Source organism: Athene noctua, chromosome 20 (assembly GCF_965140245.1).
Source record: "Athene noctua chromosome 20, bAthNoc1.hap1.1, whole genome shotgun sequence".
Lineage (NCBI taxonomy): Eukaryota > Metazoa > Chordata > Aves > Strigiformes > Strigidae > Athene > Athene noctua.
In genome coordinates, this window is record NC_134056.1 from 2,829,918 (window position 1) to 2,971,133 (window position 141,216).

The 141,216-nt window shown below is 49.1% G+C and overlaps 3 protein-coding genes across 16 annotated transcripts in view; 1 reads left to right on the forward strand and 2 right to left on the reverse strand.

The window, feature by feature from the left end:
• Positions 1–5,844: 5,844 nt before the first annotated feature.
• KCNT1 (potassium sodium-activated channel subfamily T member 1) lies at positions 5,845–77,181 on the forward strand. Of its 8 annotated transcripts, XM_074923893.1 has the most exons (33): positions 32,113–32,360; positions 43,216–43,257; positions 51,698–51,777; positions 52,845–52,944; positions 54,138–54,194; positions 54,567–54,615; positions 55,156–55,215; positions 56,081–56,155; positions 56,532–56,615; positions 57,121–57,215; positions 57,322–57,330; positions 58,870–59,050; positions 59,146–59,310; positions 60,189–60,325; positions 60,570–60,633; positions 61,430–61,538; positions 61,944–62,052; positions 62,721–62,870; positions 63,041–63,279; positions 64,847–65,063; positions 65,979–66,084; positions 66,206–66,378; positions 66,587–66,658; positions 66,950–67,084; positions 67,339–67,450; positions 68,095–68,196; positions 68,317–68,400; positions 68,786–68,914; positions 69,221–69,241; positions 69,938–70,241; positions 72,222–72,284; positions 75,226–75,310; positions 75,741–77,181. In XM_074923893.1, exons 1-33 carry the CDS (start codon positions 32,155–32,157, stop codon positions 75,859–75,861), a joined length of 3,735 nt encoding a protein of 1,244 aa, XP_074779994.1. In that variant the 5' UTR covers positions 32,113–32,154; the 3' UTR covers positions 75,862–77,181. The 8 variants fall into 8 exon arrangements, with proteins under 8 accessions (XP_074779996.1, XP_074779998.1, XP_074779999.1 ...); XM_074923890.1 differs by lacking the exon at positions 57,322–57,330; XM_074923892.1 differs by lacking the exon at positions 57,322–57,330 and having other exon boundaries at positions 69,944–70,241.
• Positions 77,182–85,400: 8,219 nt separating this feature from the next.
• CAMSAP1 (calmodulin regulated spectrin associated protein 1) lies at positions 85,401–114,056 on the reverse strand. 6 transcript variants are annotated; one of them, XM_074923348.1, is made up of 20 exons: positions 113,891–114,056; positions 112,921–113,083; positions 102,901–103,163; positions 102,548–102,709; positions 101,724–101,804; positions 100,706–100,738; positions 98,593–98,652; positions 97,089–97,230; positions 96,014–96,153; positions 95,819–95,915; positions 95,219–95,396; positions 94,410–94,504; positions 93,536–93,620; positions 90,727–93,163; positions 89,224–89,360; positions 88,928–89,136; positions 88,739–88,841; positions 88,250–88,365; positions 87,909–88,027; positions 85,401–87,580 (listed from the first exon to the last, which is right to left on the reverse strand). In XM_074923348.1, exons 2-20 carry the CDS (start codon positions 113,081–113,083, stop codon positions 87,278–87,280), a joined length of 4,923 nt encoding a protein of 1,640 aa, XP_074779449.1. In that variant the 5' UTR covers positions 113,891–114,056; the 3' UTR covers positions 85,401–87,277. The 6 variants fall into 6 exon arrangements, with proteins under 6 accessions (XP_074779449.1, XP_074779450.1, XP_074779451.1 ...); XM_074923349.1 differs by lacking the exon at positions 113,891–114,056 and adding an exon at positions 113,590–113,619; XM_074923350.1 differs by lacking the exon at positions 113,891–114,056 and adding an exon at positions 113,338–113,356.
• Positions 114,057–133,171: 19,115 nt separating this feature from the next.
• UBAC1 (UBA domain containing 1) overlaps positions 133,172–141,216 on the reverse strand; it is a 19,674-nt gene continuing 11,629 nt past the window's right edge. For both annotated transcript variants that reach the window (XM_074923321.1, XM_074923323.1), the window contains exons 5-10: positions 141,173–141,216; positions 140,358–140,466; positions 138,677–138,908; positions 137,491–137,577; positions 136,440–136,578; positions 133,172–133,899 (exon numbers count right to left, since the gene is read on the reverse strand). The exon at positions 141,173–141,216 is cut by the window's right edge. In XM_074923321.1, the coding sequence (XP_074779422.1) occupies positions 133,784–133,899; positions 136,440–136,578; positions 137,491–137,577; positions 138,677–138,908; positions 140,358–140,466; positions 141,173–141,216 (727 nt within the window). In that variant the 3' untranslated portion in view covers positions 133,172–133,783. The remainder of the gene's footprint in view (positions 133,900–136,439; positions 136,579–137,490; positions 137,578–138,676; positions 138,909–140,357; positions 140,467–141,172) is intronic.

Sequence of the window (141,216 nt, forward strand, 5' to 3'; positions counted from 1 at the left end):
AAGAACCATACCATTTGGCTTGTGTGTGTGTGTGTGTGTGCTTCCCTCCTCCACGGCCCCTCTCAGGCCGTTCAGCCACACCTTGGTGTAGAAGATCCTCCTGTGGTTCTGGACACATCACCTGGGTTCCAGGGTGCTGATCGCTGAATGGCATCAATGGGTTACGTATGACCTCTAGGGAAGGAGAGGGGATGGCGGGATAAAAATCTATGACTCTGAGAAGCTGAGATGTAACCGGCAGTGATGTTAGGTGGTGCTCACAGAGAGATACAGACCACACGGTGCTGAGGCGGTGGCAGAGAAAGGGGCTCAGTGCCCAAGATGAGCACCCCAACTCCTCCACCGGGATGTCCCTGCAGGGAAATTTTGCCCTGAAAGCTGCTGAGGTTGATGTCTGGGGAAGACGGGTGTCTGTCATGGGACCTAGCGTGCGCGTGTGTCCACACATGGGCAGATCTGCCGCTCTCCTTCCCTGCGTGGCCTTTGCCCTCTCCTCTGGCTGGGCTGTGCTGTGCTGCCGTGCCAGCTCGCTGCCCCTCCTCGCCAGGAGAGCGGTGCCAGCGCCTGCAGCAGTCGCGTGGCGCCGGCGTGGGAGGGGTTGCTGTCTTCCAGCCCGGCTCTGGAGACCGAGCATGCGTCTCCCCACGCACTCGGGCCATTAGGAGACCCCACAGGGGTGTCACTCAGAAGCAAAAAAACAAAAAGAGAGGGGGGGAACAACTGTAACCCGGTAACCATAAGAGCTGTGGGAGGAGAAGCAAATAGAAGATGATTGTATATATTTTAATAAATATAGAAGAAGAAAGGGCAGAATTTCCTGCATGGCTTTGTTCATTGGAGAGGCTTGGAGAGCCTGGCAGGGGCTGAGCTTGCCTTCGCTGCTGGCCCAGGGCTGCAGGGCCAGACTCTGCAGCAGCGCTGGCGAAACGCCGTGCAGGGAGGAGAGGACGTGGCAGGGTCCTTGCTGTCCTGGCGCAGCCTCACCCCAAGAGCCCCCGCGTCCCATCCCTTGAGTGCAATCTAGACACTGTTACCCTACAGTGGGTCTGGGCCCACCAGTGCCTGTTTGCTGCCCAAAAGGCTGGGTTTAGCCCCGCCACGGTGAGAGCCAGGCTGGCTTTGCCTCCCCAACACCAGGCTGTGCTGCAGCCCCACGTCTCTGCCAACAGCAAGGGAAAGGTCAGACCCTGCATTTGACTCTTACTCCACCGTTACTCTCGGCCAGGGCTTGTCCTTCCCATCCTGGTAGAGGTGACAGGAGGCACAGCAGCGGCTGGCCGCGGTGTTGCAGTATGTGCTGGGTACTGAAGCTTGAGGAAAAGTGACTTTGCCTGGGGAGGGGATGTTGAGATTGGACACAAGGTACTTGCCTTCCTAGCTACACATCCAGAATCTCCAGACATCGTCCTGGGGCAAGGAGGGACTTGGGACAAACAGCTGCCAGCAGGACCTCGTGCCTCTGGCTCCTTGGAGTAGTGGAAGAGGAGGGATTTAGACCGTAGGTTATGCAAGAGTTTTCCCCAAAGGTAGGTTCAGCTGTTTCTTCTGTTCGTGCACCCCAACCCCTAGAAGGAGGAGAGGAGGGGCGTTCTGGGCAGGTCTTCAGTAATTTTTGGTGCTGATAGAGCACAAGGTGTCACCAAGAGCTCCTGACAGTGCCTGGCAGGTGTGGGCAGTTACATCATGCAGATACCAGAATGTAGGATTATGGGATCTGTTGATGACCCCGGGTGGTTTGGGATTGGTCTGTGGTGGGAAGCGGGAGGATGCTCTGTAGTGCGCAGCGTACAAGGAAGCAGAAGAGGAACTTGGGTTGCGTCCTTCCTCTTTGACATATATAGTCAAAAATAATGATAAAAATCCTAAAACACGTTGCAACAAGCCCCCAGCCCATGGAGTTTCCTCTGAGGCAAAGCTGCCTCATGGGTGCTGGGAACCCGAACAGCCTCTGACGAGCTCCACGGGGCAGGCGCGTTGCGGAGCCCCCGCGGCCAGGCGCAGCCCCAGCTGGCACAGGCAGATGTGTGGGCTGTCACCAGTCCTCTGCCTGCATTCCCAGTCTCAGGGGATGGTGCCGTCAGCAGCGTAGCTTTCCTTCATGCCCAGGGTGGAAATACAGCAAGGGGAGAACGCGACTGCGACCAGCCCACACATGAGAAAGACTGAAGAAACCCAAGGTTGGTGCAGCTCTGAGATCCTGCTAGAGTGTGCTCCGAGGGGCAGCTGTGTTTGCTAAACTGGGACGGTGATTGTGTCTGGCTGCAGTTTAATGGTAGGGAGAGATCAGCGGGGAGATCTGCTTTGGATCGCACTCGACTTGATCCCAGTTCCCGTGTTCCCAAGAGGCTGAGCAGGAGGGTGTCCCCCTCCCGGCGTGCCGATCGCTGCCGGGGAGCTGGCCAAGCTGGGGGAGAGACGGTGTCGTAGCGAGAAAGTGGAAGAGTGTTGAGGTTTCCATATGCTGATTACAGCGTGCATTTTTAGTGATACATGGTTCTGGAGGAAGGAAGGAAAGGGGAGATAAAAATAAAGCTGCAGTCCTGTATTTAGCTATAAACCACTTTGGGATTTTTTTTTTTTTTTTTTCCAGTAGTATTTGAAGACTATGCAATAAACAAGCTTGTTCATGAATTTTTTATTTTATATCACTACTGCTTTGAAAGAGTAGCCGGGTTGCTGTGGCATTTCTATAGCTCAACATCCCGATGTTTGGGCGGAGAGGAGGGTTGCAGATTCTCTGTGCTGATGTCAGGAGATCTGTGTGCAGTGCAGGAGCACTTTTTTCTAAGACACTGATGTGCAACATATCTTAAAGTCACCGTGTAATTGAGAAAGATCTTTATCAAATAGATGCATGCAGTATTTGTCTTACTGAATCTCTACCCAGAATAAATAAATGTGCCAGAATTTTAAAATTCTGAATGATTTCATATGCAAGAATGAGAGAATATATTAAAAATGTAGCTGCTGCTGTGGATGGGAGAAGAAACTCAGATGCAAATGCAGAGCAGAAATGGAGATTTTCCAGAATTCCCAGAGATACTGATATAATTGGATTTTACTAGAGTTTCTTAACGCTAAAAAAGGACAGTGGTAAATATTTGCTTTGTTTCATGAATCTGACACATGATCTGAGGCCAAGAAAGATGGATTCACAGAAGCACAGAATCATCTAGGTTGGAAAAGACCTTGAAGACCACCTAGTCCAACCATTCATTGGGTTTGAAAAGAATCGCGTGGAGTTTGAAAAAAAAAACCCAACACACTCAAAGCCCAAAAGACGAGCGTTTGACCTTTGAAGAGGATGGTTGTACATAGATCTGAGCGTCCTTAGCCTTTGGGGGGTGTAGGATAACGGTGAACCTGCCTGCCTGGACCTCGGGCAGGGGGAGCCGTGGGGAGCGTAGGACAGGGTGGTAGCTCTGTGTCGAGGTGCCCTTTCCACAAGGCAGTCGGCGTGCTGGGGCTGTGCAGCCGTAGCACTCGGCCCGTCCTCCAGGAGAGGAACCAACGTGCTCCTTTAAACTGGCATTTAATAATCAATGGAGATTGCTGCGTGCGACAGTCTCCTTCAAATGCAGCTCTAATCACCCAGAGTTGGACTCAGGCACCTGGCTCCCCACTTTAGAGTACGCAGTCTAATAAGAGAGTGGATGATTTTTCAAAGCTATTTTTTCTCTCTCTGAAAGTCCAGTTTAGGATGCTGTCCTGGCCTCCCAGCAACAAGAATTCTCAGCTGGGCCAGAAATTTGCTGGAGGTGGCCTGGAGAAAGTATGCTTTTGGCATAATTTATCGTAGTTAAGCTCTAAGAGGAGACTTAATTGTGGTGCTTTTTTTTTTTTTTTTCTTTTTTTTTTTTTTTTGTGATTAGATTAATGTCAGATCCTCCTTTGCAATGTGAGCTAGAGATGGTCAGGTAACTTCTGTGCTTGTATCAGTTGATCCAGAGGGAGTCCTTGAGTTGACAGGAGTTTGGCTTGATTTCTCTTAAAGACCAAGTTTTAGATCAATGTATACCATGGAATAACCTCCCTGGTGCCCAGGGCCCTGCACAGATGCGTTTCTCAGTGCAGAGCCTCGGCTGCAGTGTGCATATGTCAGCTAAAAGGAATTGAAGAGCTCTGGGGGGAGAGAATTAAGTGGCAAACAACCTCAGTGAAAATAATCCGAAGTACCGAGAGTGTGCTGTGGTGTCTTCTGGGGCTGCGTTCAGCAGAAACATCGCACGCTGGTCGCTCTTCCAGAGACTGGAGCTTTGGAACCTGGTCATCCGGGAACTTATTTGCAGGAGGTTGAGTTGTTAAAGGTAGAAGACGGTGTGGGGAGCCTCAGATGCAGCCGGCAGCAAACCCCTTGATGTCTGCATATTGCCGATTCCGTATTCAGCTGTTGGAAGCTCTTTTGCCTGTATGTAGCTTCTGCAGTAGGCACTGGAGGCCAAGCTGTGGGAAGGTGATAGGAGTGGGTTGGAGAGGCTTTGGGTGAGACCCTTAGGAGTGCATCTGACAGGAGCTGGAGCCTTTCAGCTACTTGCCTGCCTCACGCTCCCGAGTTACGTGTGAGGAACAAGGAATCGGCTCACTGCAGAGGCACCACGTCTCCTCTTCCAGCCTCCCCCTGTCTTTCCCACTTTCCACAAAGGGTCTGTGAAACCGGAGTTCCTGTCGTGGCACAGATAAATTTCACTGCTGAAGCCAGAACCCAAAGGACCAGGAGCTGTGATCTTGCCTTGTGTGCCTGCACCCTGGCTTCGCAGCCCTGAATGGCCCCGTTGCCTTGGGAAGGGAATTTTCAGCCTAACCCCCGTCTGCTAGATTCCTAACTCTAGCTGACATGGGAGCAGTGTCGTACCCACGTTCTGGTTGGTAAATGTGGTTTGATAAAGGAGACCAGAGAAACTCTTAGCCCTCTGAAATGGTAGTTTAGAACCGGTTGAGTTCCATCTCTTTCCCGTGGGGCAGGCAGAGTGCCTGTAGCTGGCCACACGCGGCTGTCTTTGTCTGAGCCATCACCTTGGGTCTCTCCCAGGCACTGCGATCCCCCCCCCACCTTGATCAGAGCCATCGGCACGCCAAGGGATGGGTGATCTATCCTCCCGGCCGCGACACTTGGCAGCTGAACAGATGACTGACTCATCCGCGTTCGTGGTTTCTCATTTAATACTGGGGCTGTTGGGATGATTTAAGTGCCGACAGTCCAGAGAGGAGCTTGTGCTGCTGCCTCCAGCAGGGTTGGGGAGCCATCGCCTCGTCTGCCTCCCAGCCATACTTTTCTTTGCGGGGGGAGCCCGGGGGTGGATCTGTGTTCGGTTGCCAGCCGTAGATCTATCTTGCGAGCGGTTTTATTTCCTCCTGGCGATTGAGCTTTTCCATTGGCTCCTCTTGCTCTCTGTTGTTTGCCTGCTGAGGAGCAAATGTCCTGTGCCCGGCTCTGCCCTGCGCAGCCGGCTGCGGGGTGCTCCGGGGGACCGGGCTCCGCGCTGCGCCCCCCCCACCGGCCCCTCGCCTGAGGCCAGCCGAGCCCCCCTGGCCACCCATGCCCCCGGGGGGAGCGCTCTGCAGGGGGGGCACCGCCGCCTGCCCCGCAATGTAATTGCAGCCGGGGCGGGGGGCCGCGGGGCGGGCGTGCCGGGGTGCGGGTTGCGCGGGGCCGGCCCCGGAGGAGGTGCCGGGGCGGGGGCAGGCAGGGCAAAGCAAGGCAGGGCCCTCCACCCCCCTTCACCCCCCCCCCCCCATTGCCTCTGCCCCTTTCTCTCCCGCAGGCTCTCGTCGCCCGGCGGCTGCGGGGACGGCGGCGGGAGCTGCAAGAGCAGCGGGGTCATTCTGGACATCGCCGCCCTGAAGATGACGGAGCTGGAGTCCGAGGTGCTGCCCCTGCCCCCCCGGTACCGCTTCCGCGATCTGCTGCTGGGGGACCAGTCCTTCCAGAGCGACGACAGGTTCGGGGCGCAGCGGGGGGGGCGGGGGGGGGGTCACGGGGACACCCCCACAGCGGGACGGGGGGAGGGAGGGAGGGAGGCGCAGAGCTGGGGACCCGCATTGCCCGGGGAGGGGGGCACATGGCGGGGCTTGGGGGTACGAGCCTGGGACCCGCCGACCCCCCCCCTCGGGGGGGACCCACGCGCGGCGGGGGGGGGGGGGGGCGCGGAGCTCTCCGCGGTGCTGAATCCCGGGCGGGGCGGAGCGGAGCTCTCCGCGGTGCTGATCCCCGCGGGGCGCGGAGCTCTCCGCGGTGCTGGCGGCCGGGTACAGTCGCGGCGGCCTCGGCGGGAGGGGGTGGGGATGGGCACGGCAACGGAACGCAACGGGGTGCGGGGGGGGTGGGGGTGGGTGTCGGAGTCCGCGAGCACTGGGTCGTGTTTGCGGGAGCCAGTGGTCATGCCCGGGCTAGAGGGCATCGGGATGCGGGAGTGTGTCGGAGTCCGCGGGCACTGGGATGCGTTCGCAGGGACTAGTGGTCATACCCGGGTGAGAGGGCGTTGGGATGCGGGAGTGTGTTGGGCTCTGTGAGCACTGGGATGTGTTTGTGGCAACCAGGGGTCATACCTGGGCAAGGGGGCATCGGGACGTGGGAGTGTGTCGGAGTCTGTGGGCACTGGGATGCGTTTGTGGCACTCAGCACTCATACCCAGGCAAGACGGTATCGGGATGTGGGAGTATGTTGAAGCCCCCAAGCACTGGGATGTGTTTTTGGGAACCAGTGGTCACGCCTGGGCGAGGGGCACTGGGATGTGTGGGGTGTGCTGGGTTCGGAGGCCACGGGGCTGTGTGTGGGTATGCCTGGGACAGCAGGCACCGGGAACGCGTGGGTGTTCCTGGGCTGATGGAGCTGCTGGGCACTGGGAGTTGTGGGTGTACTGGGCCAGCAGACATTGGGGTGTGGGGCTGTGCTGGGCAGATGCCATGCCCGGGAGTCCCATCAGGGCTTGGCAAGGAGGAAAAGGGACCGCAGCCTGGGAGATGCGTGGGATCCAGTCGGGAAGGTGAGGGGCTGCTGAAACTCCCTGTTAAGCCACACGCAGAGCCTGGGCTGAGCGCATGCGTTTCTTTAGGAGATAAGGCTCCTCCAGGCTGTTCTCCAGGGCTGGTTTTGCAGCAGGGGATACTGATGGGAGCAGAGTAACTCTGAAGACCTGCTGTGGATGAGGCAGAACTCTCCCTTTCTTGGGTTGTCTAGAGAAATGGTCTTGAGTTGAGCACCAAGCCTGGTTCCTGGTTGGCTGGCAGGGATTTATTACCAGGTTGGGTGAGGAAAGGAGGAATGCCAGGAGTGGCAAGTGAATTCCACGAGCAGAGCAGTTAAATGAAGAGGAACAAGATCAACCCTCCCTTCAACTCTCTTCACATCATAAAAATCAAAGAGCTGCAATGCTAACTGGGAGTCCAGAAGATTGTCATCTTTTCCCACCAATCAGTTGCATGTTGTAAACAGAGAGAGATGTAACCCTTGTTGAAAAAAAACTCCTTCAATTGCTGGTGAGTTGGCCTTTGGCTAGCTGCTGTCGATTTGGTACACCTGCATCAAGGCTTTTGCGCATTCCATAATTTTTTATCTGTACAAGTATCATGCCAAAAAAAAAAAAAAAAAAAGAGGTGAATTTGACTGAGAATATGGGATTTACAAATGTTCTAAATAAGTGTTCCAAACTTTTATAGCTGCGTAAGAACCGATCTATCTCAAAAATGAGTCTGCGATCCTCGAGATTTTAAAGCCCAGATTTCCTTAACGGGCACTTAACATTTATATGGTTTTATGGCGTAAGATGAGAGGTTGATAGGAAATTCCTGCTGCAGAAAATGTCTGAATTTCAGAATGGTTATGATATGGCTCATTGGGATAAGTTTGAGGTTTAGAGTTTGAATAGTTTTCATATTAAAGTCTTTGAATGGATCTGAAATACAGAAGATGGCAATTGCAGATTGTGTTTTTTCTGCGTTTCACCCTTAACCTTAATTTTAATCTAGATTTGAGTGTTTCTGATTCAGAATCTTTATTTTAGTGTGGAGATACTCCGGATTGTTTTGTTAAATTCATTAGCCTTGTTTCTCAAGATGTCTTTGTTTCACTGGCTTTATGTGCTGCTGTCTTTTGTTTGACTTTCCCCTTCATCTTAGAAAATACCGAAAACTTCACAGCGGGTTTGGGAACGCAAATCTATGAGCACACATTTGCTATTCACACGCAGTGCTCTTGACTTCACTGGGAACTGAGGTGAGCCACGGCCGTAGGCTGCTGTTAGGCCTCAGTTTCAGTCCAAGTTGTTAACGATACTGGGACATTATAGATGAATCAAGCTCGCTGGAGTAATTCTGACAACTAGATTAGTCTGTTCCAAACCAACTGAGTAAGGAGCTGATTTAGGCTAGCAGAAGAAAAGCTGGAAGCCTTTTTGGCTTTGCTGTGCTTATAAATGCGAAACAGCTCAGAGCTGTGCTTTGGAGTGCTTTGTTACAGCACTGACAGGAATGCACTGAGGAAAATTCCCCCTCGTAAACAGTATGGGGAAGTGTGAATGGTAAAATAGAGCTCATTGGACTTACAGATGTAACACTGAAGGAAAACATCCATAGCACTAAATATCTCATTTTTTTTAAATAAAACCAGTGCTAAAAATATTAGCATCTCAAATATCTGCTTTTGCAAAATTCCCCTAGAATGACAGTGTGCTGCTGAAAGTGGGGAGGTTTCTGGGGCCAGCAGAAGACTGAAAGGATGGGGAGACCGTAGGGGAATCCAGGTTTTGCTGCTTCTGGGGAATTAGAACCACTTTTATTAGAGATATATTAATGCATCCTCATCACAGAGGATGCTGAGGAGACACCAACGCTGGACTGGGGTGAGAGAATGAGGTAATGCTGGAGGCTGAGGAGATGAGAGCTTGCTGGAACAAGTAGTTAATTAGAGAGCTGTGGTATGACAGGAGGAGAGAGCATGTCGATAACCCACAGAACTGAAAGAACTAATCAGTGAATATGAGGTGGAACAGGTGAAATAGGCTGCTCCCATTTTACTTTTCGTCTGAGAATGAGAAAGGTGAAGGCAGTCAACCTAAGTAAGGCTTGCTCTTTGGCAGGTAGACTGATTGACGTGAGAATTAAAATAATAGCTTGAATGTTGTGTGGAGGATGGTAATAAATCAGCCAGGAAGCAAATAGGAAAAGACTGGTTGGAAGAGGAATGGGGGAGGTAATTGGATTTGTGCAACAGAGAGAGAAAAACCTAATGACAAGCAAATCTAGAGTTGTCAAACGAAAGTGCTCCTTCCAGCATCTCCTTATTCATCTTTGGAACTCACTACCATGAGGCATCTGGAGGACTTTGGCCTTGGCTGTGTCTGAATGCAGCCCAACTGTATTTATACACCATGCTTGACATTTTTGCAAGGCAGGTCTTTAGGTTAGAGAAACAGGATTAACTGTCACTCAGCCCCAGACTTCCAGAGGATACAAACTGCTGTCTCAGGGCATAAATCTGACTAATGGGGACTGGGAGCTAATTTCTGCTCTGGGGAGAGAATGTTCTTTTTGTGAATGCTGGAGTTACCTCAGTTGTCTGGCATAAGTTCTGTCTGGTTTAGAAGTTTTTTTCCCTCTTTTTGGAAGGTTCTGTCAATGCCAGTACTGGGAGAAAAGGAGATCAGTTCTGCTCTCTTATGGCAGTATTGCATTTCTTATCTCGCTGATGGTTTGGTGTCATGAAAGTATTCAGAGCCGCTGGAATATGACAGCAAAGGCAGCGTTTAAGATACTGAGCCTGTTACAAAAAGAAGGTGAAGAACTGGGGGCACGAATCCTGCTTGTGCCTGCTGCCCTCGCCCACGCCTGGCGCAGGACTTTGCTGGTCCTGGAATCCTGTGCCGTGGTACCTGCGCGTGCGGGAGCAAGGCCCAGGGTGCTGCGAGCTGGGCTCTGCAAGGACGGCTTCTGTTCTAAAGTCATACTGCCTTTGCTGGTTAAAGGCAGCTGAGAAAGCACGTCTGCTGAACTGATAAATATTGTTTTATACCACAAGCTGTGGCGTCCCTTTGATCTTTGCCATCCTGACTATGGCAGGTTTTGATCTCCTGCTTTCTCTTTTCTTGGATGGTGCTGACAACTGGGTTGGGGCATGTATAAAAAAAGCCCATAAATAAAATTAAACTGTATCTCAGAGAAGTGCCATTAGGAGCTTATTTGCTGCCTAATTTAAATAGTCTGAATACTTTCCAGAAAATTGTTGTCAGAAGCCACAGTCCTATTTACAGTGGCAAGAAGTAATGGATGTCACTTTGATTAAGTGCATTTTTCTGAGGCTAATTATCAGCAAAGAATCGTTTTGATGGATGAGGATGTTTGGAAAAGCTGCTTGTGCAGAAGAATTCAGCAACATCTCTATAAAAATTTTTGTATCTCCTGTTTCAAGTCAAAGATTTTTTGTGTGTTGTATAACCAAGAAAAAGAGATTTTTTTTTAATATATATAATTGGGGTGAATTCTTTTAAGTTCCTACTTCTAGGTTAGATAGATTTTTTTTTAAACTGCTTTGTTAAAAGACATCTGGTCTTTGTCTCTTGAATTTGTCCCTGAGTGGTGGCACTAAATCATAGATTAGCAAACTGGAGGGCTGAAATATCAGGCTTGCAGGATCTCATCCTTGCAGTTTTCATGCTAACTTGCCCCAAGTGACTTCCTCATCGGATGCATCATTACATTAATGGATCGGAGCAGTTTTATATCCCTCTGTCAGGTTCCTTGAATATGTCTGTGGCTGAATCCCCACTTCATTGCCATTTGATTTAATGAGCAATTTCTCTCATTTTATTTGGAAGATGCAGATGCTGGTTTGAAGATTGCAGTTTGTACCCAGAAGTTAAAGACATTTATTTCTGTGATGGTGAGGTAATGGCCAATATTTTAGGTTCTGGACTGCAATGTCTGCTCAGGCTGTACCATCTGCGCTTGGGAAGCTTTGTACCTGGATTTAGGAGATTCAGCTCTGATGCCTGTGTGCCACAAAACTCCCCTGGCGAAGGCTCCGTCTCCCAGCAGTTTGATCCCTTGCTTGTGAAAGCAGGATGAAGGTATTTACTGGCTAATACCCCTTCCCTCAATAAGAGTGTTAAGACCCAGTCTGCAGAATCTCTCAAGGGGTGATTTACTCTTAGTTGTGATGCCTGAGCCCAGCTCCAAAAGGAATAAATAACGCTGGTGAAGATGGTGGGATCCAAACCAGAAATTTAGGAGGGCCTGTGTGACCTCTTGAATTGAATTGCTTCTCCTCTGCTTTTGCCACCTGGCAAAGCAAAATAAAAACATCTATTAATTAGATTAGTCTGTTTTCCTGAGTCAATGCCTTTTCAGAAAGTTTTTGTCTGACAGTACACCAGCAAGCATCTGCACCTGAAAGCTCAGACAGCCCGTGGCCGTAACCCTGCTCCTGGTTGGAGCTCCTGCTGCTCTGCGTGGGCTCCTGCTCCTGAGCCAGGCAGCACAGGCAGGTGACACGTACTGGTGTAGCTCTTTCCAAAGAAGGTGCCTACAGCTCTGCTGTGCCAGCCAAGGCTGTGGGCGACACTGAATTCGGTCCCCAGGTGCTATCTAAGTTGTCGGAGAAGCTGCCAGTCAGGAGTGCCTGAGCTTTTGGGGGTCGGACTGGACACATTGTGCTCCTTCTTCTCTGGGGCTTATTCCTGCTCTCTGAAGGAGCGGGCAGGGGATCCCCGGCCACCAGTCAGCCGGCCTGGCTCTTCTCCAGCACCGTGCCTTAGGTCTAGACTAGCTGAGCTTATAGCAGTGGAGGGAAAAAGCGCCTGGGACAGAGTATTGGCGTGCTTGAATCTGCTGCCAGTCCCATTTGTAGAAGAGTAACCAAGAGTCCTGTGCTCCACAGTCCTGGGTGGCCGGGTCCTCTCCAGCAAGTGTGGCTGTAGCAGGTCCTTGCCCTTAACAGAGGAAAAATAACATATATTGCCCCTAGATTCCTCAGACTGACTCCAAACGGGATACACCGGGGTGAGGAGCATGTTGTAAGCTTTATAAAAAGAATTCGGGTTTTGTTGCGTTCGTACTTTTTTTTTTTTCTTTTTTTCTGTTAATGCTAGATAGCATTCTTAATTGTGATTGGCCTTTCCAGTTGTTCTGAAAGGCTGCAGTGATGATTACTCACGTGGCGTCTTAATTGAAGTGCTGTTTGGAGTTTTTAAAATGGATAGTTCCTTGTAGCAATTGGTGTGCCTTTGAGTATTCATCTCAAGGCAGAAACCCCTGGACATCAGCAGGAATATTAGGAAAGTGATGAAAGTAATAGAATAAGAGAAAAATGCGCTTCTCTTATAATTATGTCTATTATTTTATAAGAAAAAGGTCATTACTCTTTTCAGGGATATTGCTTTTACTGTCAGTAACGGACCCTTGCTAGTAATAAAAAAAGCGCACGTAGCAGTCTGATGGAATGAGTGGAGGTGTCCCTGGAGTGCTGCAGTACGTACAGCTGTGCCCTGATGAAAAGGAAGAACAGCATTGATTTTCAGTTATTTAGTGCAATTTAACACTATGGGCTCAAATTTCCCTCCCTCCCTGCTGCATTTTTTTCAGTTTATTTACTTTCACTTTGGTTTCTCTTCCGTTTGTTGGGCGGATGGGCTTGAAAGGGAAAACGTAGTGTTTGAAGTTACCTGAGAGTAAGTGAAGGGGAAAGCATGAGCAAGGGTGGCGGAGGGCTGTGTCCCTGCAGAGACCCGCACCAGTTGAGGATCTGTTCTTTTTGGCTCACGTTGTGTGCCAGAGCAAAGGGGAAGGGCAGGGCCGTGGGGAGGAGCAACAGCCCTCCCAACCCAGCCGTGAGCGCACGGTCTCCAGGCGCTCGGCGAGGTGGGCACCCTGTCAGGAAAGCACCTTGGTGGCCGACACTGGCCTTACTGAAGGAAAATTAAACGTGTTGGTAAAATGTACATTTTTAACTCCCCTCAACCAGTTGTACAGGACACGCGGAAAGTCCTAATTGAAAAGTTTCCTGTGGTGAAACTGAAGAAATGGAGTGCAGAGTGGTGTGAAAAATGTTGGAGTCTTGGGTCCTGCTGTGGTTAACGAGGGCAAATCTCCTTCCACGTCTTCTTGGCGTGAGACTGACGCCCGGTGTGGACATCGCCGGTTGTTCTAGCTGTGCACGGGCTGCTGCACCTTTCTGCCTGGGGTTTCTTGGAGCTCCTGTGCTCAGGTAGACAGCTGCTTAAACCTGCCAGTACGGAGCAGAGAACAGAAATCCCACGCGAGCCGGTGGGAGAAGCTTGGTTACATGTAAGATCTTGGCACAAGGGACGTGGGTCCCTTTTGCACCAGGGGAGTATCATGAATGTGAAACTGTCCACAGATCTGGTGAAGAAACAGTGATATTTGTCATCACAGCAAACGCCTGTGTCTGCCGAAATCAATGGAAGTGTTGCCGCTGGCTCGGGTGAGGGCGGAAGGTCAGGCTGGGACCGAAGCTGTCACTGCTGCTGTAGTGACAGTGTGAGAAACAGCTTGGCAGCTGTAGCTGTAATTGCAGAGAATGCATTAAATTTTTCTGCTATGTTTTCCCACCACTTTGTCTCGTCACAGTTGCATCTTTGTTCCCAAGGGAAATAATTTCTTGCCGTTTTGAAGGTGGTGCTCATTCCTCTCCCTCTGCGCAACCTGTTCGCTGACTGCCTCCATGTGGGGAGTGTCGGGGCTCGGGCATCCCCCGCTCGCTGCCTCAGGGGAGATGGGGGCTCGACCCCTGCCGCACCATCGCTGCCTGCCCCGTCCTAACGCCGGCTCTGCTTGGGCTTGAGGTGCTTTTTCACAGACCCCTGTGTGCTCACGGTGAAGAGAACACAGGCAGAGCTTAAATAAATGGGTTCGTAAATCCCCCTCATACATTCTCCCGTAGGGCATAGCATCTCAGAGACTTCATTTTGTGGTAGACTATGCAGCAGAGGGGTTTAAAGAGGAATAAAAGGCCTGAAATTTGAATCAAAACATCTCTGTTTCTGAGAAGTTTCACTAAGAAGAGAGGATTAATGCTTTACTGTCTACTATTTTCAGCTCTGCTTATCAAGAGAGATGTGAACACGTTGCCTGCTGAAGCCCTGCAGCTAGTGCAGGTTTCCTTGCCATGCTGCATTTGCCTCTGCCTCACTGGCACTTGCTTGGATCCGTAGCTAAGATGTAGGTATTAATTTGCAAAGAAAATACATCATATTCCTCCTGACTGACAGCTCGGTGAATGGGTCATACAGGCACTGTACAAATATCTTGCCAGCGGAGGGTTGGCAGGGCAGGCTGCTGGGCAGTGCGAGGCTAAGCAGCACCAGCCGCCAAGTCCCTCAATCTGGAAATTTCTTCTATTATCCGTGTATTTATTTGCTGCATCGCTGCAATAAAATTAGTTTTATCCTCCATTCTTTCTTACCTGTCAGAGAGTTCAGAGTTCAGATTACATTGCTACGTGACATTTGGTATAAAACGATACTGTTGAATTTCATCTGCCGTCATGACCTTATTTCCTTTCTTTGTGGAACATTTAGTTGCCGTTTTAGCAAATTCACAGCTGGCTCTTTTTACTCCAGGGAGACGATCAAAGTCCAACCTGCTGGAGAATGCAGGTCCCTGGGGGTGAAGGTCTGTGGGGAAGAGCAGTCTGCTCTCCTGCCCTATCCCAGCAACCTTATTGTGGGGGTCTTAAAATCTCTGCTGCATAGCCAGAGGGCTGGGAGGAGGGTTCCAGGATTGCAGGTCCCCTGGATAGACTTCAGCATCACCCCTTCAATTATTCTAGACAATAAATAATTGATAATGGAGTTCATGGTTGAAACCCAGGGCTTAAGTCTTGGTGGGAGAAATAGGTTGTAGACGTTAGCACGTTATTAGCAGATTAAATTTTTTTTTTCTTTAAAAAAAGGGCATGTTTTCCAAAACTGTCAAGCTCGGAAAACTTGTCCCTCCAAGCAGGAAGCCTGTAGTGGTGGGTAAAGCAATGCTTTGTGACAGTTATATTAGCTTGTAAGCGTTTTAAAGGGTTATCTTCTGTTTCAAAGCTACATCAGACATTCAGTGCAGGGGACAGGCGTGCTCTGCAAGGACCATCCACAGCTTTCTGGAAGAACTCCAGGAGCTTCGAGTCAGCTTTGCCTCTTTGGATTTGCACCGGGATCACAACTGCATGGTCTTGCTTATGTCTTTTTCCTAAAGATAGATCATCTGCTTCTCTTCTGGTCATCTCTCTTCAACAGACGACCTGGGGCTGTGCTGTTTGCTGACAGTCAAACGGGACACAGCAGCAGCGTCTTGTGAATGGAAGTGAAGAGAAGCCTACGGACAGGAGAAACACGTCGGGCTCGTGACCTCTCCAAAGCAATCGCTTTGTGGTCGGTTCCAATGTGCCGGGAGCAAGCCCTCTATTTTGGGAATGAAACTTTCTGCAGTCAGATGGTATTGCTGCCTGCGAGGGTACCTATATACGTGTTTTCCCCCGTGCTTTTCTATATTTTCCCCATTGAATAGGATCCTCTTGCAATGGAGAGGGTGCATCCTGCTCACACTCTTTCCAATCATTGTTTTTCCCTGCTTTTTTCTTTTCTTTTTTTTTTTTTTTTTTTTCAGCAGTTGTGTGGGTGTATACACGTAGCATGATGTACAAGTAGCCATGGCCGCAGCCTTTGAGAGTTCAGAGCCAGGCCAGGACGTGGGCGCAGCCGGAGGGACGGATGGAAGGAAGGAAGGAGGAATTGTGCTGAAGGCTGAGGATAATAACACACGCTGAGCGAGCCCATTAGCTCGTGGGGTTAGCTGGGCAACGTAGAGTGAAATGGCAATGAATTAAATGGGTGAGCTACGTGATTTGCATCAAGGGTGAAAGACTGAAGTGTGGTGAGAGGAGGAGCAGCCCAGTGAGGCGTTATCTCGGCAAAGCCGAGAGGTTCATTCACCTTTGCCTTTGTCGGGTGACTGCTTTCAGGCGTTACGGTTTTGCCTGATGTCAGCTAAACATTGGAGTGAGGGTCGGTCTCGTACCTGAGCGCATTGGTTGGGCAATAACCCGCTTTTGCTCAGCGTGCAGCCGCCGCCTGCAGGGTTGGGCACTCGCGAGGCGCTGGCTGTGCCGTGCCGCTGTGTGCTGGGCTGGAACCAAAGCTCCCTCGGCGCTGGAGCTGCTCCCAGCTGCCGTGTGAGGAGCAGCGCTGAGCCCTGGCTCCTTCCCTCGGGGAGCAGAGCCGTGGAGCAGCCCTCCACTGCCCAGGGAGGGCTTTGTGTCCCACACGGGGAGTTGGCTGTCGCAAGGAACTGATGGAGAGGAGTGCAGGTGTTTGCTGTGGCCGGTGCAAACCTCCCTCTGCTGCTCAGGGGTGTCCATCTCGGACACAAGCTGCTTTCTCTCCCGCGTGGCATCGTTCCCCTGACCCGCCTGGGGCTGCCCAGCCTCCGACCTGCGCTCCGAGCCCCGCCGTGGTCGGTTTACTGAGCCAGATTTCATGTCTACTGTTGTCAACGTTTTCTTTGTCACAGATGATTTTTGCTGCTGCTCTTTCATAATACTGTGGTAGAGCCCTCTTGAGGACAACACAAACATGTCTCCTGTCTAAAACTCCCCAAACCCAAAGCAAAATTGTGATTTTATTATTCTCTCCAGGACTCTTCACTGTCACCTGTCTCCTAGCTTTTAGTTGTAGCTTTGCATTGGCTGGTGTGGTGTGTTTGTATGTGAGATGCTGGATACGCTGTCGGTGGGGCGTGGGGGGGTGTGGAGAGGGGATGTCTGTGTCTCCTGTCCCTGCAGCAGTTTAACTGAGGCTGGAGGCTGAGATCTTCCATGCGGCTTGATCCTGCCTGGGGACATGCGAGGGTCCTGAGAAAGGTGCTGTCATCCTGCTGTCTGCAGGTCCTCAAACTCTTGGAGTTAACCATGGATCTGTCCCCCCTTCCTCGTGTGCTGCTGGCTCTTCTTCCCATGCTGGTCCTGGTTTGCAGAGGGCTGTGACAAGTTCCTCTCTCCGGGCTGGGGCTTGTCGCTCTCCTGGAGAGCAGACACGGATACTGTGTCTTTGTCGGCCTCTCTTATCAGGTACAACAGCAGGATTTTTCAAAAACAGTTTCATTTTAAGGTCAGGCGAAACCCACCACATCTACTGCGATTGAGACCTGCTGAATTTTGTTAAGTCTGGGTGGTGGTTTCTGCTGCGTGGCAAGCACCCGTGCTCCCCGCTGGGGCTCCTGTGGGGCCTTTCATGGGTTGTTGGGGCTCTGCGCTGCTCGGACCCGCTCTGCAGCCACGGGGCTCACGGAGCCACCATCCACTAGCCCTGCGGCTCGGCACGGCCGCGGGTCCGCGGGAAGGAGCCGTGGGGGAGTGCGGCGGGAGCTGCAGAGCGAGCGCTGGTACTACAGCGGCTGTGTTTGGATTAGTGACTCTGCCGCGCTTCCTGCAGCCCACGCAGGCTCCCGCAGGAGCGCGAGTGTTGCTTTGCAAATTTAGCAGCTACCTTTAGGCAGGGAGCAATTAGTTTTTGGGCCGTGGGTAGAGTCATCGAGCCTTTCAGCATGTCTCATATCCTTTCCCGGTACACAGGTGGTGACTATTAGTTTTCGTTGAGCTTTGCTGCAATCGGTTTCTGACTTCAGGTCGATACAAGTGGATTTATTTGGGAACTGGACTTTCCAAATGCCGTGCTGCTGCTTTGGCCTGGCCAGCCCTCTGTGAGCCTTGGCTGTGGGTCAGTGCCCCTGTGCATCCAGCACCCATTGCTGGGGTGCCAAGCACGAAGCACAAGCACCGTGGCTTGATGGCAGAGTACATGCTAGCTCCCCGATGGCAGGAGCTGTCAAGAAAAAAAAGTCTCCTCTGTCTAGGAGAGAGGAATGTTTCTGGGGAGCAGGTGGTGAAGATGTTTAGCAAATGTCAGCTTGAGACCTTGCCATCCTGTGGGCAGAAGTGACATCGCTGAGAAATGTGTTATCCTGTCAGAAAGCAGCAAAAAATCCACCAGCTAAATGTTTACGAGCAAGGCAGGCCTTTGCCAAAAGCGGGTGTTTTTCCACCCCTGAGACTCATGGAGCGAGAGCTCCTCGGAGCAGCGGGAATCCTGCTCCTGTGCACACAGAGGCTGAAGGCAGGAGCCGTCGGCACCGGGCGGGCAGGACATCACCATCCCCCCTGGGCAACGGCTGCCAGCCGCTGCTCACCCCCGAGCCACGGCTCCTGCCTTCTCCTCTGGGTGTTTGTTGGTTTGGGGTTTTTTTTGCTCCTTTGGGTTTTAGCAAGAAGCAACCTCAGAGCTCCTCGTGCCTCTGCTTGGGAGCCCGGAGCTCGGCTCTGTGGGGGCTGTGGGAGGATCTCGCCTCCTTCCCCCTCTTGCACTGAGCAGGGGCCAGGCAGGGCTGATGCCAGACGAGCAGCTCTGGTGAGACGTGGATGCCTCCATCTGCTGAGCCAGCCTTGGCCTCGCAACGCGTGTCACTTGGGTTTTGACAGAGCCGGGGGAGCTGGGGCTCAGCCAGCGTTGCTGTTTATCGCTGGTCCCAATGTGATGCCTCGAGTTTTACTGGGGAGATCGGGCAGCTTGTGCCCTGCTGCAGGCAGAGAAGTAAACGCTCTTGGCTTAGAGATTGTCTCAACTCTTCTGCCAGTTCAGCTGTGTTGGCCTTGTAACTATTACTGCTAGGAGATAAGCATCTGGCCGAGCCACGCTGCATTATTTCTGAATGCCTTAATCAATCCCTGAGAGCTACTTAGGTTGAAAGTGGCCTTCTCACTGCATGTCTGTGAGGAATAAAGCTTAAACAGAAAGGTTTCCTGCAGATGGGTGCTAAATACAGTTTTTCAAAGCTAAAACACAGTCTAAAACTTCTTCCTTTCAGACCAACTATGAGTGTGACTGTGTGGCTGCGGGTGGGGAGAGCTGCAGAGACTGAAGGAAACTCGTTGGCCCAGTGTTCACGTGTCAACGTGTGAAGCACATAGTTACTGGGCTAATAGCTCCGTATGGGAGTATTGTTTGAAAAATTTCTAATTTAATAAAATGGGTAGTAACTGGTTATTAGCAGAGATGTTAATTGAAATAATTGGCATGGACGCTAGTGTGCTAATTTAGTTTGGTATTTATGATGCACACAGTGTTTCTTCAAGGACAGAGGAAATGGGTATTAGGTGGTGCCTGTATTTCCCAGCAAGAAGTTACAGCTGGTCTCTGAAAAGACATTTATTCGAGGAAGCTGTTTAGTCACTCTTCTTGAGCTTGGATTTCGAAGATGGATTTGCTTCATTACAGTTCGATGCAATTACACCCACGCTGCTGAGAGTGAAGGCCTCCTCTGACACTTCAGTTCCCACTTCAGATGACTTGAGATTGGTCTTTCTAGTCATCCGGAGCAGCTCCACCCCTCTGGCACAGGGACGTTCCCTTCCTGAGGCGCTCAGACACACATACGTGCATGAGTGTGCTCACCCACGTGCCGGCATGCAAGTGAGAAAGGGGACGTTCATCCTCTGTCTACACCCTTTCATCCCCACTTGTCTGAAATTCCTCAAGACCGGTACACACCGCATCAGTTCCAACTCGGTAAATTGGCACCATGAGGTTTTCTCATGTGGAGAAAGACTTCATAGGCTCATTTTGGAGTGGAGGTCTCTCAAACTGCCATCTCAGAGCTGTCGTATGGGGAGTGCCATGAGCTGGAAGGCTCTGCTGCAGGAGTTAGCGATCTGTCAGGTCACTGAAAATGTTCCATGGTGAAGAGACGGTGACTTGAAGAGCCATTACACCTCATCAGCCTCTCCCAGAGCTGACATTCAACCATTGTTCCATTTCATCTTTCTCCAAAGTGCTTTTAAAGCTCGATATTGTCACTTAGTTTGGATTCTTCCCACACAGTATCTGCACTTAGGACTGCCCAGTGCTGATGGAGAGGTTTATTGCCAGCAGCTATTGTGCTAAAATAGAGAGGAAAAACAATTTCTAGTCAGCTCTTGTTATGGTCTCTAATGGGAGATATTTCTTTCTTGCTAAGAACTTGTAAATGCCTTTTAATGCTGGATGCAGTGCTCTGTGGCTAAGAAATGTTCAGCCTTCAAGGGTTCAGCAGTAGAAATATTTCTTCTTACAGACATGGGCAAAACTCATTGCACATGTACAAAGGATGGATGCCTTCTCAACGGTGTGAGGTTAAAAAAAAACCCAAACAACTATGAAAAAGAGCAAAGCCCAACTATCAAACCCCAAAGCTTGTGCTCCAACACCTGGGGTCATGCCTCGTACAGCCTTGTGGAGGTGTCCTGGCTGGCAGGGCTGTGCAGCAGGTTCAGGTTAAGCCCAAAAGGTTAATTAAGTAAATTAAAGCCATCGTTTGCATAGCAAGGCTGTGCTGCTGAAGGAAGCCCTGTGCTGGTATGTAGAGGAGGGAAAACATCTTCTGCTTTGTCTGTGACGTGCAGGTTTTTCCAGGAGAAGCCGGTGATGCGCTTTGCCCCAGGCAGGCATCCAGCTTTGGAGGCGAGGGGCAAAGTTTATTCAGCGTGCAAGCGTGCGGAAGCAGATGGCACTGTGCCAGGCACGGCTTTGCCCTGCTGAATGAAGTTGGCATTCGCACCCCTGGGAATGGCTCTGCCCTCCTCGTGTGTGACACCGAGCTCCTGAGGGGCTGCCCTGCTTCAGAGGGAGCAGGTGAGGGGAACACGGATCGGGCTTCAGCGGGAGGGAGGAGGCAAAGGAGGGACGATGATCTCTGTGGCAGGGAGTTATGAAAGACTGAAGTGAAACGCGTGTCTAGATGAGTCCTGTGCCCTTTTCCAGCATTGTCGGTGCTTTTTTATGTGCTGGTGTGATTTCCCCATTCCGTTTTGGGAGAAGATGGTTCACGAGAGACACAGCGGGTGCTGCTGATCCGGGGTGTATTACCGAGTGCAGGAGAGCGCTGGGATCCACTTTAGGGCCCAATGGCTGCATTTCTTGAGCACTTTTTGAGAGTCGGAACAATCGTCCCACCTTTTAAGGCCTTTTTCCCCCTCTAAGCTGCCCTATTTCCCACTACTAGATCTTAGGGAGAGAAGGGAGTACAGCTGAACCTGCTGGTGCAGATATGAACACAATCATGATATAATTTAATCTTGATCCCATTAAACAACCTTAATGATCAGAGAGCTTCTCACTTGGTTTAATGGACTCTTTTCCAGATGATGAGGCTGCGAGATCAGACACTTGTTATAAATGTCTGTTTATTAAACAATCTTTCTTCCTAAAAGCCTCTGCCTGGCCAGAATGAATATAAATGGAGAGGATGGTGTTTGCACTTCAATCTTTAAGGACATACTGTGTAAAAAAACCGGAGCCTATTCCTTTTTATTTGTGTGTGTCTTTACATGAGGGATGAGAAGAGGCCAAGACGTTTTTTTTTTTGAAGTGTGCTTTTTACTGTAAATGTATGAGGCAGTTGAGACCCGGCATCCGTGAAATAGCATCTGCTGTCAGACTGACTCCTGGAGCAGATATTCCCTTCCCAACAGATGATTTGGTCATGGGAGTTGAACCAGAAGCTGACAAGCAGATAAGACCAACAGTGTATAATAACCTGACTTAAAATCCTTTTCTGTGGCTTTAGTTCAACTTTTCCTCTTGACCGGGTGTGCTTGGCAGCGCTCACCTCCTTTGGGGAGAATTTCAAGGGTTTTTTTTTGTGCAGAAGAGGCCCCTGGAGCCTCGTACATCAGGGACACGGTGTTTAACACAGTCCTCTGCCCATCTTACTCATTTATTTCGGAGATCATGAAGTAGGTAGATACCCAACATTGTAAAAGACATTCGCTGTCACATAACTGCTGTGTTTAGGGCTTTTGGGAACACGGTGCCCGTTCGTGGTGGCGGTTCGGGTGGCCCAAGCATTGCACAAGAAACCTTTCTCTTCCTTTCAATACCTTGGTGCTGACCCTTGATTTGGCTGAACGTGTAAGCAGAGAGACCCTGTTCGTCAGATCCCCGACGGCATCTGGGCGCAGCACGAGCTTTGGCTGGGGCATTGCACATCACCTGGCTGGCAGGGGCTCCGAGCTCGTGGCAAAACTTTCAGCTACAGCATGCTATTGATCGGTAAGCAAATTTTTCTTTTTGAAGTTAAAATAAGAAACGTACTTGAAGATCAATGGTCTGGTACAACCCCTTGTTCTAGTCCTTCCCACACACCAAGATGAGGCTGTCACAGACTCCATGGAGTTCATGCTTCATTTCTGCAGCACATCGTGAATTTCTCTTTATATGGACTTGCCATTTTCTCTGTCTTATGTAATGTATTACAAAATACATGGTGACAGAAACGGGAAATGTATGGCAAATGGTACCTAACATGATCCAGCGACCCTGGGGAGGGAAGAGAATTTTATTACTGTGAGACACAGTTGGCAGAGCCAGCGGAGAGCCCCAAAGCCTAAGTTTCTCCTTTGAAGATTCATCTTTTTAGAAAACAAAAGATCCAAGAAAAAAAATGTTTTAAGGCTTTTAGATGCTAAAATTTTCTGCATTTTAAGCAGAAACTCTTAGAGACTTCTAATAAGTAAACACTGCTTTGCAGTTTAACGGATCATTTCATCGATTTTAATACTTGAGTAACAGAGTCGCCACAAAAATGCCACGCCAAAAAGGCTCAGAGTCCTTTAAAACTGCAAAGTAGGAATCACTTTGGCATTTTGAAAAGAAGTGTCTGTGAAATTGCTTCCTGGCACGCTCTGCTGGGGAGCTTTGCGAGGTGTTCTGCAGCAGCAGGCGCCTGTGCCTCCCGCCTCATTCAACCCCGGAGCGTGTCTCCATCCAGAGCGTCGCCGCCTGCTGAAGGCGCTTTGCTGCTGGGCTGGAATGGCTCGCGAGAGGCTGCGTGGGGAGGCACAGGGCATCTTTTCAACCCTTGCTGTCTGTCACGTCCCCCGGGGAAAGCCGGGCTGAGTTCCTGGGGAGCAGGGGGTTCCCCGGAGCGGAGCGTTGTTGGAGAGCGTGTGTCAGGAGCTGGGGGTGAACACGCTGCTGACGTCTGTCCTGCCCTTCACTGCTGGGTGAGGGTGCTCAGAGCATCCTTCTCCTTTCTCCAGGTCATGGCTCAGCCACCTGCAGAAGGAGGGCAGCAAGGGGAAGGTCCTGGCCTTGGAGGGGACCTGTGGGAATCCGTCCCTTGGAAAGGCTGGAGGGAAATTAGAGAACTGCCACAGTCGTTACGCCACACGACATGGGTTTATTGCCTCCGACCCACAGCGTGGGCGCGGGGACCTCTGTCCTGCTCCTCCTGTGGGTACGGCCAGCGGTACCCAGGGGTGTTTACAAGGTGTTTCCAGATTGACAGGGGAAAAGCACCGCGTAAGTGCTTGGAGCAATAAACATTTATAGTGCAAAGATCGTTACAGCTGGGAGGCAACAAATTGCAGCTACTGGCAGCGGAGGGCAGCCACCCGGCCTGCGCGTCCCGGGGAAAGGGGCTCTGCCAGCCCTGAGCCCTGCGCCCGGGGGAGCCCAGGAGCCCCCGGCTCCTCCTGGCTGGGTTTGGGTCCTGCCCTCCAACCTCCTCTGAGCATCGCTGCCTTCCTCCCGGCTCGCCGCATTGCTCTGCGTCCCTGCGCAGAGCCGGGGCTGACTCATGCTCTGGGAAGCGCTGCCCGTCCCTGCCAGCACGGGCTGCCAGCTCTGCCTGGCTGAGGACCCCGGCGCTGGTCTCATTAAATCTTGGGAAGCAGATAGTGACCCCGTTATGTACTCACCTGGAAAAGTGACTCAGCCGTGCCTGATTATTTTGCTCTGACTGGAGACTTTTCATGCTTCCCTTGCAGATATATATTTAGATTTTACCCAAGGGCTTTTAATTTCCTCACTGGCTTGAGCAACTGTGACAGGTATACAGATACCTTCCCTTTTCCTCCGTCATTTTAACATGCTATCAGCACTGTTAAGAAGTGGGAAGAGATTACGAGTCATGGTAAAGCTTCGGGGTCTCATTGCTCTGCTTGTAAGCATGTAAAATGCACCACAGAAATAGGAAACTTGTCGGAAGTATTGTGGCTCTGTAGGGATATTTGTTCAGCATCTGCTCGGGTCTGCTCTATTTCTTCTTCTCCCTGCTAAGCCGTCCCCAGTTAACATACTGGGTTTGCAGCTTTCATGTTCATTGCTGATGAGCCACACTTAGAGAGGTAAAAATGGGTTTGCAAAGGCTGCGATGACAGTTCTGGGATTCAGCGCGCGAGGCTCTTGCGTCGCAGTTACATAATGACTCTCGCCAGCTTTCCCGGTAGTTGGGGACTTACTTGGTGAAGGGAACTTGGTGAAGGGAACCCCCTCCTCTGGGCTAGCCAAGAAAGGACTTGCAAACAGGCCCACAGGGTGTAGCTGCGGGGGGGACTGGCTGAGACCCCCGCAGTCGCAGCAGCGTGGTGCCGGGGCTCACATGGGTGCTGCTCGTCGCACTGGCAGCTGTGGGACACGTCTGCCTGTTACTGGGCAGTTCCTGAAGTCCTGGGTCTGTAAGGGAGATGCTTTCTGCTTTTCTAAACGCTAACGTTTTGAAATTGTTAACATTTGAAATGTTAATGCAGAGAACTTGGAGAAGAGGAGAGAAATCAAAGGTTCTTCTAGTATCAGACACACCGTCCCCCTCTGGGCTTGCAGCCTGCCTGTGAGCTCTGTATGGATTTTCTTACTTTGCATAATTTTTCCATCTCTCTCCATCAGCTCAGCTCTTCAAAGGCTTCCTTCTGTTTCCAGCTCCTGCTGCTGCTAAATATGCTCTCCTCTGTGCTTTCTAAAATGTTCCTTCTTCCCAGTGCTCCTCTTTATTAGAGAAGTCTCCCCAACTCTGCAGAGGAGAGGCTGAGCGAGGCAGCGAGCTGCTGCCAGGTGCTGTTCAGTTGTGTTGCCCGATTCAGCTGCCAAGACTAAATAGGGGAAGCGAGGAAATAAAACGCAGCCAGTTTATTTCTGCCTGTGTCATGCAAATATTTCAGGTGCCGTGGAGTGCCTGGTGCGGCACCGGCTGGCCAAAGATTTCCGCAGCTGCGCGGTGTTGGTGGTGAATACTGGTGTTCCCCCGCTCCAGGCTCTCCCTTCTTGGGTTTCTTTTGTTTGCCGTGGTGCTGAGCACCCTGCAGGAGTGCGCTGGGGGATGGAGCCCCCCCCAGGCCCACTGTGGCCCCACCGGGCGGTGCAGCAGGGTGATCCTCGGAGGTGACACCCTCCCAGAGGTGGACGTGGCTGCAGCGATTGATTGCAGACAGCGTGCTCCAGCAGAGACTCCTGGACGCAGACACGTCTCCAGCGCCGTTGTGGTTTTGGCCGCCACCGCGTAGCCCGATTGCTGTCCCAGCCAGCCGCTGTGATGACAGAAATCCCTGCAGTTTTTGAACTTTTCCTGAAATGATTTTAATGACAGTTTAATAATAACACTTAGCTCTTGGTACAGAGCTTCTCACCCCTGGAACTGAAATGCTTTACTGCAAAGGGTAAGGACCATTATCCCCCATGTTCACAGAGGGGGGAATAGCTGGATTTTATTTGTGAGAATAATTCCACTTGTTATAATTAATCAACTTCTCATATGAATGGTGTTGCTTTTTAAAGACAAATGTCAGGAAAGAGTCTTAGATACAAAGGAGAACTCACAGTGGTGTAGATTCTTCTGACGGCTTCTCAGGGAACTCGTCAGTGCCTGCGGTGCAAAGGCATTAACCCTGCCAAGGCAGCGTGCGGAGGGAACGGAAAGGAGACGCAAGACAGTAGATGCAAAACAGGGCCCAAGGATTGACTTAGTGGTGCCCTAGATCTTGGCGAGCAGGCGCTGCAGGGAGCTGCCGTTGCCCTAACCCCCCTGTGTATTGCTCCCTCTGCACTTCGCCTCTCCAGCTGCTCGAAGCCCCGTGGCTCGGGAGGCCTCTCCCAGCTCCTCAGTGTCCTCTGGCTCTCGGTGTGCTCTGCGTAGCGCATGGAGAAATTGCACTGAAATAATTATCGTTTCTTAACCGGGGGGGCTCAAAGAGGCCAGAACCTCTCACAAGCTCCTGCAAAGTCACTGAGGGTTGGGCTTTTATCCACTCTTCCTCTGTCCTGCTCTACACCCCCTCTTGCCTCTTGGCCCTCTTCAGACTGCAGGCTCGCAGGGGAAAAGGGCCAGGTTCTTATGCTGAGCCCAGGCAAACAGAGGCTTGTTTTGGCTGGGACCTCTTGGTGTGATGGTAACGCACACAGCGAATAATAATACCCCTGTGCACCGTGGACGCAAGTGGGAGAGTCGTTGAGATGCTTCCTTGTGCCACTGCCCTGCTGCTCACAGCCCATGCTGGTTCTGCTTGTGGAGATGCCAAGACATGGATTCACCTCAAAGAAAACCAAAGTCCTGAGAAATCCTCCCGTTATCGCCGGCAATCTGCTGCTGAGGGTCTCTGCGTGCAGGCACCAAAGAGAGGGGAAGGCGGGACCTGCGCTCCGTCAGATACAGAGCTTAAATGCAGGCCACGTTTGCATGTGTTCTGAATTGCAAAGTGTTGCTATGGAGTTGCCTGGCCCTCCCCTGGCGTGGAGCCCTGCTCGGGCAGCTCTGACCCTACCTGCTCGTGGGGAGCAGCCTCTGGCAAGCCCCAGGTCACCCAGATGCACGTCTCTGTGAAGAGCAGGTAGGAGTCCCCATCCATCCCTGTTTTTCTCCCGGTTCTTTCAGGAAGGATTTGATCACCTGTGTCTTTTAAACCCTGATTCTCATCGCACAACTCATCTCCAAGAAAGATCTACTGTCTCTCTGTAGCAGTGGAGGGCTGAGGTCCTGCTCCCGTCCCGGTGGCCGTGTGCCAGAGAGGACCTTCTCCTCCAGGTTAATGGAAGGAATATGGAAAGAACTTTTAAAATTTACTCTGGATCAATACAAACAGTATTTTCTAAGCACTTTTATTAATAAATACATACAACATTGCTGTCCAGAGAGGATTCCCAAGCATCTCCTGTATATGCTATCTCTGCAATCTGAAATAATCAATGTATCAGTATCGTATTTTTGACTGTAAAAGGAACTGAAACTCTTTGGATTCAACCCTTTCATTATTGCAACTCCACCTGCTGATCGATAGCCAAAAATATGGGCTGAAGGACCCATCTTGTTAGGAAAAGAGTTACTCGGGCCACTCTGGTGCACAGTGTGCCCTTCAGGAGAGCAGGCGAGGGGCTCCTGGGGGCCTCGGGTGTCTCTGGCTGTGTCCGTGCTCCGACCACAGGAAGGGCCTAGTCCTACTCAAAGAAGGACAATGGAGCATCAACTTTTTATTTTTTCACATTTTTTCTTTTTGGCAAATTTCTTGCTTTAGCTGAAACAATATTCTAGTGAGGAAGAAGCAGCTCTGTCTTCTATGATTTTAACTTCCCATTGTAAAAGAGAGCAATTAGTAAACAGGAACAAAAAAAAATCTACATTTCCTCAGAATACTGACATTTCCAGCCAGCTCTGTTGAAGAGGGGTGCTTCTGTTGGTGCCTAAAGAATGCTGCTTTATGCAGCTCAGTGCCAGCTTGGTTGCTGAAGCCTCGCAGTGGGGCGTGGAGTTGTTTTTGCAGGGCTGTGGGTGAGCCTTGGCAACCTCACAACATTGGCAGCTTTTGAAAAGCGATTTTGCAAAAATGCCTGGTGACAATGTAGGGCATTCCCTGGTGACAAAAGGGCAAAACCGGTGTGTGTGTGCTTCTTGAAAAACACTTAAGCAAATGGCTGGGCCGGAGAGGTTTGTAACGTTTGTCAAAGTGTTAGTAAGGCTCTAAAGTTTATTAAGCCATTAATGTCATGCTGTTGCAGTTGTTGGGGTTTTGAAATATAGGAAGTGTTTGCAGTGGTAATAAAATTGCGTGGGACCTTGCTTTTCCTTGGAGTATAAATAAAGGGAGGTCAGGGCTGCCCTGCAAAGGCAGCACAAACACAGGCGGCCTGATGAGGGGCTGGTAGCCCAGATGGGAAGGGGATTGTCCTAGAGCAGCTCGCCAGTGGGTGCATAGAGAGATAATAATGAGCCTTAATGACTTTTCAGCTCGGGGTCCCTCAAATTATTGCTGTATTTGTATGGACGCGGCCCCTCCCGTAGAGCAGCAGCTCTGCCGTGGCTGGTAAAGCCTCTCATGAGATGCTGACATGGTCATGAGCACGGACTTTTCTAGCAAAACATGCTCTCCTACACAAGTTACCTTTTGTGGCTTTGGGAGTGTCTTTCCATAGCTGATGCCTTTCAGGGTGACTTTTCAAGATTTTAAAATATATTAAACTGGCTTTTTTTACAGAAGGCTTTGCACACTAACACTTTTGGGTTGTATCTCGACATAACAGGTTTGTTTGCCAGAAGAATATGAAAAAAAAAACCCCAACCCCTTGCTGGTTCATCAACTAGTTATAATGGACTAGATCATGCTTTATATAATAAGTTGAATAAGTGCATAAAAGGATTTTTGGCAGTTGGGACTGAAAGCTACCTGGATGAAAGGAGAACATTTAACAGTGCAGTTGTTGTGGATTCAATTAAGACTAATGAAAAATCTGCTTCTTTCGAAATATTATTTTCAGAAATATTATTACCACTGCAACTGCTGCTCAGCAATTCCCAGCCATCTCTCCAGCCCCCAGCACAGCAGTGGTCTCTGCATAATGCAGACGTTGAAATAAGAAATCAGCACTTTGTAATGGGCTCTCAAACTAAAATTAAACATCAATTTCCTGGCTTCTAGTCAGGTGGTTGGCATTCAATTAGCTGGGCAAATATTTCTGGGCCTAGAGGAACTCTTCTTCAGACTTTGATGTTGTGTTTTGTTGATTTTCCCTCCTGGATTCCCTCGGAGAACGCGCTGTACGAACAAGGTGTTTGATGTAGTTTACCCTCGTATGCCGTGTCTGGGAGCACAGACAGCGCGTCCCCGCAGAGCAGGCTCACCCTGCTGTCCTTCGGGTTACATTTACAGCCACGGCTCTTTCTAGGAGCGTGCAGTTTCCCAGCAAGAACGAGTGTTCTGGATGTACTCAGCGGCGCATTTTGCCTGTTGAATTATTTGAGTTCGGGGTAAGCACATGGCAGCCGTGAACAGGCATCACCAGCACAAGGGAGCTGCAATTAGTCTTTTCTTAAGTAACAGCCCTCACTTTCTGAGTTACAGGAAAGCAGCTTTATCCGTTCAGCGCAGTCCTTCACCCTTCGACAGACAGGTCGTACTCCGCCAGCAGCCCAGCGCTCAAGTGCTTTTATCTTCCCTTTTTTCTCATCAGTGCCCTGCCTTCCCGTCTCCCAGCTGAGAGGACCAGGCTGCTTCTCCTGCATTGCTGGTGGCTCGGTGACCCAGACAGCTCTGCGTTGCCTTTCCTCCGAGTTCCTGCTTTACTTCTTGTCCTTACACTGCTCTTACCGACGCGACTTTGCTCAGTGACTGTCTGGGACGTGGCTTTGCGGGGAGAGACGCTGCTGGGGCTGTAGGTCTTTTGGTTAAGTGTGGAACACATTGTGTTGCCTGAGAGAGGAATATTTTTTCTGACAGAACTACAGCGAAGGAACCACTTCAGCAGCCTGGCGCAGATCTGAGCAGTCTGAGTAGCTCTGTGGGATTATCCAGCCTCGGAGAGGTTCTCCTCAGCATCGGGCAACCTCGTTTGCCCCTTGGAAGGGAAAAGGCTACTCAAACCAGCAGCCTTGTTCACAGCTTCTCGTGACCCTGCGTCAGATCGCTCCCCTCTCTTCTGGTTTTTGTGTCGTAGTTTGTGTTTAAGTGCTCAATAAAAAAGGCATCTTCATGTAGAGTATCCCTCAGGTGGGAACCGAGTTTCTCAAGGGTTTCCTCAATATTAATTTTGTCACCTACCCTACAGCAGAAGTATGATGGGAGAGTTTCCATTTTCTGTGAAAATTCCCCAGGTCTTTCCCTAATACCTCTTCTGTTCAGTGATGCTGCTTGATGGCACTACTGCCGAGATTATAATTTAAGCATAAACCCTGTTTCACATCTAATCTCAATCCCGAAATTAATGTTCTTCTGGAATTAGGAACAGGCTACAATGCAGAATTTGCTAATAGCTCCCTAAAAACAGGGACTCCTGTTGTCCGGGAGGATTCACCAGGCACAGTCCAACCCGGAGGGCTGACAGCAGTAATTATGGCTGGGGCTTGAGAACAACTCCCTGAAGTAAACAGATATGGAGCAATAAGTTGAAGATGAGGCTGAAGCAAGCCATGAAGCAGAGAGGAATGACTCTGTTAGAAAACGAATGCATTGAGCTAATGAATCATTTTGAGGCAAAAGCAGAAATTAAGTGTATGCTGAGAGCTGGCACAACAGCAAATGGGCTGTGGGTTTTTATCCATTTTACATTTCAAAATGCTGAAATAAAGTATGTTTTACGGTGAAATCCCATTAAGAAATAATGCTCTGAGTAGGGAAACAAGGGTTTGGTTAACAGGAAACAGGGACTTGGTTTGTCTTCCCAGAGCAGTCAGGGCCTGCCTTTGTGTCATGGGTCAGTCCTGGTCAGGTACCGATCTTAGCAGGGAGAACAGCGAGCGGACTGGCCGTTTCTCCCCAGAGTTTGGTGCCGGACGGTGGTGCCGGGTGCTCCAATAGCCTCGTGGGGGTGTGGGAGTGTGCAGTGTGGTTTGGGCACGCAGCCGGTGCCAGAGGAGAACGACGTCTTTTCGTTCTGAAAGTTGAAGTCCTTTGGGTCCCAGATTTCCCATTTCAGGGCAGCTTCTGCCCTTACCTCACAGAGCTGTCCTTTCCCAACCTCTGGGAAGACCCAGGGATCAGTATGTCGAGTCTTTGTACCTCATGTTAATTTTATAGCAATCCTGTGGTGGGGTTTAATTCTTTGTGTTGGCTTTTCATGTCATGATGTCTCACTGGTGATCAGTCAGGGGGGTTATTTGAAGCGTAGAGTGGGGCAGCATCGCTGTGCGACAGTGGTGAGCACTGTGGTGACGGTTGGCGTGTCATGGAGTGACGTTGCCATGCAGTGGGGTGACGTTGCCATGCAGTGGGGTGACATTGGCATGTCATGGGGTGACGTTGACATGCAGTGGGGTGACGTTGGCATGTCGTGGGGTGACGTTGGCATGCCATGGAGTGACGTTGCCATGCAGTGGGGTGACGTTGCCATGCGGTGGGGTGACATTGGCATGTCATGGGATGATGTTGGCATATCATGGGGTGACGTTGGCATGCAGTGAGGCCATGCCATGGGGCGCTGCCAGGCTGCCACTGTCTGTGGTGGTGAGCCCTGGAGCAGCAGCTCCAGCCCAGCATGCTGCAGCACCCTCATGTCCCGCTTGAAGATGCTCTTTGTTGATGCTCTGAGCACGAGCAGGAGCAGCTATGGACCTGTGGCATCCCCCAAAACAGGCAGGATGCACGAGCCCACCTTTCCAGTCCCACCTGTGCACTGGGGGACTCAGGGTTTATCTCCTGCTCAGGACTCCCCTGTTCACGGTGAATTCTCGTTTCTGTTTGACATCTGGAGAAATCGATGCCAAGCATGTTGAAGGGTTGAAGGAGCAGCACCTTTTGTTCTCACCTGAAGAGGGAAAGCTGGCTTGTTCTGGGATAGGTGGCCTGCACCTCTGCGGGCGCTGTTCTAGACCGGCCAGGTGAGCAGTGACTGGCAGCGCCGTGGGAAGCAGCAGCAAGTTCCTCTCTGTTCTGTTCACAGCGGGTGCGTTTAGGAGGGGACCTCGCTCTGCTGCTTTGTGTCTGTGAGCCACGCACGCTGAGTCTGTTCCCTGGCATGCAGTCCACACGCTGCTCTTTACACAGAGAAATAAGATAAAATAGCTTCCTCCCCCTCACGTTGCTACTGGAAAGCAGGGATAGGGAAAAAATAATCCCTCAGCCCCTGCCCTGCTTGTGGTGATAAGAGCAAGGCGATCATTTTTTTTTTTTAAAGGAGGCAGCCAAGGCAATTACATGATTTACTAAACAAAGCCATTTCAGAGATTTCTGCATTGTGGATGTTTTCTCAGCTGTTTTGCACCAAATTCATTGCAGCAGCAAGGCCAGAGAGTTTGCCTTGACTCCCCTCACTACCAAAATAAATGTACAGGGCAGGATTGTTCCACTGAGCAGCCGTGAGTGGGGAGAGAGAAGAAGGAAGGAGATGGTACGTGCCGACAGCTCTAAACTGAATGCGGTGAGGGTTGCTATGTATGAGAGAGTTCGGGGGGAAAGAGGAGGAAGTCGGAGAGGCAGCCAAAGCTCGCAGGATGGCGAGAGCCAAGCTGAAGAATTCCCCTTCAGAGAGCAATTCCCATGTAAAAACCGTCCCACCAGCGACGACAGAAGATGTCCATGGGGTGAGCCCCTTGTTACCGGCTCGGAGGATGGGATCCTTGGGGAGCGATGTCGGACAAAGGTATTGCAGGACTGCAGTGGTGCGTGGGGCTTTGCGGGGGGAGGCAGCACCTTTTATCTTTTAAATGAGAGGGAAAGGATTAGTGCCACCACGGGCTGGAGGGGTGGTGGATCATATCCTGCTGGTAGCTACGTTACAGAGCCGCACCGGCTCCAAAGTTGTATTATGAAATAGGTAGCTGGAGCAGAAGAAAGCTAGTTCCTTTAAATTTTTTATAAGTGCTTCTTGTCTTTTCATATGCCAAAAGCATGTCTGAATGGCAGCCCTGAGACTGTGGGGCTGCCACACAACACCGTGAACTTGCATTGCGCCTTATCTGTGAGGTATAAAACCGAAGCTTATTTACACTGCTAACGCCACAGTATGCACTGTACATAAGCACCATGTTTGCATGGAAGAGGAGATGCTCAAGCCCCTATCTGAGGAATGATTTATTTGTAACTGAAAAAAAAAAAAAAAAAAAAAAAAGAAGCTACCATACAAAATGCTGCAGCCTCTTTCGGTGAGCACACAGCTGATGTGTACAGACAGAAATGAGCTGGTTTTCAGGAGGGTAAAAATGCTTTACGTTGCACTTGAATTACAGTGTTTCAGAAGAAGCCAGGTCCCCTAGTTACGATGAGGATGCATATGTTAGTAATTCAGTTCTTGTTCTGTTCATTCCATTTTCTGTTTCTTTTTTTTTTTTTTTTTTCCCCATCTATTCAGTCTTGCAGCCCATCTATGCTGTCTTCCTTCTTGGCAAGAATTGCCTCACCTGTGACTGTGTACTGTATATCTTCTAGGATGTAATTTGGTGCCGTTTCTAGCTCCGATTTCCAGTCCAGATTAGCACTGTGAGAAAGCTCGTGCTCATGGGGAATTTTACTTGCTTGGAAGATTGGAAGGACTGAACCACCTCCGTTTCAGTGTCTTAGTGTATCTCACTGGTGGGCTGGGGGAAGACGGCAGCGAGCCAGGACCAGCCGGCGTGGTCCCCGCTGGGGAAGCCGAGGAGGGAGGTGTGTGTCGTGGGAGCAGGGCAGGGGCATCGGTGTGGGCATTCCCCCGGTGCCGAGCTGCGCCGGGCACGTGCTTTGGTCTCCAGGTCTGGGAGGCAGAGTCCTGGCGTACTTGCGGAGCTGGGGGTGCGTGTCTCGGTGTGATGGGTGGTGTGTCAACTCTCCGGATGGCCCCGGTGCCGGTTCTCTCGTGAGCTGACACTTGGATCCTGTGGGTCGTTGTCTTCGCACTTCGTGAGGCGAGGGCTTGCACATGTGGGAAGCTGCAAATGGGCATCGTGTGGCTGCACTGGAACTAAATCCCTGAGGCTTGAGTGGTCTTGGCATGTTGTGACAAGCAATCTGTATGTGCCCTCCGTGTCCATCAGACTGCCTTCGCTCTTTTTTCGTGTCTTGCTTTCATTGCTTCAAAGAGATATCAAAGACTGACCTGTTCTGGGTGTACCTGAAGGCATGTCCTGAACATTACTGCTGGCAAAGCCCTTGGAGGGAACTTGCTTCCTTCCCTTTGCCCTTCCAGGTGCTGTTGATGTCCCCCTCAGAGCAGTGCCAGGATGTTCATGTCCAGATGCACTGGGGCTAGAAAAAGACTCCGCCTTGCAACTGGACAACTCGTGCAAACTCATCCCAACCACCACTCATCAGCTGTGCTTAAACACCCAAGAGGGGATTCTCCTCCTCTCCTGCGCTCAGGGGCTTGGTGAATTCCTGTCCAGGACCAGGGAGCCAAACCTCCCTCCCAGGGCTGGCCCTCCTTGTCTCTTGGGGGGAATATGGCACAAAGGAGGGGTGCTGCAAGACATCACTGGATCTGGGGGGGGGGCAGCAATTCCAAAAATCACACAGCTACAGTGTTGTAGTGGACCCTTGCCAGAAGGCCAAGCGTGCAGAGCACACCAGGGTGCTTCAGGGCTTTAGAGAAGAACCCAATTCCCTGGGTTTCAGTGGAATTTCAGGCGTTCTGCTGCAGTCTTCTTGTAAGGAACTGATGCTGCCAAGAGGTAGAGAAGTTGATGGCAACACTTTTACACTCCTCTGGCAGCGGGCCGAGCCCTGCGAGCCGTTGCTTGCAGTGTCTCAATTCCCGACTGCCGGGCTTTCCTTCTTTGTGCGCTGCTTCTTGACAACTGAGTCGGCAATTAAGATTGAGAATTGTGCAGTTCTCTTTCACTGCATGTGCAAGACACAAAGGCAGGGAGATTGCTTTGGAAATGATGAATAGCGTGTTTGAGATGCTTTGTCTCCTCCAAAGCCAGACACAAGCAGCGTTATCAAGTTAGGAGTGACAATTGTCACTGGGAGTTGGGAGTGGAATTGCCAGGTGATGGTGGGAGATGCCATGTTACAGGATGTCCTCAGGGATGTAAATGAGTCCTCCAGACGAATGAAGACAGTGGAGTTTATTCTCACCTACTTTGTTTACCTCCTTACTCTGTCTCTTAGTCATTGCAGCATCTCAAAGCTTTTAGGGGTTCTCAGTCAAAACATGAAGAAAGGATTTGAGTTCATCTCAAGAGAAGCCACTCCACAGCCATGTATTATTCCACATCTGGAGGCAAAAGGGGAGTTCAGGGACCAGCCCAGGCTGCTTGTGTGGAAGTAGCTCCCGCTGAAGATGCTTGGAGCTACGTCAGGAACTGCTCTGAGAAGGGATGGAAGCAGAGCAGCCTCCTGGCCACGCCGGGGAGGGCAGGCTCTGCTGCCAGACCTGCCGCCTGGGCACCAAAACTCTGCTGGCACGAAGCAATCGTGGCCGGAGCAAGCTGGGGAATGTTGCGTCCTTCCCCTGTGAGCTGATCTTTTCCTGGGGCACGTTGGTCCCACATGGCTTGCGTTGGGGGAGAATCTGGAAGAGGGCGGTGTGATAGGGGACAAAGTCACAGAAAAGCGCTGTGCTCTCCGTTGAGCAGCTTTGTGTTTGGGAGGAAGCTGCTGGCAGGCACGAGGACATGTAAATATCTGTGTCTGGATCCCATTTCATGGGCTGGTGATCTCTGTAACACCGGAGGTGTGGGTTTAAAAACACAAACAAACATTTTTACAAGATAATCATGTCCTGTTTATGCAGCTCTGCTGGAAGTAGGGGAAGCTCTGACCACTGCCCATCCTGGGGCACACTGTTACTCTTAATGGATTGCAAACATACTCTTAAGGTACCTGGTTTTGAAGCTCTGCCTGGGGAGGACCAGAGGCTGGCAGTGCTGCGTGTCCCCTCCCTGCCCCACATTTCCACCCTCTCCTCTTTGTGTTGTGTTCACTGAGCTGCCGATAGCCGAAATCTGAACTGCTGAGGTTTGGGGGAAAAAAATCAGCATTGCAGAAGAGTCGAGGTTGGAGAGCACCTCTGGAGGTCTCTGGTCCAAGCCCTTCTCAAAGCTGGACTAACTTTAAAGTTGGCTCGGCTGGCTCAGGACCAGTCCTGCTGAGTTTTGAACATCTCCCAAGTTGGAGATTTCTCAGTTTTCCTGGGTGCCTCGTTCAGAGCTTGATCACTCTCAGGACAAAAAATTTTTCCTTTGCTGCATCTTGTACCTGTTCCCTCTGGTCCTTTTGCTGTGTGCATCTGAGAGGAGGCTGACTACACCTCACCCATCAGTAGCCAAGGGCAGCAATTAGATCCTTCCTTTCTCTCCTTCGGGCTGCACAGCCCCACCTCCCACAGCCTTGCCTTGTCTCTCGGTTTGAGATATTTTTGGCAGGAATAAATGGGACTTTGCTTCAGCCATGTTACAGTCAATAAGGCGGCTGGAGTCTGCTCAGTGAGAAATAGCAGCAGTCTGCTAGGGCGAGGTCAGTGCACCGTTTCTTGGAGGTAACGCACTCTGGAGAGTGAGGAAGTCACCCAAATGTGTCTGAAAATGTAATTTCTGACCAATGGATGTTTGTTCCCCCAAGGGACAGCCAGGTGTTAACAAACAGGTCTCGCTAAATGTGTTTTTTATCGCCTGACACTCGCACACAAGCGGACCATCAGGAAGGGCCAGTCTGGCCATTGAAACCATTACAACCAGTCTGTGCTTGCAGCTGGGTTTCCCAGTGATGGTTTCTGTAGAGAGTCACAGCAGCAAGTGCCTGGGTGCAATTCCTGCTGCTGTTGAGCCTTTGCTGGGCTGTGTTGCTGAATCCCCTCCTGGAGGAAAATAAGTCAACAGCTAATTTTTTTTTTTTTAATATTTCTTTTACAAAAGCTTTTTCCAACAAAGCTTTTGGAGATGTATCTGTCTTCAGTGAACAGCATATGCTGATTTGCCACTTCGGCCTTTTGATGAGGTGGTTTTGTGCAGGAGAAATGCTGTTCCAGGGGCTTCCCTGAGCAGGATTTGCCCACCCCTGCCCTGCCAACATGCACAGTTCAGCCTCATTTCTTCTGCCCCTACTCTCTTGGCTGCCAGATGAGGGTTTATATCAGAAATCTGGGAAATGCTGAGGCTGAGGGGTATCGGGATGGTTTAGTTATGGGAGGATTTCTGCGTCTGTGCCAGACCTACCCCCTGCACTTCTCCTTTCTGAGCTGGGACCATCCGTGCCGCTTTGTGAAGGCAGCGCTGGTGCGTGTCCCTGGGGTGGGCAGGACCCGGCGTGGATGCAGGCAGGGTCCCTGCAGCAGCCTTCATGGAGAAACCCTGAAACAGAGCCTGGGAGGGCCAGAAGGTTTCACATACAAAGAGCTTTGGCCTTGATCTGCTTCTCCTCTGGCGGGGCTGGACTGGGCAGCCCGCCGTGGGGACGTATTTCTGGCAGTGGGCAGGTACCGAGAGCGCCGAGTGCACTCAGGGTTTGCTGTGCCGTGCGTCTGTTTGCTGACAGGGTGTTGATCCTCTGTGATGGTTGCTCAGGCTGGAGCACGGCACCTTGGAGCCTTCCCCCAGGAGGAACCAAACTGCCGGTGGGTTTCGGAGCTGGGGTCCAACCGCCCAGCCCGCCTGCGGGCCCGTGCCCAGCGTCCCCCTGGGAAGGTGCCCGCTGAGCATCACCTCTCCTCACAGCCTTGGGTGTCGTTTCCTTGGGTTGTTCTTCCAGGCACCACTGTATGGCTCTGTGCGGGGTTGGCACCGCTCACACACCATTTAACCTGGGCATTTCCCTCCCGTGTAGCAGCGGGCATTGCTGCGTGACGCTGAGCGTGTTTTCAGTGTAGGACCAAAACACCGGGTGCTCATTGCTGAACTCCATTATAAGGGCAACATGCAAACGCGCTGCTTGATCCTGATGAGCAGGAAACGATCCTGGATCCGGGCTGCCAGCACAGCGAGCTGACAGCTGCCATCCTTCACGCCAAAGAGAGCCGTTGGCAAACGCAGCCAGCCGCTGCATCCCGGGCTGCGGCGTGGGGGCTTGAGCCTGGCTGTGGCTTGTCTCATCCCAGAGCTGTGCTGGAATGGCCCCCAAGCTCTGCTCATCCTCTCTGTTTTGTACCTTTGCTCAGGGACAAGACCCACATCACCGTGTCCCAGCCAGGGCTCAGCTCTGAGCTCCCTCCTGCAGGTTTTGGATGTGTTTCAGTGGTTGATCCCATGTTTGTGGTCCCTGTCCCCCAAATCCCTGTCCCCAGACACACTCTGGCAGAAAGCATTTGCATCCCCCTGGGCGCGGGGCGATGCTGACTCCCAAGCTGGCAGCGCTGCAGCCGGGCACCTGAGGGGAACAGGCTGAGTTTTGGAAGCGCCGAGTGCTCCTCCCACGGCTGCTGGTGAGGCGCCAGCGCCGCTGAAAATCTCGGTGCCCTAGATAGGCGCTGACACGCAGACGAGGCACCTAACCCAAGGATGCCTTCACTCAAAACGCACACTTGGGCTTTTGCTCTATTCATTTGAGGTTCCTTATTCCCCCCCGGTCCCATCAGGGTATGGGGATTAGCACATTCCTCCTCCTCCTCCTCTTCCTCCTCCTCCTCCTCCTCTGGCAGAGGCTTCCCTGCCTCGGTGAGAGCAGGCTGCCAGCCGCGGCCGTCCCTCTGGGTGGGCACAAGCTGGCAGCTCAGCTGTCGGGGCCGTGCAGGACTGTGGCAGAGCGGGGTCTCGCCACCCACCTCCGAGCTCACGCACAGTCCTTCTTCCACAAGGCTCAGCCTCTTGGCGGGAGCTCAGGGACTCGTTTGGCTCATTAGGAAAGGCAGGGAGGAGTGCATTAGAGCTGCCTCAGCATCCTAGGGCCTTTTTGCCCAGCGGGCAAGAGCCCAGCGCCCAGCCTTGGCAGCGCCCACCCCTCTGGGAGAGCCAAGACTTTCTGGAAGGTAATTGCAGGCAGCGCCAGGAGCTGCCGGGCACTGGGCTGGGAACGGCTTGTCCAGCCGCAGCGGGCAGTGCTGCGCTTTTGGCGCCTCGTTTGTTTCTAAACTTTACGTCTATTTAATTGCGATGTAGGTTTTGCAGAGGAACGCCAAGAAGAAGCTACCTCTGCGATTAAACAAGAGCCCCTCGAAGTGGTGCCGGGCGGGGAGGAGGCAGCTGCGCTCTCGCTGCCTGCACTGCTGCCGTGGCGGGAGGGTTTGGTCGTGTGGCACTTCTCCAGCCGTCGGGCAGCTGTCAGCGCGTGCCTGGAGCCATCAGTGGCTTTTCCAGGTGCCCACCGGCCCAGCTTGCTGAGCTTCCTTCAGAACAGGGGTGCTGGGGGCTGGAGACCTCTCTCGGGGGTCACCCCTGCTCCGTCCCGCAGCTGAGCAAGCCCTCCCCTCTCACACGTGTTTGCAAGCAGGACGCGTGCATCTTCCTCTCCCTTTCCTCTTGCTCGTTCCTTCTCCCCCTCTTTACTTTCTTTTTTCGTCTCCTCCCATCTGTCCTTCTCACATCAGGCTATTTTTGGGGATGAGTTTCTCACTGTCAATATGGTAGGAACCATGGTGCATCTCATGTCTTAGAGGATGAACACCACTTCAGGAAGCCTTTCCAAGCAGTTACTTTGCTTGGTTCATCTTCAACCCCCTGCCTTGCCCCTGTCTTGGAGGCATTTCAAGACCGGGGGCTAAAGGGCACTAAATCTGACAGCTCTTTTCCTCTGGCTCTGAGACGGAGTCGAAATGCTGGTCTCGAAACGCCTCTGAGCCTTGCAAGTGGTTATTAAGCAGCCTGAAGCTGAGTGTGGTTTTGGCAGGTCATTACTTGTGTCTTTGTAACTTCCAGGGGCTTTAAGTCAAGGCATGCTTTTATTTTTTTTTATTTTTTTTTTTTCTTGGAAACGATGGCTGTAAATTGAATAGGAACTGCATGACCAGAAGTGAATTTTTAATACCCTTCATTTACCAAAATACCTCCTGGAATAATCAGGAGACAGCGGCGATGGTGTGGAGCTGGCAGGGAGTTTGCTGGGAGGGAGTGGATCTCTCTGTGAGCTCAGCTGAGCTGCTGCCATGCTTTGCTGCTCTCTCCTCCATCTGAGCATCTTCAACTACTTTAAACACAGGGAAAGGATTTAGCTGCAAAGTATCTGCATGAAACGGATGAGCTAAATGCCACCCAGATCCCGCAGAGCCCTGGCGGAGCTGGGGGGAGAGCTGGGGCTGCCTTCCCCTTCCCGGGGCGAAGAGCCTTGGGTCTGCAGCCCGAATCCTTGTAGGAGCAGGGCCCAGGGGGTGCTGCCCACACCCCTGCCCAGCTCAAGGGATGGGAACTGGCTTTACTGGGGTGTGCTGGAGCTGGAACTGGAGCCGAGGAGGCAGGAGGGGGTGACAAGGTGGCTGCTCAGGCGAGGCGCTGCCGCACAGCGTGGGTGGGCAGGTGATTGCTCTCTCTGGTACATAAGCAAGGTTTATGAGTGGCTTTTGTTCTAATAATAAATACGCCATTGTCTCTTCACCTTCTAATAAAACCTTTCCATTCTGCAAGGGGCTGCGGCTCGAAACGCGATGCCAGACCTGTCTCTGTAGCGGCAAAGTTTCTTCCCCCTCCGCTCCTCTCCTTTCTCTTGTCCCTCCCTGCTCTGCCCCTCTCCCCGGGCAATGCTGCTTGTGCCAGCTGGGAGCTCGGAGTCGTGGTTTAAGGGTTTGCAGGGCCCAGAGGAGGGGCCTTGGTTTTCCCTGTCCGGGCACTTCTCTCCCAGACCCTGGACTCAGGAGGGGAGCGAAGGTCGGGCCCGCTGCCTGTGCCTAGTTACCTTTTGTGATAGGAACGAGATGAGACGAGGTTTGTCTGCGCAGGGATGCTCAGGGAGGCACATCTGGATGAAATAAAAAAGTGAGTTTAAAGTAGATTATGTAAAACACATTAAAAGCCAGTGTAACCTTTCTGACTCACTTAAATGGCTTTAATTCTGTACGTCATAAATCTACTCTTTCCTTTCAAGTGAGACTGAGCACAAAAGGGTTCATGCTAGTCCCCTCTAGCAGGCAACCTGCATTAATTGTGAGATAAGCGACACTGCAGACAAATCCACAAAGGCTGGACTGAGGTTTGTGAGGAGCAGCAAAGGGAGGATGCTTGTGCAGAGGGGATCTCTGCTTGGGCGGGGCTTGCACTTCTAAAAAGTTTTGGGGATCTGGAAAACAACTGTTTTTCAGATGAGAATTGGAGTGACTTTTAGTTTTCTTAAAGAATTTTCCATATTTTCTCAGCAATTAGACTGTTCCTGAGAATTTGGGTGCCTGGTAGGAAGAAGGAGGAGTTTCAGTGTGACATCTCAGGGTCGCTTCTTCCCCTGACACCGGCATAAAGAAGTTCATTCATTTGGAAGCCCAGAGCGCTTTTTTTTTTGTTACTATTTTCTCACGTGTGCTTTAACCACATCATAGAGTGGTGAAAACCCCTGCTGGGGACTTTTATGGTCTGTCCATGACTCCAGAGTCCTGTTTATTGGTGCCTTTTTGTCAGCGAGATGTTTATTTGCATCTAGAGCCCGTGGTTTGCCTGCCTGGGGAAGGTGTCCTGTGAATCACGCTGGCTCATCCCGATGCTCCAGGACCCACAGTGACACCAAACCTCCGGGGTCTGCAGGACCCCATCAAGCTGTGTGATTAAATGTGCCATTGCTGTTTGGTTTCCAGGAGTGTTCTTCTGCTTTGGGGAGTTGCAGCTGAAATAAGCCCCTGTTTGTCCAGTCCTCCCAGTTGCCAGCTGGCAGTATATTAGGAGAAAGCCAAATCTTTTGCTGTTTCCTTCCCATAAACATCTCTGCGAGGCATAAAAGGCTCCTGTGCAAAACCAAAGGCGAGTGGAGGGGCTTGAACAGCCCCTGCTGCTAATGTGGGATAATCCAATCTGGCAGGAGGGAGGCTGAGCTGCAGGGCTCCTTCCCCGGGGCTGCGCTTGCCTCTGGTTTGCAGCTGGAGAAACTCTGGGTTGTTTGTTATTCATAAACGCCAGGGCTGCTCGGAGGGACTGTGCAGCTGATAGACCCACCCTGGGGCTTGTCATTGCTGGGAGGGGTGGCACGAGAGACCACTTGGGTGTGAACTGACTTACCGCTCCGTGTTCATCGCACCAGCAAATTGAAAATGAGCAGGGGAAGCTGGCAGGTCAACAGCTTTCTTTTTGCAAGCAGATTTATTTATTTTTTTTTTGTGAGCAAGGCTGGGTGTATGGCCACAGGGCCACAAAGCCAGGCTGGGGGTGCTGGGTGCCTGTGGGAGCCCTCGTGGGCTCCTCGGGACCAGGAGTGGTGGCGGAGGCTTGGCCAGGGCTGAGCCCGCAGAGCAGGAGGTGGGAGCCCCTTGACTTGAGCACCTCTCCCAAATTAAGCAGCTCCCGCGGGTGTCCCAGGTCTGATGCGGGGGGATGTCACTGTCATCGTCACCCAGGATGTTGGCTCTGGTCGGCACAGCCTGTGCTCACTGCAGGTGGTTTGGCTCTGGGGTGATGGGCTCCTCCCTGCAGTCTTTGCACCGATGATAAAATAAGAGTAGCAGCAAACTAAATAATGTCTCAGGGAGGCTGCTCTGTGTGCCTCGTAGCTGAGGGATGAATTATCTTTCCTTTGGACTCGCATTTTAATTGAAATGTGAATTTATTGCCTTTATTTGGTTTGAACTATGCTGGAGCGCTGTGGACTCATAAAGCACAAAGCAGAGGAAAAGAAAAAAAAAACCTTTATGAGCTGCAACCGGCCCCTTTGCTCTGGTTATGTCTCGACTGCCCTGACTCATGTTAAATGAGGACAGGAGAGGGGGCGCTTCTGGATGCTGGGAGGCAGGGAAGGGCTCCAGCTCATGTGACAGGGACCTGTGGCCATCCCAGTGATGGATACGTCTTGAAGAGAGCGGGGTTTTTTTAAGGAATTTTTTATTTTTGCAGCTCCAGTTGCTTTGTTTCATAGCCCTGTGCTGCTGTCTGTCTGCCTGTGAGATGTACAGTACACGAGCACAGTCCCTTTGCCTCCCACCCACTCTCGTTACGTCTCTGTGTTCTTCTTTTCCCCCCTACCTGTGTTACTCTCATCGTTCCTTTCTGTTCTTTTATTTTATTCCGTTTTCCTTTCTCTGGTCATCACCTGTGTCTGTAAAATCAGCTCTGAGAAGGTGTGTGTAGGAGAAATGCAGTATTAGGTTCCTAGAAACACCCCGACCAGCATCTTTCAAAATCTGATTTCTTCGCAGAAAGCGTGACACTGATTTGAGACAGAGCAGCGATGCAGTTTGCGAGACTCATTAAGAAAAACAAATAAAAAAAGCATTAAAAAAAATGTTTTTCTCCATCGAGCTGAGTCCTTAAAGGGGCCATACACTGGCAAAGCGACCAGACCATCACCGGGTCCCCAGCGTCCCCATCGTGGGGACCTCAGCAGGGACACATCCCCGGCCGAGCCCTCGGGCGGTCGCTTGTCCCTCCGGTGTTGGTGTTCCCCGCGGCACGGCTCCGGCTGTCGCTCTGGTCTCTGCCCGGCCGCTGTACGTTTCCCTCACGTCCTGTGATGCTCTCGCTCTGTAGGCCTCACGCCGAGGACTTCAGCGTGGATTCCTCCTTCTCGCAGTAAGTGCACCTGCGCCGCGGGGAGGGGGTGAGGGCTGCTGTGGCACCGCTGGCCCCGGGGACCGTGGGGGAAAAGCCAACTGCCTTCTCCAGAGAACAAAAACCTCTTGTAATTTGGGGTGTTTGTGCGATGCGTGTGTGCGTGGTGTCTCGTGAGCCAAGTATTTTGGGTGGTACCTGCTGCCAAGAGGAGTGGTTGGCCTTGACTTTAAATTAGTGGTAGATTATTCTGATTTTAAGGGAGCTGATGAGGGCAAGGTTGGTCCTTTACTGCTCTTGGCACCAAGGAGTTGTGTACGGGACCAGCAAACCCTTCTGAAGGGGCAGTGAGGCCCACCATGGCGAGTGGTAGCTGCACTCAGAGACAGAGAAGTTTCTTGGGGAAGAAGTGATATCCTTGCAGCAAATTGGTGATTACCCATTAGCGATGAGCTCCATGCGCAGACTCTAATTAAACAATCCAAATTCATCAGCAGAAGCAATTACAGGAGCCGACTCATGAGCGTCAATCTCTAATGTTGCAAAACAAATAAGCCAAACAAAACACAGCGTGCTATTCCGTTGCTTCTTCGCTTCCTGGGTTTTAATCTTTTCTATTATTGCTATTTTATTAAGAGCAAGTGGTGCCGCTGCCCGGCTGTGAGCAGCGTGGGGCCAGGGCTGGGGCTGCTCCGTGCATCCGCGAGGCTGCTGAGACCTTGGGTGGGAGATGCAGCGGGAGGGTGACTTGGGGGATGAGTGTGTCCTTGCCTTGCCCAGGGCCTGTGGCTGGGGACATGTGTCCTCGGCCAGTGCCGAGTGAGAGCCAGGATCAGGCCCCCACATAGCCCATCCTTGCTGCAGGGGCTCCCCGTCCTGCCTGGCTCAGCACCCAGCTCGGGGAGCAGGCTGTGGGCCAGGGCCCGCTCCCCCGCTTGCCACAGGCATGTCGGTGGGCTTGCACCTGGGCACAGCACGGAGCCCCTCGGTGCTCCCCTGGCTCCTCTTGGCCATGCTCACCCTGTGCCACCTTCCCAAGGCGCACACGTGCCAATATCCAGAGCCGTGCTGTCCCCCAGGAATGGCCCCTTGCTGGGGCTCCCAGTTGGGGAGTCACCGGAGCAGCCCTGGGATGAAGCAGCATGTTCTGCTTCACCCCAGACCCAAACTCGTATTTTTTTCAAGCATTACTGCCCCTTGCTCTTTGGTACTTGGAGAGATCTTCAACTCCAAGCCCTGAGTGCATCCCTGCTGCCTCCAGTGCTTTGTTTGGTGCCTGAAAATTAGCTCTGCAGCTGCTAAATACAGTTGGAGAGGGATTAGAGCTGCCTTCAGGGAACGAGGAATTGATAAAAATCCCATTTCCATTGCAATGTCCTCCCTAAAAAAAAAAAAAAAAAAAAAAGGCAGGAAAAAGAAGGCCAGCAGCAGATTTTTTTTTTTAATCAGGACAGATTTGTGAAGCCCTTCCTGCAGCGTGTGTCAGGGCTGGCTGACGCCTGTGTCCCAGCTCAGCAGAGCCCTTGTGCCCTCGGGGTGGTGCCTCCTGCCCGCCCGCTGCCCCACCGACACAGGAGGGTTGTGTGGGTGAGTTCAGGGCATCGGTCACCTCTTGGTGCAGGATGAGTGGCCATGAGGACTGGCCTCTGGAGCCAACCTTGGTCTTGGGCAGTTTTTCCAGAAGGAGCTGCTCGCAGCTTCCTTTTCATCCCCCCAAAAATACAATTGCAGTGTTACTGCTGGAGCCATCATGACATTACCTGCATCCAGCTGTGTTTAATTTGCTGCAGAGTGTTTGGCAATATCGCTCCTTTCTTTGGGCAAAAATCACACTCCATAATAAAACGGGAGATGCTTCTTTTCCAATTTATTCCCCTGGTAAATGCATGAAATCTTGAAGAAACAAGTTTCGGAGCTGGTCCTGGGGCCATGTGTGCCACAGCGTCCTGGTTCCCAGTGCAGCGTGTCTATTGGTGTGGGACTCAGTTTTGCTAATCGTGACGTGCCTCGGCATGTGCCCTGCCCAGAGCCCGGGCAGCTCAGTGAATTCATTCCTGGCGCTGTGTGAGCTGCGGCTCAGAGTGCTCCACCTGTCTGGTGGGGCCCCCCGGGCAGCCTGGCTGAGGGGCTGGAGCCAGCAGGAGCAGATGCCTTCCCGTGGGGCTGTGATAGTGCCGGTGGTGGCCACAATGGTGCCACGGTGGCTGTGATGGTGCCACGGTGGCTGTGACAGCGCCTGTGTGGGACCTGCTAAGCCCCTCTGGGCTGGGTGCTGCCAGGATCCATGGGGATCGTCTGGGACTCTGCAGAATGGGGCAGAAAGTGGCTTCAGTATGGCCCCTGCTAAGGGATGGGGGACGGGAGCGATTCATAGAAAATGGGCACACTTCCCCTGTTTGCAATACTTGGCCTGTTGAACCATGAGGACTTTCCCTCTGGTCTCCCAAGTGTTCTCAGGTACCTCCCAGGTGCTGAAATGTGCCCTCCTGGTCCCAGTTCTTTGTCCTGAGACACGTCTTCCCTCTCCCCTCCCCTCTGCGAGTCGGCAGCGTTGGCTAGGAGGGGGCTCTGCCCCCCAAAGTGGCGAGAGGCAAGTGGTTTATTGGAGAAGCTGCTGCAGCGAGAAGTGTTCGGGGGTGTTTGATAACCCCCTAGAGAAGCTGAGATATGAAGAAGGAAAGCTCCTGGCCATGGCACGGCTCGGTGGGAGGGTGACTGGGTGTCCAGCCGTGCCCGGTGGGCAGCACAGCATCGGTCCTGCCCGGCTTCTCCGCAGGAGGGGTGAACCCACGCACGTCCCCGGCTGATGAGGGACACGGCGCAGATTTCCCAGAGCCCCTGTTGTGGGCTGGTCCCTGCGTGGCTGCCTGGTGCATGGGGGGGGACGCAGGGGATGGCGGGGCTGCGGCAGGAGATGCCCCCCCGCCCCGAGCTGTGCAGCCCCACGCAGTTTTGAAGCCGTTTTCTTGCACGCTCGCCGGCGCTGAGCTGGTACAGCCTTGTTGAAACCCACAACCATCCTCCTTTGAGTAATTGTTCAATTACTGCTTATTGAGCGTGGGGGCAGCCTGTTCCTTGCTTCTTGCTTTGGCAGACACCCAGGTTTTCTGTACACACGCAGCCATACAGCTATTCCCCTTTTCCATCTCAAAACGGTGCGCTGGGAGCAGCTTGTCGCGCCGGTGAGCTGGGAGCTCGGCTGGGGAGGGCTGTAGCTGCCCCCCGTCCTCCGCTTGCCCCGGGATAGATGGAGGATGGCAAACGTGTAGGTCACGGGGGTGGTGTTCAGTACACAACACTCACTCGGTGTCATCCGTCTCGCTGTAGCTTCTGTACCCAAGTGCCTGTTGCCATCAAGAAGACAGTGGAAAAAAGGAAAGAGCATCTCCAGAGGCAATCGAGGGGGCTGGCAACTGCTGGAGACAAGCCTGGGTAGTTCATGTGGTTGCCCGTCAGCGGGTATCTGAGCCTCAAGCTGGCTGATTCAGTGGTTTATTTGGGAAGGACTTTGGCTTCCACTCAGCTTCTCCTGACGCCCCGCGGGGCCCAGCTGGCACCGGCTGCTCGCTGTGCTGGGCTGGTGGCCAAGCAAGGGACCGGCGGCAGCCCAGCTGTGGTGGCTTTAGCAGCACCTTGCCCTTTGCACAGTACCCGCTGCAGGGTGCTGAGGGCGTCGGCGTTGCAGAGCTGCCCTTCCAGCATTGCTCCTCACCTCCCTCTGCCCGGGGCCGCAGCTGGTACCCCCAGCCCTTCCCCAGCGAGCCCACCTGGGCCACCAGCACATTTCTGGGATTTCAGCCCTCGTATGCCACCGCCACGTTTCTCATGTACTTGACCTGTGTGGGTTTGCAGGGAGGATGCAGAGCCAACCTCTGGGCTCAGCCAGAGCCGGGGGATGAAGCGGGGTCTCATCTAGGACTACACTGTCTTGGCAGAAGTGGATGTCGGCAGCCACCAGATTGCAGAGATTTTGGTTTTGTTTTGGTTTCTCCCCCCCCACCTCAGATCTCTGAAGAGTCTCGTTCGCATCCCACTACACGATGGGGGAAGTTTCTTGAGAAATTTCCTGGAACAAGAATGGCATTTCCCACCCAGCCAGAGTGTGAGAGCGAGGACTGGAGCCGCAGAGAGATGCTGAGATTTATTTTTTTTTTTCCTTGTCTTTCGAGAGCCGTATTTATTTGAAGATACGCTTCTCATGGCAAGAAGTCTCTGTTATAAAGTAGAGCAAAAGCTCTCTGGGCTTCTAAGTCCTTCTTTGGAAAGCAGCAGGGCAGCAGGGAGGCTTTGGGCAGCATCCCGGCGCGGGGGGTGGCAGCTCGCTCCCTTGGCTGGCTGGTGGAATTTGGAGCCGTCTCAGTTTTCAGGCCGTGCCCAGTGGCTGTCACACGCCGCGGGGACCGGAGGGGACCTGCCTGCGCCCACCTGCCCATGTAAGTCTCCCCGAGACACAGAGCTCGGGGGTACGTCTCTGTCCCCCCCGTCCCTGCCTGCACTGCCCGTGCGGGTGAGCCCTGGCGTGGGACTGCATGCAAGGGGCTGTTTTTTGTGGTTTACTTGTCTTTAAGAGGAGCGTGTTTGTCCCCAGCTCTCTGGGGAAGGTATGGAGCCAGGGCTGTGCGCCTCGGTGTCTATTTTAGTGCTGTTGAGCTGGGCTGTGCTCATCCTGGTCTGGCATCCTGCACTTTTCTGAGCAAACTATTGTGTCTTCTTTTAGGAGGTTATCATCTTCGAACAAATTGCCTCTAATCTTAGATTAATAAAGTACAATAAATAACCGAGCAAAGAAAATGAAATTGCTCAGGCATTATGAAGTGCATAATAGTGGTAATTACACTTCCAAGCACAGGGCTTGTAACTAAACTTGTGCTGTGCTGATTATCTGCGTGGCCCGGGGACGTTCAGCCGGGGCAAGGTGGGGGGGATGGCGTGGTGCCCGTGCCCCTCGGTGCTGCCTGGCGGGAGCGATGCCAGGCGGATGAGAGGGATGCTCAGCCGTCGGGATACCCGGCCGTGGCAGCGGGGAGGGGGCAGCTTGAATGCACCAGCTTGGCTGAGCTGCTGTGGAGGCAGAGCCCGTCGGGGTGTGTATTTTGGCGTGGTAATGCGGTTGGAGTTTAGCTTGATTTTTTTAATTTGAAGTTAACTTCTTGACAACGAAATTAAAGGGTATGTTTTTGGTGGTACCATCTCCTTTGCTCAGCTGGAAGTGGAGCAGGAGCTTTGATAGTTCTGGATGGTTGCTGGTGCCTGGTGAGAGCTGTCACTGGTTCAGCTGTGGGTCGGCTCTGGGGTGTTGGTTTAATTTGGCACCTGCAGAGCGGGTTGTCGGGCTGTGCCAGCACCCTGGTCCCCATCACACTGAGCCCTGGCTCTGCCCTCCCTCTCCGCCAGACAGAAGCCCTCCGGGACGGTCACCCCAGGGGGGTGTTGGGGCTCAGCAGGGCCATGGCTGTGGACCCCAATACAGCCCCAGAGCCTAGCCCAGTTAGCAGTGTGGCCAAGTTGTCTGCACAGGAACATGTTCTTTCTACCCACTTTTATTCCTTCATCTCTTTGGGGTGATAAACATCCCCTTTCCGCCCTGCTGAGACCTGCTTCAGTTGCTTCCCAAGCATTTTTCCTCCCTGAGGCCGTTATGATAGATGAATACATGGGCTACTTTGTCATAAAAAGTTAGATCTCGTCTAATCATTCCGTTCTCTTATCCATCAGAGTTTATATTCAGAGTCTCGAGGTGGGCTGCAGCGCTATAGATCAGCAAACCATCTGTCTGGCGACAGAGATTTATATTGCTGTTTGTTCCTTCGGTACGGAGGCGAATGTCTGGGAGAGGAATCGTGCTCCCTGAAGTCTCCCTCTCCTCGATGTGCTTAATCCTCAGGGACTCTGATAAATGGGGTGCCCAGCGCTCACAACAGAGCTGAAGGCCAGTTCCTAGCGTTTCCTGGGCATTTTTAATAAGGAGAAGGAGCAATTAGCTTGTGTGTGCAGTGTTGCGAGCAGTGGCAGCTGATTTATTCCCTGACACAGATAAATTATTTGCCAAGTCGGACTTTGGAAACAATTAATTTTAACATGTGTGAAAGCTGTGCTTACAAAGCTCTGTGTTTATGGCTGCTTGCTCCGAAGGCATCGTGCTGTCTGAGCCAGTGCATGTGAATCCTCCTGCTCGCTCCCCAGAGTTCCCTGTCCCCACAGCAGGGTCCGTGGTTGCCCACTCGCCTCCCTGCTCCCTTCTCATGCCCACGAGCATCAGGGCTCCAGGGGAGATGCAGGCTCAGCTCCTGACCCCGCCGCTGCTGCCAGCTGGGGATGTTCGGGGTGAGGTTTGTTCTTGGTGAAACCCTCCGGCTGCCAACTTGGGTGCGTTTGTGTTTTAGCATTTTCTTCTCTGGATGCTGTGGACCGTCCCGGTGGGGAGCGATGTGCTCACGTTGCTGCTGATGGGTTTGCCGAGCACTGCCGGCTGTACCTGGGCACCCGTCCCCTGGGCGTTGTAACCAGCACAAATGCCTTGGCAGAGATCTGTGCCTGCCCCACCGAGGCTGCTGGTTATTGTCACCTCTGTCACTGGGTCCCTGCCAGTCACCTGGGCAGCTGCCCGCGGGTTCCCACTGGGTCACTCCAAGGGATGCTAAGCCAGAGAGCAGTTACTGCCTTATGGCAGAAGCATGAAAAGTTTGATAGCCCATATAAAATTTTATCCCGGCTATCATGCCTGAGGGGATGGGTTTCTCCCTGTGCATTTGCATTTTGTACACAAGAGCCTTGTAAATTAAAAATATGACTTTCCAACCTGATAAAGCACTCCATGAGTAGCCCCGAGGAGCTTTCAAGGGTGTGCCATGCCTCTTACATGCTGGGTAGTTCCCCCGCGAGCGGTCAGGCTGGCTGTGAGACACCAGCGTGTGCCGGTGGGTACCAGAACGAGGGACTCCTGAGCAATGAGGGTCTCATAAAACCCTTCCCAATTTGCTGCCCAATCAGCTCGGCATTAATGCTCAGTAAATATTTGTTTATCCCTCTGTTGTCAGAGCAAGTAGCAGCTGCTTTCCAATCAATCAGGATCCAGCGGCGTGTGCCAGGCCACACGCTCGGCTGGAGCCAGCACCACGTGTGCACAGGGGCTGCACGGGCGACGTAAACCGGGGTCATAGGTTTAATGATTGTCCCCGTGAATTTGCTCGCCTTGGTCTATGCCTTGGCTTGGTAATACGCCTGATTAATGAGATCTTGATGACCTCTTCCAAGCAGTTAAAAAAACTGTAATAAGTAAGTGCTACTATTAAGAGACCTGTTGGGTACAGTTAAATAGGGGAAACAGCTAATTCATTCCACTTAACTCCATTATCAGCTGTAACACTAATGAACAGACTTTGTCTTGCTCAGAGTCTGAAGCTGAGGCATCAGAAAACAGTCCCTTTTTGCCTGCGCTGCAGGCAGGAGTGTAATTTATAATCCTGCCTAATGTGAATAAGTGAGTTTGCAAAGGGCTGCGGGCGTTTATAAAGTAATAGGAGAGGTGGGTGGCAGATGAGCTGAGCAGGGCCCAGTTTTGCCTGAACACCCTTAGTCGGGGTGTGCTTTGATCCCAGACCCCGCTGACACCGCTCTGGAGGAACCTCCAGCCCTGGTGATGCTCTCGCCCGTCCGCAGGGTCACAGATGTCTGCCCGGCACGTGGGGACGGGCCGCTGGGCTGCGGGGTGGCAGCGATGGAGGGTGGGGCAGCTGCAGATGAAGAAGGGCCCGTGTGGTCACAGCAGTGGACGGGCCGTTCTCAGTTTCACCTGTGGCTCCTCATTTCATGGTTCTGCCGAAGTGGCCCAGGGGGAAGCTCGCTGCCTGGTCCCCGTGCGGCAAACCACCAGCGGCTCCGAATGCCAAGTGATGCTGGGACTTGGTTGAGCAGCTTCTGGGTTTTTCTGGAATGGGCAAGTGTGGTATCTTAGCAACAAAGGGAATTTTTCTCCTTTTAGATCAGATTTGGTTTTTAACATTTTTGGTGCTGGATGTTGCTCCTACCTGGGCAGAGCCAGGGCATGGGTGTACCTCGCTGGCTCCTGCTCTGCTGCAGCCATGGGGGAGACTGCTCCAAGGCCACCACTTTTCTGAGAGGCTTTGAGCATCCTAAAGTGTGCGGGAAAGGAGAAGTCTGCAAGTCCGATGTCAGCATGTGAATGAACACAAAGCCCTCAACCCAAAGAGACCTGGCCCCGTGGGTCACGTCTGCTGCTTCAGTAGTTGTTGATGCCCCACGTCTTGGTGCTCACGGCTGGTGGTACCGGTGATTTGGTTCTGTGGGAGCAGCTGGGAGCCCACGACTGAGCCCGGGGTCTGCTGTGGGCTGCTCAGGGGGGTCACCTGGCTGGGATGGGGGCACAAGGCTCCTGGGGGGCTCTGGGTCTGACCTGCCAGCCCACTGACAGCCTCCTCTGGGCACTTCCCCCCCCCCCCAGGGTGCAGGTTGAGTTCTACGTGAATGAAAACACCTTCAAGGAGCGGCTGAAACTCTTCTTCATCAAAAACCAGCGATCGAGTGAGTAATCTATGCGTGGAGTGAGCATCTGCCGGGAGAAACCAAACCTTGCCCGAGCTGGGAGAGCCGTGCTCTGTCCTCACGGGACGAGAAGCCATTGCCATCTGCTGGTGGCTCTTCCCTTGTGTGTCCCCAGCTCGGGGGGCTGCTGCCTGGTGGCCTTTCTGTTGGGTGTTGGCCAACTTGGTTTGGCGGGATGCGATTGGAGGGGGAGGAGGGGATGCTGCCTACTGCTTTGCTCACTGGGGTCAGCCCCAGCACGGGAACCAGCTGGAGCAAATTGGTCAGGAGCAGGGTGGGCATCGAGAGCTGCCTGGGGGGGTCAGGAAGCAAATGTCCCCATCACAGGGCCGGCGATGGTCCCCCTGCCCACAGGGTGGTGGGTGGCTGTGAGTTATCTGCTCCTGCTTCAGCCATCCCAATTAGCCTTCACTTGACTAATGGTGTTTTTATTTTCTTTCCCCGCAATGTCATTAGCTGTCTGGAGGGAGTCCTGCTCGTTAATTTGTAAATTCACATTTTCTTTTCCTCCCTGCATCCTGTCGTCTTGTTACAAAGCTGGAGTGCAGCACAACAGGGTGCCCACGGGGAAGTTTTTAATGAAAATGTGATGAATTTCTCACTTGTAATTTGAGTAATAACCCGATGAACTGGCTGGGGAGGGAGAGCGGATAAAGCGGCAGCTTTTGCTTGCCATCCCTCCTCCTGCAAGCTCTTTGCAGCAGAGTGAGCGGAGCTGGGCCCTGGCCCTGCCTGTCTGATTCTTTTTAACGGATTCCTGTTAATGAGGGGCTACACTGCAGCAGCTCCTCATTGTCTCTCACATCTACTGGGGCCAGCAAGGAGCTGACTCATCATTATTTATTTCTGTGTTAGTCTCCTGTATACCTGACACTGGGTAGAGCCCCAGGTAAAGGGTGAGCAATGTCTGTGTGCTGCCCTGGGGCTCCTGCAGCTTCTCTGGGGCTCAGGGGGGTCCCACAAAGCTTGTGGGAAGCTAAAGGGACTGTGCTGTGGGGTGCCCGGGGTGTGCTGCCTGGCCCACGCCGTGCTCCCCTCTGCTGCAGGCCTGAGGATCCGACTCTTCAACTTCTCGCTGAAGCTGCTCACCTGCCTCCTGTACATCGTCCGCGTCCTGCTCGACAACCCCGAGGAGGGCACAGGCTGGTGAGTGCCCGCCCTGCGCCCTGGGGAGCGTGGATGTGGTGCCAGCTGGTGATGATGCAGCACGGATGGTTTTTTTTTTTTTCTCACTCTGGCTGCTTGACTCGGTAGTTCAACAAAACTTGCTGGTCAGGTGGGCTTTGCTCCCTGCTCAAACCCTGTGGACAGGAGCGTGAGTATCCGCTGGCCCTGCACAGCACGTGGGAAAAGGGGAAAAATTCAGAGTCACGGTCGTTTCAAAATGCTGCCTGGCTCTAACGGTCAGGGGTGCAGCGTGGCCTTCAGACACAGGCAGGAGCTCATGATTTCAGTGCATCACCATGCAAGTTTTTTCTGAATCCTGATGCCCTTGAAGACACTTCTGCTAAATCCCATTTGAGCATTTGGGAAGGAAATATGTTTTGCCATATAGATCCCCGAGGTGACAGATGATTACATTTGCTCTGGGTTTCAGTATAAACCTATTTTTAATATGTCCTTGCTTTGTTTAGCTCACATACAGTGCAGTGATTTTTTTTCTTTTTTCTTTTTTTTTTTTTTTTTCAAGAGCTAGGAGAATGAGCAATTTGATTTTCTCTGTAAAGGTTGCAGACTACTAAATACACCTGCCTAGTCCAAAAGTGGTTTTAAACCTGGAAGGATTATGCGTGACCCAGACACGCATCCTTGAAAGGTTTAGCACAGCTGCAGTTCAGGGATATCCACCCTTCTGAGGGTGGGTGACAAAATCACTGCATCCCTCGCAGCCAGGCAAGGGGAGGGTTTGGCGGCAGCGCTGCCTGCCTGGCAGGCTGCTCGGGGCGCAGCCAGCCTTGTCCTCGAAGCTGAAGCTCAGCAGCTTTTGCTAATTGTAACCTGGCAATTCCCAGCTGCAGCCCTGTGTTTGAGCACTGTGCCCAGGGAACCCCGTGCCTGGCGTGTATCAGCATTTTGTAGCATCTCTGGTACGAGCTGAAGTGCCTGATGGGTCTTATTCTCCAGTAATAGAATATTAAAAACCGCCTGGGTGAGACAGGCTCCTGTGGAAAGCCCTGATTTTAGGGGCCAGCGTGTGTTTAGATCTGTGGGAGTGTTTGGGGTCATCCCCCAGCATCAGGACACAGCGGCGAGGGCACCCCCTGAGCCCGGGGAGTCAACGCCAGCACCCCTTTTCCTTCCTGACTGCTTTCCCCTGCTTTGTCTTTCTCTTCTTCTAGCTGGGAATGCGAAAAGCAGAATTACACAGCGTTCAACCAGTCCACGAAGATAAACTGGTGAGTCGAGAGTGGCTCCAGTGCTGGGATCTGGCTCTGCTGGGACGTGGGGACACAGAGATGGATGTGGCTGGTGCTGGCAGCTGCCCGAGGCCATTTCTTGGTCATGGGGTTGTTCAAGGGACCCTCCCAGGATCAAATCAAGTGGGAATGTGCTTGGGAATGGCTTATCCTCAGAGCAGAGGCTGCTTGTCCAGTAAGAAACACCAGTACCAGTCCTGTGCTGGATCCTGCATCCGTGCTGGCCTCAGATTTGCATCCGGTGGGGGTAAAGCCACTGCTAGTTAGGCTTCAGTTTAGATCCGTTTTGAATTTTCTTTGCAGGTCACACATCAGGCTTCAGTTTAGATCCGTTTTGAATTTTCTTTGCAGGTCACACATCTTCTGGGTGGATAGGAAAATGCCACTGTGGGCTGTGCAGGTGAGTGCCCAGCCCTCGGGCACGGCTGCGCAAGAGCAGAGCAGGAGTTGGAGCTGGGGTTTGAGCTCTGCACCCAGCGCGACTCCGGGCATCCTCTGCCTGCAGCAGTGAGGGGCAACGGGGTGTCTTGGGCGAGCAGAAAATGAGCTGGGGCTTCTGCTGGGAGCGGCCACACGGCCCTGGGTGAAAATCCCAGGGGCTGAGAGGAGCGGACAAGCTGGAGGAAGATAAAATCATGAGGCTGTCTCAGCTCCTCCCGTGGTGCCGCTGTGCCAGTAACGGGCTGTTTGGAGGCCAGGGGAATCGCGGGAGGGTCGGGCGCTCGCTGGCTCCTGGCGGGGCTGCCCGCAGGCCTGTTGCTGGTGTGTGACAGACACTCGCACCTCTAACCCCAGTGGGAGCAGGGAGAGCAACCAAACAGCCTTCATCTGCCATACCCATGGGCTCCTCTTGGCCCAGGGCACGGGAGGGCTTGGCAGAGCTCCGACCGACTGACGATGCACCGAAGGAGCCCTCAGCAGCCTTTGCCTGTCTCTGCAGGTCAGCATCGCTTTGATCAGCTTTCTGGAGACCATGCTGCTCATCTATCTCAGCTACAAGGTAAGAGCCCCGGGGCGGGCGGTGGACAGTGATGCTCAGCCTGGGTCTGACTCCCCAGTGTGAATTCACTTCTCCTTCGAGCTGTCTGGAGCCTGAAGCATCCTGAGAGGACGTTTGTCTCGGTGAAGTCCCAGCTGGCCGCGGCTGTTTTCCTTTCTCATTCCTCCTTGGGCTGTCAGATAAGTGCAGAGCAGAGCTGCGGGATCTCTTCTTTTTCCAATTTCCTTTAAATTCCGACCTCTTTACAAAGGCTCACTGTTTTTATGGGGGGCCAGATTGACTCACACCGAGCTTCCTAATCTTGAGGACCTGGAGCTGAGCTCGGCGCCGTGACTCCTGCTTGTGTCGAGGTCTGCTGCCTCCGGAGTAGCAGGTGCTGCTCCAAACCAGACAGGGAGAGGCACAAGCTGACTCCTTTGGACCAAAGCCCCTTAAAATGGCCAGGAAAAATAACCTTAACAAATGGCACCTTCTCAGGGTCCCTGGGCCAGTTGGCAGAAGAGCCTCAGACCCCGTGTCACCGCCTGGTTTGTGTGCCAGGGTCTGTATCAGTCACTCTCATTCTTTGTCCTTGCACGAAGCCTTCCTGTCCACTGGCTTTGTGGCGGAGCAGCAGTGATGGACAGAGAGACAGACGGATATTGTGGCTGCAGAATGGACTGAACAGTTTGGGAAGGTTTTACTGGCTCCAGTGTGCCTGGCACCAGCACTGAATCTCTCACCCGCAGGCAAACTGGAGCATCTCTCTGGCTGCTCTGGCATACTTCCCCCATCCAGCAGGATCTGTGGCCGAGTGAGAGATTTTTAATTACAAATTGGCATATTTTTCAGGTTGTTTAATTATTCTTTGTTTTTAATTCCTCAGGGGAACATCTGGGAACAGATTTTTCGCATTTCGTTCATCCTTGAGATGATCAACACGGTGCCGTTTATTATCACGGTGAGTGTTCCCCAGTGAAATTTGACAACAGCTTCAAGTTTAATAAGTACTGTGGTACATTGTGTACATAAATGTGTGGTGGTGACATAAAGACAAACAGATGTCCGGCCAAGTAGTATTTAAAGCTGGCAGGAAATTTTTGCTTCGATATTTTTCAGTATAATGTCTTTCTCTGGAGTGTTATCCCAAAGGCCATCCCCCATTTTCAGCTGCTGTGCTGCAGCCCGGGGAGCGGGGCTGCTCTCGGTGGCAGCTTCTGCAGAGGCCAGTGTTTAGTCTGGGGATGGATCCTTCCCAACAGGGCTTGAGGTGGCTGTTTGTAGCTTTTTTTGTTAAAGAACATGGGTTTTTCTGCGAGTAACTCTTGTTTTTGTAGATATTCTGGCCTCCTTTGCGGAATTTGTTCATTCCCGTGTTTCTGAACTGCTGGCTCGCCAAGTACGCCCTGGAGAACATGATTGTGAGTGACGGGCTGCATCCCACCCCTTTCGTCCTGGGTCCCTCTGCCCTGGGGATGCCGGGGGTGGCGTGGCAGGGAGGGGGGCCCTCGCCTGCCGCCGGCCCTCGGGCAGGTTTTGGTGCTCGGTGTGTGGCGCCATGCCGGGGTTGGCGGGGGGTGAGGCTTTGCCAGCTGGCGATGCTGGGCTGTGGATCTTCAGTGTCTGAGCCACGCTGAGTCTGCTGGCTGCATATTGACCGGGCTGGCCCCCGGCTGGCCCCGGGGTACGGCAGTACAGCAGGATGAGATACTCCAGCCGTGCCCACGTGCCCACTCGAGCTGTCTCTCCTGGCAGCAGAGCCCAGACCTGCTCACAGAAATGCCCATCCCTTTTCAAGGGCCAAACTCTGGCCTGACCTCCATGTCGGGGGGGGCATTGCTGGAGCCAGCAAGAGCAGTTAGTACCTGGAGGAGTACGTCCCCCTCCACCTCCCCGAGCTGGTGGAGCCCTGTCCTCTCTCCCCAGAACGACCTGCACCGCGCCATACAAAGGACCCAGTCTGCGATGTTTAACCAGGTGCTCATTCTGATCTGCACCCTCCTGTGTCTCGTTTTCACGGGGTGAGTGTTGCTCTTCGTTACACTCAACCACCTCCTTTGTCCAGGGAAACTAACTCTGCACGTCCCCGGGGTGAGTGGTGGAGCCAGGCTCTCGCAGGGCTTCCAGGGGAGGGAGGTGGGGTGGGACCTTCCCAGCTGTGGTGGGGCGGCATTGCCAGGACATAACGTGGTGATTTGGGAAGCCAGAGGAGCTTCTGCCTTCAGGTAGTGTTTTCTAACCTGATTTTTTAGAGGTTTGTGCGCACTGAGGAAAGCATAACTGTACAGGCTGCTGACTGGTTTGAACTCCCAAGCCTCTGGCATCCTTCCTTTGCTAATGGGACAAGTCCCAGGTACTCAGGCTGAGTTTTGGAACAGGGGGAGCCATGGCGAGGAGTGTGCCCCAGGTTTCCCCTCCTGTCCTTGGGCTTTGGCATGGGCACAGCCACATCTGCTGAAGCTTTGGGAGGACCCCCAGCACCACCAGCCCCCCACGCCGGGCTCCTCCCTTCATTCCCCAGTGCACAGAACACTCCTCCCTAATTATATGATTTTAACAGAAACTTTTCAACGGGCATGTGTGAGGATAAATGCGTTGTTGGAGGGAGATGGGTGGTGCAGACACGAGTCAGAGCAGGGCTGTGAGTGCTGCAGGGTCAGGGGTGGGGACAGCAGCCTCCCGCGGGGACACTGGCTCATTCACCAGGACACATCACACTCGCTGGCCCCGACCGTGCTTTTCTCCCCACCAACTTACCACGGCTGCTGGGCTCGTTTGTGTAACAGGCTGCCGAGACTTCTGCTAATTAACCGGGCCCTTTACCCTGCGCATTGCCAACAACAAGGCCATCTCCTTACAGAGGAGTCAGTTCTCATCGCTGAGTCCTTAGCTTTGAACTGAGCTTCTTGAATCTTCCTCTGGCTCCCTTGGTCTGGATTTGAAGCATATAATGCCATTAAGTTGCTGAACGGACAGGAAACAAAGCTTTTAGGTTCATGAGTCTTTGGCAATAAAGACCATCCTCTGATGCGGATGACTAATGCAGTTTTGGAGCTCGTCAGCGCCCGTGGCACCTCCTGCCCACTGAGGCTGTGGATGTGATTCTTGGCGGATGTGGAAGGGCTATAATTCGGGTCCAGGATGATTTAGATGACACTTGTTTTTAGCAAGATGACTTTGAAACTGCAGTTTTGTGGCTGCATGCCTACCCACGGGGAGCAGGACAGCTCTGTGGCATGGCTCTGTGAGGGCAGCGGCACAGGGCTGGGAGTGGGTGGTGGGACCTGCCTCCTGCCTGCTGGAGCGCATCCCCTCTGTAACAGAGAGCCCTTCCTGTGGGCTCAGTCCCTCCAGAGCCTTGCTTCCACATTTTGGTTTTTGGCAATGCAAAGGCAGCCCTTGGGTGATGGTCAACAAGCTCTCCATGGTATGGCCTTAGGACCTAGACTTCCCCTGGCTGCTTTGGTGAGCAACCACATCAAACAAACTCCTTCATCTGTAATCTGAATATCTGTTGGTGACATAAACCCACTGTTGATGCTGACAGTGTGTTACAGATTTTCTCCATGGCCATGGGTGTAAATCACCTTCTGGTGTTCACTGACTTCAGCTCTGGGCACTGTGTGTCTCTGGGGTGGGGCAACACTCTCTGTGATGTGTGCTTTCTCCCTTCAGGACCTGTGGCATCCAGCATTTAGAAAGAGCAGGTGAGAAGCTCTCCCTCTTCAAGTCCTTCTATTTCTGCATCGTCACCTTTTCCACCGTGGGCTATGGAGACGTGACACCAAAGATCTGGCCTTCCCAGCTCCTCGTCGTGATAATGATTTGCGTCGCCCTGGTTGTACTGCCGCTCCAGGTTAGACCTGCACAGCCAAGGGTGGGGAGGGATGCTGAGCCTGCACCCAGTCAGCCCTGCTGCTGGGGACATCACCTCTCTGCCTTCGTTTGCAGTTTGAGGAACTCGTGTACTTGTGGATGGAGCGGCAGAAGTCGGGAGGCAATTACAGCCGTCACCGTGCCCAGACAGAGAAACACGTCGTCCTTTGTGTCAGCTCCCTCAAGATCGATCTCCTCATGGACTTCCTCAACGAGTTTTATGCCCACCCGCGTCTGCAGGTGAGGACCAGGCGTGTTCTCCTCTGCTCGCTCAGCGCTTGCCCTCGCTGGGCTCGCAGCCACGCTGGGCACAGCCAGGTCACTGCTGGTGGCGAGTGCCCTGCCCAGCTACAGTGGATGGGGCAAAGAATAAAGTAAAAACCATCCAGCCCAGCACCGGGAAGCACGTGCTGCACTGGCCAAGGAGAGGTGACGTGTGGTACCCTAAGGCCACCTCGCTTTGCTGTCTCAGTGGTGGGGCTCTCTGCCTGATCCACTCCATTTTCCAGCCAGGCCTGTTAGAGCACTGGGTAAGCACATGGAGAGGGACCAGTGGGACTTTCCTAAATGTAAGGATGTCTTTGCTCAATGAAGAATCTGACAGAAACAGAACCTGTAATTGCTAAACCTCGGTGGGATTCACCCAGCTCTTACTGGAGTATCCCCACATAATGAGTGATTTTCTTGCAAATGACTGTGCCTTTCCTGCTCCCCAGGATGAGAGCATCACGGACGTGTTTCAGATTTGCATTTCATCCCAACACTCACATGCGCTTCATTGCCATCGCCCAGCCCTGACTCCGTACATTCCAGCTTTAAAATCCTGCTCATTGCTGTAACTGCAAGAGGCTCCGCTTTGCTGTGGGCGTGCAGCTCTTCCCTAGTTCTGTAGTCAGCTGTGCCTGCACTTTTTATGATGCAGAACAGGATGGAGAAGGTGCTGATGTGTTTCCCAAGACCCTTGCAGGACCCTGGCACAGGGGCAGGGGGTGTCACACACCAGGAGCAAATATCAGAAGCCCCAGAGGAGCTGTTTGCTCAGGCAGCAAACCCCCATGTCCTGGCAGGCGTGCATGGGACCTCCAGCCCCCCTACCCACGCGAGCCTCTCTCTTGCAGGATTACTACGTGGTGATACTCTGCCCAACAGAGATGGACATCCAGGTGCGGCGGGTCCTGCAGATCCCTCTGTGGTCGCAGCGAGTGATTTACCTCCAGGGCTCTGCGCTGAAGGACCAGGACCTCATGAGAGCCAAGTGAGCAAAGGGACACGCTGCACATTCACAGCGAGGCCAGTCCTGCCACGCTGCGGAGCTGCCTGTGGGCCTTGGAGCCGCGGAGGGGGGTCCCCAGTGATGTCAGCCCAGATGCATGGTGATGGGCGTCCCTACGTGCTTCCGCTGGGGTCTTGGACGGGTTGGCCAGTGCTCATCTGGTATGGGCAGATGCCCAGCTTTACTAGCCCGTGCAATTGATGGGGTCGTTGCTCTCCGTTTGTAGGATGGACAACGGAGAAGCCTGCTTCATTCTCAGCAGCCGAAACGAGGTGGACCGCACTGCGGCGGTAAGCCAGGCCTGGGGCGTGGCACAGTTGGAGAAGATTAATTTCCCAGGCCGGAAGGGACCGGGTGATCGCTGCATCTTGCCTCTGCACGGCACAGGAGCGCGCTGGGAGGCAGCCGGGGCAAGAGCGCGGGGTTCGAGTGCTGAGCTCTGTCCCCTGGGTCCCCACACAGGCTGTGCCCCCCGCGTGTCCTGGGGCAGCTCACCCCAAAGCCTCCTGGCCTAATGGAGTCTTACCCCAGCCTGGACAGGGACTTTGCTGGGAAGGTTTTAGTTTTGGAGCCATGGGAGAGGAAGGAGGTGGCAGCAGTGACAGCTCTCGCTGCCGGCTGGTGCCGGGGGTGCTGCCTGTGCTGTGGCGGTGGCTCTGTCTGCCTGTGCCGTCCTGAGCCCGTGTGGCCCCACTGGAGGGGTGCCAGGCTCCCTCGCTGCTGCTGAGGCACTGTCTGCCCCTTCCCTCCTTGGGCACTTGGCACTCCTGCTTGGAACAAAGCTGCCGAAGGGTCCCTGTGGGCAGGCGGCGACCACGGAGAATCAGAGGTGGCATGGGGACAACCCTTGTGGGCAAACCTTCCCTCCGCTCTCCCAGTTGCCCGTCAGTGCTGGGTCACTGTCCCAGTTGCCCGTCAGTGCTGGGTTTTGGGCAGCAGGGGAGGGAGATTACCCCCCGTTAGCAGTGGGTGCTGGAGGAGCCCTTGCTATACATCTCCGCAGTGGCTGGGTGCTTTGCAGTTCATCCTGAGTGTTTGGGAAAATAACCCATCAGACAAGTAGCTCTTGTTCTTCTCCTCGGCCAGGACCACCAGACCATTCTGAGAGCCTGGGCTGTGAAAGATTTTGCTCCAAACTGTCCTCTCTATGTTCAGATCCTAAAGCCTGAAAACAAGTTTCACGTCAAGTTTGCCGGTGAGTTGGAGGGTCTGCCCGGCAGCACTGCTCGCTTCGCTGCTCCGGACTATCTTAGCTGCCATCACGGATGTTTCCAGTGGGGTTTCCATCTTAGAGGCGTCTGTGACCTGGTGCTGAGTTTCCTCCCAATCGCACACCGGTCCCACGTGTGCCCGTGTGTGCGTCCCCATGGACATGGCAGTGTCCACCTGGCTGGTTTCCAGCCTCCATCCCTGCTTTCCTGCCTACATTAACGCCAGTTGTGCTGTTCCCCATGGGCTGCTGATCAGCTGAAAGCCCTCCCAGACTGGCAGGAGGAGGAAGCCCCAAATGCCACCCCAGAATTACTGCATCCCTGGGCACCGCTGGCCGAGGAACCCACCTGTCCCCCTCCCCACTGTGACAGTCCCCTCTGCCTTTCAGATCATGTTGTCTGTGAAGAGGAGTGCAAATACGCCATGCTGGCGTTGAACTGCGTCTGCCCTGCCACCTCCACCCTCATCACACTGCTGGTGCACACCTCCCGAGGCCAGTGAGTGATGCCTGCATGCCCCTCCCCAGCCTCCACTGCCCCAGCCTGAGCATGGAAGGATGGCAGAGACTGGGAACAAAAATATCTTCTTTATACTGGCCTGGTCCCATGAGCGGGAAGGTTAATTCACAGCCCGTGCAAACCCGGACAGCTGGAAGGAGCAATGCCAGCCCAGTAAAGTGATGGTGTGGGTCCGTGCTCCTTGGCCAGCCACAAATGTCTGAATTTTGGGTAAACTGCCATCAAAAGAGTTACGAAGCATTATTTCCAGATGACTCTCACCCCATGCTCAGAGCTGTTTGCCAACACAGGCTCTGAACCCTGCCTCTACGCCCCCCTGGGAGCCCTCGTTAAATAAAAAGGTGCTTAAAGTCAGAAATGAAAATGAGCTCGTCCTCAGCCTGAAAATGCCGACAGCTCATGGAGATGCGTCACTGTAATCTTGCTGCCGTTGGTCTAAATGGCAGCTTTGGCACTTATTAGCACCCCAACCGTGCGGCTCTGCCCCGGGAGCTGCCTTGTGTGCCGGGCTCTGTGCCAGAACTGGGGTGTCCATCCTGGCACCATGGACGGTCCCATCCCAGCACCAAGGGGTCCCATCCTGGCACCGGTGGGTCCATCCCAACAGCGGGTGGGTCTATCCCAGCATGCTGCTCCTGTCATTGCAGGGAGGGCCAGGAGTCCCCGGAGCAGTGGCAGCGGATGTACGGGCGCTGCTCGGGCAACGAGGTCTATCACATCCGGATGGGCGACAGCAAGTTCTTCATGGAGTACGAGGGGAAGAGCTTCACCTACGCCGCCTTCCACGCGCACAAGAAGTGAGGGCAGGGGAGGGACAGGCAGGGGTGGGCAGGGCATATCTGTCAGTCTGCATCCCCGGGGGGTCGGGGCTGGGGCTGGAGGGCCCTGCGTGGTCCTTTGTGCAGGGACAAAGCCCCAGAGGGGCTTTTTTCCAGCTGTGAATGTCCACATCGTGCTCCCGGCACAGATACGGCGTCTGCCTGATCGGCATCCGGAGGGAGGAGAACAAGAGCATCCTGCTGAACCCCGGCCCGCGGCACATCATGGCAGCGTCTGACACCTGCTTCTACATCAACATCACCAAGGAGGAGAACTCCGCCTTCATTTTCAAGCAGGAGGAGAAGCAGAAGAAGAAGGGTTTCGCAGGGAGAGGCACCTACGACGGCCCATCCCGCCTGCCTGTGCACAGCATCATCGCCAGCATGGGTGAGTTGGGGGGGCCTTGGTGGGGCAGCAGGGCTCCCCAGGAGCTCCCCACTCCATCTCCTCCAGGTTTTGTTTCATTTCCTTGCCTTCCCCAGGTTTGGTTTTATTTTGCCTTTTTTTTTAATTTTTGCACTTTTTTTTTTTTTTTTTTTTCTCCTTGCCATGCCCCTGCACCTGGGTTTTGTTGAAGCCACTGAAAATCCCTGTCTGTCCCCTGTCTTGGTCACCTCACCAGTAAAATACAAAAATAAACACTGCTCCTTACACCCTGGGTGCTCTCAGCAAGCTCAAATATCATTATTAAAGCTTGTGATGTCCATTATCATTAATGGTATTTGCATGAATGCCCCAAGCCCTGTCTGGAAGAATAAATGCCATCAGCCACATCCTAAATCATGTTTATGAGTCACAACCGGACGAAGAGCATAGTTTGCTCTGCAGCGAGTGGTGCATTTTCACAAATTAAAAAATACCATGAATCATTACTTCCAGCTTGTATCTGGGGAGAGCAAATTTTGGGGCGGCTGCGCTACATGTGAGCGGGTTATATTTCAGGCAAATAATTTATGCGTTTGTACTCATGAACAGCAATTTGCATAGATTATCCCCCAGCAAGCCACAAAGCACTTTGCTGAACAGCATTTGTCAGTGTTCTCGTTACGTGGCTCGTTCGCAGAGGGACCTTTGGCAAAGACTAACGAGAGGGAGAGAAATCACACGAGTGCCTGGCGAGCCCGGAGCTTGGGCTTTGCTTACTGGGAAAACCCCCCCTGTTCCTGACCGTCTAAAAATAACCAGCCAAGACCCGGACAAGAGCCTCGATGGAGGTTTCTGATGGTCACTTGGTGGCCCTGGTCAATACTTTGTAAATAGGTTTGATTTGGGGAAGCTGCTGGAGGACAGGGCGTGAAGGCCTCTTGTGTCCTGCATAAAGATCTGGAGCTGGTCGGGAGGGTGCAGGAGGTGATGAGGGTGTTGTGTTGTGTTGGGGGCTGTCTGCCTCCCTTTCCCCGGGGGCTTGAAGACCACCAGGGCGAAGGGGTGTCCGTGGGGAGGGCAGCGTCCTGATGAGGGGCAGACACAGTGGCATCAGCTTGTTCCTAACCTGGCTGGTGTCTCCCAGAGCCTGCAAAAATCTGCAGGTAAGGGTTAGGCTGGAGGGTTCTCATCTCTGAGATACTTCAAAAGAATAAAAATTACAGTAAAGCCAGGCTTTGCAGGTCCAGTGAGCGGCAGGTGGGCAAGCTGGCACAATGGAGGTGGCCACAGCTGGGAGGACGTAGAGAGTGAGAGTCCCCAGGGCCAGCAGCCTGCACCCACCCTGGGAGCAGCCGAGCTGAGCCCCAGGGAGCTGCTCCACACAGCAGCACCCAGGCGGAGGGGGCTGCTGGGTGCTTTGCCCATCGATAGTCTGGCTTCATCTGGGTTCTGCCAAACGGGCACGACGCACGGCCCCGCGTGCTCCACCTCATCCCCCCGCAAGGCTCAGGGGCGCGACGTTTGCCGACGCAGCTCTCTTCACCTCCTTATAGCGTGTTTGCTGTGCTTCCTTCCCCGCCGTGTCCAGGTACAGTAGCCATGGACCTGCAAAACACAGAGTGCCGCCCCGCTAACAGCAGCAAGCTGGCGCTGCCGGCGGAGAACGGCTCCGGCAACCGCCGGCCCAGCATCGCACCCGTCCTCGAGCTGGCCGACACCTCGTCCCTGCTGCCCTGCGACCTGCTCAGCGACCAGTCGGAGGACGAGATGACGCAGTCGGACGAGGAGGGGTCGGCGGTTGTGGAGTGAGTTGCTGCCTCGTTTCGGAGAGCCGGGGACCGTTGTAAATGGCGGGTGTTCAGCGGTGCCCGAGGGATGCTCAGGTTCAGCCCCTCTTGGCTTTTGCACGAGCACGTGAGCCTCTGTACCACGGGCAATCACCAAAAGCCTCAAGCTTTTTGGGCTAACGTGGGGAGGTTTCCTCTGGGTATCAGCAAAGTTGCACCAAGGCAGCTTGTTCCATCAGTCCTCTCGCCTCCCTTCACTCACCGACCAGAAGAGGATCCCGTTCTTCATTGCACATAAATAAATATAATGCAAAATAAATATTTTCTCCAGCTTTAAAGGTGGTTTTAGTTTATGACAGCCAGATAAGTACTTGCTTTACTGGTTACCTGTTTGGATGCTGTCACAGCGGTGTGAGGAGCTAACTGAGTATCTGCAAATTCTCACAAATTGGCTTTTAATTCATGTCTGCCTTTAGGTGCTCTTGAAATGAAAATTTCTGCTTGTGCTTCCACCAGAAATACTAATGGTGATTTTTTTAAATATCTGTTCACCAAAACAAAGCCTAAAAATGGGCCGTGAGGGGTTTTTTTGCTTTTTTCATACGGCTCAGCATTGCCCTCCTCTCCTGGAGCTCTCTGCCCTGTCTCCCTTCAGCTGTGCTCAATGGTCCTGACGGCTGCCTTCTCCACCCGTGCTGGGAACTCTGGATATTTACAGTCTCATGACCCTTTGCATAGCAAAAATTATTCCTAAATATGTGTCTTTTGGAAAATATCCAGCTGCTGCAGGGGGGTTTTGCAAGGCATTTGCCAGTGATGTGCTTGAATCCCGCGCTGCTGCCGTTAAATGTTTTTCCCGGCGTCTCAGTGTTGTTGTGTCCGTGGAAAGCTCTCCCCGTGTCCTCACGCTGCTGGATGTTCTCTCTGCTGCAGGTACGTGAAAGGTTACCCACCGAACTCCCCCTACATCGGGAGCTCGCCGACTCTGTGCCACCTTTTACCCGAGAAAGCCCCATTCTGCTGCCTGAGGCTGGACAAGGTACGATGGGGCTGCGCGTGGCTGCCTGGGGGCTGCAGCCCCCCCAGGATGGCTCCATGCACGGTGTGGGGGGTGGCCGAGAGCTGCATGCTGAGTCCCTGTGCTGCCTTCCACCGCACAGGGCTGCAAGCACAACAGCTTTGAAGATGCCAAAGCCTACGGGTTTAAGAACAAACTGATTATCGTTTCGGCCGAGACAGCTGGGAACGGACTGTATAACTTCATCGTCCCCCTTCGTGCGTACTATCGGTCCCGCAAAGAGTTGAACCCGATTGTGTTGCTGCTGGACAACAAGCAAGTACTTTTCCACGGATGTTTTCCATCACGCTGAGCCCTTCCCTGTGTTTTCATGGGCATCTCGCTCTGTGGGGATGGGAGCGTGGGGGAATGGCAGTGCCACTGTCAGCTCCCTCAGCTAATGTTGGCCCTGGGGGGCTCCTGGGTGGGTTTTCTGTTTATATTTGCTCCATGGACTTGCTGAACCACGTTGCTCTTCCTCCAGGCCTGAGCACCACTTTCTGGAAGCCATCTGTTGTTTCCCCATGGTTTACTACATGGAGGGTACGATCGACAAGTAGGTGTTTCCATCTGTGGCTGTTACTTACTGTGCCGCGTAAATGTGTTGCATTTACCCCAGGCCAGACTTTTGAGTCACCCCATCAGAAGCCCCAGGGTTGGTACCGTAGGGCTGAGCCCACCCTTGGCTTCTCGGGTTGACCAACCCCTCCCGGTAGTTGGGAGCGGGTGAAGAGCTGGTGGTTGGGAGCAGCGTGGGCTTGCTGTAGCGCTGCACGTCGCAGCGTGCTGCTTCCCTGTGTCCTTTCCAAGGGCTGACCCTGCGCTCTTCTCTTTGGGAACTGCCCAGCCTGGACAGCTTGCTGCAGTGTGGCATCATCTACGCTGACAACCTGGTGGTTGTGGACAAGGAGAGCACGATGAGTGCCGAGGAGGACTACATGGCTGATGCAAAGACAATTGTCAACGTCCAGACCATGTTCAGGTGAGGGGTGGCCGCTGCCCCGGCTCTGTCACAGCCACTTACCTCTGCTGGAGGCAGCACCGGGAAGGGTGCTGGTGGCTGGGGTGGTGGCTATGGGGCGGTGGGACACGTCTGTGGTTGAGCTTCCTCTAGGGAACGGCATCTGATCAGCTATTTTGGACCTCAGACAGGCACAGGGATGGTTTTGGTCTTCCTCAGGCTGTAAATGCAGGATCCGAGCGAGCTGCAGGACAACAGGTCTTTTTCCATTGCAGGCTCTTCCCCAGCCTCAGCATTATCACAGAGCTGACCCACCCCTCCAACATGAGGTTCATGCAGTTCAGAGCAAAGGACAGTTACTCTCTCGCCCTTTCTAAGCTAGAAAAGGTAAGAAAAGGTCTCTCCCTGCATGCGGGGCCTGGGAAGTCAACACCGAGAGCTCCTCAAGGTCCGGTGTTCTTCTGCATGCTGCGGCTGCCGTAGTTAGTGTGCATCTCCCCGAGATAACCTGCAGCAAACAAATAAGTGGGCAGTTGATCTTTGGACTAGCTGCCTCCTTCTACGTGTTTATGTATTTATGTGGTGGCTGGAGTTTGTGCTGCTTTGCCTCCTGCTGTGCCGGGCCTCTGCATTGGGTTTAATGCTGTGACTGCAGTGAGGGGGGCAGCGGAGTTGCTGTGCTGAGACAGATCCTCTGACAAGGGAGAAAATACCCCTGAACCACTGAGGGATGCGAAAGGGCCACATCCAGCCCATGTTAAAAAAAACCCAACCATGTCTTAGACATTTTCATGGAGAAAAAAATCCCTCTTTCACCCAGTGTAAGGATGCTGCCCTGGCTCCCCCCAGCACGCCCCCCAAAAACACTACACTGGTGTCCTCCCATATTCACGAGTCTTCTAGTTTCTGTGCAACCCGTGCACAGGGGAAACTGTGTGGTTTTGCTTTGCTAAATGCCCTGGAAGGATGTGAACAAGCCCCTGCCAAAGGTGTTTGCTTGTGGGTGCTCACATCTCCCCTTTCTCTTCCAGAAAGAGCGAGAGAACGGCTCCAACCTGGCCTTCATGTTCCGGCTGCCCTTCGCAGCCGGGAGGGTCTTCAGCATCAGCATGTTGGACACGCTGCTCTACCAGGTGAGAGCCCGCCGGGCTCTGGGTAACACACCCCTGCAGCTGTGGCCGCCCCTTTGCATCTCCCAGTGAATAACTGAGCAAACCTTTTCTCCGGCTTCCTGCCCCAATGTCTCCCCTCAGTCGTTCGTGAAGGACTACATGATCACCATCACTCGGTTGCTGCTGGGCCTCGACACCACCCCGGGCTCTGGCTACCTCTGTGCGGTAGGTGCCAAGTCCCTCTGGGTTGAAACCATCGGGCCAAGTCATCGAGGATCTGGCGGGACCTGTCAGCCTGCGGATGAGGGTGGAGGGTTCCCCTCTTATCGGGCATCGGGATGGGGAGGCAACATTGCCAGGTCGTAGCTCCCCTCCATCGTGTGTGGGGAACCTCAGCACTACCAAGAGCCCAAAATCCCCAAAGCTGCCAAGGGCCAAAGTCCCTGTTCTGAAGGCTGAGGTCAGAATTTGCCCCTGGTCTTTTTGTGGAGTGCAGCTTGCTTTTGGGATTGATGGATGAGCTGGGGTGAAGCTCAGGAGCAGCCCCGAGGTGCTCCTCAGCGAGCTCTGCCTGACTCAAGGCGGTTGATGTTTGTCCCCCGTGGCTCAGATGAAGATCACCGAAGATGACCTGTGGATCCGGACGTACGGTCGCCTCTTCCAGAAGCTCTGCTCCTCCAGCGCGGAGATCCCCATCGGGATTTACAGGACGGAGTCACACATGTTCGCAACCTCCGAGGTAGGGGCACGGCGATGCCCTGTGCCAGGAGGGGGCTGCTGGTGGTCCAAGGGGCTGGCCGGGTCCATGAGGCCCCTCAGACCTGGATGTGGCAGCGCTGGGGAGGATCGGGGGAGGGGAAGTTCTGTCTTGGCTTCGTTAGCGGCCCCGCATCTGCATTACGGAGTCCTGGGCAAGCTGGGCCAGTGCCTATACCGCTGGGCGGGGGGATTTTTTTGGCACAGCTCTGCAGTGCTGCCTGGCACTGAGACCCCGGGGCACAGCAGGGCTGACGCTTGACTTTTTCTTCTTTTTCCCCCACTGCAGCCCCACGACATCAGAGCGCAGGTGAGTGTCGCAGGGTCGGGCATTACGCTGCCCGTCGGCGCTGCCTCCTGCTCCCCCCGACCTGCCGGCTGACTGTGGGCAAACGCTGGGCTGGCTTGTGCCAGTGGCTCCTCTGGCCACCGAGAGCCACCATGCACCCTGTGCATGTCCCCCTCAGTGCTGCCTGTCCCCGCGGAAGGGTGATGCCAGCTGAGCCTCGGCAGTTTGGGAAGACAAGAGTCCTCAGTGCCCTGTAATTCCCTGGGATAAGGGGCAGCGGAGTGAGCCAGGCTCCATTTTAAATACCTTAAGTTTTCAGCTTTGTAGGAAGCAGCTACAGGGAGCCAAGAGTTGACATTTAATTAAATGCAATCCACCTATTAAAGATGCTTTAAACCGCTTTATTAATAAATTCCCACTCACCAGCGGGGATTGCTGTGTCAGAAATGCGGCAGCACGGCTGCTGTAAGACAAAAAAGGGGGAGACAAGGGCACAGCTGTCCCGTGGGCAGAGATAATCGTGTGGGAGATGTCCAGCGCCCTTTAGGCTCCACTCGACTGCGCTTATCCCAAATCTGCCAGCCAGTAGTTTTAGCACTACGGAGATGATGTGCTGGGAGAGCGTGTGGCTCAGAGGAAGGATCCCATCCCGTGGGGAGAGATCCCACCCCAGCAGAGAGGCTTCCCCTGCCCCCCCGTGACCTGCTGGGCTTCCAGTCACAGATCTCAATCAACGTCGAGGACTGCGAGGACACGAAGGACGTCAAGGAGCACTGGGGCATCAAGACCAGCCACCACAGGAACTCGTGCTCCAGCGACCAGTCCGAGCACCCGCTGCTGCGGCGCAAGAGCATGCAGTGGGCCCGCCGGCTGAGCAGGAAGGGCAACAAACACTCCAGCAAGACGGCCGAGTGGATCAGCCAGCAGCGCCTCAGCCTCTACCGCCGCTCCGAGAGGCAGGAGCTGTCCGAGCTCGTCAAAAACCGTATGAAGCACCTGGGCTTGCCCACCACCGGGTACGGTAAGTGCCGTTCGGTTGCGCTTCTCTGCGGTGGGGCGTCCTGCTCGCGGGCTCCTCAGGTAACCCTGTGCCGAGTCTAACCCCAAGCTGAGCCTAACCCCAATCTAAGCCTAACCCCAAGTTGAGTCTAACCCCACGCCAACCCTAACCCCAAGCCTAACCCCACGCCAAGCCTAACCCCGCAGGCGCTGCTGGGCCTGGCTCCGAGCGGCGCCTCATTCCCCGGCTTGCTTGTGCTTGTGCAGATGTTCAAGGCTGGGGTCTCGCAGCACCCCACCCCACCCCCCCCGCCTGCCACCCCCCGGCCGACTGCAGGCAGCCACCCCCATTTTGGGGCTGTGGGATGGGTCCAGGCAGGAGTTTGCAGCGTCAGAGTAACTCTCACCCTTCTGCCTGCAGCTGGACCGAGCGCTGCTGTGCAGCCTTCGGGCACGATGCCCCGCTTGCCCCCCGCCACCCCCCCTGCTTCAGGCCGTGCAGAAATGGTGGTTCAGGACACACTGACTCCAAGTCAGCAAAACCCTTCTGCCCGAGAGCCCCGTAGTGCAGCAGGGAGAGGTGAAGCCCCGTCAGACCCCTTTTTGTTAGAGACTTTAATCCTTCCTAAAACTCTTCCCCGGAGAGCATTTCTAGTAGCATTTCGGTAGCGCCAGGGCTGAGTGGTTTGCTTGGTTGTGTGTGAAACTGGTGTCCCCGGCTGCGATGAGCCTGCACGGCCCTGGGTCAGGGTCCCTCTGTGCAGCCTCATTTCTCGTGAAGCTTCTCACCCACCTGTTGGTGCTGGCGTCTCTGTCCCCCCCCGGGTGATTCCCCACCCCTTGGTTATGACAAAGTCTGTAGCCCACAGCTTCCTTGGTTGGTTTGGTTTGTTGGTTTTGGTTTCTTTTTTTCCTTTCCTTTCTTTTAAGCCATCCTGTGCTGCTGCCTGTTTGCTCCATCCTCGAAGAGCATCCGTCAGCCCCACACCCCACACGCAGGCTGGCACCATGCCCCGGCTGGGGCAGGAGCCCGTTTTGGGAGGCTGGGATGGGGATTCCTCCTCTCCTATCTTGGCTTCACCCTCGAAGCCCTTTAGGCATGTGAAAGAGGAGGAGAAAATGTAAAGAAATGCAGTGCAGGGAGTTTGGAGGGAGGCAGGAGAGCCAGCTTGCAGCAGGACAGAGGGGCACAGGGCATGCCAGGCGAGGGCTTGCAGTGGTGCATCCCAACCCCTCTTTTTTTCCCTAAAAGTTTCTGCTGCAGCTCCCTGCAGCTCTATTGCAGAGGCCGGGGCACAGCTGATGGTGTTCGCCCCCTTATAAAAGCTGTTTTACGCAGCTGCCGGGCATGGGAAGGTGGGACGCGGGATGCACCCCGGGCACAGCCCGCGCATCCGAAGCGAGAGCTGCCGCAGCGCGTGCTGCCGCGGGCGGGCTGTGGCGTGGCATCCCCGGCAAACGCAGGCCGGGGTTCAGGCAGAGGCAGCCTCCCTGCCTGTGTGGCCTCGGTTGAGGATCCTGAGGGGCCGCCCTGCACCCAGCCCCGCCGGGATGCTCAGGGCACCGTTGGCCGGGTTAGTGGCAGTTTGCATCCTTCTCCTGGCCGATCTGGGAAATTTTGGCTGGAACAAACCAGGGGGAACCTCCAAGCAAGCAAAGGGGGGGTGCAGGACCCGTCTCCTGTTGGGGTGGAAGGGCAATGCCTGGCCGGGAGCGGGGCGTTGGGCACGGCGGGGGGACCAGCAGCTCCCCAGCCCCTGTGGCACGTCTGCGGCCGGCTGTGCTGGGACTGGGTGTTGTCACCATGTGTCACCGTCAGTGTCTGGACACCCATGGCGTTTTGGAAGAACATGTTGCTCTGCCTTCTTCCCCTTTCCTTTTTCTTTTGCTCATTTTATTGCTGCAGTGCAGGAGCTCGTCTCTGATATTTGCCGAATCATGGCTTGCTGACCTCTCTCTCTCTCTCTGTTTATGTCTGTGCCTTTCCCTGTATGTTCTGTAGAGGATGTAGCAAATTTAACAGCCAGTGATGTGATGAATCGGGTAAACCTGGGATATTTGCAAGGTAATTCCCTTTCCCTGGGAGTCCCGCGTGACTCATGGCGTGCAGCGTACAACAAGATCATGCCAGCTAAGCCCAAACCACACCCTTGCCGGTTTTCACCTTAGATAATTGAGCCTTTCAAGCACTAAAATTTGTTGGGTGGCATTGGAAAACCAAAAGACCGTCCTGCAATGGCAGTGCGAGCGCAGGGCTCCGTAAAGCGACAGAGATTAAAAACCTCAAGGGACCCTTTTCTAGTTGAATTCTTACAGGGAAATCACAGCCCTTAGCTGTCATTAAAAGAAACCCTCCCTCCTTTTGCTCTGCAAGTTGGTTTCGGTCTGCAAAGCCAGCGGCAATTCGAGGAGGGGATTCGGGGAGGGGATGAGCGCTGGTGTGTGGTGCGATGAGATGCTGGAGCTCCTGCACCGGCTCCTTCGCCTCTTGGCCGCACGTGGGTCAGCCACAGCTCAGGGGCAAGCTCTTTGCAATCCTTGGTTTGTGTTCCTGGACACCTCTCGAGCGTTAGCAGACCCTCTTTTCTAACCTGGGGGAGGGTGGGGGGGGTGCTGGGCTTGATGCGAGTGCTGCCGGTGCTGCAGACACCCCAGGGCACCTTGTTGGCATCTGCAGGGTTATTGGATCATTTACACCTTTACACAGTGGTGTAAAGTGCCCTGGAATGGCCCCTTTTTACTGCAGCAGCCTAGAGGTTACAGTAGCCTGGCCTAGCGGTATTTTAGGCTTCACTAGCCCACGCTTAAGGTGAAAAGTTGGCATTTCTCCTATAAACCGTGTCCTTCATCAGAGAAGCAGCCCCAGCTGGGGCTCATGGAAGCCCCACGCCAGCAGAGTATATTGCCAGCTGGCCAGCAGGTGCTGGGCAGGGCTCAGCCCCCCCCGGCATCTCCCCCTCCAGCAGAAGCGCCGGGGCTGAGCGAGGGCCCGTGTCCTGCCGCAGAGGGGCCCAGCACCCTCAACTCCCCCCAGCTGCTGCTAAACCAGGAGACCCCACGGGTGAAGGTCTGACGTGGTGGTGTCGCTGCCGGGGGGGCTGCGGGCGGGCAGGAGCTGGAGCTCAGCGCTGGCTCCCATGCCCCCCCCCCCCAAAAAAAAAAACCAAAAATTTGCTGGAGGGTGCTGGGGGCTGAGCCCTGCCGCTGTGTCGCAGGGGACGATGTGGCAATATACTTGGTGGGTTTAGCAGTGCCTGGCTCGGCTGCATGGGGGGGTCAGGAAAAGGTGCTTCCATGGAGCAGGGAAACCTGCCGTGAGCCAGGGCCCTTCCCCGCTTCCCCGTCATGGCAAACCCCATGTCTCTCGTCGGGTCCCAGGGTCTGTGTGCCACCCGTGCCCCAGCATTGCCACCCCCCTGTCCCCCCCCTCGCTGTAAGGCTGAGCACTGGGATGGCCGAAGCTCTCCAGCAGCTCGAGGGACCAGCTGGCACCCTGGGACAGGGCAGGGGGTCCTGCACAGCATCTCCCCGCAGGCAGTCCCAGTCCTGTGCCGGTTCTGTGGCCTCAGAGGGGCCAGGGAGGTGTCTGAGCAGCAAAACCAGGGCCTGGTGTCCCCCCACAAGCACCACTGTGTGTGGTATCTGCGTGGTCCAGCCGCGAGGATGCTCTGGGACATGGGGGGGGGTCCTATTTATATCCCTATGCAGGGTGCCAAGCGGCTGCCGTGGCTTGAGCAGCTGGAGAAAAGCCCCACTTCAGAGGTTTTGCCCCAGTCCTGAGGCTGAAGAGCAGTGGTTCTCCTCGCCCGCAGGCTGTGCCTAGGGTGATGGTGCACCCATGGGTGCTGTTATGGCAGGAGACTTGCCCTGTGTCCCACCGTGTGAGCAGGGGATCAGCTCTGGGTCATGGCTGGGGCAGGGGGACAGTAGGGATGGGGTGGGAGGAACAGCCCCAGCCTGGAGCTAAGGCCTGGCCTGGCGCCCAGTCCCTGTCCCCGCTGTCCCTCAGACCGGGCTCAGCAAACCTGTGCTGTGCAGCCCTGCTGCTGAGCGGGGCCTTCCCGAGAGCCCGGAGAGCGTCCCAGTGACAAGCCTTGCAGCGAGCTGGTGTCCCGCCGCGCTCATCGTGCTGCCCCTGGCGTCCGTCTGTCTGTCCCATCGCCATCCTGTCCATCCACACCCCGTCACTCCGTCTGTAAACGGTGTTATTTGTCGCAGCTTCCACCCCCTCCCCGGCCGCCCGCAGCCTTGCACCCCCATTCATTTCACCCATGATCTTGTTCTCAGCTATTTTGGAAAATGCAGGGGCCCCCCCCACCCCACCCCAAGCCTCGAGGCCGCCCCCTCGCCCCGTGCAGCACCCATGGGTGCAGCTCTCGGTGGCCCCGAGTCCCACTGGGAGGTCACCGCAGTTTAGAGCCGTCCCCAAATAGCATCAGTGGCTCTGAAACTCCACGGAGGCGGTTTCCCTTGGGCAGGAGAAAGAAGCAATCGGTGACCTAAATCCTGTTGCTGGATGATGCTAAATTAAGTAACTCAAGAGGGGAGAAGTGGGCAGAGCGTTTGAGTGGCCCGGGGGGGGTTTGGCTGCCCTGACCCGGTGGTTGGAGTCGTTGTGCTATACCTAACACGGCAAGACTAACCTGTTCCCTTTCTGACACTAAACCAAGGTAAGACATCTTATGTTTTTTTGGGGGGGGAATTGGGAACTTTGGAGAGTTACATCTGCCAGTGCCCCGGGCCGTGCTGTGGTGGGGGACGGCTGGGGAGGCGCGGGGGGCGGTGGCAGCGATGGTCTCCGTGCTCTCCCGGTGGCAATGCAGTTGCCTACGGCCACCCCCCAGTGCAGGGACCCATTTGGGGACGAGCCGGGCCCTCTCGGAACTGGGTGCTCGGGGGTGCAGCAGCGGGGCTGTGGGACCGGGGGCCACCGGGGTGTCTGGCCGAGTGTCCCTTGGGGCGTCTGTCGGGACACCCCTCACCAGCCCTTTCCCCTCCTCTCGCAGATGAGATGAACGACCACCAGAACACCTTGTCCTACGTCCTGATCAATCCCCCTCCGGACACGCGGCTGGAGCTCAATGACATCGTGTAGGTGCTTTCCCCATCCACCCGCGGGCTCCCCTCCCGGGCGGGGGCCTTCCCCGTACCCCCAGACCTGCCCCAGCACCCCCGTTGTGTTGCTTTCCATGATTTCTCATAAAGACCAGCTTTTTATTTGCCTCCTTCCCCGGCCATTCCCCCTCCCCGTGTTCCTGAGCAGTGCCCAAACCCCCCCAGCTTTGCCCATCACGTCTCCAACCAGCAGCGTGGATGTTTTCCCGTGGGTTTTGCCTCTGTGCAGCCCCAGAACTCCTCATTATTTTAACAGCTCCCAGCACAGCCCCGTGGGGCATCCCCGCATGTCCCAGCCTTGAGGATGGGCCAAACCCCAATTTAGGGGTTTCACAGCTCCCTCCTGCCACTGGGAAACCGCGGGGTGGTGGGTTCCCAGCGGTGTAAACCGGGCTGTGCCCCGCAGGTACCTGATCCGCTCCGACCCGCTGGCCCACGTGGCCAACGACGGCCACAGCCGCAAGAGCAGCTGCAGCAACAAGCTGGGCTCCTGCAACCCCGAAACGCGCGACGAGACCCAGCTGTGAGCAGCCCCCCCACGCCCCCAACCCCTGCCAGGGGCCGGCGGGCTCCAGGAGAGGCAGTGAAGAAGAGGATGGCCGGCTGGAGGGGAAGGCTGCTGCCACCCCCGGCGCCCGTTGCCCCGGGGGAAGGCAGAGCCCAGCGGAAGGGACGCCCGGAGCCCTGGGAGGGACGGGACAGCCGGACAGACCGACGGCCGGCAGTCGCACGCCTTGTGGCTTTTAACTTTTTATACGAATACCGCAACTAGTGAGAAAGTCTTCGCTGGTGCTGGTGGGACGTGGCTGAGGCCAGACGCCAACCGAGCCTGTGTGAACAGGACTGCGTTTAACACGGCCCCCAGACGATGCAGGTTTTTTGCATTTGATGGGGCTTGTCAACATAAAGGCAAAACTGCACCGAAACCCTCCTCCTCCTCCTCCAGGTATCCCTTGGGGTACCCAAACTTCTGCTCTTTCACCCAACTCGTGTTCTTCATTCTCCGTTGGATTCCTGTCGCGGGGAGGAGCGCTCGGCGCCCGTGCCAGGAGGTGGGGAAGGGCGGCGGGAGGGATGGGCTGGGGCTGTGGCAGGGGCCGCGCTGCCTCCAGCGCATCTTGGCACTTGCCAAATCCAACCCCCCCCCAACGCCAGGTGACCGAGGGCCGTGCCCCCCACCCTGCAGCAAGGCCTGGCTGTACCCGTGCCCAGCTCCGGGTTTGTGTCCCCACATCTTGTCCCCCCAGCGCTGCTGCTGTCGGAGCTGCCCAAGGGAGGGACAAGGGACACGGGGGGTCCCTGTGTGGGGGAGTGGGACGGGGCGGGCAGGCTGAGGACACACAATGTTGGGTGTTGGGGGGGCAACGTCTCAGCTCAACCCCTTCCCCTCCTTCCAGGGGCAGTTTGGGGCCTGACACCCCCCCCAGCTGCCCAGCCTAGACGTGACTTTCCCCCTTCCCCTGGGTCACGGACCGGTGACACCGGTAAAGGCAGCGGGTTCTGCCCGGCCCCCCCGTGCCCACCGCGGGCACCCTGGCAGCTCCGGCCGTCCTCGCTCAGCTTCATAACCCAGGCGAAGGCCGGGGGGGCGAGGGGCCTGGCCTGCACCAGGGGTGATGAATGTACAGCCCAGCCTCGCACACGCTGCCCACCGCTTCCAGGCTGCACCGGCCGCCCGCAGAGACCTCGCAATAGCAGAAACACCAGATGTATTTTCCATCTATTTTTGCACACTTTACAACAGTGACGTGTAAAGGCTTTATTTGACTGCCAAGTGAATAACCGAGGTGTTAACTTTATATACTTTAATATATTAAAACTCCAATGTGATTTTTTTTTTTTTTTTTTTTTTTTTTTTTTAACAAGAAGCCTGTAAAACACAACGTCACCATGAAACCCCATCAGCCATCCCGGACTCGCTGCCAGCTGAACACTTTATTACCATTAACATTCACCATGACATCCCCAATAAAAGTTGTTTACAAAAAAAAAAACCAACCCAACAACCCACCCTAAACACCAAACCCTGTTTAAAAATTGCAGTTTTAACCAGTTGCTGAGCTGGACTGGGCCCACAGGCCCTGTGGGAAAGGCAGTGATAGGGGAGAAACCTGTGTGAGGAAGGAGGATGCCTGGGGTGGGGGGAGCCTGGCATTGCCTCGAGGTGTTGAGAAAGACCTTCTGTGCCTGGATGGGGTTTGGGGTCAGTCTTTTTTTTTTTTTTTTTCTTTTTTTTTTTTTTTCCTGACGTGCTGGCCACAAGGCTCTGGGTGACCTGCACCAGGCACCGTCAGCCAACGACAGGGCACGGGCTCAGCCAAGTTCCACAGCTAAAACCAATGAGCCCGCCAGCCCAACCCTTCTGCTACACTTATGTGGGCACAAGCAGAACTGTCTCATACTTTTTTAGATTGTTTTGTTTTGTGTTTTTTTAATTATTATTAATTTTTGTATCTATTTGGTTAAGGCAGGTAGATGTTTTATTTATTTCTGTTTGTAACAACAGCATGCCAAAAATATCATTTAAAATTAAAAAAAAAAAAAAAAAAAAAGTTGTTGTAGGCTAAAAAGTGAGTGCAGTTGAAATACAAAAAGCACACGTTGGGTCTGTGTTAATTTAAAGCCTCAAGCTGCTCAGATAACTCCAGAAATGCCTCATCAAGTGTTAATATATTCAGTTGTCTAGAGTTCAGACAGATGATTTGCCAATCCTCGCTTTGCTTTTGAGGGAGAACGGAACAAAACAGTATTATAGGTTTAAAAAAAAACCCAAACAAACAACAAAACAACCCAAACCCAACAAAAAACCCAAGCAGTGTGGGTGATGTGATTATCTACACATGTTTAATCAGAACATAACCGGTTTTAATTTTTTTTTTTTTTTTTTCTCCTTTGCCTGGCTGCTGGGGCAGTGTTCTCTGTGAGCACAGAGCTGCAAGCAAAGTGCTGGCAGCTGGTTCTCAGCTAAAGCCACTCCCCACCCTCCCTGGGCCCTCTTAATTCTTTACTGACCCTTAATTTGAGGAGATAATTACCATAGGAGGAAACCCACATACCAAAAAGAAGAACAGACTATCTGTGGTTTGTGAGACTATTAAAACAACCACCCTCACTCTTACTGCATTTTGACAATGCTTCTGTTTGTTTAATGTATAAATGTATTTAAAAAGAAAGCTCTGTGGATAAACCCTAGGCGTTTTGCATACATTCTTTCTATGGTGTAAATTTATAGCAGACATCCTCCTGGGATGTTGAAATAAATACTGTAGATACTTACCTGTGGTCAATGCAAGTGTAAGAACAAACGTTTAATTTTTCTAATTCTTTAGACTCGGTTATAATACTAATGTAAAAACAGAAGTATTTTATTTTTGTAATGGTCCTGGAAACGTTGATGCATCGAGAAGAGTTGTTTCTGCTTTTAAAAGGGCTGGAGGGGGGCACAACAGGGTACAGCCTCTGTCCTGTGCTTCCTGGGGGAGAGGAAAACAATTGCTGTTACTTCCACCTGCTGACACTAAACTTAGAAAAGGAGGATTTTTCTGAAGGGAAGAGTTGTGCTCCAGTGCAGAGACATGACAGGCCCTGAGGCAAGGCAGGACTGAGGACAGCTGCAGTATTTTCAGTTTTACCAGCAAACATCCATCGCATGTTACGGGTCCACTAACGGTTTCACACACTAAATATGGATTATATGCATCCATCATGCATTAAAATCAAATATTAAAACAAATGTTAAGAGTATATTTCCTGTTATACCCCTTTTTACTTCAGTCTACAGAGAACATGACATTTTTATTTCCCCTGAATGAGAGACCTGTCATCTCTCAAGGTCAGCCCGCACACGGATTTTTATCAGCAAGAGCAGATAAAACTCCCATCTTTCCTCTCCGAGCCCTGATTTTGTGACATGTTCTGCTGGGATGCGCTGCAGCCAGCCAACTGGAGATGTTTTTTGTACAATTATTGTGAAGATGCTTCACATTTCTGTAAAAACAAATGAAAATAAAAGAGCTGCATGCAGCAACAGTAGAGTGTGCTGTATTATTTCATTCTGGGAGCAAACTTTTACTTCAGAATCCGTGGGGCAAGACGTGGCTTTAGAGAGCCAAAGTCCTAAGACTTCCAAAGCTGGGACACATGAAAACTTTTTTTTTTTAACCTCAGGCTTTCAAAACTCTTTGTGTAGGAAGGGCATGTTAGGTTTGCCTTTGTGTTAGGCTCATTTAATTCATTTATCCTTATTTTTTACGATTCAACAAATGCATTATGCTTTGTGGCTAACTGAGCTTTTATTTTTTATTAATATTGAGCCAGGATTCAATACATGTTTTTCTACCTCCGAACACTTCAAAGTTTTTCACTGACCCTGTGGTTTATGTCCATCCAAGATTTCCAGAAAGAATACACTACACACAGACCTTAACTTCGAGATCAAATGCAAACAGTGGGCAATTAGAGATTGTTTTTATTAGATATTTTAAGAAAAGACTGTAAATATCACATTTAAAATCGTACAGAATGACACAAACAATATACCTTAAGTAGTGAAGTTAATTCTAGGATTAACATACATGTGCAAGTGAGGAATTTGGAAGCCATCAAGTCATTTTGCTGTAAACTCACCCAAGTCCAGGAGGACAGCAAGCAGCCAAGTCCCTGTTAAAATTACTTTTTAACTATTGTCTTTAAACAGGACAAATATATACATGGAGAACAAATTCCTTCCAATTTTCCAGCACAGGTAAATTATACTGATTAGAACCAAAAGAAGGTAATTTCTACATCACCAGTAACAGCCCTCGCTGATAGGAAACCCCAAAAGAGTGCAGCACAGGATTTAATACTCCATACAAGCAGCGACAGTGAATGGCTCGTCCTGAACAAGCATTTCTAGTTATGTGCTTCATTAGCTACAACACAAAACCAGGTGGTTTTTGGGTTTTTTTCCAACATCTCTGCATTTGCTGCAGTTGGTTTAAAAAAAAAAATTAAATTGCTGTTACTAATAGTGGTTTTTTAGTCCCCGTGCCTGCAGCATCACAGCACTCCTCGTTGCTAAAGCAGGCTTGGTTTTGGTTGCCTCTTGTTTCCACTTACAGACCCCTGGCTGTGAGATCTCCCCAACCCACCCTCACTTCTCAACGACCCCCAAGCACCCCACGTTACCATTTCCAGGGCTGTCTCTTGCTGTACTGTTGTTTGTGTCACCGCCACCAGATCCTGCGTGTCCCAGCTGCTTTGTCACCCCGACAGGAGGACTTCACTGCTTCTCAGCAGGAGGTTCTTCACCTGCTTGCACCTGCTTTTTATCTTGCTTCACCTTCCACAGCAACAGCAAGAGGAAATAATCCTTCAAAACGAACCAAAATTAATTTTAAAACTTTGCCCGAACCAAAATTAATTTAAAAACTTTGCCCACACTGAGAAAAATCAACGTCTAACAATGAAAACTTCTTATAGAAAAGAAAAATCTAGGGCACTAAAACATACAATGGAAGTGGAAAAAAAAACAAAGAATGATATTGATGTGGCTGGGAAACAAAAAGGGAAGCAAAACTGAGGAATTTTTTATTGTACTATAAACTTAGTTTTTATAGTTATTCCCTGAAAAACATACATTCAAAAGTAGTAAGTTTTTTCTTTAGTAAGATTTCCATGTAATGCCGTGGTAATTCTGGGAGTTTTGCATGCTTCAAACTGTTCCAAGTGCCTCATCTGAATTTTAACAAATGCTGTATATTGAATATTTAACCATCCCTGCTGCACACATCAGTTTAAGATGCTTTCTCCCAGTTTTTTCCCCCGCTATAATAAATATGTTATTTCTGAACAACTTCAGAGGGACGTATCAGAAAACTGGGACAGTATTTCAGTACCAAGATGTAATTTGAAAGTAGATTTATATTTAGCGCAGACAAGCAAATAAATCCATCCTGTAATTTTGCAACAGAAACGGGACTGTGCTCAGCAGCCATTGTGCACACCAGCATGTCACCGGGGAATGAAGGAAGGTGCATGAATATCACAGCTACCCTTGCTGTCACAGAACATGTTTGGAAAAGCACAATATGAAATAATGCACTAAACCTTCAAGGAAATGTGCCTGAGGGGGCAGCGTCTCACCGAGGCCAGCCAGAAGTCAGCAGTGTTCCCAAGAACTTCTGTTCCCCTTCCTTCTGCTGCTGCTGGGCTTTGAGAGGTTACAACCAGAGCCTGTTCCAGGAGGGAAGCATTCAGCAGCCCTGTGAAACCAGAATTGCAAGAAAGGTCTTTAAAACAGTTATATTACCATGGATTAATACAGTCTACTGGAAAGAACTTGGCCACTGCCTAACACTGTAGTTAAAAATCTTCTTTTATGCACATTACACAGACAAAAAAAATCTCCAAATTACTGACAATTGGCCTAACAGGCCAAACCAAGATTAAACAAACAACATATTCCTGTTTAAGAGAGTTTAAGTGGTAGGAATGGCATTTTTGATAAAAAACTGGTTCCATTTTTAAAATAAAGAGTTTAACTTACCACTTGGAACAGAAGAGTAAAAATACACCTTTTCATACACACAACTGGAATCTTGAGATCTTCAAAACCCCTAAAACCAAAATAAACCTTAATATACCTGCAAACAGAAAAGCTCAGAACCATAAGGGAAATTGGTTGTTTATATAATAATTTTATATTGAGAATGTATCCAAACAAAACTTTAAAATAACCTCAATCTTTTTTACTTGCTACATGATAATAGCAATCCATGTCTGGTGGTGATCTCGTTAATTGCAACGTGGGCAAGATACTTCTATTTCAGGATGTGAAAGTTCCTCCTGTAATTCTGGTATATTCATCCTGACAACTTGCATGGGATAAAGGACTGTAACAGTGCACGTCACATCCTTTTGTCAAAAAAAAAAAAAAAAAAAAAAAAAAAAAAAAAAAAAAATCAAGAATCAGAGTTTTCTTCTCTTAGTTTCTGAAGCATAAGTCAGAGGTGGATTAAACACGACTTCATACCGTGACCACTCACCCTTACCTGTGGAGAATCTCTCAGGATGTGTCACATCAATGTTCCTTGGTTGCTGTAATAACACATTAAAGCTAAACCCATCAGACAACTCACCATCCATAGAAATTTTACATCTAACCTACATGTGACACCCCCAAAAATTCGAGGTAAGATGAAGTAAACTTTTTCTCTCATTTTTAATACTCAAGTCTTCATATATATAATTAAACAATAGAACATCTGATCAATGTGAGGACGAAGATTCAATTTCTTTTTTTTTTTTTTTGCTTTAATGTGTTAAAAGATGTATTTTAGACACCTAAAGAATATACTCAAGACGACCACATGAATAGCTCCATTTCAAGCTGTCCTGAAGAATATTATATAAAAGTTTTCACTTACCAGAAGCTCACACAAAACACTCCCCCCAAAAAATACTTCACAGATTTCTCCAGTTCTGCCTATGTAACATAGCAGTAGAAACTGGTACAAAAATCAAACTCTCAAAAATCTTGGAGTGTCACTTTCTGGAGCGGTGTCCTTGGAGTGTCACAGATAAAACAGCCCCAAAGAGTTCAGCTACTCTTTTGGCATCCCCAAACCACAAAACCTGCTGCAGAAATCGTACCCTGCCACCCTCAGCCACACCAAAGCCCAGGCACCTGCATCTCACTGAACTGCTTAAAATGAATTCAATTTAAAACCCTAATTAACTGAAAGGTATTTAATTGGATAAGCATAGCATGGATAATAGCTTCATACACAACCTTAAGGACTGGCTGGACTAAGGTAGGACTGAAGGAAAACCCCAGGTGTGATCCTGCTGTCAGAAAGTACAACAGATACCAAATTCCAAGGACAGTCAGTTCAGAGTGAAGATGACACATCTTGTTTGTTGCTGTATTTATTAAAAAAAAAAAAAAAAAAATCAAAACCAAGGTGAGGGGGTCTGGAGTGTTCTGACGCTGCCTCTAGCGATCAGTTCTGAAGACTTGTGGGGAAAACACTCATTCATGTTACTCTTAGTTTACACTACAGCCCCAGACTGTTTGTGAACTATACGAGGGTTTTCAAAATAAACCAGGATTTGCAAAACTCAAGATTATTCTTGCTTGAGCTCTTACCCTACCGGAGAACACGATGAAAATGCGACAAAGACACATTAACTACAAATGCAAACAGCACGTGTAAATACACAACAGACTGATGTAAGAGAGTTTGAGAAAAAAAAAATTGCATTTAGAAGCACTTTAAAGATGTACATTCTTGTATTTATTATGTGTAAGAAATTAGTTAATCTAGAGAGGTCAGAGATCTACCTTCATGCTACTCTATATGGGAAACTAAGTCCAGCTCGGAGCGAACGCAGCGAGAGCGCTACAAAAGGCTTGCAGGTTGTTTGGCTTAGGCACATCTTCAGAAAATTCCGTAGGGGGGAAAAAAATAAATAAATAAATCAATCACTTGTTTTTAGACAGCTATTACAGTTTATTTCCCTGGAAAAGCTGACAGTGGAGCTCCCCCATCTCTCCTCCTCCCACATGCCCAGGAAGCACAAGCAGCACCTTTGTGAGCAGCTGGAAGGTTTCTGTAGCCAAAGGCACCTCTGCCTGCTTCTACACAGCTCCGAGGGAACCACCCCGGCTCCAAGTAATCCCGGTGAAAAAACAAAACTACACAAAGGCCTTAAGCTGCAGGTTGACAAATTATTTCTTTTTACCTCCAGGAGGCATCCAGACATAGAGCACAGCACCGTATTTCTGAGCTAACCAGTAACTTTCCACGCGTTTCAGCTGTGTTTACACAGCACTCGAGTGCCTGGGGAAAGGACAAGATTTCGTATTGTAAGCAGTGATTTTTAGAAGTGACATCAGCAAATAAGATGTTGGCACCATTCTACCCCCTGACAGTCATCAGCGTCCAGATTCCCCCACCTATTTCTACACGCCGTGATTTTCAGCCACTGCAAAGTGAAGCGTTGAGCATGATGTCACTAAAACCACAGATAGAAATCTGATGTGTTCAGAATTCAATAAACTGAACACAAAAAACGACGCTAACAATGACACGTAGTCGTGGTCCTACAACCACATTTTACCCTGGGCTGACACCAAGCAGTGAATGACTCAGTTGACATTTTGGATTATACAAAACCTACTGAAGTGAATGAATTATTCTCCCTTCTACAAAACACTGTCTGCATCTGCTTACACACATCTACAGGCTTCCCACATTCCTCTGCACATTCACCCACAAATTCTATGTTCCTCTGCACATTCACCCACAAATTCTATGTTCTGTTCTTATAAACAAGCCTCTCTCTCCCTCTGTTTCCAGACTAAATTAATACACCGTATTCCTTGCCAAGGAGTCCAGGAGGACACTGAAGGTGCCATCGCCTTCTTTTATTCCAGTCCTTTCTATGGGCAGCAATATCTCAGCCTGAATAAAATACAGAAACGTACAAATCACCAGAACCACCGATTATTTTCTTTCATTATTATTCTCTACAAACAAGGACTATCATCTTTGAAAAATTTATTGCAGTCACAGAAAATGATTTCTCCATTACAAAAGTCTATAGCTTTGAGAATGCAAATTTCACCTCTCTGCAACCACTATGGATTCACTATGAAGCTTAAAAAGCCAACTTACTTCTAAATTCTAGAGGCAGCTCGTCTTTACAAATCACAAGCAAACTAATACCAAAGAGCCCAACAAAAGAAATTCTCTTGGTGCTTCCAAAATTCTGTCACTAGCTGAATACACAGGTCAAAGAAAACCCACCAGCCGGATTCAAGAGTCTGAAGACCGATGAAATAAATCCATGAAGAGGCTGTTAAATAACTTTCCGATTTTCTGAAAGCTTTTTGGTCAAATTCTTGCACATTGCAATCAGGGTCAGGAGAATTAAGCACTTGTTAAAGTTACTACAGCTGCTTACAGGTGAAGCTTTCTAAGAGCACAACTCAACATAGAATAGCACATCTTTAAAGCATATTAGTTCTTAGAGGGGATGAAGTGTCACGACAACAAAAAGTACACATGAAAAAAAGGAAATCAGTTAATGATTTTTATTAAATTTCAGTGTTTCATAAAATAAATATGGTATATAATATCAAACAGTGAGAAATAAAGCACAAGCATGGAAAGCATGGTAACAAAAGTTACACTCATGACGGTGTTTAATACTTAGCACTTTAGAAACCATAAAGCCTTTAATTATTTACAAGCAGCAAACTATCTAACATAATTTACAAAGTTGCAGCAGCCTAGTCAAGGAGTACTGGAGGGGGGAAAAAAATAAAAATAAAATGGAGACACCGCAATGGAAGACCTTCACTTTGCTCTATCTAGTTAGCACTTTATTACGTACCCTATTTTCCCCTTACGTACATAACTCTTTGTAGCTTCCATTATTCTCAAGGTTTGATAATTACACTGTACTGTAGTTTAGAGCTCAGTTCATCTCTAGGATGGTGTAGTGCCTTTTGCACTTGAGATACATATTCAAGTAACACTTCAAATAAAAGTAAACATGTGCAAACCAAAGTTATAAGCCTACATGACCCTCAAGTAGTAGCGTCACACTGGACGTAGCAGGCGCATGTTAGCAGATTAAATTAGGTAACAGCTACAGAAACCTACTCAGAAGTCTCGCCAGGGCCAAAAATGAGAAATAGGAATATTAGAAAAATGGAACCGAACTGCAAATATACCCTGTTGCCACAGACAAAAATTTAATCTGCCGAAACACAAAGACTTTTAAGGTCATAACTCAAGATTTAATATTTCAACATGAAAAGAAATCCAAGCCATTCGACTTATTTGGGCTTTTGAAACAAATGCAAATGTCTCTGTTTAAAAATTGCTTTTAAATGAGAAAAACAGATCAATATATATTAATATATCACCCAAAATAAAAAACATAACACACTCATTTTAGAGCATGCTGCTCGTTCAGAATAAAGACAGGACAAAGAAAGTAGAATTACATTTTCATGATGTAATAAAAACATTAAAATTTGTGATCATTAAGTGCACCATCGTACAGGAGTAGCGTGCTCAGAGTGGAAATGTTCTATACCTACCAGTATCCATCTTTATTAAAGCAAACAAATCTTTAGGACACTACCTGAAACTGAAATCGGTAATAACTGTGCTCCATTCAGCTTGCCTTAAGTTTCAGTCAGGCAATATTCCAGCTAGTAGCACCTGTATGCCTCTTCATGATTGTATTCCAGAAATCTTTAAACTTGCGAACAATTTGTTTTTTTTTTTAAAAAAAAGACTGGCTTTTGCAATCCTTGCAATCCTTATCCTAAACAGATACTGCAAGTAAACTCTGTTCTGAGCAGCACGAGTTGGGGCTTTTTTTTCAGAAATCTGAGAGCTGGACTTACATTGGCAGTAGATACAGTACAATTTGATGTATTAAACAGTTCCTCAAAAAAGTCTGCAAGGAAGATTTCCCTAAAGACTGTTTAAAAAACCAAACCAAACCAAACCCAAAACACTTCACCCAAGATCTGTTCAATCCTTCTACTGAAGTTCAGAGCTTGCCAACTTTAAGAATGACAGGAAAAAGGAGGGAATGAGGCAGAGAGGAAACAAACTAAATTATTCCCAATTTGTACCGATGAAAAGCTTCAAGTAAAAGGAAATCCACTTGTTAAAGATCTTGCTACATGCACAGTCCCTCATCAGTTGAAAGCCACAGTAGTTAGCATTGGGCGTAACAGCAGATTTATCATTCATAAAAAACACCGGCAATGTTCCTTCATTCTCAATAACTTGCATCCACGGTTTCTGTTTAGAAGCTTTTTTTAAAAAATGTTTATGGTTCTGCACATTTCATACCAAACTGGAGGAAAATGGTAAACGTGTCTTCTTCCGATGCAATCCCATTGGGCAATCTTCTCCCCAAAACTCAGTGTCATTTACGAGTCTGAGTCTTCTTTGGCACTGCAGGTCGCTTGGCTTGCCACAAGTGGTTATGGATAGTAAGAGCATCCACGCTGACAGACATGGTTTTGGCTGGAATCACATTAAACTGTTTTCTGTCCGAACTGTATTTATAAAGTTTGTCAATCATTTTCTTGGTGATGCTCTTTGGCCCTGTTCCAGTCAGCTTGTAGATCTCTTCAGTGTCAGGATAGTAGCAATAAAGTGCTCTAAACTGGCAGCCAGCATCCCGGAACAAAATGATGTAGTGGTTGGCATCACATTTTTCTAGTTCCTACATTAAAAACAAACACATACAAAGATTGTTCACAGGGAAAATTCTCATATTATGCCAAGCTTTAAGCTTTCACACGTACCTAAATAAAAGTTTTTTTAAATACTAGATCAGGAACTATGATTTTTTTCAGACCTCCTGTAAGTTGAACTCTCGACACAGGATTTGTTTTCCACAAGTCCCTACGCTCACAGAAATAAAGGATTCCCAGTACAGGTACCTTTTAGGAAATGGCATTGACTACACTGCATCAGCAGGATTATGAAATGAGCATTACAGACACATTTTATTGTGAGTGCATTCATAATTTTGTTATTTTAACGTTTACCTCTAATATTGAATTCTTATGTGGTTCATTCACTTTTCCAGCGAGACAGCAATGAGATATAGCATTGTGAATAATAGGTTTGTTTGATTTGCTGCTGGGTTCCTTAAATAGTTTTGGACCTAAGGAAGACAAAAGAAGTAAAAAATTATTTACCCTACATTTATGAATGTTAACATTTTCACTCCAAGTAAGAAAAAACCCTCAAATATTTTTCTACAATAACTTACTTTAGAAATATTAAACAGAACAGAATACACCTGACAACTTCTCAAAAATCACATCAAACATACCACAGCTTTTTATGACCTGCTGTTCATAACAAACTAAAACAAAAGAATCACCTGTGTATTCTGCCACTGAAGCAATAGAAGATGCTGTTGAAGCATTCTCCCAATCTCTTTCTGTGTTTCTGCTAGGATTTCTGCTCAGTATTGGTAAGGACTCCATTGACTCAACTCTGGGCAGGGCAGGGATGGAATTAAAAAAAATATATTATATGCTAAGATGTTTGTATTTTTCCCCTCCAATCTTAATTAATCAGTTGCTAGCCCCAGATGGAAGAAGTTACTGTCCCTCCTCCTACCCCAAGAGTCAGATTCTCCCTGCTAAATTATCAAAGCAGAATTCTATTATTCCTTCAGGACAAAACAAAACAAAATTGCAAGTTTGTACAGAACACCGGAGTTAGCAGCCACATAAAACAGAAGATTAATTCACTAATTACTATTGTGCCTCTATGCCAGTGAGCTGAAGCAAGCAACACTGAATCCCAACACTATTTCATAACAGAGTAAAAAATAAAAAAAATAGAGTTAAGCCTATCTCTGTACCTCTGAGACGGCGTGCCGCCAGAGTGCACGCTTTCAGGTTCAGTTGTTGCTGCCGAGGCCAAAGAAAGACTGGAACCAGACTGAGCACTGCTCAAATTATCAGCTACAAAATAAAAGAGAAAATGTAAAGCAGGTTTTGTTAAAGTAGATTTGCAGACTCAGTGAGAGCAAACAAATCATAATTCTTACGTGTGGAAGAACACTTTGTCCCTGAATCGCTGTAAGATTCTTCACGATGGACTGACTTTGGCCTGGGTTTTTTGGGCTTTGATTTGGGCTTTCCAAGACCTTGCTCCTCCAAAATTTGCTGCTGTTTTTTCCTTAGATATTCTTGCTTGATAAGTTCTCTTCGAGCCTTCTCTTCTTCTTTCCGTATTCGGTCCTCCTCAGCTTTGCGACTGAAAAGCAAACATTACATTCAACATACAATGATTTTCCTCATCTTAAAGATAAAAAAAAAAATATTCTTTTTCACACGTTATTACCGTGCTTCATCTCTTTTTTGTTCAACTTCAGCCTCCAATTGCTGTTTCCGAATCCGAGCCTCCTCAGCTTTGCGCTGCTGTTTCAAAAGGAACGCTGCACGTTTTTTGGCGAGCTCGTCTTCTGCTTTCTGTTCATCCTGCAAAATTCATGGGGATAGAGAGTTTTTATTAAGGAGTAGAAGAAAATATATTCAGCTGGACATCCCAAGATAGCCGAGGACTCCAGGAAGATTTCAGGAAAACGTAAGCTATTACTTTTGGATATCTACTTTTTTAGCATTGATGAGTATAAATCAGAACTGTATTGAACTTTCTGTTGCTCAAGAAAAATTTAAGAGACAGTTTTAGTGTTCCCTTAAGTCTGTGAGGGGAAAAAACAAAGGGTCTCATCTCACTCTGACTCGTTTCTAAGTATGCTTAATCATCACAAAACCTTCTAGAACTGCAAAGTACAGTGCAACTACCATGTGGGATAGGATGGACAGCACAAACAACCCCAGTGTAACGGTAACCTTTGAGGCAGTCAGCATTAATCACACTATGTAAAACCAGAAGTTAAGTTCACAGAGACTGAGACAGCCTGGCTCAACTTTCTTGAAAGAGAAATTTAAGAAGTATCATCATGTCAGCACATTCGAGGTATTTACAGTAATCACTTCTAAGCACAAATTAAGATACTAAATGTTTTGATAGCACTTTTGAACATCAGGAGACACATTACTCAAAGCACATTCAACCCAACAATATGACAAATACCACTGTATTAAAAAAACAATTGCTTAACCACCACCCCTTCCCCAAGCCGGAGTTAAGGTGCAAAATGAGAAAAATCATTTAAATTTAATACATTTTCAGCATGAGCCCTATATGCTATCATTACAGGATAAAAGCAAAAGCTGCATGAAAAATGGTAATTTTTTCCAACAGTGCATTGCAGCATCTGATTATACAGCCATAAAATTAATTCTCCGTTAGGGCCCTTGGCTGCTCAAAAATCAGAGAAATTTGGGTGAAAAATTCCAAAAAGTCCCCAGTTCAGACTTTTAGCTCCCTGACAAGTTTTAAAACCTGTTCAGCAGGCTTTTCCTACGTACTGTGTTCTGTCAGGATTTTTCCTTCCCTTTGATACAGGTTCACAGAATGCTGGGATTGGAAATTCTTCCCTTGCATTCTGTGATTCTTTTGTGCTAAGTATTTACAACACATTTGTATGTTTGTCTGTTTCTCAGACAGAAAAAAAACCTAAGGGAAAGAGAAGAAAAGCAGGGTTAACCCTGGTTCCTAGCGAAGTTAATGTATGAAGTCCAGGTTCTTGTTAAGTCAAAAACTTTTTTATCCACAAGCAATTATTTTCCAATGCAGTTTTTAAAAAAATCCTAATATTGCAACCAAAATGTACCGTGTTCCAACAGAAGACTTCATGAAGAATGAGGTGGACAAAAACAGTTGTAATGCTGGGCAAATACGTAACAATAACCAAATGTAGGAAGGTAATATATTTACCTTGAAGAAAAAACCCACACCAGACTTCTGATCACCTTCACTAATGATATCCGTAGAGCTATCCTGGTTTTCAAGTTCTCCTTCATCTGGAGCTTTTAAGTCAGACAAGTCTACTTCAATGAGATTAGCCTTGCTTCTCAGTGGCTCATCCACTGGGACATTTTCTTTTCCTGAGCCATCAGAAGAATTCAACCCTGTTTCCTTGAAGCTGTTGTTCACCTCTTTGCTCATTTCTGAAATAATATTTGCATCTTTGGAGGTGGAGAGAACAAGGGCCCGTTGATTGCTCTCATCATGAAGTCTATAGGTATCAAAGAAGCACTTTTCTTGAGAAGCACTTCCATGATCAGGACTACCTTCCAAGCCGATTTCTGGTGGTGTCTTTGACAAACTATTGGATGGAAAAGGCCTTAAATGTGGTAAGGTTTCTAGACTTTGCGTTGGGGTTTTAACACGCGCTGAATTTTGTTGTCTGTCTTTAATGACTTTCAAATCAGAGGGTCTCCCTGATCGAGGACTCCTTCCTTGACCAAATCGAGGTGGTTTACGGAGACTGTTCATTCCAGTTGGAGACAGGGGCTCAACAAAATGAATTGATGGTTTTACCTTTTGGTCCTGAGAGTTACTTCTGGTTCCCGGTGATGGCACTGTTGGAGATTTCATAAGTAGTTCCTGTTGCTGAGAAATCTTTAATATAGCCTGCTGAAGAGTACTGATTGTTTCATTTAGTTTTTCGATAGAAAGATCACATTCATTTATATCCACTTCAGTAACATTGTCTTCTAGAAGGGCAACAGAAATAATTTTACTTTTTTCCAAATCATGTAAAGCAGCAGAGTCTTTTGGTTTATGTTGCTCAGCAAAAGCTAGGCTTTCTTGCATTTTTACTTTTGTTACTTCTTGAGAATCATTAAGCATTTCTTCTCTCTCCTCCTCTTTCACAAGAAACTCCTCAGATTTGGAACCCAAAGAAACCTCATCTAAGTCTTCACCATTGTGCCGAGAATATTCTTTTGCAAAATGTTCTGGTTTAAGAGGTTGTGGAGCATCAGGAGATTTCCCTTTTTTAACAACATGCAAGAAAGCTGCCTTGCCCAATTTTAGTCGCTGCCTCGCTGATAAGGCTTCCATCTTCTTCTTCTGAGCTTCTATCGCCCTTCGTTTCTCTTCCAACTGCATATGAAGCTGCACCAATTCAGAAGCTAAAAGATTAACGTTATCCTTATTTTGTCTGTTGGGGCTCTGTTCTCGCTTTTGTTTCCATGTGGTCAGTGGTGCTGGGCAGCTCTCTGATCCATCTGGTGTGGTCTTTTGTGAACTACTTGTGCTGGACTTTGTTTCATAGCTATTAAGTCTCTGAAGCTTTCGTTCTGCAAAATTGGTCATTCGGACACTCCCACTGGTCATTGACACGCTGCTAACTTGAGAAATTGTACTCAAACACGGGCTGGAACGCCCGCTAGCATCATCCTTATCTTCATGTTCTTTCACCTTCATATCTTCTTGCAATTTTGCAGATTCCTCCTCGCCAATGTATTTAGTGACTATAGGATGATCATCTATGACTACCAAATCCTGTTCAGTGTCTTCTATGTCCAAGAGATCTGAATCAGAGTCCTGCCTCACCATAGTCCATGTAGTATCCGGAGTATGCGAATTGAGACTTTTCACATAACTTACACTGACCTTACTTGCTATGTCATCATCAGATTTAGCAGCATGGAGAAAAAATCCTCCAGTGGATAGCTCCTGAGTGGAAGGATCTAAACTGCTACTAGCCAAAGGTCTGGAAGCTTCTAAACCTGCCTCCACCAGTGCCGCTGAATCCGCAGTACTAGAGTCTGCAACTGGAGTGAAATCAGAACTAGAAATTGGAGTAAAAGTCCTATTGAGGTCATGCTCATTATGATTGCTATTTGTTTTCTTGCGGATCAAAGGCAAGTGTCCTTCATTTAATCTCTTTGTTATAAAACTCCTTTGTTTCCCCTCCCCACATTCATCCTCTTTATTGATTATCTGTTTTTCCTTTGCTGGTTTTAGAACAGCAGGCATTAAAGGCTCTAAGTAAAAACTGTCTGGTTTGCTTTCGGAAGCTTCGCTGCTTGTTTTTGGAGACCAAGCAGTGGCAACTATGCTGGGCACCCTGGTTGAGGCATTCTGCAATTCAAGATCACCACGGGTTGGCCTTTCTTCAGATCTGATTATCGCAATTAGCTCTTCATCCTCATCCTCGATTTCAACGTTGTTCAGCAAGCTCTTCCCGTTAGTTTTCATTGATGGAGGGTGGGGCTGATTTTTTGGAGTTACATTAACAATGTTTGAAGCAAGACTGTCCTTGCTGATTGATCTAGCCAGACTAATGCTATCACCAGATCCAGGGTCCACATCACTACTGGCAGAATGATGAAGAGCAAACGGTGTTGGCTGAGACAGAGGCCTAGAAAAGATAAGAAGAGTCTACTGATGCTTAAGCACATAAAGTTACAAATCTGCCGAACTAAGGACCATGATAATAGACAGTTAAAATTTTTGTTTCATTTGAAAAACGTATTCTGTACCAAAAGTGACCAGCAATATTAAATAGCAACTTCAGATAATTCAATTTTCAACAGTGCTCACTGAAAATCATGCTTAAAGTACTTTCAATTGCAACCCTAAAATCAGTCCTCTCTGAAATTGTACATTAAAAGACAATAAAATTAAGCAACTTTCACTCCTGTTCTAAGGAAGTGATCCCACACCACTACAATGAAATCATCACAGTATCCTTTCATTAAACAGTATTGTAATATTTAAATGCATCTGTTACCTGGGCTTCCTCTCTGGCCATGCAAGAACTGAACCTCGCGGCTGCCCGTCAACACGGGTCAGAGAATTAGAACGATGCCGCTGACCTGAAATATTTTTTAAATTGTTAATGGTTTAGAAATGGTCTTTAAACTAGCACTTTTATTATTTAATAGTAAACATAATAAACTTTCACCAAGAGATGGCAGCAGAAAACAGATCTGCTGAAATATTAGTCAAAGACAGAGAGTCAAAGCCTGAAAAAAATACAATGAAAAGTGACCACATATACGTATCTGACTTCAGGATTTCCAAACATGAAACTGTTCAATTTGCTTTCCTCATCAGCCCCCTAACCTTTTTAAAAAAAAAAAAAGTCTTCACTGCATGTTGTTAGAGCCTAAGCAGTTGGAATGTTTGGTTGGCACCTGAGCTGATAAAAGAAAATAAATTCTGAGCATCTCTGGGTAAGTATAAACCCTAGATTTTCAGTAATTAAAAAAAGTGCTTAGGCAAAAGTTGCTAAGTACTCGAGTGAGTTTGTCATTCCAGATGACAACTTCCTAAGACTTTTGCTAGTCTTATAAACATTTGACAAGTGGCTTTTTCCTTTCTTTTCACAGACACTATTTGTTTTCATTTCTTGCACTTGAGTTCTGAAAAATAAGCTCATTTGAGAGAGAGAAAAATTTCAACATCCAGAAACTTTCTTAAAGGATCTTTAAAGACTTTTAACACAAAGATGACCTGCTCAAACTAAACATGTTTGCCACTTGGGTGACTGCAGTTTAACTCAGTTTTAGATCCTTCACATATATAAGCTTACATTTTTATTCATTACTGTATTGACATTGACAGTCATTGCCTGTTGAAATGCAAATTCAAGGTGGACTTACCAGGGCTGTCTTCTCCCTGTAAAGATTTCTGTTGCTTTTGTCTCAGAGGGAGCAGTGGATGGGAAGGGCTAAAGGCAGGGCTTCCTCCTTTGCCACTAATTCAGAAAAGCAAAATTTCATTACTACAAGAACTTTTTTTGTATAATGAGAAAAACTATATAGTTGTGACATGACACTGGTGCTACCCCCAATACTCTTTAAAACAAAATAATGTATCATTCATTTTAAATGTTAACTGAAGAGAAGGAAAGGTTTTCACATGTAACACTACAAAAGTAAACTTACCACCTAAAATCAAACTGTTTAAGTTTCTAAATACAGATTTAAAATGTAGCTTACGTAAACAGTACATTAGAGACAAAGTAAAGGCTGAAATAACTTATTGGTTGCCATCAAACTTGGGTCAGCTGAAAAACCTTGTCATTAACCTTCTTGTACATTAGATTTTATTTAAGTTTGTCTTTGTATCACCATTTATAGAACACAGCTAGTAAAAATGAGCTGCTTGAACAGTTTCCATGCTTCATGTTTTTTCCAAAATAGAAGTTAGACTAACCTCTTCTCTAACGCAATGGTGACATCTCCCTGGTGGGGCTTATGGGCATTTGCCAAAACAAAGATCAAACATAACAGTGCAATGTATTTCTCTAAACTTGAGAGTGGAGAGTATTTTAGAGACAGACAGCAACACAATTCAAATTCACTCAATTTGTACCAAAATCAGAATATTTAGGAACAGAAATTCCTAGGTTATCTAAAGGGAAATATAAATTGAAAATTAGTCTAAACAACATGAAAAAAAGACTTACAGATAGTCAGGCTCCTCAGGGTGCAGGTAGTATCTATTGCAAGCTTCAGGGCCTGTCTGAGCTGAGGGCTGCAAGTCTGCTGGACTGGTACCAGCGGGGCTGGCCATGAAACTTCGCTTAGTGGCATTGGAAATAGGAACAGGTGGACGACTGCTCTTCTGCTGCAACACTGTTTTAACTGTGCATATATTTCTAACATTAACACAACTTATACTTGCCGTTAAAACAACAAAACAGAACAGGAAGTTTTCAGATTGCACTGAAAACAACACTAAAATGACGACAACACTAAAATGAAATGTTAAGTACTAGTCTTTATTTAAAATATGTATCTTACGGTGACCTTAGTGGAAAGAAAGTTATAAGTAATTGCTGGTTTTAGGGAAAAAAAAAAAAAACACCCGTCTCATTCAAAAAATTAGAACTCAAGTAGATCTAGGACTAACTTTCACTCCATCTTCACTGCTTTGAAAGACCCTCAGCAAGCAGAAAGTTTGGGTAGAAACAAGACTCCAAAGTAAACACCATTGTGCAACAGTTTTGTTGTGATGCAAGTATTTTAAATAACACACTAACACTTATCATGAGTTAAAAACTCACCATCTTTTATTTCCTGAATATCTCTTGGTTGTACAAAGTCTGGTTTCACATTCTCAAACCACCAGAAGAGTTCTGCTATGAATACCATGACATTAGGCTAAAACAGGAAAAAAGAAAAAACACGCCTCACAGTAACAAAACACTTAGGATTTACCCACAGTTTAATTAAAATATATCCTTCATGATGTTTCTTACCTTTAAAACCAAAGGAGCATATAGCATGTCCTCCAACGTGAGGTAAAAGCATTTGTTCAGATATTCATTTGAGAATTCTCTCAGAAGTTGAATATTATAGAGGCTGTCAGCAATTGATGTTACCTCCTTCAAACAAATATCTAGAAAGGTGAAAGAGATGAGTAAGTTCCGACACTATTCCAATGTATCCCATCCACAACTAACAGAAACACTACGCACAGGAACTGCACAGACTGCTTACACACCATCATTTAATATTTAACATTTCTCTACCTGTTAAATCCCAGAGGGATAGGAAAAGGAAGAAAACCACAGATAAAACAGTATCAGTTTCATATTCATTTTAGAATCCGTATAGGATTCTGTCTATCACAGCAACAGAAAAGGTAAGCAGGCTACAAAGAACACATAATGACAAAATACAAAAGCAATTAAAGACAGACAACTTAATTTGCAAATAATAAAAGGTTACTCCTAGGAATCACAGTGCTGGTTCCTTCTGAAACTATTCAGGAGCTCTGCAAGGTACAAATCTGAGAATTTAAAAACCAGTGCAAAACGTCGATTCACAGGGCATTGAATTATTAAGAAAAAAATTTTCTGGGAAAGAGAATATCTTGTTCAATATGCTGAAGAATGACAATAGCTGAAGACGGGGAGAAACTATTTTAAAATCTAGATTTTAAAATGTCAAATTATGTACTCAGAGAAGAACATGAGAATTATCAGCTAACAGTAGCGGACATGTATGCCTTCTTTATGGTCTACTGAAACCAAGCTCGGTTATTTGAACAAAGAAAGCCTTATCATCTACATCTATAAAAGGAACGATTATTTTGTAGCTCATAATATTCAGAGCAGAGACTTCTAAATACAGTAAGTGAAAAAACAAAATCAAAGAGAGGTTACATTTTAAATACCCTGATGCAGATTCCGTATGTGACTGGAGTCTTAACTTGCTGTAGTGCACTATCTATTAGACGTGTTGCATTTTTATTTGGCAATGTATTTCTAGTTTAAATTTCAAAGATTTCAGAATTTATTTTTTTTTTCCCTAGAAACCTTTATTACATACCATCTAGTTTCATTTGCTCTGGACAATAATAGTGTATCACAGCTAGAAGAGCAGCACCATCGCTACCATCCTTCATCAGATCTTCAAGCAAAGGAAAGTAAGGTAGTTGCCTGCTTGAAAGATGGTCTCTTCGGTAACGCACCTAACAAAAGAAAACAAATGTTCATATAATGCTAACAAAAAGAAAAAAATAAAAGGAATTTTTGTTAAGCACTGAAAGCTCTTTACGGTGGATCCTTTATAGCATTCTGCTCTAAGTCAAAAACAATTTAGGAGCTTATACTTTTCTCTCAAAGGAAGCCAATTCTGAAGAATATACTGCTTCTCTCCCAATCATTCTCCTCGTATCTGGAAGCAATCCGTGCTGCTCAATTCCAAGCTTCATTCACACATCTTGACTTATTACAAGCAATTTAAGTCAAAAAGTCCTTCCACACAGATGCATGAATGCAGCAGATCCAAAGAAAGAGACACAGATAACTACATGAAAACACGTAAAAGCTTGGGAAAAACCAAAACAAAAACCACAGCAAAAAATAATTCACATGAGCTAGTGATTTCTCATACTTTACCTACATCCACTGACTTGCTGTCATGTCCACAGACAGCAAAGTTCTCTCAGAACGATTCAAAACATTGTATGGTTGGCAAGCCAGTACGCAATACTAACGTCATGCAAAAGAAAACAACGCAGCCTTTTCCAAAAACGGTCAGCCAGAGGAGCAAGTAGGCCTTTTACATCAACAGCAAAACTCCTTGATTTCACTACAGATCAATATCAAACTCTCTGCAAACCACCCTCTAGCCCTCATGTAACTGGGAGCATAGCTGAAGCCAGTCAACCGTGGAATAGATCTAATAAATCTTGGCATTGCTTCTTGCAATTTTCGCAAGAAAAGTTTTGGTGTGGATATTTATTAAGTATCCACATGCTAGCTAGACTAGAAGGTTGTACCTAAGTTTGAGCAGCGAAGCGATGAGGCAAGCCAAAGAACACCACACTGCAGAGCCTAGCAGAAATACCTTTCAGTGTTGGAAAAAAGATCCCTTTTCCACTTTAGCATATTAATATCACTTAGCATTTAACAAACTATCTTGACTGATGTGCTGGCCTAACATGCAGATATACAGAGAATGTATTTAATCATCAGAGGAAAGCTGGATTTTACCAATGATATCACACACTTTCCAAGACAACCTGGGAAAGCTCTCTACACACAAACACACACTCCTATGTGTCAGTTTAGGATGGCACAGGCTGAGAAAAAAAAAAATCCATTCAAATGAACCAAGATCCCTTATAAGCAGAGCACTAAGAAGCAGTTTCATTTATTTATTTTATATAAACATGTTACGTTAAAGTTTCCCTGGCAAAGGCAAGTAACTCAAAGCTATCTCTATATGCTAATGTTATTTTTCCTGTCCTTTTACCAGGTGCAAAATATTTTTTTCCCCAGCCTGGAGCACGACACAAATATGTAATGGAATGTGAATCATACTGTACCACACGAGCATATTCCACTGGTTCCAGCATGCAGTGCGATATGGCATGCATCAGATCAGGCTTACACAAAAAGAAATAGCGAGATATACCACGGTGATTATTGAAACAAGAAACAAATCAAATGCATTAGCAACATCCATTATGCAATGGGAATGTGGTCATTAAGTCTGATAAAATAAGTATGCACACTAAGGTGAACTGGTTAGCTTAAAAGGTTCATCATTTATCCACTTAGTCAAAGTAAGCATATTAAAGACAAACTTCAGAAATTCCTTTTTAGACTTTAATTCCTCCTGTATGTAAAGTAGATACAAACATTTCCTTTCCAATAGGATTAAAAGGGTATTTAAACCAACTACAGTCAATACTGAGAACCAAAACCTATTCCTTGTTTATTTTAGCTCTGGTGAAAAACCAAATTTATCATCAGGAGATTAAAAAAAAAGATTTATCATCAAGGAGGAATTTTATGAACTTAATTCCTTATTTTTTGCTCAACTATTATTCTCTTAACCATTCAGTCTTTTATACTGAAAAATTCTGAATTCTTTCTTATATTCTAAGCCGAGTTTTGTGCTTTGTTCCCCCCCATGCATACAATTAATGACATTTGTACGCATTAAAGCACAGAAATGGGTGCTACTGAAATAGAGATAACTATTATATAAAAAAAAAAAAACAACACAAAAAGAAACAGAGAAATTACATAGTGTGACAACCACTATGGAGACTGCAAAATCTGTCAGTAAACCAGTATAATCTAAGTGGTACTGGACTAGCAGTGAGATAAGCTCTATTTACTTCTTCCTTCACTGCCAACTTGCTCAACAACATCCTGCAAGTCAACACCATTCCTGTAGTTTCTTCTGTCCTCACTCAGTTGTCTCTAAACAAAACACAGACCTACTCCTCGAAAGGCTATCAAATGTGTGCCTCAAATACAGGTGTAAGCACACTAGAACTAAGTGATAAGCACTAGGTCAATACTTCCCTACATACCGACACGGGTCATTAAATGAGGCTGGAAGACAGGGCTCTGTCACAGATTTTATTAAGCTACAGGTCCCCACTCCAGTTTCCTTTATTTCAGATATTTAAAGTTTTTACTGCGGTCCATACATTTGGTTGAAACAAATAAAGGATTATGAGGCAGAGGAGTGGGACTGAGCTCTCTGTGAGAAGGCAGAGAGAGTGTGGGGACAAGTGACTGCCCGCCTTCTCCAAGTGCACTGCTCTTTGGAATTTGGAACTGAAACAACAGCTCTCGTCTTCTCAGAGGGAAAATGAAAAACTCCAAATCCAGCAAGTGCAGGAGAAAGGGCATTAAGGCTAAGGAAAGGAAAGGAACAAAGAAAAAATTCTGCGAGTTGACATAAAACCAGGAAACTCAGCCAAAAGAAAGCAGGCTTGTATATTAAAAGCACAATTTATTTATTTTTTAGATATATAGTGGAACTGATATTCCATTTTCACACTTCACCATAAAGAAAATAAGTATTTTGTTCTGATACGTAAGCTCTCTTTCGTCCCATTATGCCAGCTTCAGTCTCATTAATTTAGCATACAATTCCAGCAGCTGTCGTAACGGGTCCAAACTGGTTTGTCATATCTTCTAACCCCATCTCAATGAATAATGGTGTTCTGGTTTGACAGATTTACAAACCTGTGCAAGAGCAGTGCAAGAGCATTATTTAACGAGCGACTGCAAACATCTGAGTATCTTAACTATGGATCCCAAGATGAGGCAACCATTTAAACCGACCAGCTTTTATATCACCTTAGTGCTGCAATCAATTGCCTACTTACAACAAAACCAGTAAATACAACTGTTTCAACTGTTTAATTTTCTAGGTTTTTGCTGCTACTCCATATCCCTCGCTCCTGCACTGTGGTGAAAATTTTGAAATGCTGTGAAGTGATTATGCTATATGCTGTACAGTATGTAAAAATCATGTTATGAAAACTAAGCCTGACGACCTAAAAGGTTACACAGTTTTGGTTTTTTGTCCTCAAAGACCACCTAAGAAGCATTGTAATGGAAGCAAACACTCTGAAGAAGTTTAAAAAGCCATGATTTTGTGGATGACAACTGGTGTAAAAGTAGTTCACTTACAGGTACTAATTTCCAATACCATTTGGAAGGAGACTGCTCAGGAAGCAAGGAAAGGAACGTAGGAATAGGAAAGGAACATCAGCAATGCAAGTTAAAAGCAGCAATACTTAAATGCACTTCAGCAATAAACACTTTCATATTTTAGAGGGGTTGTAGCCTAGAAATTTAGATTTAAAAAATATTAAAATGAGATCCAAAAGTCAACAGAGAATCAAATAGTTAAGGGATCCTTCAGACCCTGCATCAAACGTGTAAATTAAATAGCTCTGCAGCCCCTTACCATTGAAGGATATTATTTTACATAAAAAGCACATAAAAACCCTTTTCCACTAATGTGAAAGTTAAACAACTGTGTCTTGTTCTATGTCACACTTTTATCCCCTCTGCATAGGAATGCCAATTTGAGGAAAGAATTTAGCAGGCTTTCTTAAGGCTTCATCAGATTAGAAATTGGGAGCTCAGATAGCTGATATACATTATGTTGGAGAAAGATCTATTTTACGTTCTCCAGTAATGAAAGTGTACTATATTTTGCAATGTTAATGCATTGTGATATAATTTCAAGGGAAAAAGGTGGAAAAAACTACGAACACGCACATATAACATTTGAATGCCAAGAATACACTTACTAGATTGAACTTGAATAAGCCACTGAATATACATTAGACAATTAACCCATGCAAAATGAATATGCCCCAAGAGCTTTCAAAATATATATTATATATTTTGGGCTGTGAAAGCTGAGTCATATTTACCCATGTGAAGTTGATATGAGTTATTTTGAGTTGAAACAAGTTATTTTAGTCCAACTGAAACTTAACAGAAAGAAGATACCAGTGGGCTCAAAAGGTAAGGAAGGGCACTGAGACACACAAAACAAATTGCATGCACAAAATCTCAAGAGTTTTGAGGACTGGATGCCTCACATTTCTCTGACAAAGAAAATATCAAGATGTTGTATTTAAATCAATTAATCAGCAATACAAAAAAATCACAACTGAAGACAAATTTGTTTTACCTTTTGGTGCCCTGGACTTTCCATTAGTTGCTGTTTCAATTTAATCTCTTTCTCTGTTATCTCTCTCATTTTAAGGTTCACCTATAAGGGCATAGCATAGAAAAGATATTAAAATACATCTGAATGTATGTTTCTACAAGTCAAGTTTTATTCCTCTTCCCCTCAACTTAATGGTCAATACATTCCACAAACAAAGAGTTCACAGAATAATGTTGGAATGTGACACTTGAAAGGGTTTCAGTGACCTAACCTCTAACCTCTGTAAATGTTCAGTATTTCCGTGACATATATTCAAGCTAGTCAGAATTCAGTCTATCCTGTTGTTGAACACAAACAACACTTCACCTAAAGAAAAAAAAAAATAAAACCAATCCCTCATAGCAGCTTCCCTGAAAAAGACCCCAAATTTCTACAGTTTTCCTAATTTAGTTCTTAATTGTCATCTTTATTTTAAAATTTGCCTTGAAAGATTTACCAGCCTTATTACAGCATCCTTCAAAAAAAGAAATTGCACTTCCCTGCTAGTCTGATTCTCTTTCCCAATGTATATGGAAACCTTGAGAAGCCAAGCAAGAAAATGAAATTGGAATATGTGGCAGTAATAAGGGAATCAAATACTATTAATAATAATCTGTATTAGGAGGGTATTATACCTAAATATCATTGGACTTAACGTAACAAGTAACAACACAGTAATTAAAGTAGTTCTCTTCATCTGCATCGGAAAAGATGATAGAAATGCACAGGTAAGAAAGATCAGAACCTTTTCAAAATCTGAAAAGTAACACAGGAAATAGGCAAGCTTTTCTCAAAGTAAATTCTACCTTGTTAATCCAGAAAACCATTGCATCCTCTAAATCATAGGGCAGTTCTTTCGAGGCACTGAATGTAGAGAAACGCTTGACACTAGCAACCACCTTTTCAATGCTGATCATTTCTACAGTGTAGGCCATCATGAGAGCATCAATCATTGCCATATGAGAACTCTAAAAGAAGAAAACAATGGGTACGGAAAAATAAAATCCTTTAAGGAAAAAAAATTATATATTCTAACTGTATTTAAAACAAAAAATTCTTGAGGTTAGTGACCTAGAAATTAAGAGCTATTCCTTCCATTAACTATTTTAAATAGTGTTAAATAAAAAGAAGATCATTAGGTGGATTTAATTAAGCTAACCATTTTGATTGGTGCGCAGCCCAGATCAGATTCAGACACAGGTGTATCATCACTCTCCATGACGTAAATCCCTTTTCGAGACAGAGCCTGGATCACTGACTGGTGGCCCTGCAGAGCAGCCACCTGATCCCCCTTCAGAATGAGGCTGCAGACGCGGCAGTACAGCTCGCTGGACAGCAGCAGCTTGATGACGGGTGGTTTAATATGTTCTTGCTCATACTGGTCTATGTAAAATGGGTCCTTCAGCTCCTCGGGGACATTATCTGAAACGATGAATAAAAGTTTCAACAAGTTCCATCAGTTAGAAACAAAAGTAAACATTTTTACTTTCATTCAAAGACAGAACATGAAAGAACCAAAAGTCAAGCAGAAAAACACAGAATGTAATGAAGTTTCCTACTGCAAACCGTTTTCAATAGGTCTTTGTGCTTAATTAAAGCATATATAATTGGCTCCCACCACATACATACTTCACTAAAAAACCTATACATTACCCATTAGCCTTCCCAAGATACTAGAGCCCCTTTCAAGAGAGCACTTCAGTGCGGACAAAAGTGCCACTGTCCTCTACGCGTGTCCAGATCTTTCCTCGAGCAAGACCCAGCTTAATCAGAATGATACGCTATCACCTCTACTGATTAGTGCCTATTATTAGTATTTTTATTTTATTTGGAATTATAAATCATTTACTGAGATGACAGGCTCAAATGTTCTGTGTATCAGTTGGGCAAAATTTATGTATCTTCAAAGCAAAATTTCCAGCTGCTCCAAGCAATATCCCAAAACATCTGTGCACAGCAAGTAAATAACTGCAACGCTCAGTCACTGAGAGGGGCCAGCCAAACATTCCTAAACTGAAAAAGAAAACTAAGCTACCTATTTTTGGGGTCTAAACTGCCAAAGTTCATAGAAAGACCAAAATATCCAAACTAATACCTTGGGCATTTTACAGTTTGCAAAACAACTGAGCCTCCAGCAAGCTGATTGTCTTATTTGTTTGACGCCATGAACGTTGAAGCAAGCTACTGCAGCTTTTCAGCCTTTAAATAAAAATTAAAGCCTATGAAGCAAAACCACTCCACTCGGATTTGGATTCAGCTTGAATTTTAAACCAAGCCTAAAATTAACTTCTTTTGGAATGGCACAATTTCCACAAGTCGTCTTAATTTTATCAAGCTGAACCCGGATCCTGAGTGCAGTAATTTACATGCAAGTTAAAATTAACAACACGGAAGGCTTCATCCTTGCTCACTTCTCCACCAGTTTCCAACCCTCATAAAGACTTCCACTTTTGCCACTAATCAGCATAGCTTCATAGTTGGCAGGAAAGAAGGGCACTAACAACAAATAATATTCTGATGACTCTAAACACGTCCAAGACATTTCAAATCCATACGTTGCTAGCTGAAGTACTGCCAGCGTTAAAGGCTGTAACGCTACAACACGAGGCAAACGTCGTTACAACAGTTGAAAGTGGAAGGAAATGCTGTTGTAAGCAATAGTTTCTTGATATTATTGAAAAGACAGAAAACATGATAAAAATAGATATAGCCCAAAATAAATACTTCCGCTCATATTCAGTAATCAGACTAGGAGCTATTATCTTTATAATAGCCCAGGAGTAATAACAAGAAACTTCAATTCCAGGAATAATACTTTCTAGCCTCAAGTGTGTCTCCTTGAAGCCTGACATTTCACAATTTACAAATTTAAAATTCTATCTTATGCTATCCAGTCACTCTGAAGATTCCCCCAAAGTCACGTCAACACTTCATTTTAACTGTCTACATCTACCGCTAAAAGAATTATTAATTTGGCAGCATATTTACTTTTCATTCAGCTCATTTCCAGAATAATTAAATTTCCCCATTCAAAAGAAGTCCTACCCATAGCATATCTTTGAACAGCAAAATAAGCCGCACGGTATTTGTATACCGCAGAGCACTTAATGTTCATAAAGAAGAGAAACTGAGACAGAATGTTATCAATTATATGAGCCAGAAGTACAGCTTAAATAAAAATCTGTAGTGAAGCAGTGTTGCCGTAACAGTTCTAACAGCTACACAGTCAGTCAGACCGTACCACGCCTATTTTCCAAAATGGAACGCCTTTCGAAGCTTTTAAAAATTAAGATCACTGTTTTTCCTTTATGTGACATCGAATGGTGTCATATGCAGACTATATACTGAGGATGGTTGGAAGAGACACAACAAAACCCCACTGGCACTACGTAAGGAGCGTTTGTTAACGTGGGTGTCCATGTTTTGTGAAATAGATAATAAATTCAAATATCTTTAATCTTCTTAACATTAGTCAACCTGACCTAAAAATCAAAGGCTGTTGAAAGCTAATTCCATTTAATGGTTATTGCCACTTCTAGAAAGAGAACAAGAGCTTCCATTTCTGAAGACTGAGGAAAGATCCAAAAAATCAAAATGTAAAGCAGCTCATATAATTCAACATTTTAGCTTCATTATAAGCAGCTGCACCTTTAACAATCAGATACATTGCTTTTTACTAAAATTATTTGTGAAAGGAAATAATAGAATACTAGCTCATAAAATATCCATGAAGTAGCACATTTCTGGCAAGAGCATTAGCAGCACTCCAAGTTTTAAAGTCTTTTTGAAACCAACAAAAAAGCAAATTCAAAATGTCTGAGATCTGAAGTACTTAGCTGAGGGGTTTAGCACGAACATCTGCCCTCCACCAGCTCCAGACTCCACAGGGCAACCGAGGGGACTGCCTGAAACTGTGCTGTGAGTAACAACTGGACAAAGAACCCTGAACTTCTCCAGCACAGGAGCTGCCCAGCCACCCCGGCGGCCCACAGCTCGCTCTGCACCTCCTGCAGGTCCCTTTTCCACAGGGCAGGCTGCAATTATTTTATAGACTGTAACTACAGAAAGCAAAAAGCTTCAGCACTAACATACCCACGAGGGATACAATCTATTGCGCTGGGGTCCTTACACCCCTTATTAACACGGAAGAGACTATTGGAACATGATGCTCAGCTTCCTGTGACAGGGACAGTAAGACCTCCCAGCATTTATTTTTGTTTAAACTCGCAACATTTTAATGATTTTTAAAAGCTTTTTCTAGCAATAAATTGATCTAGTTCTTAGTGATGAGATTCCATGTCAAAGAAATCAATATATTAAAAAAAAATAAAAAAGACACCTTGTACCTTGGCTACTGTTCTTTAGTCCAAACATCCAGTCAAAATATCTGAAATATTTATCTTCTGTATTGAAGAACCCTCTAACTTCATGCTTCTGATCTCCATATAATTGCTTAAGGGCCGAATGGACTTGAACTGACCAAGATTAAAGATACTGGGGCAAGGGGAATAAATTCTAGTACCAGGATTAATAATTTGCATTATTATCATATATCATTATTATCATTATTATCATAAGAAGTTATTCATTAACATTAATCCTCCCATAATTGCAATTTATTTCGCTGGAAACACTTGCCCAATTTTATTTTCTGCATTTGTGTATACAACACTTTTACCAGCTAAACTTGCCTGTGACAGAAAGGGACAGTTTTGTAACTAATTTGATGTCCCCGACTAAAGGCCCACAGAAATTTTAAGATACAAAAACCACATCAACACTCAAGAAGTATAATATTAACTTTATTATTTAATTCAAATTTACTTCATACCAGATATAATTATACCATCCACATGGCAGGTACCAATAAATGAGAAATAAAGGGCAGGAAAAACAAAGCAAAAAGGATGCTTTGTAAGGATGTAACTCTGAGTTGAGAAACTCCCAAATACCAGAGTTGTAGATATCCTGTACACAGTGCAATTATCTCAGAGTAACACAGCCTTCCTAGACAGCCACAGACAAAAAAAATGCTCTAATTGTGAGATACCACATAAGAGTCCCATCCTGTCTTTCAGATCTCTGCTAATTATTCTCATCCATAGTGTAACAGCACAGAAAACACCGTACCCAGGTCTGCTCATTCTCCAAAATCCCCTTAAATATGTCAAACTTACCACACCGCCAAAAAAAAAAAAAAAATCTCAGAAATATGTTGTCAGATTTAGGACAATTATACACCAGTTAACCTAGTGCTAATTTAAATAGCACGCTATGGATACACAAGTAGCCACCAGTACCATGGATGGCTTTTCTCCTCAGTTTTTATGGACCGGGCAAACTCCAAACGTGTCATATGCTTTTTACTTGCCTCACTACAGAATGTGTCAATGCTCTTTTTGAAGAAAATGTTCCAGTCTTTCCAAGTCCCAGTTTCTATAAGCATCTTTTTCAACACCTTACTTTCATGACCTATAACTGAACTTAGATTTTAGAAAAATTCTGTTCATTAAAACTTGTGGGTTTTTTGTTTTTGTTTTTACACATTTATGCTTTGGAGTTCGGAAAAAATCAACACGAAAAATTAACTTCTGAGAACTTCTAAGCTATAGCTACAAAAATTTCTGCTCGAGCAGTTTAACAAATCATACCAAAGCAAACCAAAACCAATTAAACCATGTCCTCTTTTTTTTCCTCATAAAAAGGTCTCCAATACTATCTTCACTCCAAAGTCACTTTAATGTTACTATTACATGTTATTGAAAAGCTTGCAGACACCTTTTGTTTTTTCTAACATACGTTCTGAGTTGTTACCCAAGGAAAACATTAGCATCCACTTCAACACAAGCTTCATAGCTGCCAGTTTTAGATAAACTGAGGCGTTCAAAAGACATAAAGCTTAAAAACTACCGCTGCTTTTACAGTAACTTAAAAACAATGATACATAACCTGATAATCAGATCTGTGAAGGCACACATCGTTAGTTCACTTTGTCCTAAGTTTTCTATCAAGAACTGTCAAAGAGTTTACCATACTGCACTACCAGAGTTGACTGGATCTCTTTTACACGTGGATTTTATGTGAATTTTATACCACGTTACTTAGCTGCCTGCGGTCAGCTTATTATAGAACAAACATGCTTTTTTTTTTTTTTGCTATTTCCTACTCTTACAAAATCAAAGTAATAACAATTTTTTTCAAAGTTTCAAGGGCATAAACTCTTAAGTGTTCTTGCCCCACCGAGCCTACTGCAGAGAAACCTCTACCAGCTACTTTCATAAAAGAGATGAAGGACTCAAAAATAAACCATCATAGTTTCTCGTGAAGCAATTCTTTTGGTCTGTTCCATCACATCAGTGAGTTCTAATCTCTCAAAAACCAGTCAGTTCTAAGTATAAATCATTGGGTACAACATTGTTTAGAAGATTACAAAAATAACTTCACTTGTAACAACAGAGACACAATTACTGACAGACTCTCCTCGCTTTAGGGTAGGGACCATTTCACTTACAAAAACCTGTTCAGAGGGGTTCATCTGTTCAGAGATGACTACCTGATTACAATTTGATAAAGAAAAATACAGCAACCTGAGCAAATTTACTTATCCTTTGAACTGGAGAAGTGGATACACCCCACATCTTATTTTACCTCCAGAAGCATGAAGAACTGGTTTCACATGGAAAGAGAGCCAAAGCATCATGGTAAACAGAACAAAGCTTATTCACATTCTGAGCAGGATTTCATTAGTATCAGTATCTGTTCACAGAATTATTTAGTACCGGATGGATGTTCTCTAAGCTGCAGATCACGAGCAGAAGCTACATGTTCTCAGCAGCTTAGCCCACCTGCATTATAATAAAAACATTCATTGTTGGCTCTCATTAGGCAACTGTATTATAAACTCCGTAAGTGATCTATAATTTCACATATGAAAATTTACATACAACGGGCAGAAAAAAAAAAAGCTAAAGACCTCTTATACTGCTAGTGAGAGCGACAGCACTCTCATTATCATATCTTTAGATCAAGCACAAAGCCACAAACCTGGGTGAAGCAGAAGAGACAAAATAGTAATTATGGAATTCTTCACCCGTGTAAACTTCACACAAGTAACAGTGTTTATGAAACGGGCATTATTAAAGAAATAAATGGTTAACTATTGAACATCTGCAAAACACAACAGCTTGCTTAAAAACATTTTTGCTATGGACCCGGGAAGAAAGCTGACGAAGAACAGAAGCAGAAAACCCAGGGATTTAGGCCAGGAACTAGCTCACACTGCTGCTACCAACTGGTGACTGGGGGTAGCTATTACAGTATTGGAAAACCTTATTTGAGAGGTTAAGTATTAAGTACTTCACAGACCTAAAAAAGCCACAACTTGCATTTCCCCTACAACGCATTACATTAGTCCTTGGCTTTCCTGCCTGTATCTTGCCAAAGGTCTCAGGCTGATCTTAGCATTAAGTCTGGAAACTATGTAAAGCTCCTAGCCCTAATAAATAAGCAAAGCCCATCAAGTCCATTTTGAAAAATAGGAATTTTATCAACTGTTTTAAAGAAGCAACAACATTTGTTATGGAAAGGGTTGCAAACAACCCATTTGCTCACAGCAAGCTGCAACGCTGAGAAACTTCCATATACTCCTTCCACATTGAAATTTTAACATTACAATGGTGATGATGGAAAAACGTTAATTTCTACACTAACTAAATCTGCTGAGAAATCAAAATTTTTCATCGCCATTGTGCATTTTCCCAGGTTGTAGCAGTTGTGCTCATCCCGAGTGCTGCTGCTCAGAGCCCGAGGGGACAGTGGCGCTCAAGGACCAGGTCCACTTCCCTCTGCTCGCCTCTGTGCCCTGTCTGGCAATCTGGTTCATTCCACCGACTGTGAAAAAGCAATCTCTCCCCCGGACAGCTTGCCAAGCCTCCCTAAACCTCCTACGCTCACCTCCTGTGAACTACAGTTACACAAACTCAGTGGCACCCTTGCTCCTCAGACACTTAAATGTTATGAATTGTATTTTCGCATAGCTAGTAGAATTCCTTAAAGCGCACTTTTAGCTCTAATCAAACTTTGCTGCTAAAAAAGAGAATTCTGTTCTAATCAAATTCCACTCCCTCAAACTACTGTCCCAGCTAAACGGGCTTTATCATCTTTCAAGTGGAAATGTTTCCAGATGTTTGTGCACAGGCTTTTGGAGCGACCTATGTGAGTACTCTCAGATTTATTTGAGCGGACAGATGACACTGATTGGGGAAACACTTTCCTTCAAAACATCCTTCCCCTCCGTCTTCCGGAATTCGGACAAACAGTTGTAAGACCTCTCTCTGGAGTCCATCTGTGCCAAGCAGGCAGCCACCACAGACAGCGAGAAGGAGCTGCGGGCTTCCAGAATCAAATCCTTCAGCCCAATTCCTATGCAAGAAGAGGGGCTGTCTCATGAGCAGTATTTGTGTGAAGAGACAAGGTAGCTGTGCTCAGTTGTTTGGCTTTCAAAATTCTTTTCATTGCCAGAAGGGAAAAAAGGAGGAATGCATCATCAAATGAAACACTTAAGCCCAAACTAGACTTCAACTCCAAATTATGGGTCATGCATGCTCTCAGTAATTTGTCCTTGAGAAAAAAAAGAAAGGATGAAGACTCTTCCTACTTAGACGCCAGCTTAGATGTGGAGAATTCAAATATCCTTTAACAGTAAATAGAAAACAGTTTCAGGTAAAACCTGCAGTGATGAATGACTTTTGGTAACTGTCTACATGAGAATCAAATTCCTGTTCTTGACTATTCCCACACTTCAGCATGAGCTCAGCCTTACTCACATGAAAACAAAATTCAAGATACGCACCAGCATTTGAAAGACTAAGGCACAAAATTATGTCAATTCATAAGTGTCAATTCCAAATCTAGTATTTCAGAAAAACACTCTCTACTTAGCCACTTGAAGGCAATTACAGAAACCGTATCAGATAAAAATTACTTCAGAACAAAAGACAGTGTGTTAATATTATAAACATAGAAGCGTTTTTCCACCAAATTGACCAGAACTAAGTCCAAAATAACCAAAAAGCCCCCCCAAACTTTCATCCACCTAGTGAGATTTTATATAACAAATCACAATTGCTTGGTAGCTGCCCAAGACCCACTGAACACCACCCAATACCTTAACACAAAAGAAAACCCTGAGAGATGACAAGTAATGTATTAAGTTCAAATATTATTCAAAACTATAATCACAAAGGAAGCCTTTTTAAAGCCATCTCTCTATGAATTAAAGAGGCTTATACATTTCTAAACATTTTGCAATGCTATTCCTGAAGTAATGGTCAGCACGTGACAACGCCTTGTAGGAGCCATTTCAAAAATCAAACTAAGTTTCCATGGACCATGGTCCTGCAAAGACACACACACACATACACAAAACATCACTCATTGGAAATAACCAACACCACCACCAAAAGCCCCGGCAGAAATATTTTTTCCTACCATTTGTGGCATTTAACTTCTAATAAAATGGAATCTGAACAAGCCTACATGCCAGCAAAAGAACTGGCAAACGCTGCTACGGCCTTCTCTGTGCATCACATCATTGTCATTATGAAAGGTGGCTTTCTTTTTAGTTTTTAGTCAAAGGAAAGCCAAATACCTTTTCAACATAAGTCCGAGTTGTCAAGTGCATAACCAGACTTGCTATTAACCAGTTAACTGGTCCAAGGCAGACAGACACAACCCTGAGTTCAGGAGCCCCAGAAGACACTATCAAGAAACACGAGGCCATAGAGCTTTCTCTGCAGCGTAGGATTCATGCCAGTCAATTCTAATTTAGGATTAGCTTTCTTTCGAAACAAAGTCATAATATAAATAGTGCGTCTCCATGTCTGGAATATCCATTTTATCTATGATCACTAAAAAGTCTTCAGGAAACATTACAAACAATTCCAGCAACTGAAAAATATTTATACACAGATATACCTGTTCAGCTTTTAAGTTACCAATGTATTACTAACCCTCCCAAAATTCCCACATTTTTTAAACATCTGATAAATGGGGTTTGTCTCTTGTTGCTTGCAATGAAATACCTTCACTAATATTAAACATTATAAACCCACGATTTTCTGTTTTCCCCACAATCATTCAGATGATGAGAACACTGAAACAGCTGGAAATACTGAAGATGAAAAATAATCTAGAAAAATATTCCAACAAGGATTAATATTAAACTGCAGGAATGGGCTGCTTTTCTTCAGCCTTGTCACCAAGTAAGCTAGTGCTAATCCATTAAGCATATTACGAGTTTGGCGAATTAGACTTAGATTAACTGGGCTACCTCATTTTCCAAGACAAGCTTCTGTACATGGTTTTGTTGTATGTTTTGTTCTGGATAAACCAAACCCACAAGCATTCCATCATACTTCTTCATAATGAAGCTACTGAAATTCAAGACGTATCTAGTAACGGTAATTCAGATGAGACAGGTAGATCTAGTTCAAAATAAAAAAGCAAATTTCAGTAGATGCCAGGAAAATACCGTACGAGTGATACTCCAAGAATCTTTATTTTTCCATGTTTGACTGGAAAGGTTTATGACAACACAGGGAAAGAAGTCCTCTATCACCTCCAACTTGCTGCTTAATGTCACAGAATGCAGACAAGCTGCGCCTGCTCATTCAACATTTCTTTTATATAAAAGAATGGTGCTGATCATAAATGGATTGCTTTTTAGTTCATTTTGAAACCAAACTCACAATCTGACCAAAAAAAAAAAAAAAAAAAGAGAGTCCTAACTGAGTATACTAAGGGTTTAAGAGTAGCATCTGTTGGCCAAGACTAGACTAAGCCTTCCCAGTCTGGAGGGATTCGGGGCCTGCAAGCAGTGACATACAGTTCTGTGGAAGAAAGTCTGCTTAGCTAAAAAGAGGATTTAAACATTTTGAGGTATGCATTCTTCACAAGTACAATCTGGGAGCGTTCACCATTAGGTTTGCTGATTCAGGACATCTCATATAATTGCATTATTCCTGTCGAAGGTACTACGAGACATCTAATATTACAAGAGAACGGTGTCACATTATTGATATTTAAAACAAAGGTGATTTAAGCCAAATTTAATTACTTCTGGAATGGCAAGGGAGACAGAGAAAGCAAGAACGAAGAATGACTTCCTGAGTGATCTTACCTATTCCGTAGGCTTTAGCACAGATCCATTGTAGATTAGCAGCTATTTTTGCTCTGGCTGAATCATAGAGCTCCAAAGGGACAATCTCAACTGCACTATCTGCTAGGGCATCCATTTTTCTTCTGGTACTATCTCCACTCGCACAAACATCAACATCCACCATCTGAAACAAAAACAAAAGACAGCGGACTTTTACACAAGCCATGGCTCCCACGGCAATTCGAAAACCGCCCAGGAGAGGAGTTGGCCAGCGCGTTCTACCGGGCACAGTACGGTGGGCTGCCCAGCACAGGCCCGGCAGCCTGCAGGGTTTTCCTCGGCAGGGCTTCTTTAGCAATTCAAAATCCACTCGGAAATCAAAAGACATCCGACCGCAGGGCGAGCATCCCTTTATGTGAAAGCCACGGATCTGCTCACGGAAAACCCTTTCGCGAGGCTCCGCGCTGCCGTTCGTCAGAGAAGAAAGGCGCAGCCCCATCACCTGCCCGACCGCGGCAATAAAGAAAGGCCGGGGCGCTCCCCCCACCACACACACACACACACACCCCGCCATCCCCCCCCCCCCCCGTCTGGCAGCCGAACAATGCGGGAAGGTACCGCGGCCCCCCGCCCGCACCGCCCCCGCCCCGCGGGGCCGCGCCGGGGGCAGGGGCAGGCCCGGGGCAGCACCTGGGGCTCCTTCCCTCGCCTCGGCCGGGAGAAGCAGCAGAGGTTTCTCGCCCGCACCCCCATTCCCGCGCCGCCCCGCACCGCCGGAGGAGGGCAGGGGGGACGGCGGCTCCCCCTCCCCGCCGCGGCCCAACCCGCATCCCCGCCCCCACCCGGGAGGAGGAGGAGGAGGAGGAGGAGGAGGAGGGAGAGGGGCGCAGCCCACCCGGCGCCGGGAGGCTGCTCCGCACACGGCAACGGCCGAGCCCCCGCCGCTGCCTCCCCCCGCCCGCCGCGGCCTACAGGCCCCGCCGCCTCTCACCTTTCCGCGCTACCGCTGCCTCATCCCCGGGGCTGGCGGGCGGGGGAAGGCACCGCCCGGGGCCCCCCCGGCGAGCGCGCCGAGAGGCGGGGGGAGGCTCGGCGGGCCGGGGCCGGTGCGGGAGGGCGGCCGGGGCGGGAAGGAGCCGCCGCCGCTGCCGCCGCCGCCGTCGGGCCGGGGCTGCCAACGCTCGGGACCGCGCGCGCGCGCATGCGCCCGCCTCGCGCGCGCGCGCGCCCTCCCTCGCGCCCTCTCCCTTTCGCCCCCCCCCTCCTCCTCCTCCTCCTCTCCCAGCCGGGGCGCGCGCGCTCGGCGGGAAAAGAGGCGGGGCCCGCGCGCGCCGCCAGGCCCGGAGCCGGCGCGGCGGGAGGGGGGGGGGGAGGTGCTGCAGTGCGCAGGCGCGGGGGCTCGGCCGCCTGCCGCCCTCGCTAGGCAACCGTTACCATGGGAACGGGCACCGGCCCGCGCGGCGCGGGGAGCCTCCCGCGCCCTCCCGGCCCCGCCGCGCAGCGCCCAGCCCCGCGGCTGCGGGAGCCCCGGCCCGGCCCGTGGGGCGGGTCCCGCTGCGCGGAGCTCCCCGGGGTGGGGAGGGGGCGCCGGGTGAGCCCTCGCCCCCTCAGCGCCCCGCGGGAGGCACGGAGGCCTCAGGCCTGCTCAGGCCGCGGGGGCTTCCCCCGTGTGAGGGCGGGAGGCCAGCCGCCTCCCCGGGTGGTGACCCCGTGCTGCGGCTTTCCTGGCCCTGGCTGCGGTTTCCAATCACGGGGGTCAGCCCGAGAGGGAATGGTGATGGAGAAGGAGCCTTTCTGGTTAAAACTGGGGTGAACAACGAGAGTGGCTTGAGCCGCTTCCCGTGTTGCCGATCCGGGCCTCGTAACCGGGGACGCGCGGGGTTTGCACAGGTTGGAACCAGCTCACAGGTAGAACGGTGGGACGGGGGTGGCAGGGGCTGGTGTGTGGCTGAGCAACGCCATCGCCAGCCCGTTGTTCCCGTCCTGGCCCCGGCAGCCTGGGGTGCCTCTTCACGCAGTCACCACCCCATGTCAGCTTCACTTGGGCTTCCATTCTAACGCAGGGAAGCACAGAAGTGCCAAAACCCCTTTGTCTCTTGATTGTAAAACACTAGCCGTGGAAAGCTTTAGGTACAATAAAGTCCACTGTAGTAAAATCAGATATCTGCTTAATCGCGTGAAGGGTTGAGATCTCTGCTGCCAGCCACACTTGACAGAACATTGGTTGATCATCAGCCATACTTTTCTTCAGGTTTTTAGAAGTGATTTCCCCCAAGACTCGATGTGTTCTCACAATCAAAGGATGTCAGTTTTCACTTAGAAGCCTGGCTTCTGCATCTGGTGTGTTTCTTAGCGAAGAGAGAACTTCTTCACCTGGTTTTTGTCCTGACCCATAGATAACAGCAGGAATGTCTGACGGGTGTAACGTGTTGACTGCTCTTTGCCGGGTGCAGTTGGACTGTCACAGTCACCTCATGGCCGTTGTGCTGGGTGCAGTCAGACACTGTTGTGCACCAGCCGTTGTCCAGAGGCCGGTGTTCTGCCGCCCTCCCGCAGAGCCTCTCGGGCTCATCCCGCCCCGTGCTTTGTGACCAGAACCACATCCTGCAGGTTCACTCGCTTGACAAGTGAGTTTTGGGGCTCGTCTGAAAAGTGAAGCTACAAGATTAAGTGAAGGGAGCTTCGAGCCTTTAATGCCTGTGCTGGATAGATGAATTATCTTAATATCCAGCTACTGAAAATGTGATGATAAGTTTAGCTGTGCAACAGTGATAGCAGACTGACCTTACTGTACCTAATTTTCTTTGTTATGATTCTCATAAATTATTTTTTGCTGCATGTAACATAAATGTTTCAAAATCATTAAAGATTAATTTGGGACTATCTTAAGATTCAACATTTATTTCCCTATATCTTTTCAAAGTGCAAGCAGAGGGCATTCTGCTTCATGTCATCAGGAAATACAATCTGGCGTCCAAAGGTTATTCCAGCCTCGATCCTTCTTCCATATTGCAAAGCTGTAGGCAATTAAAGTAGATGTCCTTTGCAAACAACTTGCTAATTGTTTTATAATCTCTGTTCGAAGAGTTTGGTTTTCAGCACAGTTTTGCCAGGCTGTCGTTCGGTGACGTTATCATTGTAACAAGCTGTTCTTGTTTTTAGATTAAACATTAAGGCCCAATCCAAATCCCTTTAAATTCGAGAAGAATGTTTTCATTTATGTGGCAGATCAGGCATTAAATGGACTGCAGAAACAGAATGGCCCTTTGACTCCTGGAGCAGGTGACCTGTATACGAGGATGAAGGTGCAACTGGGAGAAAACTGACCTACTTCTTCCTCTGACACGTTTTTGCTAGAGGTAAAGAATCGATGCAGTTGTTAAACTTATCAGAATCATTTAGGAATGTAATATGTTTTCAGAGAGCGGCAGACTAACCCCACAAAGCCAAGCCAGTATTACCTGGACCCCTGAAACTCTCAGAATAAAAAAGTAGAAAATTTTGGCTTACTAAAAAAATAATATTGTGGAGAAAAAGCATTAGGGGATGTCTCGTGGTCAGGAGAATGTTCTCTTTTTACAGGCTTCTGCTGCACACAGGATCCCAGCCTTAAAATTGCCTCATGTTCTACCCCTTTCCCTCACACAGCGCCGTCCTCCAGAGCTGCGTTCATGCATCACATCCAGCCTGATGTGAACTTCTTCCTCTGTGGTAACACCCTGAAACTCTGCCACCTAGGGCATTTGCGTGTCCTTAAGTAGAAGCTGAAATGGATGTTTTGGGAAAATTTGTAGAGGATGATGAAGTGGTTTGTCAAGAACTCAGCACCGTCCCACGCCAGCATCCTCAAAATTGTCCTGAAGATCAAAAGCTTGCTTTTAAAATGGGAGGGTCAGTGGATTGCTAAACATGTGTGCTTTTTCCATGAGGAAACACATGAGTCTCCCATATCCAGTAGCAGCAAATTCAACTTTAATTTGCGTACCACTTGTTTCTTTCCTGCACTCCACTGCTAAACATGCTTCGAGGCTTTTCTTCTGGAAAACGTTAATACATTGCTTTTCACACGTGAAATAATTTTCCTATTCGTCTCCTGGATTCCTTAACCATTCGGAGTGGGTGTACACGTGAACTGACAAACACTGCGCAACTTGTCTTCCAGCAGAACTCTGAGATTAATTACTAGGAGGCAATACCTTTGAGAAATTACCATATTCAAACACGACACCTGTTACATACAACAAAGCTAAACCCGCGTGCTTGTTTTCTGGCAGAATGCCTGGGATTTTGGTTTTTTCCCACCATGTTTCATCGATCAATATGGGAGACTTCACGTAGAATAAGAGTATCAGTCCCTTGTCATCCCAAGGACATCAGACCTAATTTTATGTTGTAAGAAAATATATAGCCTATAGAAATATAAACATGCTGTGCACTGGGATCGTATGGGGTGGGGATACCTCCTGGGTATGCAGAGAAAGTGAGAGCTGACCCGTCAGTGGCACCTTCCAGCGGGAAAGGCCAGCGGGGAGTTGGGATTCTCCCTCAGCGTTACAAAAAGCACCATTAGATGAAGGAAAACATGCCTCTGCCAAAGAGAGCATGAAAGCCCATGCTTCACTGTCTCCCTGCAGCAGTTCATGGAAAGGGAGGCCTCTGTGTGATGTCTCTACCCACCGTCACATAATGCTCATAGTGGGAAAATCAGAAAAAAACCAGCAGGGCGAGGGGCCTCTGACTTGGGAATTCTGGTGCGGTGGGTATCCTGATTTCTGCCTCATTTACTTCCCTCCATTAGGACTCACCACACTTTCCAGAGTTGTGATTTCCTGTCTTTCACCTCCTTTCTTCCTCTCCCCAGGAAAAGAACAGCTATTGGCAGGAGAGCGAGCCTTTCCCTCAACCCCTGCCCACCATCAGACACGTGTGACCGTGCCCCGCTCCCGCAGCATCAACACTGTGCGGGTGGGGTTGTGCCAGGAGGCACCACCACGGAGCAAACAAGAAGAAACCACTCTGGTCTGGGGCACACAGTCTTCCTCTTCCCTTTGGCTGGTTTCTAACCCAAATCACAGAATCATCTCGGTTGGAAAAGCCCCTGAAGATCCTCCAGCCCAACCATGATCCTCACCCTGATGGGTCCCAACTCCCCCAGATCCCTCAGCGCTGGCTCAGCCTGACTCTCCAACCCCCCCAGGAATCCCGGGGACTCCCCCCCTGCCCTGGGCAGCCCATTCCAACGCCCAACAGCCCCTTCTGCACAGAAATCCTTCCTCAGAGCCAGTCTAAAATGGGTCGGGGCTGAGCTGCCCCCCATTAGCATTGTTGATCCACCCCTCCTCTTCAGCAGCGTGTAAAGGTGGGTGGCTCTACCTGGGAAAAGGCTCTTTGCCTTCAGTCTTGCTCAACAGCTCCTGCCTGCGCTCGCGGGAGCAGCAGGAGACAGCAGTCAAATGAATCAACAGGAGTTTTTTCCTCTTATCCTTGCAAAATTTCTGTGATGGTCAAAGGTGCTGAGGGCAGCCCCAGCAGAGCAGCGAGGAGCAGCTCATGCGCACTGGCAGCCCAGGCTGCCTGCAGCCCTCTCCTTATGGCTCTGTTTTCAGTCCTAGACTAATTTTGAATATTGCTGTATCTGCTTCCCTGCGCTTTTAAGTTCTGCAGGGCCTCGTTTGCCCCGGTCTGAGCACTCAGTATCCCCGCTGCAGGCTGGCTGTGGTGAGAGCTCTATCTCCTCCATGCCAGCAGGCTTTAGCATACCCTGGCACATACAAAGTTCAAAAAGAAGTTGCATCTCACTAGAAAGTCACTAAGGAAAAAGAGATGTGCTCAAAAAGACACTTAAAATATCGCCTGAGCGGATGGAGCCCGGGTACCGTAACGTGAGGGTGAAAGGGAGGGGGGGGGACTGGCAGACTCCTCGTTCAGTTGAGGCTCTGACAGCTCAAAATGTCTTTTTTCTCCCTTGTACAAAATAGTTTCCTATGACAGTTCATCATGCAGCCAGCCTTGAGGAGGAGAGAGCAGGATATTATTCTTACTAATAGAACAGTCACTTCAGCGCGATTACCGACACCACGGGAACAGTTCCTGCGGCACAACGCCGCTGTCAGGAATCACTTCTACCCAGTTCTGTAACTCACGAGGAATATGCAGTGGCATGGCATTGTGCACTGGGGCACCACACGCAACAAGCACTATTTTTCATGTAAATAGAGAAAACAAGTCCTACAGACAGGAGGACTGTTTCATTCAGGCATTCATGTTATTTTTAAATGCAACGTGCACGCAATTTGGCTGGTACGCTGATGAGTGCAACAAGTTATCCAGATTTCTTTCTTTTCCCCTTGCTTAAAATATTTAGTGTGTATCAAGGGATGCCAGGAGAAGTACCGCTTCACACCCCTGCCTGCCTGGGCCTTGTCTGAGCTTCCCCGGCAGCTCGTGGGGCTGCTCTGAGGCTGCTTCTGCCCCTCCGAGCCCCGGGATTGCTCCTGCCCCTCCGAGCCCCAGGACTGTGCCACTACGGGGGGCAAAGGAGCCGGGGAAGGGGTCACTGGCCGCTCTGCTCCTGCCAGAGAGGGGCTTCTCCCCGGCTCGGGCGCACGGTCTGAGGACGATCCCCATCACATTTAAAATAATACTTCTATTCATCACTTTATCTTCAAAGGGCTGTGCAAACATGAATGAATGACTCCGTTATTGCCAGGGGGAAGAGCTGGCAGAGGGAGGGGTGGCAGCTCGCCCTGCCTGGCTGGTGGCTCGCTGGAAGCCAGAGCTTCCTTTGCCAGCTGCGAGGAGCGGGATGGTCCCTCGCTGGGCTTGTGGGTAGCTGCAGCAATTACAGCTCTGGAAGCACTAGTGGTGGGTTTTAAGTGCCTGCATTAATTATAGGAGGGGTTTTAGCGTGCGAGATATTTTTATCTATCAGATTATTTCTTTTGAAAATCTCTGGACTATATTTAGGAGGATGACGGGTCAATAGCATTTCCAACCCTCCAGGTTTATCCAGAGAGACTTCCATAAGAAGAGGTTTGGTCCCAGCGTGCCTTCCCTATGCCTCATCCTTCCTTGAGCAACCTCAACCAGGGAGACCCCAGGGACTAGCTGGGCGAGCGCTGAAAGGTTTTTGAGTGTTGCCACGATCTAATTAATTTCTATATTTCCCTGTATCTTTATATTCATTAAACCCTTTTTAGCAGTCATGTTTGCGTAGTGTTCAGACAGAAATCAGTTTCGTTGGGAACTGTTGATTTCCTTTACCCAGATGATTTCTTTTTAAAACACACTTTTTTCCTAAGGACACTTTGGAAAGTAAAACTATATTTACCATAAATGTATAACTATGCAAAGAGAATTGTCTTCTCTCTAGCTTTTTCACCACTATTTATTGGAAAACAGTGAATAATAGAAAGGCAGAAGACGACGAAAAAGAATCGAATTCCAAAATGCAACATCTGCCCCCTGCTCCTGGCTGCGCTGTGCGAGTTGCAGTAGCCGAGAGCAAGGTGGAACATACTCAGCATCTTCATCCCAATAAATGCTGTTGGGTTTGTGGCTGGAGCAGCGCAAAGCCCCGGCGCCCCGATAACCTGACTGCCAGAAAAATGGCACATAACCCTCCTCTCTCTCTCCATGAGCCAAGGTGGGGTTGTGGTGGGAGCCGGGGTCCCCCCAAAGCTGCTCTGTCGCTCCCCACCTCAGCTGGATGGGGGAAAGAAAATGTAACTGAAGGCTCGTGGGTTGAGATAAGGACAGGGAGAGATCACTCAGCAATTACTGTCACGGGCAAAACAGACTTGGCTTGGGGAAAAATTAATTTAATTTGTTACCAATCAAATCAGAGTCGGGTCATGAGAAATAAAGCTGAATCTTTAAACACCTTCCCTTCACCCTTCCCTTACTCCTGGGCTTGACTTCACCCCTGATTTCTCTCCCTCACCGGCGGCGCAGGGGAATGGGGGTTGCGGTCAGCTCATCACCCGCTGTCTCTGCTGCTCCCTCCTTCTCACTCTGTTCCCCAGCTCCAGCGCAGGGTCCCCCCACGGGACAAAGTTCTGAATGAACTGCTCCAGCGTGGGGCCTTCCCACGGGCTGCAGCTCTTCCTGAACTGCTCCAGCGTGGCTCCCCCGCAGGGTCACAGCTCCTGCCCGCAAACCTGCTCCAGCGGGGGCTTCCCACGGGGTCACAGCCTCCCTCGGGCATCCCCCTGCTCCCCTGTGGACCCCCACGGGCTGCAGGGCACAGCTGCCTCACCGTGGTCTTCATCACGGGCTGCAGAGGAATCTCTGCTCCGGCGCCTGGAGCACCTCCTCCCCCTCCTTCTTCACCAGCCTTGGTGGCTGCAGAGTTGTTCCTCTCACATATTCTCACTCCTCTCTCCAGTTGCAGCTTCTGTTGTGCAGTTGGTTTTTCCCTCTTCTTAACTACGCTGTCCCAGAGGCACTGCCACCATCGCTGATGGCCTTGCCCTTGGCCAGTGGCGGATCCATCTCGGAGCCAGCCGGCATCGGCTGCGTGGGACAGAGGGGAAACTTCTAGCAGCTTCTCACAGAAGCCACCCCGGTAGCCCTGCCGCTACCAAACCTTGGCCACACAAGCCCAATACAGGAGTTATGCTCAAAACCAACAGCCTGAGCCGCTTCTCAGCGTTACCTTTGGGAATTAAGAGCAGACTCCAGCCAACCTTCTCCAAAAAACGTGTTACAACGTCGCTGTATCACGGAAACGTTTTACATTTGTGCACCGAGGGAGGCAATCGCCTGGGAACAAAACCGGGGCCGCCTTGTTCCAGATCCCCTGGGGGATGCACAAAGGCAAAAGCTGCCTGCTGGGTCCTGGAAAATCGCCTCTTCCAGCCCAGACACAGGAGGGATGTACCTGACCCAGGTGTTTCCCTTTCCCTGCGGCAGGTTTGCCTTATGGTCTCAAGATACGGGGGGTCTTTGGAGGAAAGGCCTGTCATTTCTGGCTTTTAAATATAAACCATAAAAAATATAAAATATAAACGGCCCTGGGCTGAGGAAACGGCACCGCAACGCACCCCAGGTATCTGTGATGTGCGAGGCTTCAACCCAGAGAGCTTCTAAAGAGCAGAAACTGCCTCAAACCCAAATTAAAGCTCCTCTAATTCCACCACAGCGGGGTCTGGTGAGAGGCGGGCAGTGGCTTCCCACTGCATTTCGACTCGTTCCCATTGTGTATTTTTAGCTCCCGCTATTCTGGTGGGATGCAGCTCCCGGTTCACCTCGCTGCCGGCCCCGTGCCGCGGCGGAGCCCTTCACCTGGCAGCCCTGTCCCCTCTCACCCTGCCTCTCCAGAGGTGCCAAAACAAACACTCCCTCCCTCACCCCTTTGGGTCCCTGCCAGTTTGCACATGCTGCGCTCGAACGCACTTAAATCTGTAGCCAGAGAAACATGTTAATGTACAAATTAGTCAGAGTAATTGAAACATCTCAATCCTGCTCGTCCAGGTCCTATTTACAGCAACAACTTGACAACTGTAAAACTCAGAGAAGAAAACCCAACCAGCAGCACCTCCGAGCCACCGGCAGCAACCTCTGGCTGTGAGCAGGTGCCTCGGGCGGGCAGGGGGACGCGCAGGGGCCCAGCCTGGTCCCCACGCTCCCTGGCAGGGACGGTAAAGCCCTGGGGTGCCCGGCCTGTCCCTCGCTGCTGCAGAGCTTGGCACGCAGAGGCTTCCCAGGCAGGGTATCGCCCGCACCCCCTCCCGAGGCCTTGGCCCCCCCGAGGTGGGCAGGGGCAGCGTGTGGTTCTGCGCGGGGGGGACGCAGCCCTGCGCCAGGACGGGGCCGAGCCGGGAGGTTCGAGCAGCACCCGGGGCTGACACGCAGCCACGAGGGCCCCATCCTGCTGTGACAGGGCTGTCCCCGCTGTCCCGGTCGAGGCGAGCGTGGTGCCGGTGACTCGGACCATCAGGGTGGGGGGCGAGTGGATGCCCCCACACATGTGGGGCTGTACGGCCCCGGTCCCCACGTGTGCCAGGGCTGGTGCCTGCCCCAAGCTCCCCTCTCCCCCCAGGGCTCAGAGGTGGCTGAGAGCAGCCCACACCCCCGGCGGCTCCTGGAATCGGGGTGATGAGACCCCCGCGGCCTCCAGGAGCACAGAGGGAAGGGGACGCTGCAAAGGATGCCCCGTGTCACTGGGGCTGGGGCACTGGGGGCTGCTGCCTGTCCTGCTGGGCGACACACACGGACACTCGAAGACCCCTGGCTGAAGCCCCCCCCAGCCGGGTAAATCCCCGACGGCGCCGACTTACCGGTGGCAGCCATCGACATCCTCGCAGCCTCGAGGGTCGCAGGGGGCTGTGGGCAGCAGCCCGTGACATGGGAGCCCATGGCACGTCCCCGGGGCTCAGTGTCGGGGGGCTCGGTCCCCTCGGCTCCCCAGGAAGGGTTGGGGGGAGCGGGGCAGAGCTGCTCTCCCCAGCATCACCGGCGTCGCCACGGCAACTGCTGAATGACTCACACTCGTTTGAGTGACATCAGAGATGCGGAGGAGGGGGCCGGGGAGGGGGGCTGAGGACAATACTGGGAGCAGAGATTCCCAGTTGGTTTCTGGTGGTTAAAGCTGGAAGGTTTTGTGCAGGGAAATCATCCAGATCCAGCCCCCCCAGGCAGCGTTTCGCCGGGGTCCGGACTGATACTGCAGAGACCCACGGGGTCAGGAGGGGGGGAGAAGCCAGAGCCCCCCCGTGGGTCAGCCCTGAACGCTGCCGGGTGCTGGCAGCTGGGCATGGAGGGGGCTGGGGCAGAGCAGGAGGGACCCCCCGGCAGACACGGCTCCGCTCCCCCTTGGGCTTCAATCGCGTCCACAACACAACGAGAGTAAGGAAACCGGTTTAGAAATCACTTGCCTTGACTGGCTTCACCCCCGTGCTGGGCACGTGGGCAGAAGGAGGTCGCCTTCAAGGGGCACATCGAGCTCCTCGTCTCGCATCATCCCCGGGGGACCCTCCCCACACCGGGGGACCCTCCGCACACGGGGGGCAGCAGCTCCCCGGTACTGGCAGCCCAGCACGGCCACACCGAGAAGTGGCCTCGCTTGGAAACTAGTCAGGAAAAGGGAGAAGCATGAGCTGGGCACATGCACGGGGCGGGTTTAGGCACCTCCACATGCTCCGCATCGGGATGGGTTTCGGAGCCTTTGGGGAGCCCCTTTGCTCGCGGCGGCGCGGGGCTCCGTTCTCATGCCTGCTCTGCACAGCCAGCAGCGCTGACGCTCCCTCTCAGGCTCCGGGAGCTCCAGCCCGATGAGACAGAATGAAATATTTTTAGTAGGATGAGAGTCCTGCACGAGGCTCTGTACTTAGCGAGAGCGGCGCCAGGTCAGGCAGTGATGCAGCAGCTACACAATCTGCAAGGAATAAACTTTTCTCAGCCCTCCACGGGAGCAGCCCAGGGGCATCACTCACCCCCCCACACACACCAGACACCTTCTTGGGGCTTCTTGGGTGTCCCTCCTTACGTGAAGCGGGGATCAGGGAACCCAACACTTGGGGCTTTTATTTTTAGCACAGTAAACTATAAATACAGCCCACGGTGACACACGGAAATCTGAGGGACTTCTTGGCCGGGGAAGTGACAGCACCGGGGAAGCCCGTGGCAGCCAGAGCTGCCAGGCCAGTGCCGGGTCTCGAGCGGGACGGGACCATCCCACAGCCAGACACCGGTGCTGAATGAAAATCTGAGGCACTTCAAACCACTTATGGGCTTGGCCTGATGCTCCTGAAAGGAAGGCGGGGGGGTGTGTGTGGGGTGCGGTAGGAGCAGTGGGCTGCTGCCATGTCCTGCCTGCGCTGGCAGCAGTGGGGAGAGGAGGGATGGGGAAGGATCACTCGGGGCCAAAGCACAGGTTTCAGGGAGGATTATTCATTTTTTTCTTTGCTTGGTGAGCGCTGACATGCGGGAGCAGGGGAGGAAGGCACCGTCCGGGAGGAAGCCAGGCATACGGGGGTAACTGCGGAGAGCACCCCGTGATTCATCGCACGCAGCCTGGCAACGAGCTCCTGTGTAGGGGAAAACACAGATGGAAGAGGGCTGCTGCAATACCGAGCCAGCAGCATGGAAACAGGCAGCTGGTGTCCTTTTAAGGGTGATTGAGAAGGGTCTGGACTATTTTCCGTTTCCTGCATGCTTCACAGAGGAGCTGTGCGGGGTGTGGGGGTCCAGCAGCCCGCAGCGCCTTGCTCGCCCCAGCTGGGGTGTGCTGCTGCCCAGGACCACATGGAAACAGAGCAAAAAAATTTAATCCCGTACGCCAAAAAAATCCAGAGAGGTGTCCCAAACCCACCACAGTCCTCGCACAAGGGGAAGGGATCGAGGCAGCTGCATGGCTGGAGGCCCCAGGGCCGCGCTGCTCTGAGGGCTGCCCTGCACCAGGAGCAGCTCGATAATTCAACCAAATTCCAGGTGTGTGGGAGCTGCTGCGGGTACAGGACTCCCGGGCACACATTCCCTGCGGAGCAGCACTTCCTCAGAGGACAAATAGAGGTTCACTGCAACATAAGTGTGGTTTATGCCCAAGCTACAGCTCATACAAGCCACATAACCACATCATGCATAAGCACCACAAGTCTTCCATGAATAATTTTTTTTCAGGGTGCACCAGCAGCCGCTCACACCTGCACGGCGCCGAGGCGCTTCGACAGCCCTCGCCAGGAATGAAGCGCGAAGCCGCCGCGGCCGCAGCCTGCGCCGCACACGCAGGGCGCTGGCGAGGAACCAGCTCCACCCGCTCACGGCTCCGCGCACGCACACACGCCGCTTCCCGCAGTGGGAGAGCTCGTTATGCAACTGCTGATGGCATCGTTAACAAACCGGTTTGAGAGCTGCAGCTCTCCCCCGTGCCAGCACAGCGGGAAGCGGCGGTTCCGCATCCTGGGGTGCAGGAGCTGTGCAGGACCCCGAGATGGGGGGTTTGTGTCCTACAGATGCTGCATTAACCCCCTGCTCGGGGGCAGCGGCCACGCTGCTGGAGCCCAGTGCCACCAGTGACTCCTCTGAGGAGCCCCGGGCACTCGCAGGGTCTGAACTTGGGCCTTTTATTTGGGCTCCTTGGCCAGCCGTTGGATTTACACCCTTGGCTTTGAGAAAGCTGGTCACCTCTCCAGGTTTATTTTGGTCCGGCGTGGTCTGGTCCAGCACATCTCGAGTTACTGATGTCCCTCCCCCAGTGACCGGATTCCTGGTGACACTGGATACAGGGGGCTCGAGCACCGCTGCCCCTTCTCAGGTCACGCTCAGGGGCAGTTGTACCCCCACTGGCCACACACATACGCTGCAGCCCTACCCGCTTCCAAGCCCTTTTCCAGGAGCAAAGCACTGGAGCGACATCCCAGCTCACAAGAGTGAGTCTCACCTTTGAAGTGAAGGATTTCGAGTAGCGAGAGAAAAGAATTTGCCCCGTTAAATCTGCCCCAAAGCCACCTCCCCTATAGCAAAGCAGCCCCGGCAGCTTCCAGAGCTGCTGCTTCCTTTGGCCAATTCCTTTCTTAATAGTCAAATCACTCTTAAAAATAAAATAACACAATCAAGTACGAAGCAAAGGACTGGCTCGTCACAGAGGGAGCTGCAGCCTTGCTCCGAGCACATCGGGCTGCCAGGGCCGCGGAGCTCCCAGGGGCAGCGTCTGCTGCTTCTGTTTCCACCAGACCCTAAGCTCCAGGCACACGAGTTGGGTAATTATACAATATTTGACTCTTTCTTTAGCGACCGCCGATCCACGGGAGGAGAGTGAGCGCGTGGAAGGAGGAAGCGCGGCCGCGGTGAACCACCCGCCGAGGGAAGGGGAGCGCCTCTTGCCACAGTTTGTGGCGTTGGCAATGTCTCACCTCGCCAACACCAAGCTGCGTTTTCACAGCCACGTGCAACCTGTACTCACCTTCCCCACCCTCCGGAGCGTGGACCTCGGGCTGCAGCAGCAGCGAGTCTCTGTATCACCACCAGAAAACGCCAGCAGCACCTCTCCGTGCTGCTCAGCTCGGGAGCTGACAAACACCGCCACAATTACAGCCCGTTTTGTCACTCAGATCGCAGCACTTTTTAATTTTTAAGGTGTGGATTTCTGCCCCGACTTGCTGTACCAGTTCAGGTTCAGAAGTTCCATTATCTAATGATACACCACAAGCTGCTTTAAGGGTTTATTTTTGGTTTTCATTTTAAATTAGTGGAGAGCTGCACCTCTGATCTGTCCTGCAGCCTCCTGCTGACCTGTGCATTAGAGTTAGGGGCAACCTGGCACCAAGAGAATCCCTGCATTGAACACCACCACATTTCCAAACCTGAACAATAAACCCTTCAATGCCTCACACACTAATCCTCCATCTTGCACAGGATGCGATGAAAATTACTCAGAACACCTCACCAGTTGCTGTAACATGTGCTAAACAAACAGGCTGCGGGCAGGTGCCTCTTCCTTGCCCTGAACGTTGTGTGAAAATGCTAATAACCCCGCCCCTTCGTTAGAGAAATCACCTCACACATTTACACTGCTCATCAGTCGCCTCCACGGCAACCACAGACACACACAGAGCCGTGGGCCAGGAGGCACTTCCAGCTCCTTGCCACGGAGCCGGGGGCAGCGCTGACACCACAGAAGCCAGAAGGGCATTTTGGTTTCATGTTGGGCAAGTTGCTGCCTCCCACCACAGCGCCAGGGGCTCTTTGCTCAAGCTGTTTTCCTTAAGGAGAGTTCCCTTGTTGCAGAAGAAAAGGCTTCCAATTTATCTGTCAACCACCATCAAGAGAAATCCCTCTCCAATGGCATCTGGCCATCGCAGAGGATCACCCAATCTTGGTTCGCAGAGCCCCTGCAATGTATCTTGCTAACACAACTTTTCCTGGAGAGGAAAAAAAAAAAAAAAAAAAAAGGAAAAAGAAATAACTTCCAGGTGCAAAACCAGCTACTGAACCAGGATTTTCTACACAAATTTTGTTACAGGTTTCTCAACCAGCTCACAAAATACCTTCTGAGAAAGCATTCCAGCAGCCTGCAGATAGAACACCGAACCACGTGGCCTCATAAACCTTTGCTGCTCCTGAAAAATGATGCTTCAGCACACCTTGTAATAAATCAAAAAACTTTATTTTTAAGATATATTATAAATTTACAACACACAACATGTCTTCAGTGTGTACGTGTGAGCAGGTTTAAAGACTCAGCATTCATTCTTGTCTCGTTCGTGGGTACAACTTCTCCACATGCTAAAGGTACGCAACCGTTTTGGTCTGAACAGGCCTGACTTTGCCTCAAGAACTTCCAGGAATATATTTCTCAGAGCAGCGACTGCTGAAAAGGATAACAAATTAGTAGCATTTCTTGCTTTTTGCCTGGAGGGCTCCTGTACAGCAGCAAAGCCTGCTGGCGTTCTCACCGGGGAGAGAGAGGTCAGCGACCCACGCGAGCACGTCCAGAATGAACCCTGAATTCCACAGGCTCGGTGGCCTCCGCCCGAGTGAAGCTTCATAAAAGTAATGTTACATCTTAGAAACAGCTGTGCATGCCACACATCAGTGTCAGTGCCGTAGAAAAATTATCCATAACGCTGTACCTAATTATTTTATACACAGGTGAAATGAAAAATGTTAAGTCAGTACCTTGCAATGTAATTGTACTGGTGCTGCCTTGTGGTTAAGTGCTGGATAGCAAATCACATTCTTGTATAGTTCATTAAACTATGATAAAAATACGCAAATTAAAAATCTCTACAGGCCTCTGTTACCTGCTGCAACAAAGACACTTTGTTTTGTGGGGCTTAGTTTAAAACGTGATCCGATTTCTTCCCTTTCCCCAGAGCATGATATAAAACTATACCCAAATTCAGTTAAGAATTTAATGCATTTATATTTATCGAAGTTCACATGCTGCAAACAGGATCTGCATTGAAGACCTTCAAATCTAGGGTAAGAGGTCCTTAAAAAAAACATCCCACACAACCCTTTTGTTACGCCCAGACGTCAGGATGCAGCTGAGAACCACCACCACGAGCACAGAGTCAGACTCGGGACAGGCAGCACTTGCTGCTTCCTCTGCTGAGCCACCCCGGCCCGGCTCACCCACAGCCAACACAAATCCTTCCCCAAATAATCAGCCCAGAGAGGAAGATCCAGTCGGTGCTTTGCTTATGCCTCGAAGCACAAGGACTAGATGATCTCCAGGGTCCTTTCCAACCTAGATGATTCTGTGACTTCTGATGGGATGGAAATACCCAGCTGCAAGTGCCGCTATTCTGCTAGGTTGATAAAAATGTTGTTTATTAAAAGTAGAAAACAGGGCATTTACTTTGGATGAAATATTTGCTATCCTGTGTGCACGACTTTCAGGAAATTGCCACTGAAGTAGAGATCCCTGGTAACCTCCCCATCTCCTCCACAGGCAACATCTGCTGACAGCGTTACTATACATTCGTTTGGTGCTTATTTAAACAACTTTCAAAATACATGAAAAGATTCTCAGCCCATGAATCACAACGCCTTAAAAAAAAAAATTAATCGTAACAGTCCTAACTAAAAATTTCAATAAGTGGTTCTGGGATATGAAGATCAATCTCCAAAAGACAAGTTTTCGGGAAAATGAGGGAAGAACCGGGGGGTGGGTCAAGGTTCCACGACATGTCTGCGGGCAGCCAAAAAGCAGCAATCAGCTGGAGGTTCCAGAGCTCTCACAGGAGTGAACCTTGCACCTCCCCAGCAGGGCACTGGTGACTGCTTTAGAAACCCTGAAAATTCATTTTCCAGCTGCAGGGAGAACAGAAGCGCCCTTGAAATGGTGTCAAGAGCAGTAAACTGGGAAGTGGCTGGGTCATCCCCTTCCAGAGGGACGCTGCAGTCAGAGGAAGACTCGTGTTACTGCTCACAGGGAGAGACAGAAGGGCAGATTCTCTGGGCTGGACCAGACACTAGAGGTTCATTAGGAGAGTTACGTTAGCTCAAGCTCAGGGGTCAAGACAATCAAGGTCCAAGTTGTAAAGTAGCCACTGGTATTTTTTTTTTTTTCAAATACATCCCTTTCAATGCAGCCCCCTATAAAGAGAGTATAAATACGAAGCCCTGAGAACAAACTTCTATATAGTACATTTCTATTAAAAATATCAGTGTTTTGATGACAAAATTATAAGTTATATATCTTTAAATAAATAGCTAGCTTTCAAGAGTCATGTAATATCAAAAGGCAGAAGATTGTCTGTTATCAACTGATGGGGCAAAGAACAATGTCTGTTTTCTTGCAGTATCAGCCACCTACCAGCCCATTTTCCCACTGCTGGATTTCACAGGCTTCCAGATACTCCCCTCGACCACGGTAGGAGACACTTAAATTGACATGTCCCTGCTAGCTGGAACGTGAACACCAGAGATACAAGCACAGGACCTGTCCCTGTGAATCCTTACTCCTGTGAGTAGTTTCTCCTCACAATTTTTTTTAAAAAAAAAAAAGCATCTATTCTTATGCTTAAGCACCTCTCACTGCTTACAGCCCAGATCCACCACTCCTCTACCCTTCAGCCCTGGAGCTGGATAGTTTATCACCAGGCAAAGCTCCTACCACACTCCTTGCGCCTGGACATTCTGACTCAATAGCAGTGATCCTTCAGTTTTTCGGAGGTTTTGTAAAAAACGGGGTGAATCAATGCTTTTACAAGCACAGTGGACTGCACTCCCTCCTCATTTACTGTGAGAAAGAGCAACACCCCCAGGTGTGATGGGGCCACACAGCTCCCCAGTCTGCTGCTAATTCATACCCCAACACCTCCACCCATGTCCTGATCAATTCCTCCAGTGTTTGTTTAACCTCAAGGGTAGTTTCTGTTTGTTTTAAATCAACTCCTGTGCCTTGCTGCAAACATCACACCTCTTAAGTTCTGGCCTCTTTCAGCTACTGGGCACTGGGAACTTCTCAAAAGATGAGCAGGACGATGTTAAAGCCACACCAAGCAAGACAACTGTTTGCAGATCAGGGAGAACACACTCTCCAAGACCTCGGCTGTGTAAGTGTTGAGTGCTGGAATAATAAAACCCAGAAATAACCACATATTCTCAAGCCATCAAGCATTTTAAAGGTGCAGTATTCTTTATCCCTAAAGTCTCAAAATGCTGCTGCAACATTATGTGGTTGAACCTGGGCATTCTTACCTTCTTCTATTACCTAGGCATGATTTGTTTTACTGATTTTTCCTCACTTTCTAAAAGGTTTGGTGGCACTGATTCTGTTCTGGCATACCACAGGAGGCAGCTCTGATAATTTTTATCACCCTGATCAGACTGACACCGAGGAACACGCAGTTCATCAGCAGGCTCTGGCAGCATCACACTCTGATCCTGTTGCTGTGGGGCTGATGCAGAGATACACAAGCAGCAGAACCTTCACCCTTCAAAACGAGCCGCTCAGCTCCTCCAAAGCAGGTGAGACACTGCGTTTCAGGGATGCGCCCAGCTTCAACCCCCTGAAAGCTGGGGAGCTGGTTCAAGTTCATCATCCACGTCGCCCTGGCAGCGGGGACAGACAGTCCTGGGGGCAGCTCCTCCCACGCCAGCACCAGTGCCTGGCTCTTGCCATGCAGCCAGTCCCCTAGGATCTGCCAGCAAACCAGATGCCAAACTTTTAGATGACACTAGAGCTGGCAGATGATCCTGGCCTGGCCTGTCTGGAAGCTCTACACTCACTCCAGAGTCTGATCATGTCTTACCGAAATCAAAAGCAGCATTTCAACAAGCCTTTACATTCTGTGAAGACCAAGACTGCTACCAAAGTATCCGCTCATTAAATCTGAACCTGTACTTACTCATTCAGAAGCCAACCCCCCCCCCCCCCCCCCCCAAACTACAGGGTAGTTTTTCCCAGCTTTGTCGTTTAAAAACACTAATTAAAAGGAACATTTACAAGAATCCCGACTGGCAGAGAAGGACGTGCACCTCTAACATTCAGAGCTTCAAGAAACAGTGTCTTCTGGTAGTATTACAGGCAAAAAAGCTTCAGGGAGTAAGAAAAAAAAAACCAGACAAGAGAATCAAAACCTTTCATACCACTACACAGTCACAACTGCTCACGAGTAGTTGTGCTGAACTCACTGGGTTGCAGGATCAGGTTCCTAGCTTCTACGACAAGGTTACGATTTAATGTCATGCTGTCAGATCTGGTCTCAGCAAGAATCCAGAAAAAATGGTTTTACCGTCCAATTTGAACAGAAGCATCATCTCTAGAAGTGTAGAAGTAAATATTTCAGCAGTCATGAACTGTAAAGCTTAATGTGAAATTACAAATAAAAAAATATCCTGGGATAGTAACTCAAGATAAAATCTCATGCTGTTTTCATTTCCCCACCCTTCGTATTAATTATGTGAAATTGGCAACTTCAGTGCCTCGACTGCATAACAGCATAGATTAGATGCCAAGTTCAGGCCAAAACTTGTTGTAGGGTTTCAGGTTGCACCTTGTGGCATTTTTGTTTAAAAACCCCAACTGCACAAAAAATCCTCCACTTAAAAAGGTGACTTGCGGGAGTGTTGAGGATCTCCACCTGGCAGATCTCCCCTCTGAGCTGTTTAAGGACAGGGTCTCCATCTGCACTCTGGAGAGGTGGGTCTTGCCTAGCCTGCCTCTCCAGAATAAAGGGCTGTGAAGCACAAGCTGTGACAGATGTCAATCACTAATTTGAAAATAAACCCCACTTTTGTTCAGACTGTTAAAAATTTAACACCTGCAGAGCCCAGTCATAAAAACCAGCTGGATATTCACAGTGAGTTCTGTTCTTAAAAGTTCACAACTCCCATCTGAAATCTGACATCAGTCTTCTGACAAAATAGGAAAGACACAGCCTGACATTCTCGATATTTCCAAGGCAAAATTAAGTGTCAAGAAAAAACACTTCTATCTCAAAGAGAGTAATTTCAAGCGTGCTTTTAAATACGTTAACATAAAAACTTAAGTGGTTCTGCTGCTTTACAGATCACCAGTGAAAAACCCATGCAAATTAGCTGTTTTGTAAACAGTTCGAAACAAAAGTCAAAGCCCACAAGTCTCCCTTTCCAAAACCGTGCACATAAAACTGGAAAAAAAACCCCAACCCTACTAAGTGAATATATCCCTCCTTGCACTAAGATATGGCAGAGTATGGATGTAGGAACCGCAGCCTACTTGAGAATCCAGGTTTTGGTGTAGTGAGTTCTGTCATGAAAGAGATACTGCATCTTTAACCTAGCTGACAGAGAATCTCCTATAACCACTGGGGGACTGCAACCACACTAACGCAGAAAATAAATAGGAAAAAGTAATGCTATTTATTAAAAGCATTCCATCTCTCCATTATTCTGTTTAAATTATAATGTAAGATAAACAAGTTTGGATAGAAATGTGCTTGCTCTCCCAATATTTGGACTTTTTAAAAAAATGTTTCTTAAGAATCAATTTTTAAAAAAGCATTTTGTAATTTGATATAGCCATAAATTAATACTGCATGGAGATGATTAATATCCTATGCTAGTGGTCAGTGACCTTTTGTAAACACTAGCCAGATGCTAGCGAAACTGGCTAGAAAACTACTGTCACAGGCCTTTTTAACAAGCAATTATCAGTTTTCTTTCCAACAATCAGATTCTTGTTTTCACAAAACCTTTTCCTATTTTTATTTTAAACCTAATAGCTGAAAACATAAACAAGTCTTCAAACCTCTTCCACTAACACTAAATCCACAAGGCAATTAACTTCAGCTGGCCGTAACTACAGAAGCTCTTGTGCGAGAGACCCAGAGGGGCTCCTTCCGCCTCCCCTTCCATCCGCCCCCCTCCCCAAGCAATCCGTGCAGCCCCCCGTTGAGCGAAGGTGAGGCGAGGGGCAGTAGGAAGCGGCACAGTGGACTGGCATTCCCCTCTACGTGCGGTTCAGCGTCTGGAAGATTCGAGAGATCTGTAGCATGACGGGCCCAGTTTCTGGATCGTTCATCCACTGAGTGCTGTTCAAGGGGTTTTCAAGCATATCCTCAAAGGCTGCCAAGAAATGGAAATTGCAACACTCAATTAGTCCTTTCGTCAGCAAAGGTTTCAACGTTTGGGATGCCTCAGCAACGGGATGGTTACAAATAGCTACAAGCCCCAGGCAGTGGGCAAGCATCACCCAAACCCGGTGGGAAGAGGCATCCTGCATTTACCGTTCGCACTCCTCAGTCCCCACAACCCAGGACGTTACAGGCTGTTACACCTTCCCCATTCCTCAGCATTAAATTCACGGCAGATGAAGGCTGATTAAATACTCAGCCTGGATTACAGTCCATCTCACAAAACCTCAAGGACGTGGGTTTGAAGAGCTAAAGCCTTAGGAAACGGCTACACGCAGTAGCAGGGAACACGCTCTGTGGTTCACACGTTTATGAAATCCCATCTCAGAGCGGCGTCATTCCTGCCAATACTCCTATGGGGAGACTCCTCAACTCAGAGATTTTCCTATAGCCCAGCCTACAGCCCTTAGTGACTAGTACCTGTGCCAGTACCTTTTTCTGCCCTGACACTTAACCAGGACAGTTCATAGGAAGCCCTGTCACCCCCTTGCCTCTGTCACCTTTGCTGTGCTGCACTCTGGATGTCCTACGGCTACACTAACATCTCTGAAGAGAAAACCAAGCCAGCGAAATAAGAAGCCTCTGCCATTTCCCTGCAGAGGCTACCCAGGAACTCGCAGCAGAACCAGCAAAAGCGTGGCCTCTTGAGCTCCCCAATCTCGGAGCTGTATTTTCAGAGGGGCCCCTGGAGCCAGAAGGGGAGCAGCACGGGCTTCCTCCACCCTGAGGATGTCAGGGGGGCAGCCGGTTCCACCTGCCTGGACACAGGCAGAAGGGGAACAGCTATCCCTGCAGACAATTACCTCCATTTCTGAACGGTAACAGCAATCCAAATATTCAAGAGCAATGTTATGTTTCTATTCACAGCTATCTTTACAATAAGCTTAGTTATTTTGTTATGCTTTTTAAAAATATGCTAGCTTTCACCCTTCTACTTATGCTGAAGGAACCAGACAGCTATTGCAAGAGCTAAGCTGCAAATCTGGCAGAAGAACCATCCAGACAATAATTTATAAGCCTTATGACAGATAGTGAGCTGGACTACTGGACATGTGGAGCAGTCATTATGGAATGGGACAAAAAAAGCAGTTGCACATCTGACCTAATCAGAAGTCACCAAAATGTCAGTGTTGTAAGAGTCTGGCAGACCAGCCCAAGGTCAATGTCTTAATTCTCCCAGGAGTGTTAGTGTACAAAGCTCCAAGTGACATTAGTGGGAGCTGTAAGTACCCAGCACCTCTGAAAGGCTCATCATTAATACCTCGCTCAAGGTCAGGCAGCATGCCTACAGAAAAGCCCAGAATAAAGCACAGCTCTCACCTTTCACCACTTTTTTTCTTTTACACAGACTCAAAAGCTTAAAACTACAGATTTAACAACATTCTGTAAGTATCCAATTAAATGCAAGCATTCATTATTAAAATCTGTGACATAAGCAACTTGCAGATGTATCATTAGGAATATATTCTCTGATGTTCATCCAAGCTTTACAAGTGCATATAATGGCATTTCATTTTCTATTTATATTCTGAGCTGCAGTGTGGAACCCTCATTGAAATGAGGAAACCATTTGTTCAGAAATCAGAGTGGGAAGGTTCTTCTCTTGAATTATTTAAAGGCTTGCAAACTCTCCTAATTACATTTAAAGTCGTATTTTTAAAAGCGCTCTCGGAAGAGCTGCGTGTACTCCCTTTATTTAAAAGCACTGCTTCAAATAAATTTCGAAGCCAAAGACTAAAGGCAAAACTTTTTATATACATCACAGAGCCAATGTCATTCTTCTGTATCGTCCTCCAGTGGCAGAGAGACCAATTCATCAGAGATTTGTGTTTCAGTGTCAGGCTCGTCAGCTGGGTACTTGCTGTGCTCGCAGCTTTTCTGACCATGAGCACACAGACTTTACCACGGAGCTGAAATCCAAGCAAGGGGAAGTGTATTTTCACATACGTTATCTCAACTTTGCTAGGCAAGGCCTTAGGTCTGACTTCTTGTTTGGATATTCTTCCACAAGTTATCTTCTGTCTCAGTGATCAGGCCTCAACACACGGTAAACTGTACAGCAGGAGACAGCCTTGTTTCTTCTGGGAAATAATCAGAGTTCTAGACAGACATTCCTGATTTTTCCCCTCACGGCCAAAAGGAGCACACAAAAGGTCTCCTAAATCCACAAAAGCACTGCAGCCAACAGCTATTAAAGTTCTGAGTTCAGCAAGTGTAATCCAGTAGCCTGGGGAGTTAGTATCATTTCTGGGACGGCCCCAAGTTCTGCTCTGGCTTTAGCTGAGTTGCAGTATGAAGCAAACAAACAATACAGCTGCTGAAGGTGAGGAAAAGGGCACAGAGCTGCACCTAGCCCACAAAGTGTGCTGGCATCATCCAGTCCCTACTCTTATTTGCTAGCAACTATAGAGACAGTGTATATTTACATATATCTACGTCTCTATATATCTCAGGAACACAAGCAGGACTTACCTAGTAGAGTTTTAGGGTTGGTTAGCCCTAACTGTACCACTGGGTTTTCTAAGATGGCTTGGAAGAGAGGGCTGTTGGTGTCAATGCCTTTATCTAAGTCCTCTGGAGAAGGCTTTCTGTCTCCCAGCAGCCATTCACACTGAAAGAAATCACCCGGCACAATGGATTTCATGATTTGAGACACTTTCATTCCGATGGAACCAAAGTTTTGACAATGTGGCATGTTAAAAATACTTTTCCTCTCACAGTTAAAGACCGAGCGATACATTTCTTTTCACATGAAATCACTATTCGTTTGTGTGTTTCTCCCACAGAAGTCAACTTTTATTTCAGTTATACCAACTTTGGATATTTCAGAGCTCAGGGAAGATGTTTGTTATCCTACAGATGCACTGCCTCAAAGGAACCCCATCACCACAGTTATGATGCAGCAGCCTGAAGTACCACCCAGCCCAATATTCCCCCTCTAACAGTAGCATTGTTAGAAGCACTGTTAGTAGCACTGGATGCTTAAGAAGAGAAGATTCCTTGGCTGTCAGCTTTGTCCACATCGTTTGCCTTACAGTATCATCCACTAGCAGGAGATTAATCAATCTTGGAAAACCTTCCTATGTTTTGATTCCATAAACTGTGGAATGCTTTGCTGCAGAATGGTAATTCACACGCTGCACGGCCTGAATCTCTTGTTTGATCATTTATTCCTGCCCTTTAATCAGTTACTGGGAATACCTTTTCCTTTCTCGTGACAGCATAATCTCCTCTGCAGACTCTGGTGAGGGAGTTTCTCTCAAGCTTTTTGAAAATCCACATATGTTACCCCAAGCAGATCAGCCTCAACCTCACCCATGCCGAGTTCCTCTAAGAAGTCTAAAATTAGATACACAACTAAAACACAAAGGTTTTAAAGAGGCACAGAATATATAGTGCTCATTTGATCTCCAGTAACAATTGGGCCTTATGACAGATCAAAACATCAACCAATTTAACAATTAAAAGAATCAGCTGAACAGACTATTACAGCAATAAGGAACAGAAACGACATTGTACTCACGGCTGCATTTTGCTGGTTGTTGTTTACTCTGAGTGCATCTACCACTTCTTTTTCATCAAATCCCATCTCCATCAGGGCAATGACAGCCTAGATCAGATTTGCACAGCTTAATAAATGTAACATTTAAAACAGAAATGAGAACAATCGTATTCTTTCACCTTCTGTGCAGGAGCTTTTTGTGGGGTAAAAAAAACAGTTTCCATTTCTAGACCACTAAGTAATCTTATCTACAAAGTTTCCAAATACCCTGTATCAAAAGTGTCTTTGTTATGGAAAAAGAATAAATCTTAAGAGTGAAGGTGGTTCCTATCCTCAACACTGAAAGCTGAGTGCAAGGCAAAGAGCAAGCATACCTGGGGTAAAATGGAGAAGGGCAGGGCAGAAACACCTTATTTTAGAACTTCTCCCACATCACGAAGCTTTTGTTCACATCTCGCTGCCAGATCAAGCTTCACGTGCACTTGTAGTTCTATTCACTCAATTTAATTTCACTTCCCGGATTTATTATGTTGCTAGTGAGTGTTATGCATTTAGACAAGCATACCTAGATATTGTTATGAGAACGTTTAATCATTCAGAAACTGTAGCCAGGTCAAATACCTTTGCAGCCTTTAACCGAAAACTCAAGGAAGAGCTAGCTGTAAAAACAAAGTGTTAGGTTCTAAAGAGCACCTCCTGGTGAGTTTACAGTGTGATAACACCACATTTCCACTTCAGCTAATACCGTGTTGTGATAAAAAAAGCTAACTTCTGCAGTTGCTGCAAGACTTAAATCTGCTGGTGATACTCTCCCTTGCCCCCTAAATACAATTATGCTCTTCTGGCCTTTTCTACAGAAGGACCTACCCCTTTCCTACCACCTTTCCTTCCTAGACAGCAGTCTTAAAAAGCAATACCAGAAGTCTGGCAGTTCATTCCAGCCCCATCAGTTAATTTTCAGGTGCAGAAGTAACAGAAATTTAGATACATCTGAGACAGCTATGCATTAATTAGGTAATATCCCTTTCAGCAACCTGAATTTAAACAGTCCCTAAAGACTTCCACTAAAATCCTGCCATGCCAGCATAATGTACATCTAACCAGATGTCCCACTTCATTTATTAACTAAACATTTATTTGGATTCCGTGGTGCCCACGCAGTCCCTTCCAATCCTAACAGTTACACAGGGAGATAAACAGCACGTACTCGTGGGTCTGGACGGAACTCTCTTTTCCTCCGGATCTTCTTGAATATTTCCGTCAGCTCATCCTTGGCCTCTTCCCCACCTGCTTCTGAACTAGGACCCGCAGTTGCTTCGGCGGAGGATGCACCAGCTTCAGCTGTGGCTTCTGATGGAGTCTGACCAGGGAGTGGAGCATCCACTGCAGGGTCATCTGCGTGTTCTATCAACCACTCCATGGCCTGTGTCACCGACATACTGAAAAGCAAATTAAAACACGGGGATGAGAAACACTCCGGGTGTCTGTGGAGCAGCACTGTGCACCTGCCTTTACATTTAGTCCTGTGGTATACTGACTTGCAGGTTAATTAGTATCTGAAAAGCCATAAAGTTTGAGCAAATCTCAGAGCACCTCCATTCTCTGTGCATTCAGGGCACGGCAATCTTCTCTGAAGCCAGGAAGAGGAATGAAGTCCAACTTGGACAGCTGCAACCCAGATTTTAAAAGGCATTTCTGAGGGAGTCACCGTATTCTCCACATCATCTGCTTTCTTTCACAACAGAGAACCACTGACTGCTTGCAACGATTGACAAAACTGCAAACAAAGCATGTTCCAAATTTACATGGAACCAGATCTCAGATGCAAGCTGCTTTGTTGCTTCTTAAGGAGAACTCTCAGACATCCACCCAGTGATCAAGGAATGCCATTAACACAAGAAAGAAAGAGCGAAAAACATTATGTGTGCACAACGTGCCTTGAGCAAGAGCAAAATTCAACACAGGGAATTGCACTTGGATGTGCACCACTCTGTTCTTCCTCCACTCACTTCAGAAGAAATCTGTGATCCCTCAAAGGAGAGGCCAGCCCAAGGGAACGGAACATCATGATCATAACACGGTCACTTGCTGCGCAGCATAAGCGCTCAAGCGAAGGATCTTGAGAGGGCCCCAACACATCTCTTCCCAACAAATACAGAGGGAGAAGCAAAGACAACACTAGGGCCACTGAACATGTAATTTCCTTTGACACACGGGAATTATTACATGTTCGTAGAAAGGAAAGTCTTTGCCTGCTTGGCTTTTCAGTTACAACATGAAAGATGGAGGAAATCAGGGGCAAAAGTCTGTGAGCCACAAGGGAGATAATGGAAAAGAGTGACTGGAATATATTGTGGATTCTTTACCACTAGAAATTTTCAAGAATGGCCTAACAAACCCCTCTCAGGAGTGAGGCAGTCCAGCTGATTCTTCTTATGGCCTGAGAAGAGCTACACTACCTCCTATTTTCCTACAGCTGCTATCTGGACTTCATAATATTCCTGGCATGTTTTTAAAAGATCAGCATGAAGTATTTTTCTACAGCGGACAGACCAACGTGGATGGGCTAGGTTTGCTTTTTTTCTCTGCAAAAATCTGAGTTCTAAAGCAGACGAAAATGTGAGTTTAACGCTTGGAAACAGTGCCAGCCTGGCAGCTTCATTAACCACAGACCAGCTCTTTCCAGAGCAGGTACAGCACTGTTCCCCCTTCTCTGTGCTATCCGCACCTGCGTGCTGCCTGAGGCAGCACTGTTCTTTCAGTTAATGCTTTTTCCAACCTAGTTTTAGGTGACCCATATAAGGAGACTTTAGAAAAAAAAATGCAAATTTTTTTTTTTTTTTTAACCATATCAAGTAATTTACAGGCAGTGTGCTGAGTACACTTACTGATTTAATCGAAGGGCTTTGACAGCTCTGCTTTCTGGAAACCCCATTTCTGTAAGCTGTCGCAGAGCTATCTCATCCACTCTGTCTTCCTCATCCTCATCCAGCATGGCTACACATACACAAACAAAACAATGTTCAGATTGACTTTGAGCTAAAATAAAACCCTCACTCAATGGAATGGCATGTGTTAAGTTCAAACCCCATTCTTCTCTTCCATCCCTTCTTTTGTTTCTGCCCCGAATTTGCTATCTCATCATTGAATTTGCTGTACTCAGCTTGGTCCGGCTCAGATAGATTCTTCCAGGACAAAGACTTTGTCCAGATGTGTTCAAGATCTCAAAAGACAGCTAACTTTCACATGACCGTGGTACTTCCACATAAGTGAATATACAGGAGATTCCCTGAAGATCTAATTATCATTTCTCTAGAAAGTCAGTTGGATCTGGTCATAGCAGATCTCAAGGGCATTCCCCACAAACTGAACCAACAGCTGCACTTTCTCCTCATTTTACTCTCTCCTTGTGCATGTTCAACTATTCTTTACCATTCCTAAAGCACAACTCAAAAGTTTTCCAATTTTTCCACTACTAACGGTTTTATTTTTAAATGGAACTTCTCATCCATCCCACAGGGACTTTGATAAATTCACAAGTTTTATACAATTTACATCCATAAAGCAAAATCTTTGCCACAAAGTTTGTAGTTGCTTTGTTATTACACCAAGATCCGGACTTCACTCTGCGAGCCCCCTCTTCTGCTATGGAAGCAAACAAGTTCCCAGGATTGAACTAGTAACTATAAAGATGTGTTCATACCATTTGCCTTCTTAAATAGTTCAACTGCATCTGGGTTCAGTGCT

What these genes read in the sequence shown, in the direction of transcription:
- CAMSAP1 (XM_074923348.1), bottom strand. Translation starts at nt 113,083, where the DNA reads ATGGTGGATGTTGATGTTTGTGCGAGTGGAGATAGTACCAGAAGAAAA. An exon ending in TATTCAGGAAATAAAAGATG is followed by an intron (nt 95,397 to 95,818) that starts GTGAGTTTTTAA and finishes ATATATGCACAG; the next exon opens with TTAAAACAGTGTTGCAGCAG. An exon ending in GACAAAGTGTTCTTCCACAC is followed by an intron (nt 88,842 to 88,927) that starts GTAAGAATTATG and finishes TTTATTTTGTAG; the next exon opens with CTGATAATTTGAGCAGTGCT.
- KCNT1 (XM_074923893.1), top strand. Translation starts at nt 32,155, where the DNA reads ATGAGAGAGTTCGGGGGGAAAGAGGAGGAAGTCGGAGAGGCAGCCAAA. An exon ending in AACGTCCAGACCATGTTCAG is followed by an intron (nt 67,085 to 67,338) that starts GTGAGGGGTGGC and finishes TTTCCATTGCAG; the next exon opens with GCTCTTCCCCAGCCTCAGCA. An exon ending in TGGACACGCTGCTCTACCAG is followed by an intron (nt 68,197 to 68,316) that starts GTGAGAGCCCGC and finishes GTCTCCCCTCAG; the next exon opens with TCGTTCGTGAAGGACTACAT.